Source organism: Chanodichthys erythropterus, chromosome 15 (assembly GCF_024489055.1).
Source record: "Chanodichthys erythropterus isolate Z2021 chromosome 15, ASM2448905v1, whole genome shotgun sequence".
Lineage (NCBI taxonomy): Eukaryota > Metazoa > Chordata > Actinopteri > Cypriniformes > Xenocyprididae > Chanodichthys > Chanodichthys erythropterus.
Window position 1 is genome coordinate 40987525 of NC_090235.1, and position 141138 is coordinate 41128662.

The 141138-nt window shown below is 37.7% G+C and overlaps 1 protein-coding gene and 1 long non-coding RNA gene across 5 annotated transcripts; one reads left to right on the plus strand and one right to left on the minus strand.

Annotated features, from left to right (window-relative positions):
• Positions 1 to 14479: 14479 nt before the first annotated feature.
• cenpa (histone H3-like centromeric protein A) lies at positions 14480 to 117828 on the plus strand. Of its 4 annotated transcripts, none has more exons than XM_067361499.1 (6): positions 14480 to 14625; positions 14912 to 15054; positions 17373 to 17488; positions 17631 to 17705; positions 115653 to 115706; positions 116077 to 116294. In XM_067361499.1, exons 2-6 carry the CDS (start codon positions 14940 to 14942, stop codon positions 116215 to 116217), a joined length of 501 nt encoding a protein of 166 aa, XP_067217600.1. In that variant the 5' UTR covers positions 14480 to 14625; positions 14912 to 14939; the 3' UTR covers positions 116218 to 116294. The 4 variants fall into 4 exon arrangements, with proteins under 4 accessions (XP_067217600.1, XP_067217601.1, XP_067217604.1 ...); XM_067361500.1 differs by having other exon boundaries at positions 17376 to 17488; XM_067361503.1 differs by lacking the exons at positions 115653 to 115706; positions 116077 to 116294 and adding an exon at positions 117316 to 117828 and having other exon boundaries at positions 17631 to 17709.
• Positions 117829 to 127424: 9596 nt separating this feature from the next.
• On the minus strand, positions 127425 to 128690 carry LOC137002124 (uncharacterized). The gene is made up of 4 exons (XR_010891779.1): positions 128630 to 128690; positions 128266 to 128372; positions 127674 to 127773; positions 127425 to 127556 (listed from the first exon to the last, which is right to left on the minus strand). It is a non-coding gene; the product is annotated as an uncharacterized lncRNA (long non-coding RNA).
• Between the last annotated feature and the right edge of the window lie 12448 nt (positions 128691 to 141138).

Sequence of the window (141138 nt, forward strand, 5' to 3'; positions counted from 1 at the left end):
CCTAATAATAATAATAATCCTTAGAAGAACAAGAGGGCCCTTCGCCATTTCATTGGCTTGGGCCCTAATAATAATCCTTAGAAGATCAAGAGGGCCCTTTGCCATTTCATTGGCTTGGGCCCTAATTAAAGCTGCAAGCATCGATGAAAGGTCCCTCGCACCCGGGCTCACCGCCACCCGTTGGCATCAAGAAAACAGTTAACAGTGGGTGACATGGATGTAAGCGAGTAAATACAGGAGAAATATAGCCAAGTCATTTCAAAGTGCCACACTTCCTGCTGCCAACAGGTGGCGCTTTGACCGTAACCGAATATTGCCATGTAGATGTCCTCAGGCAAGGACTATTATCAAACATATTAAGTTTGGAGCAGATCTGACATTGTATGCCTGAGTTACTAGAACTTCCTTTTTCTTGGCTTTAATTGTATACATTAGCACTTAGCCAAGTGTTTCATGATTTAACATATTTCTTTGGTACATCATGGCATATTAAAATGTTTTTCTGAGAGTGAACTAAAGTGTAAAGCATACCATTTCCTGTTGCCAGCAGGTGGCGCTATGACTAACTGAATATTGGCATATAGATGTCTTTAGGCCTGGGGCCCGTTCTTCGTACGTCGCTAACTCAGTTAGCTGGATTTGATTGTTGACGATTTGGCATGATCTTGGATCGTTTGGTTCTTCGAAGCTCATCCTAGACTTGCTGTCATAGCAACAGGTCCGTAAGCTCAAACCTGTTCGGGAGCAGGCTTATTTCATGTAAACAGGATTAGATTGCATCTTTTTAATCGGAGGTGATGTTTAAAGTCTGTCCCAGCCTCTGCTACTTTCTCACAAGAGTACCCTAATGTAAACCAGGGACAATAATATTGATTTAAAAATAAATTTGCAAATAACACTATAATGCCGTGTAGTGTCATAATATAGACACCGACAGTTTTACTCTGTGAGAGATTCATTCGTGAGGGAATAATTACGTAATATTTTTTATTGGAGTTTTACACACATGATGTACAGATGTCTATGCCATACATGCATTTGAACGATTTGAGTGGCTTGATGAAGCGCAGGACATGCAGATAACTTGATCTTGACCCTTAAGAAACTTAATTAATGCTGTCAAATATGCTTCAAAGGTAAATTCGTTGCTAATTACAACATTGAAATAAAAAATTGAATGTACAAATAATAGAAATTGTGAATATAGCCTAAATAATTGGGTAATCATGTAAAAAAAAAAAAAAAAAAATAGTGCACATTTCATTTATCTAACATTTATGTCGCTCTTCTGTCATTTATTCGCTTGGCTGTTTCCTTATAAATGTCTAAAAATTCGTCAGGTGTCTTTTCTCATTCTATGATGTCATTACGTTGCCGTCTTGACACCAGCCAATCGCTGCATTGCTGATCAATGTTTCTACTATTGTTACATATCCCCTTTTAAGCCAACACATGAACGCGCAATTATCTCAGATAACTCAATCCAGCGATACTAATCATACATAACAGGTGTGTTCGAAGAACCCAATTAGCCGGATCATGATTAGCACGATGATATCATCTTGGATGTGTCATTTGATCTCAGATGTAATAAGCAACGTACGAAGAACGGGCCCCAGGACTCTTATCACACATGTGAAGTTTGGAGCAGATCGGACATTGTATGCTTGAGTTACAACAGCTTCATCATTCATGGCGAAACATCAGAATTTGTCAGGCTGCCACGGACACGCCCTTCAACGAAAACTCAAGATCTTTGCAATTAAATGTCGCTAAGGCCTTAAGATTAGACTGACCATATATGATGTTGTTATTATTAAATGTCTTTGAGGAGTTAATCACAGTGTAAAACATGCCATTTCCTGTTGCTGGCAGGTGGCGCTATGACAGCAACTGAACATTGGCATATAGATATCTTCAGGTCAAGAAGTTTGATATCTTCAGAAGTTTGGGGCAGATCCAACAACGTATGCCTGAGTTACAACAACTTCCTGTTTCATGGCAAAACATTGAATTTTGGCAGGCTGCTACGGCCACACCTTTCAGTGAAAACTCTAGATCTTCACAATTTAACGTCATAAAGGCCTTTAGATTAAGACTGACCAAATATGATGTTGATCTGATTAAAGCTCTAGGAGGAGTTTGTTAAAGTACAACGTCTGGAAATGGCAAAAACTGCACAAATTTTGCAAAGAAAATTCAAAATATCTGATTTCCTTTTGGTTTTCAGATTTCACTCCAAGAGACTTTTTGTAGGTATTGGGCTGTTAGATGTGTGTAACAAATTTCATACCTGTACGTGAAACGTAGTGTCAGGGGCACTTTGTTGAATTTTTTTAGGTGGCGCTATCGAGCCATTTTGCCACACTTAATTCTGAAACCTATATCAGACGTAAATTTTCGCCACTTCTGACGCATCTGAAAAGTTTCATGAGTTTTTGAGTATGTTTCGGCCCTCAAAAAAGTGATTCAACTTACATGGCGAAACATCAGACTTTGACGGTCACCACGGACACGCCCTTCAACGAAAACTCAAGATCTTTACAATTTAACATCTCTAAAGATTAGACTGGCCATATATGATATATGCTTTTGGTTTAATCTCTATGAGGAGTTAATCACAGTGTAAAACATGTCATTTCCTATTGTCCCCAGGTGGCGCTATGACAGTAACTGAATATTGTTATGAAGATGTCTTCAGGTCAGGACTGATGCGTTGCCAAGGCGACTGTGTTTGCGATATCACGATTATTTTCAAAGCTCTACATTTGCAATGTTTTGACATTATTTAAATGAAGTTTGAAGCAAATAGGGTCCGGTGATCTCAAAGCATGCTGAAAGTAACACATTTCCTTCTGCCAGTTGGTGGCGCTAAAACTATGACTCACAATAGTCACATCTATGTGATCAGCCTTGTACAATGAACACACAGCCGAAGATTCATCAAAATCAATTAATGTATGCAGAAGTTATAACACTTGTTTCCCTTTTCTTGCCATAAATTTGTTGCCTCGCCATGGCCAAACCGTTTGAGATATCCAAAATCCGTTTGCAATTAAACAACTTCAATGTATTAGCACCAAGTTAAAAAAGTTTGGTGTAAATTGTATAAACACTGTTGGAGTAGTAGTATAAAATTCATAGCCTGTTTAAAAAAAAAAAAAAAAACATTCAAACCAAAATATCTGACTTCCTGTTGGTCGGAGCTAAGGAATGTAAATTAGAAAATTGTCCGGCTTGATGCGAACAATATGTGTACCGAGTTTGGTGACTGTAGGAAAAACTAACCCACAACTTTTGTCAAAAGGTGGCGCTACTGAGCCCCTCCACCACGCCCATTTCTATGGCTTTGTCCATGTCTACTGGTTGACAAGATTGATGTGTGTGTCGAGTTTCATGCCTGTAAAACTTGACGTTCATTCGCATCACATGATACACTCACTCACAGGACACTCCACTTATCGCAATCACAAAAGTTCATTATTTGCATGTGCTTTAATGCATTGGCGGTTAAACATTTCATTCGCGTGCTGTTCTTAACCAGAAGCATGTGTTGCACACACAGAAGAGGCGGGGACTTCTGGTGGCACATATATTGTTTATTTGCTTAACCACGCTGTAAACACACATAAACAGAGATAGAAATTAGTTATCTTCAATTGTGTATCAATGACTGCCAGAGTGGCTTCTTCATATATAAATGAAGCTTTCTCTCAATAAACACACTTTGCACAATCTTATGACAATACATCAAAAGAGAATGAGAATACATTGCTGTATACTGTCTGTAACACATTAACATTACATCAAACAGACAATACTCAACCATACACAAATGGTGTATAAGCACTTTTTCCTTTTTAGTAGACTATATTTCTCTCTATGTGCTCTGTTGTAAACGATCTCTATCAGCAATTTAGTTGTCCCTAACCAATGACAGATTTATAGAACACAAACATAACAATAAACAAATATCAACTCTTTTATAACAACGAGTTAGATTATATTGTCTAACGACATTAAGCACTAGTAATATTATGTCGTGATGTCTCGCGCGGCCTCCACCAGCGCAGCGGGGTCGGCCGCCTCCCAGCCGCGATTGCGCAATCCATCGCGCGGGCGCCGCCGGCCGCATATCAACCGCTAAATCTATCGCTTTAATATACAAATTCATCAAACTAACACATATAACTAACGTATAAACATTTTATGAACGCAAACTGTGATGCCACATCACTCATCTTACCTGTAAACACACATAAACAGAGATAGAAATTAGTTATCTTCAATTGTGTATCAATGACTGCCAGAGTGGCTTCTTCATATATAAATGAAGCTCTATATCCTGCGGCTCACGATCACCCTCTAGCGTCACCCGCCAGCGTTTACAGGTCTAAGTGATGTTCAAGTTGGCATCCTTGCACAGTACTACATACAAATATATTTTCATATACATTTAACGCAAGAACTATATTTAACAAATGATAACTAATAATATTAATGATAAACAATACATGACTACTTGAGTTTATATCACTACACCCTCCCCCACTTAAAAAAAAAAAAAACATTTTACCACAACTTTACAAGTTGTTTCCAGGCTGACCTGTTCAGTTTGTTTAAACTCTGTGCATGAAATCAGTTATTCCCTCCTTGCCATGGCTTATTTTCTAGAAAAGGGGGGTTCAGTCACTATTGTGCTACATTTACTAATTATTGCACTGTACAATTTATCTGACTATTCCTACCAGCAATGTTGGCATATATGTAAACAGTTACATCTTAATTAGATGAGTCTTACCATGTAGTCAGACTCCATAATATTCGGCCACTTATTCACTTAATCTTGTTACCTTTTTTTTCTGTTTACTTTACAGGTCACATGTCATGGGTCTCAAGTCACAGGTATGTATTCTTTCTATTTCCTCTTTCTATCCTTTTTTTTCTCTTCTATGATATTTGATTGTCTTTAGTTCATCATCCTGTTGTTTATTAAAGTCCACGGCCTCCACAGATTCTGACCACAGGCAGGCTGGAAGTTTATATCCTTTAGAACTACATTTCTCCGTACCACTGTCGGTTCTCCAAGTTCATTATAAGTCAACATATTTGGCTGATGTCTCTGTCTTTGTGGGTAAGTGCATGACTGTGGCACCTCCAGTTCACTCACAGAATCTTGATCCCCTTCTTCAGAATCGCTGTCCTCCTGTGGAACATTCTCCTCTTCCGTTCCTGTGACTGCTGAATTTTGTCCTTCTCCAGCATCAGGTTGGTATTCAGGTAAGTACTCATCCATCATAGCCGGTTCAAATGGTTCAGCTTCAGGATTCAGTGTGGTTAGCTTTGCACTGTGTTCAGAACGGGGTGGAAATTTACAGTATAGTTCATATCTTTCGTCATCATCACTGCCTGAGTCTAGGTCATGTTGTTGTTCTGGCACTTTCCTGCTCTTAACACTGTGCTTTCTTTTTTCCGTTTGGCTGTCTTTTGTGTCTGGCTTTTCTACAGGTAAACTGTCACAGGGCAATAGGAGGTTTCTGTGTACCACCCGACTCTGTCCTCCTTTCTCTGGTCTGATTTCGTACACTGGACCATCAGGGTTTTTCCGACTTATCACTGTATACACACAATCTTCCCAGTGTGAGCGCAGTTTACCTGGTCCTCCTCTTTCGCTTAGATTTCTGAGTAGGACTCTGTTGCCAGGCAAAAGCTCAATACCATGGATTTTCTTGTCATAATATTTCTTTCCTCTCAAGGCCTCTTTTCTTGCAGTCTCTGATGCGATATCAAAGGCTTCCTGTATCCGTGTTTGCCAGTTTGCAACATACTCTGCATAACTCTGCTGTTTCTCATTCGCCTGCAGGTTGAACATGAGATTGATGGGGAGTCGGGGTGAACGTCCGAATAGCAGTTAATATGGAGAGAAGCCAGTTGCTTCAAAGCGGGTGCAGTTGTATGCATGGACCACTTTGGACAGTGAGCTCTTCCAGTCAGCCTTCTTAATATCACTCAGTGTCCTGAGCATGGACAAGAGCGTCCTGTTGAACCTTTCAACTTGCCCGTTGCCCATTGGGTGATACGGGGTTGTGTGAGACACAACGCACACCGCAAACCTCTTGCAACTGATCCATCAGGTGATTCTCAAATTCTCTTCCCATATCGTGGTGGATTTTTTCAGGGAAACCAAACTTGAGGGCAAAATCACCAAAGATATGCTGTACCACAGTTTTTGCAGACTTATTTCTTGTGGCGTAAGCCTGTGCAAAACGTGTGAAATGGTCCATCACTAAGTATGTACTCATAACCATTTTTGCACTTCTCAAGGTGAAGAAAATCAATGGACACAATCTGGAAAGGGTAGGTGGTTTGAATTGTAACCAATGGGGCTTTCATAGTCTTATGAGGTTTTTTTCTTTTCAGGCACTCACATACACGTGTCACAAAGTGCTCTGTCTCTTTTTGCATATGGGGCCAATAGAATCTTTCACGAATTAGACTTAGAGTCCTCTCTGTTCCAAGATGCCCCATCTCCTGATGCAACTCTCTGTAAACTGTTTGATGATGTTCTTTCGGTAGAATCAGCTGGTTTCTCTTTCCTGCTTTTCTGTACAGGACTCCGTCATCGCTCAAGTGTAGTCGTGTCCACTGTTTCAAAAGGAATCTGGTCTCCTGAGATTCTTTTTTTAGAGTGCGGCCAAATGGATGACTGTTATTCTTTTTGTACTCCAGGACACGGCTGATAACTGGGTCTTTCTCTTGGGATTGTTTGATCTGATCCTGCGACAGACACAGATTAGTGGGCAGTGAGATGTTGTCTTCCACCAGATGTACAGCTTGTAAGTGAATTCCACTTGTCCACAGAGGAGCATCCTTGAAAGTTAAAACCACACCCTGCACTGCAGCACTTATCACATCTTGGTTTATCTCCTCTGTGCACAGTTTCATGTACTGGTCAATGCCCAGCGGCATCCTCAATAAGCCATCCGCATCTGCATTACATCTCCCTGGCCGGTATTTGATGGTGAAATTAAAATCGGCCAGCTCTGCGACCCAACGGTGCCCTGTTGCATTGAGTTTGGCTGTTGTCAAAATGTACGTTAAGGGATTATTGTCTGTGTACACTTCGAAATGGGGAGCATGGAACAAGTAATCCCTAAAGCGTTCACAAATGGCCCACTTAAGAGCGAGGAATTCTAGTTTTCCTGAATGCATGTGGTAGTTTTTCTCTGGTGGTGTGAGAGTCCTTGACCCATATGCAATCACTGACATCTTCCCATTTTGTTTTTGATACAGGACTGCCCCCAAACCATCCTGTGATGCATCACAATGAAGGACAAACGGTAGAGTCAGGTCAGGATAAGCAAGAATTGGTGGCTCTATTAAGTAGTCAATCAGTGTGTTCAACGCATCTTGATGAGTCTGTGTCCAAGTTATGGGTGTGTTGGGGGATGCCTGCCCTTTTGACTTAGTACTGACTTTAGTTCTTTTCTTTCCCTTTGGCTCAGCAGGTAATGTGCTTTGAGGTGGCGCCGCTATCAGCTGATAGAGAGGTCTTGCCAGGCGAGAGAAATTGGGTATGTAAGTTCTATAATAGAAGAGGAATCCCATCATTTTTCTCAGATCTCCCACTGTAGCTGGTTTTCGGGGCTTCAGGGCCTGTACCGGGGCTATTTCAGCTGGATCCATAGAATATCCATCCTCAGACACAATACGGCCCAAGAACCGCACTTTCCTTTGGAACAGTTCGCATTTGTGTGGGCTGAGTTTGACTCCATGTTTCTGGTATCTTTGGAGAACTGTGCGAACATGAGCAACATGATCATCGAAAGAGGTACTATGAACAAGGTTATCATCCAGGTAGGGCTGACAGATAACATCTCTCAGATCCTCTAGACAAGCTTCCATGTTTCTCTGGAACTCGGCTGGAGCTGAGCTAAGGCCAAATGGAATCCTGTTCCACTGAAATAATCCCCAGGGTGTTATAAAGGCTGTTAGGGGTCGGCTCTCTGCATCAAGGAATCCTTGGTGATAGGCCTTCCCTTGGTCCAAGACCGAAAACCAAGAACTGCCGCTCAGGGAGTCCAGCATATCCTGGATCCTGGGAATGGGGTGCCTGTCAGGTACAGACTTGCGATTTAATTCACGATAGTCGCAGCAAAGTCTCAGACTCCCGTCCTTTTTCCTCACACATACGATTGGCGAGGAGTTATGAGATCTTGATTTGCTTATCCACCCTCGGTTCAGCAGATCTTGAAGGTACTCCTTCACCTCCTGTAAAAGTGGCTTGGGCACAGAAATATAAGTCTTTTGCACAGGTGATTTGTCATGGAGTGTAATATGCATGTTGAGTGAGGGGATGCAGCCAACATCATTATCATCAAAAACAAATGCATTGCACTTTTCCTTTAACAGTTGTCGTACAATCTGTTGCTGTGACTCTGTTAAGTGTTCAAGTTTTATAGATGGATCCCACTGACTGGGTCTCTTTGTTTGATGTGGTGTAACACTCACCCCACATGTCTGCACCGTGGATGTTGGCTGTTCTATCACCTGCTCCATCTGAGTCTCATTTCTCTGGAAAGAATCTGTTGTGATTGGGTAAGTCATCTTTACCACTTCCAGGTGGCCAAGGATGATTCGTGGCGTAAGTATGACTGGGTGACTGGCTGTTTTAGCGATGGCAATTGGCACTGTCGCTGTCTTCCCATTACCAACTTTGACTACGCCTTCCTGCATTATTAAACCCTCTGGTAGTGGTGATGGTTCACTTGGAGTGAATAACAGGCTTTGTTCTTGAAATTGCCCCCCAATGTGTGCTTGTGCATAGACAGTGGTTATTTGCCCTGCATTGAGCTGGATCTTTTGTTTACCCACTCGCACCGTTCCAACTGTCACATTTGAATTTACAGTCTTCAACAGTCTAAGCATGGATCTTGCCTTATTTATTGAAATGGAGAAAGCTTTGCTTACCCTACAGACAGTACTGGACCGTGGTCTCTGTTTCTCCCACCTGGTAATTATCTCTTCAATGATATTGTAACCGATGATAGGGTTTTCAGCCACGCTAATATCACTTGCCACGAGCATGGGAACTTGCATGGTTGCTTCTATACCTGGTTCATCACTCAGACGAAAGCTCACTTCCACCCAGCCATCAAAGGGGATCTCTGTGTGATTGGCAGCCAATCCAGTCAGTGTTCCTGGCCCCAGGAGCTCCTCAATCGGTCTGACGATGGTATGTGGTAAGTGTCGTTCTCTCCAGTCTGCGTTGATAATACTGGCTTGGGCTCCTGTGTCCCATAAGGCTTCAACTGAAACATAATTGAGCTGGCAGTGGACCAAGCACCTTCTTCCAATGATGTTCAAAAGTCCAGGTGTGGCGAGGGACAGTGACTTATCAGCAGAAGTGGTCACATCTGAATGAGTAACAGGTTGAATATTATTTTCTTTACTATTTTGCTTGCTTTGTACAGGTCTGGATGTCTGTTGCATTTCCGGACTCGTCTGGGACCCGATGGCAGAATGGACTACTGGGGGGTCCAGTTCAGCAGTCCCCTCCCGTTTCCCGATGCGGGCCTCCGTTGTCGCCAGCCCTGTGACAGATGTCCTTCTTGTCCGCAGCAATAACAGTGCCTGCATTCTTCACCTCTTTGGGCCTCCTGGCATGAACGGCAGCCTTTGGGTCTCCTCTCAGTTCGGAGTGGAGTCATGGGTGGGTGAAACTGTGATCTGGTCGCTTCCATTGTCTCTCTGAACATTTTGGCCATTTCCATAACGTTTGTTCTGAGGTCTTCAATTGCTTTAGCAGTGTCATTGTCAGTCTCTTTGCTTTGTATCTGTTTCTTCTGGTCTTTGCCAGTGATAATGTCTTTCATTAATGTCTCTTTCCTCTGTCCTTGAGTATCCATCTCGCTGCTCGAATGTCGCTCAGTGTTGCAGACGCGTTCTACCGCTTGAACTTCACTTAATCTAAGAGGCTTTGGAGTCACTGCTTTCTTTAACTTTGTTTGTCTCTCCAATTCCAGATTAGCAGCTTCACCGATTTTCTCAATCAACACTTCATCTGTTACTTTAGGATCACTGAGGTATGGTTTGACTTGGAACTTAACTGCATCGTTTAGAAGGCCTGTCTCCACAGAGCGTAGAAACTTTCGTTGGATGAGCTCAGGGCTAAACTGTTCTCCATCCTGCTCATCTCCAGATGTCCACAGTAGTTTCTCCCTCAGTTCATTGGCTCGGAACAGAAAACTTTGAGCAGACTCCTTGGGTTCCTGAGAGATGTTCATGAGCCTGTGCAGTAGATCTGATGAAGAGTCTATTTTATAATGTCCTCTGAGGATGGTCTTTAATGTGGAAAGTGTGAGGTCTCGCTTGATTTCAAGGAGTTCTCTTAGGGGAAGTCCAGGACTCACTGCTCTGATAACCGCTTCAATGATTTACGCATCTGCGTACCCCTTTCTCACTCCTGATTCAATCTGGTTGTTGAGGCTAGTGTATGATAATTTTTCCTTTTGGCCAGCCTCTCCAATCTGTCCGAAGACTCGGAATTCCCTCCTCAGAGTAACTTCAGGAATCGTTCGTGTCTGGTGGCTTGCTCTTTCACACTAATTTTATCTTTTCCTCTCTGTTGTTTTTCCTCAAGTAGCCCGATCTGTTCCTCTAATGCATGACGAGCATTTGCATGGGTCTGCTGTAGTTCTGCATACTCTTTTCTTAGCTTCTCTATCTCAGACTGGGTTACTGGTGACACTTTGAGCTCGGCTGGTTTCTTAAGGGACTCGATGAAGCACAGAAGTTCATTAAGGCTCTCTGCATATTGTTCCTCTTCTAAACTTTCTTCAATTTCATCCAACGTTCCCTCTGCCAGCCTTATCAACGCTCGCCTCGATTGGCCTGAGAAACCTTCACCCGATGGCTCGCTGCACTTCAGATGGAGGCAGACTTTTATCAGATCATGCTTCTCTAGCATTAGAAACTTGGAACTAACGCAGTCTTGAAGTTGTTCCATTTTGTTTGTTTGTTTGTTTGAATAAAGTCTCTATAATGTACTTTATTTTCTATTGATGAATCTTCTGTTATTTCTAGGTTCGTCTCAGGGAGGAACTGTCTCTCTCACATCCAATCAGCAGTCCTCTCCTGGCTGGCTCGCCATGATGTTGCACACACAGAAGAGGCGGGGACTTCTGGTGGCACATATATTGTTTATTTGCTTAACCACGCTGTAAACACACATAAACAGAGATAGAAATTAGTTATCTTCAATTGTGTATCAATGACTGCCAGAGTGGCTTCTTCATATATAAATGAAGCTTTCTCTCAATAAACACACTTTGCACAATCTTATGACAATACATCAAAAGAGAATGAGAATACATTGCTGTATACTGTCTGTAACACATCAACATTACATCAAACAGACAATACTCAATAACCATACACAAATGGTGTATAAGCACTTTGTTTCCTTTTTAGTAGACTATATTTCTCTCTATGTGCTCTGTTGTAAACGATCTCTATCAGCAGTTTAGTTGTCCCTAACCAATGACAGATTTATAGAACACAAACATAACAATAAACAAATATCAACTCTTTTATAACAACGAGTTAGATTATATTGTCTAACGACATTAAGCACTAGTAATATTATGTCGTGATGTCTCGCGCGGCCTCCACCAGCGCAGCGGGGTCGGCCGCCTCCCAGCCGCGATTGCGCAATCCATCGCGCTGGTGCCGCCGGCCGCATATCAACCGCTAAATCTATCACTTTAATATACAAATTCATCAAACTAACACATATAACTAACGTATAAACATTTTATGAACACAAACTGTGATGCCACATCACTCATCTTACCTGTAAACACACATAAACAGAGATAGAAATTAGTTATCTTCAATTGTGTATCAATGACTGCCAGAGTGGCTTCTTCATATATAAATTAAGCTCTATATCCTGCGGCTCAGGATCACCCTCTAGCGTCACCCGCCAGCGTTTACAGGTCTAAGTGATGTTCAAGTTGGCATCCTTGCACAGTACTACATACAAATATATTTTCATATACATTTAACGCAAGAACTATATTTAACAAATGATAACTAATAATATTAATGATAAACAATATATACATGACTACTTGAGTTCATATCACTACACATGCATGCACACTAAAAGCCTGTCAAACAATCCGATTAGTGGACTTTATCTTTTGCATCTGCACTAATACTATCAAATACACACAAAGTTTAAATAAACAGCGTTGGTTATGTCTAAAGTGCAAGTAATCAGTCGGATGCGTGTCTGTATTTTAGATGCGTGCCGGTCTTAAAGAAACAGAAGCCTAAAGCCCCGGGTATACTTCTCTTTCCGCGCTCAGATGCGGAAATACCCACACTTGCGGTCTTGGTCACTTGAGAGCTCGCGCACATGACAGGTAGTAAGTGTGCAAGACTGTCCCATATCTTACGCCCTGTCCCAAATGGCACACTCCGGACTTGTGGACTTCCTCAGAGTCCACACTTTGGTGACGTCATGTAGTGCAGACATATAGGGCCCTTGGCGCGAGTCCACGAGGGCGCATTAAGAGGTATTTTTGGGACAGACTCGATCGACACGCCGGAAATAATGGTCTGGTTGTTTTTTGACAGGAGCTGCAGGTTCGGGGGTAATATTTAGCATCGAGAACAGGTTTCTTTTCTTTTGCAAAATATTATCTCCATGTCAACTACACAGCCTGCTTTTGCTTATGCTTATGCTTATGCCACCTGGGCATTAGACATGCTTATTTAAATAATTTATACAGTTGTAATAATACATAATGTTCCATTTGAACTAAGATTACAATTTTAACACATAATAAACATGTGCGTGAGATTCAGATGAATTTACAGGTTTAAATGTAAATACTAGGTTTACATATGACTCAGTAAAGCCCTGACATTCGGTTCTATTTATTTAATGAATCATAATGCGATCGTATTATTCAACACGCTATTATTATGTTTGAGATATCAACCACTTGTAGCGTCTGGACCAATCAGCCACACAATTATTCATTGTATTTGAATTACCCATAAACTCACTCTCACTATTAAAGTTCTCTGAACTCATCCCCCTAAAACTGCAACCAGCATCCCAAGTGTAGCTAGCACACAGGCCAACCTAGGTGTCCTGTTACAGTTATATGGTACTTTAATGATCCAGAAGAATGCTGTAGAGACTAGTGACTCATTCTTCCTGAGAAGGACAAATAAACTCTCTTAATCCTATGTATTCTCTATATAACCACTTAGGAAATGTATAAACATGTATCCATGCGAATCAAACATGTGTCCAACGTTACTGTAGTATGAAGCAGAGCAGGGCCGAGTGTTGTGGGAGCTGAATGAGGCCGCTGGAGCGATTTCACAACACACGCCTCACGAGCAGCGGAACTTTTATTATGCCACAGTTACCGGCGCCGCTTTTCCGGTCATGAGTATGATGTAACGCAACTATGTTTATCATATTAGATACATTTGACTGTGTCGAAAATTATGTTATAACGTTACTCTGTGTGTTCCCTCAGTGGCTGCTGTGAGACATTTGGCATGTTGTAAGTCCTCAAAATATATAACACTGCCCTAGTGGTTTTTTGATGTTTTACTGCAAAATTCTTACATATTACACCTTTAAATTATTATATATTACATATATTTCGGTAGTAAAATATAAAGTGTTGCACATTTTATTGATGCAAAGATTAGTAGGCTATGTGTATTTTGTGCATCATCTGAAACTGCTTTTTATCACTTAAATTTGAAATTTTCAAATTTGAGTGTTCGTTACATAACATTTTAGACATTTAGAAGAGTATTTTAAAATGCAAAGTAGTGAAAATAATAATTTAAAAAAAAGTTCTGTAAACGCTTGCATTTTTTGCAGGACTATTAAGTGTGTCCCATCGGGTAAACAAGTTCTACACACACACACACTTGAACACGTAGGCCAAATACAGGAAATACGCCACGTAGACAAGTGGTCAAGTGCAAAGTCCGCAAGTTTGGGTATTTGGACAGGGCATAAGTCCACAAGACCGAAAGTACATACAAGTGTGCTATTTGGGATTCAGCCATTGGTCCCTCTTGACCAGCGCTGAGAAAAGTAACAGGAACCACATCGCTAAGCTTCTTACGCTAATGTCCACTCATTTTTTCCCCGTCGCCCTTTGTTTAATGCTCCGCGATTCTAATGTAACTCTCATTATATTTTTTGGAAGGGAACAAACATATAAATTTTTAGCACTTTATTACTGGTACATGGCAGTACAAACCATAATAAAACTGCGTTTTTGTATACATCCCTAGAAAATACAGGAGTGGCCCAATAAAATGTCTTCTTATAACGTCACATGCGTATTACCTCCCTCATTGGTGTTAGGTAAAGGTCTTTGCGTTCTTGGTCCACACTCCTAACCAGCAGGTGGCGGTAATGCACCTTGAATTTGTTTGCCAACCGCCATAAAAATCAAGACGAAAAAGAAGAAGAAGAAGAACTCCCTCATTGGGTAGGGAAATACGTGGGCGGTGTAAAGCACTGTTTGAATTCGTGCAAGAAAGAAGACTTTCAAACTACAATATTAAATTCTGGTAAATAGTATGTTATTTTTATGTGTTTTGATTGCCTGAAATTCGACTTTGTTTAATTTTCCTGGATAGAGAGCAAGTATCTGACATCGCGCAATCGCTGTGCTTTTATTCATTTTAATAGTTTGTAATGTTGCATGTGAAGTAAAGAATACGTTTTCCGAAGATTAATGTGAGATTAGCACTTTAAATTTACGTATTGGTTATTTACGGATACGCACTAATCTAATAGAATAAATATTTTATGTGTGTTAAGAGAATACTGTGATTTGCATTTGATGTGTTGCAGTCTAGTGCTGTATACAATCTGATATTGTATGGTCATGCGGCACAATAAATCGGCACACAAGCGAAAGCCATCGACCCCCAGACGCAGATCTCCCCCTGCACCACCTTTAACAGCCAGAACCCGCCGGACCAGCGGACCCTCCGGTAAGCTCTCATATGGTTTCCCTCTCTTAGCAATGTGTGTAATGCAGTCTACGCACACTAAAATGTTTTCATGCAGTTTATGGGGCAGGTGGTTTAGCGCAGCAGCAAAATGCGACTCCCATCAAAGGGCTCTGATCAAGTTATTATTTATGTTTTACACCAGCCATGTAAAAATTCAAGAGAGTAGTAATTTTATAGTTAGCCTAAAATATAATTCTTATAAGATTGTTCAACCGCAAGCAAATATGGTCTCAAATGTTAACCTCAAATTTCTATTACCTATGGAGTTAGATTTGTGTTTTGTGCCAAATGTTTTAAATGTAACTTTTCAAGAAACTATTGGGAGTCGTATTTATTTATTAATTGTCTTTAATCTATTATATAACAAACATTTTTACTAATAATGACTAAATCAAGTCACAAACAATGGCTAATTTGACATAAGCAAGCATTCTTTTAGCAGTTAAGCTACGTTATCGATCAAATCTGTGTCAAATAGATCTGTAAATGATGATCCTCATTCAACTAAATACAAATTGCTACTCATCACAATAAGCATCTTCGGAACACAAATGAAGATCTGATGAAATCTGACAGCATTCTGTCTCTCAATAGACTGCCTTCACAACTAGAACTTTGGCTCTTAAAAAAATCACATTCATAAAGAGATCGTAAAACTAATCCATATGAATTGAGTGGTTTAGTCCAAATTTTCTGAAGAGATGGTTGGTTATGCGGCAAGTTTGAGCTTCCGGAAGAGGTTTGTTCTCATGCGTCATTCAGGTTCAGTTGAGATTTTATGTTCTCTGATCATCAAAAAGATCTTCATTGTGTTCCAAAGATGAACGTCTTACAGGGCTGCCAACTTTTGAGTTAAGCTTAGAGTGAGATTTTGGGTGTGGGGCTTACAGAGGGGCGTGGCTTGCTTTTGTACTGGTTTTTTTATGATAAAGTTATGTAAAATAACTGCTCAGTGCTGCAAAACAGACAACTCTGCTAATGCTAACTTAATTCTATATAAACTATTAGGGGTGTGACGAGACCGGTATCTCACGAGACTCGAGACAAGATGGCGAAATACAAGACTAGAAAAAATAGTCTGCAGGAGGTGTACTTGAAATGTTTTAACTAATCATCTTGTAATGAATGTCATTTCAGTTCTACTTTCTGAGTGTGAATTATCATATGCAGTAAAAGACAACAATACTCAAACCCTGTAAAAGGTTTTGCCACTAACTCAACTGACTGACTTCTCTTCTGTATGATTTCAGTCTCTTCAGACCTTACTGTACATGATTTATGAGCTTCTACAACTTTTGACCTCCTAACTGAACTCCTTTCAACAAACTGATCATAGAAATAAAAACAGTATGAATAAAAATGGTAACATTTTACAATAAGGTCTCATTTATTAACATTAATGTATTAACCAACATCAACCAACAATGAGCAATATCTTTGCTACAGTATTTATAAATCTTTGTTTCTGTTAGTTAATAAAAAAATAGTCATTCATTGATAGTTCATGATAGTCCACAGTGCATTAACTAATGTTAACAAATGAAACCTTATTGTTTGTGCTTAATAAGATTAAGAGAAAACTGTTATTCATTTTTATGGTAACACTTTAGTTTACAATAAATGCAACCATAATCGCACTCTCTCAATATTCAATAAATTCTTTCCTAATCATCCTTTTAACACTCTGTCATGGCAACATCACGAGACTACTTTTCGCCTCGACGAGAAATCTCGTCACAATTTAGTCCCGCTCGTCACACCGCTATAAACTATATAACAGCATAGGCCTATTAGTTACTAGCCTAAACTGGACGGAGTCACGGAGCCCCTGTAACTCACTGACCTGCCTGCGTTCACAATTCACACGGTGCAGATGGGAGGGAGAACGGGTGTCTACAACCGCAGTTTATGGGAATAAATTGTGTATTTCCCTCACAATTGTCACAAACTCACTAGTCTGTACACTGTCTGTCTGGTCTCTCTGCGCGTTGCTTTGCGAGATCATGCGGGAGATCCTTTTTTTTCTTTTTTTTCCTCACTGCTGCACGAGTCTGCTTGAGAATATGGGGGTGTGGCGTGAGAGCGTAAGAATTGGGTCAATTGCGTGAGTCTCACGCTGAATGCGTGAACGTTGGCAGCCTTGACGTCTTATGGGTTTGGAACGACATGAAGTTGAGTAATTAACCCTGGTTAACCCTGCTTGACCTGCTTACAGGTGAACTGAACCTGTGAAAAGTGAACTGTATGTCAAAGCATCAGCTAAATAACTTCCTTTTTGTTTTTGTTGTCTGTACTAGAAGCATCCCCACGGAAGAAACACAGGTTTCGCCCTGGCACACGCGCGCTCATGGAGATACGCAAATATCAGAAGTCTACTGATCTGTTGCTGCGAAAGGCCCCATTTTCGCGACTGGTACTACTGGTTCTCTGCATTATTCAACATTCACTTTAGACCCTATGATAAGCCTTTGACTAATTCTAATTCTAAACATGAACAATCTATTTTCATAGGTGTAACAGTGATGTAAAAGTTTTTTTTTTTTTTTTCCTGACAGGTGCGAGAAGTGTGTCAGACATTTAGTCGAGAGCACATGATGTGGCAAGGATATGCTCTAATGGCTTTACAGGAGGTAGGTGATGATTAAAAAGTATTTATTTTGCATTTACATTGTATTATATAATGTATTTTTTTTTTCACAATTTTATCACGATTTTTCATGTTGGTTTTACTATTTTTCAAGCAAACACAAGTACAACCAAACTAATTTCCCTATTTTAAAAATGTAGCCTAACAAGGTAACAAAATATAAAAGAAAAAAGAATGACAGACCATTTAGGACATGGTAGTAGGTGAGCAGAGATGCACATTACAAATACAATATAATATACAAATGTAAAACAGTGCTCTTTTTTTTTTCTTTAGTAGGTGTATTTAACAGTAGTATTCAAGTAAGAAATTTAATACACAAATGTAAAAATAAAATGCTACATAGACTTCACTGTAAAAAATTATGCATAATACTTATTCGTATTAAAGCTACTGAAGTTATTCAGTGAAGAGCAGTAAGTGATTTTCTCTTTGTCTTTTGTTGTTTGATTAACATTTATGACAAGCGGAAGCAGGTTTATTAGTCTGCTATCACTTTAAGTCCTCATGCATGGATCTAATATACAGACACGCATCCGGTTTTCTCTCAACTAGTTTACGTTCACTTAAGATGTAACCAATTGTGTTTATGTAAACCTTGTGTGTGTTTGACAGTTTAAGATAAGGCGCAATAAGACGCAAAAAAGATAACAAATTTATTGCTCAAGCACTGTTTGACAGGCTTTTAGTGTGCATGCACTTCGGGTGTACGCACACAGAAAAGCGCATGTCAGAACATAGGCATGTCATTCATGTTTAACCAGCAAGGCTTTAAAACACATGCAAATAATAAACTTTTATGATTGTGAATAACTGCACTGTCACGTGATCGTAACCCTACTTGTGCGTTAACGTGATGTGAATGTATGTCGCGTTGTACAGTATGTTGAGACGAAGGCGCCAGAACTGATAGAATGCACTGTAGAACGATACTAGGATATTTCTTCAAAAGCAGATTGTGGAGACATTTTAATTGTTCACGGTCAATGTGACAAGCAGGTGTGTTGAATGTTCGCAGGTTCCCGCATCCTCCTTCCCGGGTTTTGACACTAATGTAACGCAGTCCATATATAAGGAAGAAGGCGGCGGGAACTGTCGGACATTCAACACACTTGAATACAAAATAAACAAAAAATAAATGTCCCTCACTGACAACTGCCGCACACACAAACATAATAAAAACATAACACAAATCCAGGCCTGGTCCTCTCTCGTCCTTCACTTTCGTCGCTCCTCCTTTTATACTTCCGGAGCTCCTCTGTGAGAGATACAAGACCGGTGCAGTGCACAGCTGATGCTCCTTAGCAATCATGCCACCGGCCTTGCGCCGTTCTCTCACGTCTCTCGCCCTGCCCTGCTTGTCACGATCAAAAATCGTGATATCGCACACCCCTACTTCACAGTATCCATAAAGGCAAACTATTTAGTTTTGTTTTGAAGGAAAAAATGTCTATGTAGTGTGAATGTCAGTGAATATGCAGGTATATAATAACCCCAAATTAAAAAAAAAAAAGAAAGAAGAAAAAAAAATGAAACTGTTGTCCTTAAAGGGTTAGATCACCCAAAAATTGAAAATTATGTCATTTATTACTCACCCTCATGTTTTTCTACACCCGCAAGACCTTTGTTCATCCTCTGTTGCCAGCAAGATAATTAACACTTTCAGATGCCCAGAAAGCTACTAAAGACATATTATAATTTATTACTCACCCTCATGCCGTTCCACACCCGTGAGACCTTTGTTAATCTTCGGAACATAAATTAAGATATTTTTGTTGAAATCCGATGGCTCAGTGATGCCTGCATAGACACTTCCTCTCTCAAGATCCATTAATGTACTAAAAACATAATAAATCAGTTCATGTGAGTACAGTGGTTCAATATTAATATTATAAAGTGACGAGAATATTTTTGGTGTACCAAAAAAAAAAATCAAAATGACGACTTATATGATGGCCCATTTAAAAACACTGCTTCATTAAGCTTCGGAGCGTTATGAATCTTTTGTGTCGAATCATGATTCGGATGGTGTGTCAAACCGGCAAACTGCTGAAATCACTTTGGCGCTCCGAACCGCTGATTGGGTGAACTAACCCTTTAAAACAGTTCATGTGAGTACTCAATATTATAAAGTGACAAGAATACTTTTTTTTTTTTTTTTTTGTGCACAAAATGATGACTTTTCAACAATATCTAGTGATGGCCAATTACAAAACACTGCTTCGAAGCTTTACGAATCTTTTGTTTTGAATCAGTGGTTTGGAGCGCCAAAGTCACGTGATTTCAGTAAACAAGGCTTTATGTCATAAGTGTTTCGGAATTTCAATAGTTCATGTGACTTAAGTTTTTAGTTTAATACGTGATCTGAACTACTGATTCGAAACAAAAGTTTTATAAAGCTTCGAAGCAGTGTTTTGAAATCGGCCATCGCTAGATATTGTTAAAGTCAATATTTTGAATTTTGGCACACAAAAAGTATTCTTTATACCACTATACTTGCATGAACTGTTTTAAATATGTTTTTAATACCTTTCTGGGCATCTGAAAGTGTTAATTATCTTGCTGGCAATAGAGGCCTTACTGAGCCATCAGATTTTATCAAAAATATCTTAATTTGTGTTCTGAAGATGAACAAAGGTCTTACGGGTGTGGAACGACATGAGATCAGTACCTCACTCCTAAAAATAACTAACAATAATTTAATGATTTAAAGTAGCTTAAAAAGTGTTATGCAGTCATCACATTTCTATAGTTACAAGACACACAAGAAACACTTCTTCACCCGTGAAATTTAAATATTGTAGGAAATGAGCTCAAAGGGAAATATGAATTATAGGTCTATCACAGTGAAGGAATTTCCCTTGTTGATTTGAGTAGCTCGATATTTGATTTTTTTTTTTTTTTTACCCTTTTTTTAATTATTTAATTTTTGCTATGTAAATAAGTGTTACAATATGATCAACAGGCACAAAGACGAAGGAGATTCAAAAACAACAGGCTTTATTAATAATCTAAACACTCTCAATGAACATGCAGGAGAATACCACAAACCACAAGGGATTGAACAAGGGAAAGTAATCTAGACATTAGGGCAGTGGTCACCAACCTTTTTAAGCCCAAGATCCCTGACCTCGACCTTTATGAAAGACAAGATCTACTTGATAGAAAAAGACAGCCCAGATTGTATTTAGTATTTTTTTTTTTTTGTGGCCAATTTAGTTTCTGATTATTTATTTTTTACAAGCAAATTGGCCAATTCTGATACTGGTTGCAGATATTTATTATGTATCCCTCTTGTATCCGTTAGTTTTATTAGCCTGTAGTTTTATTAGCTGTAGCCCCTATTGTAATTGTTTTCTTATTATTATTAGGGGCCTTGCACCGAAGGTGCTATAGCCCCTATTGTATCCGTTAGTTTTATTAGGGGCCAAGCACCGAAGGTGCTTTAGCCCCTATTGCAGGGGTCATCAACTATATTTGTCCAAGGGCCAGAATTTTTCACTGCAGACACTGTAAGGGCCAGATACTCGTAATATAAATAAAATTCGAATTGTATCCTAATATGTTATTATTTGATATACTAATTCTAATTCCAAATTTGTTATTTTTTACATATTACCTGTACTGCAGCAAGCCACCAGGGGGCGATATCGATATTTTAGGCTTCATATTTGTGAGGCTGTCAAGCTGTCCATCAATGTCACACAATTGTGCGCAAATCCCAGGCAAGGAAAATTTTGACATTTGTGAAAAAATGACCATGTGAAACAATGAAAGATGCTCAATGAGAGAACGCGTTCATCGTCATTCTTGACTGAAGGCAGGCTATGGCACAATCTACTTTTCAGAAGGCTTTTGTTTCGTTAGATTTAAAAATAAAAAACGGTTCTCATTCCCCCTTGAATAAGGCCGGCGACACACTGGCTGCGTGAGCGTCTCAGCAGTTTATTAATTCTTAATGTGTCGCGTCTCGCGTGTCCATCTATATTGCACCAAATGCGACACTGCACTCCCTTGTGAAGTCGATTGGATGAACGGTTCTCGAAATAATAAAAATGCAAATGGACATACAGACACAGATTCCTGCCTTTTATTAGAGAGAAAAATATGTTCAGCCCCTCTCTCCGAAGCGTCGAATAGTCGATGTTCATCAAAAAATGGTATTCGGACCAGCCCTAAACTTTTTCCTCTTACAAGGCTATTCCTGAATTCAGTATTCTGGGGGCCGGATGGAAATCTCTGGCGGGCCGGATTTGGCCCGCGGGCCGCCAGGTGACGTTGCATGCCCTATTGTATCTGTTAGATTCATTATTATTCTTCTTCCCCAATGGGAGTCTATGGCAGCCCTATCAACGGAACATGAGAAAATGATGAAATTTGGCAGACTTGTAGAGATGCTCATGAAAAGTGATTGGACCAAATTTGGAGTATGTAGAACCAACTCTATAGCGGCACCACCAGTTCAAAAATTCACTATTCTAAAGGTTATAACATTTGAACCATTTGCTCTAGAAAAAAGTAATTCTGATTTGTCTCGTCATGCTGATGCTGTTCAACATTTTACATTACAGAAATATTTATTTTACAGAAATGACTGAACAGAATTTTTTGACTTACTGGTAAATAAAAAAGTTATGATGTCATGAAGTTAACGAGGTGGACCCGAAATTGCTATAGAGGCTGTATCTCGGCTAATCTTTGAGCAATCGAAACAAAAATTGGTACACTTGATCAAGACAATGATCTGAGGTTCCATGCCAAATTTGGGAACAGCGCCACCTACAGGTCATGAGATCTGGAAAATTGCTATATTGGCCAATAACTTTTGAACACTTTGTCAGAAAATCAAGATCTTAGTGTCTAGAGATGTTCCGATACCACAATTTTGGCTTCGGTACGATACCAGAATCTAATACCTCGGTATCGATACTAAATCGATACCATAGGTGACAAATAACCAGCCTCAAAAGAAAGTCAGAGTGAATTGAAACAATTTTATTAATAAACTGCTTAAAACTCTGCAGTAACAAATGTGTAAATAAAATGTAACAAAACCTACGTTCAGGGAATATAGTTTAAATTTTGATTTTGAAAAAAAAAAATCTCTCTCTTTTATCACATGGTGCAAACAAAATGTAAAAAAAAACAACAACAACAACAACAAAACCCTACAGGACACATAGGTTAAATTTTCATGTTAGGAAAAATAAAACTGAAGTTTTGAACCCCAGCGGGTAGGTTCATCATGAACCAGCTTGTGCTCTGGGATGTGAAGGAGCTGTTGCTTTTCTTTTAAAAGCCGTGTCATTTTGTTAGATCTAGAAAATGCACATATAGTCTTTCTAAGCATTGACAGACATGATGCCACACGGTCCAGGCTTGTAGCCTTGTTCACTGCCAGATGTAGGTTGTGGCCAAAGCAAGGAACCCAGTGGTAAGACTTCCCCTTAAATGCTTTGATGTTTGAGGATGCATTGTCAGTTGTGATTCCACTGCATTGCTGCACAAACAAGACACCAGGACTGCATTTCCCAAGTGTCACTAATAAACTGAATGGTCACAGCCATATATGAGTCTACTGTTCGACTTGTCCAAAGGTCAGTTGTACAAGCAAAGTAAGGCTGGTTGGACGGTCTGTGCTTGAATCACAACTTTGTTTCACTGAACAAAGTGGGAATCTCTTTCTCAGTAAAGTATTTTCTCCCTGGCATCTCATATCTTCTGTCAAGCTGTTTCACAAGGTTTCTGAACCCTTTTTTATCAACAACAGAAATAGGAATTTGGTCAATGCAAATGAACTCTGCAACAGCCCTGTTGAGACTTTTTGCTTGTTTGGAGTGGCTTTCATATTTACTTGTTTCCACTAGTACTTCTGAAATAGTAGGCTGGCTACCTGAAGCCAAAGGAGCTTTTTTTGTTCCTTTCTATGGGTGTCAAAAGGAGAAATACATAAATTATCTGTCATGCAACAACAACAGAGAACAATCAACATTTATAACATTTATTAATCTTGGTTATTGTAAGGTTTGTGTTTGGGTTCATATTAGTTTAATGCACAAAGTAATGTTAATATGCTAAACATGTATTAGTATATTTATAAATAATTAATGATTGACCTAGATTAATAAATGCTATAATACTGTTGGGTCAGGTTACCTCATGAGTTTTGACAAATGTAGCTTTATTGTAAAGTGTTCATATTAGTAATATTCATAGGCTATTACTATTTCTATTACTTTCTCGGCTGCTTCCTCTAGGAGTCGCCACAGCGGCAGTAATATGCCCTTGATATTACTATCACTAGGCCTAATACTAATATTAATATTAATAATCTCTTTATTCATTCAAATTTAATTAATATATGATTGTTTGCAACAATTAAATTAAATCAGTTGAATTATGGACTCACCTGTCGATCTCTGAACTCTTTGAACAAATCGGGATGAGCAAATGATAAGTGCTTTGCTAGATTTGATGTGTTGCCTCCCGTGGCAACACATGATTTAAAGCAGCGTTTGCAGATTGGTGCATTGAGGTCTGTTGCTTCACCTTTATCATCACTTTTGTAGGCAAAGTAATGCCATATTTCACTCCTACTGCTGTCTTTGTTGATTAGTTTTGGGCGTGTAGAATTAACTGTTTGATCCATCGTGTATTGCTGTCGCATTTGCCGCTTCGCGTCTGTTTGAGTAGCACACTGCCGCCTAGCGGTGAACTTCGAAACAGCAGCACATAAAATACCGAAATGAGCTAAATTATGATATTGAACCGTTTGAAATATAATAAATACCGGTATTTTTCCAGTACCGGTATACCGCACATCCCTATTAGTGTCTATGGATTCCTTGGGCCATGCCGAATCCTTGGATATTGAATGTGTCAACATCGGATGAACCATGTGTCCGCCATTTGGGATTTTGTCATAAATTGCAATATCTTTTAAATAATTTGACATATCTTCGCAAATATTGGTATGTATGACTATCAGAAGGTCCTGAAGGTACCTGAGAAGTTTCAATCTGTTCCACAGATATAATGTTTTTTGCAAAAACGCTTATAACTTTTGAAAATCCAATGATGTGTCATTTGTCATTTTCCTTAAATGTACCTGTCCGCCATATCAGCTCAGGTGATCTTTGGACCGAGCTGCACAGAAATGACCAAACGGATTTTTGATGTTCACTATCGTTCCTGAGATATTCCTCTCTGAATGTGTCTTTGCTTGTGTTTGTTGTCTTATGTTAATTAGCTTAGCATGCTAAATGGTTATTTTGTACAAATTGCTTCTGTTCCTGATATTTAATGTTTCTGTGAATGATCTAAACTAAAATTTATAATTATAACATATGGTGCATTTTTATAAAATTTATTGATTGTGAGTTCATTCTCATGAACTACTAAACTCCGACAGCATTGTGACACTGTCTGCCCAGTGGCGCACAGAGTTGAGTGACAGACACATGATCCAGAGACTGTGGGTTCGAGTCCCGTGTAGGTCAACTTTATAAAATTGTTTTTAATGTTGTCATTTCAATTCCTTTATTATCCCAATAAGTATTGTACTAGTCTTTCTTCTTCTAATTAGAAATAAATCTATTTTTGTTAATTCTGTTCATTTTCATCTCAGCTTCTGGTCATTTTGAGTTCACTCTTACCTCTACTTCTGAACCAGCTGTTTTTCATGTACATTCAATTTCTGCTCTTTTTGCTCTTCTTGCTCTGCATTGGACTACAACTCAGACATTTGAGTGCATGAAATGTATGCTGTGTTGCTCTTCATTGTGAGTTCATTCTCATGAACTACTGAACTCTGACAGCTGTGTGAGTTGAGTGACAGACACATGATACAAAGACTGTGGGTTCAAATCCCACTTGGGGCAACTTTTTAAAATTGTAATGTTGTCATTTCAATTCCTTTATCATCCCAAGAAGCTTCTGGTCATTTTTGAGTTCACTCTTACCTCTACTTCTGAACCAGCTGTTTTTCATGTACATTCAATTTCTGCTGTTTTTGCTCTTCTTGCTCCGCACTGCACTACAACTCCAACATTTGAGTGCTTGAAATTAGGGGTGTGACGAGACCGGTATCTCACGAGACGAGACAAGATTTTTACACAATATATTTAAGAAATCCTCAATGGCGAAATACATGACTAGAAAAAATATTCTGCAGGTGTATTTGAAATGTTTTAACTAATCATCTTGTAATGAATGTCATTTCAGTTCTATTTTCTGAGTATGAATTATATGTATGAGTATAATCATATGCAGCAAAAGAAAACAATACTCAAGTACTGTAAAAGGTTTTGCCACTAACTCAACTGACTGACTTCTCTTCTGTATGATTTCAGTCTCTTCAGACCTTACTGTTTATGATTTATGAGCTTCTACAACTTTTGACCTCCTAACTGAACTCCTTTCCACAAACTGATCATAGAAATTAAAACAGTATAAATAAAAATGTTAACATTTTACAATAAGGTCTCATTTATTAACATTAATGTATTAACCAACATCAACTAACAATGAGCAATATCTTTACTACAGTATTTATTAATCTTTATGTTAGTTAATAAGAATAGTCATTCATTGTTAGTTCATGATAGTTCACAGTGCATTAACTAATGTTAACAAATGAAACCTTACTGTTTGTGCTTAATAAGATTAAGAGAAAATTGTTAATCATTTTTATAGTAACACTTTACAATAAGTGCAACCAAAGTGCAAATAAGACCAAATTTTTCTTTGATACAGAGCTAAGAGATAGTTACAACTACGCTGCCCAGCCTAAAATAGCTTTCATAGTGAGAGATATTTGCATTCACAGTGTTTCCCACAGGATTTTGTGAGACTGTGGTGGGTGGACATCCGTTCCTCTAGGGGGGTCCGGGGGCATGCCCCCCCCCCGTAGGAAAAATTTTTACATTTTAAATTTAAATGGATAAATCTGGTGCATTCTGAGAGCAAAATTAAGTGACTAGATCAATGAAAAAAAAATTTCTGTTGTAAACAATTTTGTGCTCTAAAAGTAATTTATTTATTGGTGATGGTAGGGCACATTAGTCATGTACACAACATATAGTAGGCTAAATGATTGTTCACAAGTGGTCAAACATGTAGATTATACATTTAAACCATTAAAAATATGTAGCAAAAGAGGTTACTTTTGTTGAATTAAGTTATTAGTGGGAGCCTGTATCTATACATCTGTATTTGTGGAACTAATGGTCACTCTTTGATTTGTTAAACAATCCAGAATGCACTAAACACCACTTCATTATAGAGAAAAAATAACAATAGAAATATATAATCATAAGCTGACCAATAAATAAATAGTAAACTAGGTGAGTAGCCTATATAATTCCGCAGCAAAAAGTATGCTAGCCTAATTCTTAAAAAAAAAAAAAAAAACTTTGCTCAGTAATTTTATATATCCAAATGTTAATAAAAATTTTTAAATTACTATTTGTATTATGAAATGAAAAAAAAAAAAAGATTTATATTAGATTTATATGTAAAGAATTATATGTATTTATATTAATGTAAGATTAAAAGACGATATTTTAAATGTATTGTGCAGCTTTTTAATGGGGCAACAAGATATGATAGATACGAGAGAACAAAATAGGTTATTAATAATCTTTCAGTGTGCAAAACCATATGAAATGCTTCAAAATAGCAGCAAAAAACCGCTAATGCGCATCCCGGGTGCAGAATGATGTGCTTGAAGCAGTATGAAGTTACAACTCGCAGTTGTGCTGCGCATTGAAAAGTTCACGGCACAAAGAGAATTCCTGTGTATATTTGCATCTAACAGTTTATTAATCATTTGTTTCTTCTCACTTTTAAATTCCAGTTATTGTGTGTGTGACGCCAATTCATAGTCCTTGTGTTGTGCGATCTAACAGACATCCTGTAGCCAGTATAATAGCATGGTTCATAAACGGTAATAAACTCCTGCAAGATCATTTTATGCAAATCCACAGCCCTTTACCTACATAGCAAGTATTATAATGGGAATAACATCATATTGGAGAGTTTTACCGTGCTGATGACGCGCTCTTTGAGTGCTGATTGACAGCCGTAGGTAGCTGAGGGAAGACGAGTTTCTGACCATGAACTTAACGATGCATACTCCCTCACATGAAGCTATGGAATGGCTTCAGATAATTTTGAATATAGTGCACTGTAAAAAATTGACTGTAAAATTTACAGCAACTTACTGGCAACTTTGGTTGCCAGTAAGACTGTAAAATTTCCAAGAGTACTGTAAATCATTAACTACAATTGTACTGTAAAAAAAACACAGCACACTGTGTATATACGCTGTACATTTCTTACAGCTGTAACTAAAATTAAAGTTGAAATAATTATGAATGCAAGTGAAATTACAAGAGCAACAATGAACTTACATGTACTGCTATACATTTTACAGTAAATTAGAGCATTTGATGTGGAATTCAATTCACTATTTGTTTGCTGTAAGTTAAAGCATTTTTGTCAAATAAAACTCACAATAACAGGTTCAGTAACATAACAAATTTATTGTAATGGCTATTTAACACAACCAGATTCCAAAAAATGTATCTGGAGAAACAAAGGGAAAAAAAAAAAAAAAAAAAAAAAAAAAAAAGATTGCACATTACATGTAAGGCTTTAGCCTTGGAAAAAACCTCAGAGAACAGCAGCACTTAAAGGGATAGTTCACCCAAAAATGAAAATTTGATGTTTATCTGCTTACCCCCAGTGCATCCAAGATGTAGGTGACTTTGTTTCTTCAGTCGAACGCAAATTATGTTTTTTAAATGCAACCGCTGCCGTCTGTCAGTCAAATAATAGCAGTAGATGGGAACTTCCAACTATAACAGTAAATAAAACTTGCTTAGACAAATCCAAATTAAACCCTGCGGCTCGTGACGATACATTGATGTCCTAAGACACGAAGCGATCGGTTTGTGCGAGAAACCGAACATTATTTATATAATTTTTTACATCTAATACACCACTATGTCCAACTTCGTTCAGCTTCCTGTTAGTGAGGTCAAATAACGCGTTCTGATGACGGAAGTGATGTCTCGCCCATATACTTCAGTGAGCGCGAGACATCACTTCCGTTGTCAGAGTGCGATCAGACCTCAGTAACCGGAAGCTGAACGAAGTTGGAGATAGTGGTGTATTAGAGGTAAAAAATGATATAAATACTGTTCGGTTTCTCGCACAAACCGATCGTTTCGTATCTTAGGACATCAATGTGCCGTCACGAGCCACAATGTGCCGTCACAGACGGCAGCGGTTGCAGTTAAAAATCATAATTTGCGTTCAACTGAAGAAACAAAGTCACCTACATCTTGGATGCCCTGGGGGTCAGCAGATAAACATCAAATTTTCATTTTTGGGTGAACTATGCCTTTAAATATTAACTATGCAGTGCACACATTCCTAAAGTGTTCTAAAGTCATAAACTAAAGACATGGTCTGAATTGTGCCTACCTTAAAGACAAGAATATGAACTTGGAAATCGGGTCAGTCTCTGGTATCAATTCTGTTGGAATACTTTAAATGACAAGCCATTTAAAGTCCATTAGTAACAGTGTGCATACATGTGGGTTCATTCCATGCATTTTCTTGTCTCGCTTTCCAGCAGCAACTTTTGATCCAGTTTCCGGGTTGATGCCCACAAGTCCTCTGTGGAAAAAAAAAAAAAAAAACACACACACAATATAATTATCAAAAACATTATAGACTTAAAAATAAAATACAAAATTAATCAGACAATTCAAATTACATTTAATATCAATGAAGAGTTAGGGTCATATTTAATTTTATCAGAAATTAATGTAAAAATATTTAGCCTTCAATGTTTACAATAAATAAAATGTACAAATTATATTATTATACAGATTTAAAATCGCATTTCTAAAAATTTGGCTATAGAACATGTAAATCATTGCACACTGCAATCCACTGCATCTAGTGCATTGTCTACAGGAAGACTGCAGTGATTATACAGCTGTTAAATGATCTCCTTAAGAGATTTAAGATAAGGTAGTTGTACTGTATTGGAAGTGCAACCACTTTTTGTAAAATGCAATAAAATCAAGAATCTGTGATGTCAATACTCTTTCAACTTTAACTGGAAAGAAAAAAGTACAAAGAAAATATTTCCAAAATTTTCACTGACCAACTTGTTTGTATTTAATAAATAAACAAGTTTAGATATTGATGGCTGCAACACACTCTAAAAAAGTTGGGACAACATGGGAAATTATAGAATTGTTATTCTTTTTAATTATCTTTCATTGTTATTTTAGTCATAATAATTTATTTTATTTTTATATGGTTTTTGCTTTGTAGTATTTGAATTATTTGCATATTTATAATAGATTATTTGCTACAGTTGTGCTATACTTAACTACTATACTCTTGGCATTCTACTCTTGGCATTCTACTGCTTCAAAAACAACTTGAAGCATCTGCTTGTGCTCATCTAGTTTTTAATCCAGATGCACCTTGCAATTTTTAGTAACATGCAGTGAATAAAATAATTCTCTATTCAGTATGTGGTTAGCAATTTTTTGTTTCCTTTGAAAACTTTTCCATAAAATATCTAATTCTGATAAACTATCCTAAATTGAAAACGTAAAACAAAGTAAAAAAAAAAAAAAAAAAAAAAGTGAAAGTAACAATAAATATTGAGTAAGATTTTATGCTCTGAAATACCTCTGAATGAATTCCAGCGTGCATGCAGCATCATCCTGATAAGCAAGATTCAAGTTGTAATACTGTAGGTCACAAACAATGCTGCCAGACCCTCAACAAATGCCTCTGAAAATGGGCCCAGGACAACTTCCCTCTCGACGGACAACATCCACTTGCTTGGGGTCATGGATTCACCTATAAAAAAATAAAATAAGAATATGGCAGGGCATAGATTAATAATTGTTGTATAGCTCATGTTAAAGGGATAGTCTGAAAAGAATTAAATGAAGTGAAAATTACCATGATTACCATCACGCTATCCTAGGAGTAAATTACTTTCTTCTTTCAGACAAATACAATCAGAGTTACAAAAAAAATAAAAAATAAAATAAAATAAAAAGTCCTAGCTCTTCTCAGCTTTATTATGGTAATGAATGACAGGCAAGATTTTGAAGCCCAAAAAGTGAATCCATCGATCATAAAAGTACTCCACATTGCTCAGGCCTTCTGTAGTAAAGCGATGCATTTAAGAAAAATATCCATATTTAAAACCATATAAATTAAAATATCTACTTTTCAGCATATTTATGGTGCAAGAGTGAACTCCGACCTAATGTAACGAAGAACATGGAAGCGCAGAGGATAGAGCAAAAAATAACAAAAAAACTCAAACTAGAATTTTTAAAGACAAATTTCTGCGGATTTTGATATAAGGGAAGACCTTGAGTTTGTTACACAGCCCTATTTGTTACGAGAGGCATTAAAGCTTACACTACTCCTACGTCATACATCATGTAGGGAGTTACTTTCTTTTGGCTAAGTCAACTAGTTCAACAATGTATATTTTTCTTACAAACACATTGCTTCGCTTCAGAGGGTCTTTATTTACCCCCTGGAATTACTTTTTACTGGATTACTTTTATGATGGATGATGCACTTTTTTAGAGCTTTAAAATCTCATCATCCATTCACTGCCATTTTAAAACTTGGAAGAGCCAGGACATTCTTTAAAACAACTGATTGTATTTGTCTGAAAGAAAAAAGTCATATACACCTGGGATGGCTTGTGGGTGAGTAAATCATGATGTAATTTTTAATTTTTAGACACACTATACACTATGGGACTTATAATGAAGACTAATGTTACGAATAAGGATTTTTGTTAAAGGGATAGTTCACCCAAAAATGAAAATTTGATGTTTATCTGCTTACCGCCAGGGCATCCAAGATGTAGGTGACTTTGTTTCTTCAGTTGAACACGATGATTTTTAACTCCAACCGTTGCCATCTGTCAGTCAAATAATGGGAGTAAATGGTCACACAATTTAAAAGAGTCAATAAACACGCTCAGACAAATCCAAATTAAACCCTGCGGCTTGTGATGGCACATTAATGTCCCAAGACACAAAACGATCGGTTTGTGTGAGAAACCGAACAGTATTTATATCATTTTTTACCTCTAATACACCACTATGTCCAGCTGCATTCAGCAATCACTTAGTGAGGTCTGATCGCACTCTGACAATGGTAGTGATGTCTCACGCATATACTTCAATGAGAGCTAGACATCACTGCCATTTTTATGTGTCCGTGATACATGTGATGCAAATGTAGATCTCACCTTAAATGTCCTGTTGCAACCAAATGGGCACCGGATCTCCAGACCTGACTGAATATGGCTCTTTAAATGAGACAAAAGCTGTGTTAGGATCCCACATTGAACTTCACAAAAGTCTACATGGCATTTAAATGTTTTATCACACATCTGTGCCTGATGCTCTTTAGCAGCAGACTGGTGATGTTCCCTGTGATTTCTGTATATGTGGGACTTCAATGAAGAAAACTTTGGCACATTTCTATGCAATTTCTCATGCGGCACAAAACTCAGGATTGTACTGCTCTCATTATGACAAAAGTGACAGATAAACATTTTCAACTTTAAAAAAATATAGACTTCACAAGCTAATAAATGCACAGCAATAAAGCATGTGCACTGCAAACTAACGTTAGTCAAGTTAAACACTATTAACTGCATAAAACCTACACAATCAAGTTAAAAGCTTAAAACGTTTAAAAGCTTATATGTCTACTACCAACAACAATGTAAAAGATTTTATATACCGAGCAGTTATCAAAAATATTATAGTAAAATGACAGCAACACTTTAATGGTGAAGAAAATATAGACAGCTAATCGTTAATCTGTGATGACTCATCAAGCATCATACTCATCATAAAATTGGACAAATAATCTAGATTATACATTTTGCAACGTGGATGTAAAAGGATTCCATATTGTAGATGTAACACACCTGAACTCGCTCTCATTAGAGATCGTCCTCGTCCTCCTCCTCCTCCGGTAACCGTAGAGCACGAGGTGAGCGTGAAAATTGAGTGTGCTGGTGATGATGACGAAAGCGCGTGGAAAGTCCATAGCATAGGTCCATAGACAGTAAAAGAAAGTCCCAACTTCTTTTTTGGTGTTTATTGGCGGTTGGCAACCTAGCTTATTGGAGCATTATCGCCACCAACTGGAATGGAATATGGATCAAGTTGTTTGCTTTTATAATTTATATTTAGTTAAATTAAAGGTAGGCACAGTTAAATTACATTAATTTATACAAATATAAATAAATATAAAAACCAAGCAATGGAAAGTCCCAACTCCCAAGATGTCCACTGAAGATGACGAAAACTTTTGCAACTGTTTTTTTCTTCTTCTTAAAAAAGCATTACTGCAGAAGTCATAGGAACATTCAATAACAGTGATCTACCTTAAAAAAAAAAAAAAAAAAAAAACAGTATCTTATTGGACCTCTAAAATTCACATCAATTATGCATGCTCGCATGCTCCCACATGGCAAAAATACAGTTATGCTGTAAAATTAAAAAAACAGTCGTCTACTGTAAATATTTACTGTAAAATCTACAGCAATTTTTAACAGTGTGCACAAAAACTTAATTGGTGCTAGTTTTGGTGCGCGTACTTATTTTGCTCTATGACTCCCACTTTTGCTATAAAAGAGCGCAATAATCAGACGGTTATTTAAATATCGCGACAAGCCTAATTTCTGTTTCATTTTGAGACTGTGGCGGGACAAATTAGAATGTGGCGGGCCGCCACAGTCTAGTCAATGTATGGGAAACACTGATTCATCAGGGAGCCGCTTTCAAAATGCGGGGTATTTAAATCGCGTTTGAATCATAGGTTTGAATGCGCGCTTGCGTTTACTTTCACTTTTAGCGATCGCGCGTAACTCTGTAAATATGGAGCGGTGGTAACCGTTATCCAACTGAACTAAATATTTTTGATTTTAAATACAAAGCAAAACGACAGTGGAGGCGTAATGTAAATGTAGCGGTGGCATATTCTTTCCTAATCATCCTAACACTCTGTCATGGCAACAACATCACGAGACTACTTTTCGCCTCGACAAAAAATCTCGTCACATATTAGTCTCGCGAGATCTCGTACCACGAGATCTCGTCACACCCCTACTTGAAATGTTTGCTGTGTTGCTCTGCTTTAAAAGCTGCTCTTTTTGCTGTGATGTTCTGCCTGCAGTGTTGCTCAGCATGGTGTGCTGCTCTGTTTGCAGTGCTGCTCTGTTTGCTGTACTGTTCTGCTCACAGTGCTGCTCTGCTTGCTGTGCTGTTCTGTTTGCAGTGCTGCTCTGTTTGAGGCTCTGCTTGGTGTGCTGCTCTGTTTGATGCTCTGCTTGGTGTGCTGCTCTGTTTGCTGTTCTGTTCTGCTTACAGTGCTGCTCTGCTTGCAGTGTTCCTCTGCTTGAAATGCTGCTCTGCTTGCGGTGCCTTCGGTGCTTGGCCCCGCATTGCTGCTTGCAGCTATATTTATTATTCTTATTATAATACTAATATTATTATAAAACAAAAATACATAGCCCTTTCAAATTAGAGGGAACCACTGCTTTTTAATCACAATCCAAACAAAGATGCTACACATTGCATGAGCAGTTTTTTATTTTAATTGGATTTGATTTCAAGATTGAAAACAAAAACGGAACGGTTTGACTTTCTTTTTGAAATTATATGCTACACACACAAAAAAAGCATGAAACAAAAATGGCAGAGGCTGAATGAGATGAAAATTCACTCTGACAGCAGGTGGCACTATGGAGCAGCAGTGACAGTTTCCTTGGTTACCGCTGTAAACAAGGCTGAACTGCGCTAATAATTAGCTATTTATTCTGAGGTAAGAGAAAAATAAAATGCTATTGCCATTGAAATTTTTCTGAAGACAATTCCTTTCAGAGATGCAGTGAGCTGCTCTGTCTGCTACAGGCTTTTCTCCCCTTTTTGCGTCCGTCTTCAGCGTTTGATGTGGGCTATTCACCTTTATCACTGTCCCAGTCTGAGCTTTCATTCAAGTCCTTTTATTAACACTTTGGAAAAGTACAGCCTACCCTGGAGCTCATCAAACTTTTAATCACACATATTTTCCTGCCATTTCCGCCTAAGTCATCTTTTGTCTTTTAATCCTGTGGCATCAGGGAGCATCAGAGATACAAAATGTGAACACTGTAATACTGACATGACTCTAAGGATTCAGAAAATGTATAATTTCCTCATATTATCTCATTTTGATGGGGTGGTTTTCAGCCTTATATCAGACATGGCGTTTTTTTTTGTTTTTTTTTGAAAAAAGAAGTCAAAATAGTAAGCAGACCAAAGTCAGTGAGATTGATTCACACTCATTTTATATTTGTTGAAAGAATGGCAATAATTTCACAATCATTTTACAACTATGAACAACCAACAATAAAGTTTACATTTGTCAGGTATTGTGCAAACACCATTGTATGTACATTGGTAATAATACAAACACAATCTAAAACTTTATGATAATAATAATAACAATATCAACCTTCAGAACATCAGCAGGACTCTTCACTCAAACAGGTCATCACTTTCTTCATCTGATTCCCCAAGTTCAAATTTGGGCTGTGGATCATCAGCTTGTTTTTGATTGCTGCAGGTTTGCAATCTACACATATCTGTGCAGGACAGTCCATTTGACAGGCATGTGCAATCTGGAAGTTTACATGAACGCACACACTTGCAAGAAAGCAGCTCCAACACCATTTCTGGTGCAGGTGCAGAACGCATCCAATGAATGGCCAACTTGCCATCATTGATGGTCCAACCATGTAGAGTTGGGCTTGGCACCACAGGTGAAGTTTGTAAACAGCTCTTCCAGATTGCTGCTTGATAGTTTGACCGTTGAACATGCATGTAAAGACAGTCTCTACATGGTGGCAGCTGGCTAGACTCAATTGCTCCCCTTTTGGCACGGAACAGCTGGTGACGTAGTTCATTGACTTTACCTGTGCTCTTATTAGCGGTGTACATGCAACAGGTAAACTGTTCAATTTTCTGGAAAAGATCCTCTGTTACATTCCAAGACTTCCCCAGTTGACTGAAGGTGTCTTGGTATGAGGTGTCCTTTTTCAGCATCTTCAGGGCTTTCAACTTCCCTTGACCAGCAAATGCACTGACCGTATCACAGCCTGTGAATGCATGTAGACCAATTAGGCTATCACACATGCCATATCCAATTGAGCCTACCAGTTTAGTGATGTCAACAAAACGGGTACGATTCTGTGTTCCACATTTCTGATAAATAGGACAGGTGATATCTTTCTGGAATGCAAGACAAAGCACCATGACATCAGTGTCCTCAGCTGTGATGATTACGGACTTTGAGCCTGCATTAGATGCATGTAATGCATGCAGCAGCAAACGTGTGTCAGCTTGCTCGTGTGTCGAGTGCAACTCTGTTACTTCCTCATACTTCTCCTTTGTCAGCTTGTAAGAAGTTCCTTCACAGGTCATGTACAGAGTTTTGCCATGCAGCAATTGTCTGTATTGTGGATGCTTTCCATTCTGCCACTAGAAACTTGATTAGGCTGTTCTTGTTGGAGGAACTACAAAGGAATTTCCGCCACTGTCTCACATAGTGTCCACCTACAAGGTTCTTGTGCTGGAGAGCGGAGTCTGCACCCTGGTTTACTCGTTCAGCATCTTTGATGGAAGTTTGGTGATAGACATCAAAAAAAACATCTAGTCTCTCACTTTTCTCACCTTCTTGCAGGACCGACAGCAACGCTGACTTTGCCACCTGTGCAAAGGTTCTGTTGTCGCCATTCATTTTTTGGATAAGGCTCATCCCATCAATGATGCAAGCAGATGGTGTTGGGATGTGTTCTGCTGGAGAGACATTCTTTTCGAGTTCTCTAGCAAGTGGTGTAGTTGTTGGTTTTTCGTAAGGTGCCATCAGTGTTGATGACCGCGAGTGCCCATCGCAGCGGGCCAAGGGGTTGAGAGAGAACATATTTCATATTAACATTTCTGCTTTCAGCTACAAGGATCATGTGGCTAAACAGATTTCTATCGGCCTTGAGAACAACATCTTGTCCTTTCTTTCCATGAGATCTTTTTGTGTTGATGTTGGAGAATGTTTTGAGGCCTTGTTTGGTCATCTTGTCAAGGAATTTTAAAGATTTTGGGTCCTCTTCTAGTCTTGATTGTCTAAATATCTGGTAAGCCTCTTCCCCGATCTCAGAAGCTCTCAGGAGATCCCTGGTCACATCAGGAGGAGCAATGGAGCCAGTTGAGAGGCTAACCAAATCAATGCCATTGGGGGCCATAGGATTGAGCAAGTTATTTTCCATAAGGTCAACGAGAGACTTGACATCCTTCTCATCTCTGATCTGTGAAGCCTGTAGATCTTGATGGGACAGCTTGGAGCTGCCTTGACCTATCAGGTCTCTCAGCTGTCTGAGGAACAAAGATCTGTATTCAGCCATTAGGTAATATTTGGTCACAGCTCCTGGCTTCAAACTGAATCCTTTTGTACCTCCAGCTGTCTGGGTGTCTTTGTTTACAGTTTCCTCTATGGCTTGGTCAACAGGGATTCGACCAAAGGTATTGGTGGAGCCCATCTGTACAGAGAAACAACCTTCCATGAATTCTTTGAACAAATCTGGGTGTGTGGAGGGCAGTTGCAACATTTGAGCATAGTAGTAGGGAAGGTAGCGTGCATAATTTATTCTGTCATATGCGAAGCACCAAGGAATCATCGCTTGAATGCTCGCCAGGTGAAGAATCCAGTCTCCCTCTCTCGATGCCCTTATGAGCCCCAACAAGATTTCCACCATGTCCAAGTAAGACATCCAGAATGCAGAAAGACTGCCATTTCCATTTCTGAGAAACTCGCAATATACTTCGAAAAGCTCCATGATGCGTGTACAAGGGCTGCTCTCAAGGAACTCTTTCAAAGCATCCTCTGAAACCTCTTCCCTGAGGGTAAGAATTGACTTCTGTGTTTCCTCGAGGTAACCTCTGCTGGTTGGGTGGTTATCTTCCAACCAGGCCAGGAAACCATTCCATGCTAGCCGCATGAATGCCTCATACAGAAGCTTATGTAGTCGCACAGCCCTGTTGTACTTGCGACCATCCAATACACCAGCAACAGAACCTTCTGCTACAACACCAGATTCAATGCAGAGGTCTCGCAGTCCAGCGTCTTCAAAACGCTTCCCTAGTATTCCAAACATTGTGCAAATTGTGTGGAATACACCAAGTCTGGGAATGATGTTTTGGAACTTACTGTGTTTCCATCCAATCTCAACAGCCTTTGCATAAAGAGCTTGGTCGAAGACACAAACAATCTTTTTCAGGCCTAACTGTTGCATGATCTTTAATGTCTGGTTGAGCACCTCTTTGACTGTAGCCATTTGTGTTGCTGGAGCATTGATTGTGGGCAGGTAGCCTATATTGTTGGGGATGACCACCAATTTGTCTCGCGTTAGGATGTTGAAGCCTGTCCAGCTGCTGATTGGCTGTTCTTCTTGTTGTGGCAAGCGTGCAAGCACCCAAATAAGGTTCTTTTTTCGAGCAAGCTGAGTATTGGCTGCAGTATTGATGTCTGCACATTTGCTTTGTGGCGGACCCACTCGTTGTCCAGCATTGTAAGAAGGCAACATTGTTGCAGGTGCACTGATGCTCCGTTGCTTTGTTTTGGAAACAGCTGGCTTGGGTTGGACAGCATCTTGGTCAGATTTGACAGAAGAGTCAAGTTTTAAATAGGAAAAATATCAAAAATCTTTGGTCATTTTTAAGCGCGATGCTAACGGTCTAATCAGATTCAATGAACTATGCTAAGCTATGCTAAAAGTGGTACCGCCAGAACCGGAGATCGGCTGAATGGATTCGAAAACGGTAAAACTCAACTGTTTAACTTTAGGGGAGTTGGAAAATGAGCCTATTTCCCAAAAAAATTGGAGTGTTCCTTTAAAATCACCAACAACAAGGACTTTATCTGCAACTAGTACTAATTCTGATAGAAAATCGGCAATCTCTTTGATAAAGTCTGTATTGTGTCCTGGTGGCCTGTATACAGTAGCCAACACAAATGTCAACTTACATAATGTTACGTAAAGCACCATCACTTCGAAGGAATTATATTTGAAAGACTTCTGGCTGATACTGTAAATATTACTATAAATTACAGCAACACCTCCCCTCCCCCTTTTCCTTTCTGTAGAGACTCATTTAAAGTAATTTAATCGTCAAGTTTTAGCCAGGTTTCTGTCAAACACAGCACATCTAGATTATTGTCTGTGATAATAACATTTACAATAAGTGCTTTTGAAGAAAGTGATCTAATATTTAACAACCCAAGCTTTATCGTTTGTTTATCATTATTATCTCTATTTTTTATTTGTTGAACATCAATTTAATTTTTACCATTTAATGGGTTTGGAAGTTTTTTGTTTTTACTAATTCAGGGTACAGACACAGTCTCTATGTGATAATATCTAGGTGCAAGAGTTTCTATGTGTTGGGAATTATCTGACTTCTGTAACGTGAGGCAGCCAGCAGACGGTCGGTTTAGCCAGTCTGTCTGCTTCCTGTCCTGGGACCCAGTTTGTCATGTTTTAGTTCTGAGACTTTGCCATATTACTAGAGAGAAGAGCAGCACCATCCCAGGACGGATGAATACCATCTCTTTTCAACAGGTCAGGTCTGCCACAAAAACTTTTCCAATTGTCTATGAAACCTATATTATTCTGTATGTCATTGCTTACGTTGCATGAGTGCCCACTACTAGCAGAACCCAATGGGCTGAATTGGAACATCCTAAGCCCTTGATCACTTGGAATCCACAATAGAGCTGATTTATTATTTATTTTTCCCCTTATGAAATTAAGGCAGTATTCTATATGTATATATGTGTTTTTTTAAATATTTTAAAAAATGTATATATCATAGAGTTGTTTGTGGTGGGTAAATTTAAATTAAATGCAATATGTGGTGACGTCACAATCGTGTTGCATTGTGGGTTATGGAGCTGCAGGGGCGGCGCTAGGGGTGGGCTAAGGGGGCTGTAGCCCCGAATGTTTTCCCAAAAGCCCCGAATCTTTCAGGTTTGAGCTTTCTTAACAGTGCTCTCAAAATATAATTTTTCTAATTTTTCTCTATTAAAATATGTTAAACAGTTCAATATCGCTTTTCTACAGTATTCGTCATAGGTATTCATACACCGGCAGCGCTTTCTCTCCAACAGCGCGTTCAGGCACACCGCAGCTGAACACAGACGCGCCTCCTGTCACTCACTCAGAGCAGCGGCAGGCCTCGAGACCCTCGTTCGGTCCGGTTGGATAGGATATAACAGCTGATATTACAACTTTAGCACATTTGTCAGCTAAACATTCATTCAGTGTTTCCCAATGACCCTGTGCCGCCGCCACAGTTTCATCATAAACCGAAAATTTAAAACATACAACGCTTAAATGGTCTCTACGTTGTATTTTACCAACGTACTAAAATCGAAACCGTGATATGGCTTTGTGCCTTTATAAAACAGCAAAATTTGCACACACGATCAGCTTGTGATCAAAATAAAAGCTCAAGGATTTATCTTTTAAAAAGAAATTAGTACAAAAGTGTTGTAATTTCCCTATACTGTTGTGTAAAGTTAGTAACTAATCAAATTGTCATTTATTTTAGAGTGCATGTGTTACAATATATGGAAATTGCTGTCATGAATAATTATATAATATTAAAACATTATTATATTATTATTTTATTAATAATTATTTGGCATCCAAAAACAATGTAGACTGAGACTTTATATCACAACTATAAAGATGTTTGAGCCCTCTTTAATATCCAGGTACAAGTGTACAATGCTATTTCTTTGTTCAATGTGCACACTGTATGGGCTTAAGCTTTTAAGTTTTTGAGCTCTCAAAGTGCACCAGATTGATGCATTTAACCTTAAAATGTACAAAATTTTCTTACGGGGGGGCATGCCCCCGGACCCCCCTAGAGGAGGTATACCCAACAAACTTTTACAAATTACAGTGCCAAATAATGTATTTGTATTTGTATTTTTTATTGATTTATTTATATAGAACCAATTTAATACAACGTTAGTTTCCAAAGTGCTTCACAGTGCCAAGAAAGAACAAAAGTAGAAATATAAATAAATAAATAAAACAATACAAAGCACACACAAACACACATTAAACATCACTCTCAATCATTAGAACTTGCATTCAGAGTTAAGCAAATGTGATTTCAACATAGCTTTAAAAACAGGTAAAGATTTGATGGATCTAATCGCGACTGGGAGATCGTTCCACAATTTAGGACCGGCTCGAGAGAAGGCTCGATCACCTTTGTGTTTGTATTTTGTCTTAGTAACAGCAAGCAGATATTTGTTTTCGGATCTCAAGGATTTTGGAGGAGTATACACTGTCACCATCCTAGATAAGTAAGTAGGCGCTAAATTGTTAATGGCCTTAAAAACAAGTACAAGAATCTTAAAAACAATTCGATAACGTACTGGCAACCACTTCAGTGAAATTAAAAGCAGAGTCACAGAGTCATGTTTTTTTGCAGACTTGATCATTCTCGCTGCTGCGTTCTGAATATTCTGCAGACGCATTAGTGCTTTATCATCAACTCCAAAGTAAAGGGAGTTACAGTAATCCATTCGAGAAAAAAACATAGCTGAGATTGCCTTCTCAAAATCAGATGAAGATAGAAATGATTTAGTCTTTGCTAACAGAAGTAGATTAAAAAAACATGATCTGACAACTGACGTACATTTTCTGAACAACAATACTACAACAAAAGCTCCTTTCATGTCAGTAAAGCTGTTAACAGAAAATTAAAATGTCATTGGACAAATATTGATTTGGGCTAAGCCCCGGATGTTTACAATGTCTGGCTCCGCCCCTGTGGAGCTGCCTGAAGTGTACATATGAAGTAGACTCGCTCCCTCGGTCAAAATCGAGGGAGCGAGGGTCTGTCTATATAAACTTCCCTCGTCCACGAAGTTGAAACGCACTTCAAAATGGCGGCAGGGATTCCCCCGAGGGGAAGTGCTTAGGGAAGTTCGCGAGTACGTGTCTAAAACTGGAGTGAAATGCAGCCCAGGCCCATTGAACAACTGATCCTGGAACACCTATGTCATAATTGCAATGTTAGCCCCACCCACTGGCATGTTAGTGAGATGAGGAGAGCGATACAACAGGACATGAATAGCATTACCTTTCAAAAGATCCTTTTGCTAGGAATATGGTTATTTATTTTCAACAATGTGAATGTCACAGTTTCTATTTGGTATGTCACTGTGGATTCTTTGGTAAATCAATCGCATTTCGGCACAGGCTTTGCAAACAGACTTTTATGATATGGACTCAACAGTAATGCAGCAACATGTAAGTAACTGAGTTACTCCTACTGTTCTAATGCCTGATTTGATATGTAATATTTCATGTACAGTCAAATGTTCTTTGTCTGTCAGTAAATCAAACCAGTGACTAACGGTTAACTTCAGTTGTTTCTCTTAGTAGGATGGAAATAATTTATTTAAACAGTGATTTAAATTATATAAAGAAAGCGATCAAAAAAAGCTCCCTTTGCAATCGTTGGAGCTGTCAATCAAACTGCACAAGTTTATCAGTGACACAAGTTTAGAGTTCTGGACACTCGCCTCCCGTTTTATTCAATGAATCTTTTATTTATATCGCGTTTGCACTGTTAGTGACGATGAAAGCATTCGTTAGTGTACCAGAAATGGAGTAGTAATTATGAGATCACTGCTTTCATGCACTCAACATGTCTGTGATCGGCTACAATCTTCATCACTGCAACCTTTCATGCCACAATCTAAATATAATGCCATGGATCTAAATGTAATGCAGCACTTTTCACGATTAGTTAACCTTGGGAGCTGTAATAGTAAAAACACGCTAAAAGAGAGAGTAATACTTGGCTATTTCAAATGGAAAGATGTTAGCCAATCACAGAAGAGGGCGTTTACACTGAAGTCTCACAGCAGACACGCCCCTTAAAACAGAGCGTTCAAATCAGAGGGCTTTTAAAAAGCATACTAACATTATAAGTGCACCACAGGAAACACTACAAAACAATAAAACAATGCTGTTCATTACCCCTTAAATCAAATTTCATCCGGTTGTTTCACCATCCTTTTTTTTTTTTTTTGTTTTAATAGTAATAAAAATCATTTAGTTCAGTTAGAGAAGAGACTCTACAATTAAAAACTGACTGTTTCTGCTTAATGCAGCATTAGCCTAAAGAGAGTCGCAGCAGAGACCAGCAGCAGATTTAATTTATCATGAAAGTAAGGAGCTGATGGAAGAAGATTAGATTTCAAAGTATATAAGCGCCTATTTGGCAATATTTTGGATTTAAACTAGGGATGTCCAGATCCGATCATGTGATCGGAAATCGGGCCCGATCACGTAGTTTCAGACTCGATCGGAATCGGACGTTACCTCCCGATTAGGACTCGGATATATATGTATTAGGGGTGCAACGGTTCTCGGAAAAAAATCGAACCATACCGTATGGTTTGTTTAAAATAGCATCGTGGAAAACAGACAGAGTTCAAATAATGTATGTTTCAGTTGATGGATGCGCAAAACGTTACAACAACGATAATCAAAAAGTGTGGACAAAACAGTCACTCGTTGTAAACTGTTAACTGCGAGTGCAGTCTGCTGTAATATCCAGTCATTTACGCCGTCATCACCCGGGTGTTGATACAGGTAAGACCTGAACAGCACACGTTGCTATCTGTGTTTAAACTAACTCATTTAAGCCTTGCTGATTTAAACCTTCAAGAACAGGACGCGAAAGAACTCGCGCGCGCTGTGAGAAGATTTGTGTGCGCTCATCCAAAGCGCGCACACGCTTATTTCAGTCAGCGCGCAAATACTGAGTTCACTTTCAAGTCTTGCGCTTCAGCGGACAAATTCATCCAAAAATTATTTCAAAATGCCCGTCTTAGCGAGTATTCTAGCAAACATAGTCGGTTATGTCTTAAGTGAACGTATATTAGTCGAGAAAGACAGCGCATGTGTAACAGTATATGTACTGGATTGTGCATGTCTTAAAGGGAAAAAAACTATTCCTGCTGCCTGTTTCTAATGTTAAATCAAACAACAAATAACAAAGAAATCACTTACTGCTCTTGACTGAATAGTTTTTGTAACTTCAATAATGATTAATCTTTATTTATTTTATACAGTAAAGATAATATGCAGTGATATTTTGTATTTGATTACTTTATCCATTTTCTGTACGTGAAAACGACTGTTAGATACCTGAAAAACCTGAAAAGCACTGTTCCTGGATCTGTTTTTTCGCTGCTCTTTATTCTTTTTCATGTATTATAGAAGTATCGGATCGGGACTCTGTATCGGTAGATACTCAAAATCAAATGACTCGGACTCGAGAGCAAAAAAACGTGATCGGGACAGCCCTAATTTAAACCCAATGCTAATAAGTAACCTGCAACAGATTAGTTGTTTTTCTTGTTTTGTTTCTCATGAAGAATAATAATGAGCCCACCAGAAATTCAATAGTATTTAGAATAGAATGAGAATGAAAAAAAAAAAGAACATGTAGTCTACCTCTCCAATTCAGCACAAATCCAAATGTTACCATATTTGTGATATTTGAATGCTAAACTGTTATTTATAATGAAATGACAGGCTTTGTCATTTCATATACAGTACTGTATACTTCACTCCCATTCCAACCAGGCCCAGCTCCAGCCTTGAGATGTAGGGTGGGCCAAGTGAAATTCCTGGTGGGCCCAGAGATATAAGAGTTTTAACATTATTTTTTTCCTCATTACAAACCTTTATTTTATAACAAAAGAGGCAGGTCTTAAAAGGGACTCCCTACATTTACAGGGCTCAACACAAAAAAGTTTTTCTACATGTTCATTCTGGATTAGATTTTTACTTGCCTTGCAAACATTTTCACTGGCCCCATCACAAAAAATAAATATTTAAAAAAATATAAATACAAGTAAAGCATCAGTATTAGAATAAGAACAAATAAAAAAAATTACAAGCAAGCACAAATAGAATTAGGGCACGACTGGGGGGTCTTGCGTCCCTGGTCTTGAGTTTATGTTTGGGCCATACTTAAGCTACAAATGACCTCACATAGAACATCATTATAAAAATACACAAATTAAAATGTGCTTTGAGGTCCCTAGAACAATTAACTCCCTGAGGTCTGAAAACGCGCCGGCGCGTTATGCAATTTTTTTTTTCACATTGCAGCAAAACAGACTTAAAATACTCAGTCATGTTTTGTCATAGAGACATAAGTAATATATCAATTGAAACTATAGAATATCTTCTTTTATTTGTATACACTCAGAGTAAAAACAAAATGTTGTGCTTTTTGTAAAATGAAGAAAACTTAAATGATGCATGATCTGTCCTCTCCCTCTGAACAAAGTCTAATCTGATAGTTCTCAGAAAATAAACTATAACTTAGTGAATACTAATCACAAAAAAATTACTTATGTCTAAAGACACGTTGAAATGTCAGGTTTTAAATCGTGTAAGTCATATCGTAAACAAAAATTCTGTGTTTATGTAATCTGTATGAAAAAAGACACATGTCAGAAGTCTGTGATTCAGCTCATTATCTGCTAATGCGGCCACGCCCACAGAATGAGCGCTATTCAGAGGCAAATTATGAGTCAATACAGGCATTCATCGTCTCAATCGTGTATTTATTGTCTTGAAAAGTGTTTATCTGTATGTAAAAGCCATGGTTAACGACCTTTGGAAGACATGCCGTCAGTTCCTGATATGTCCTCTTCTTCTTTCGAATAATTTGTGGACTAAAGGTGTACAGAGCGCCCTCAGGCTGCAAGTATCACCTGAAAACACCAGCGCTCATTGTTATGACAATGAATATAGAATAAATATAACTCCTCTGTATAGAAAATTGACTTAAACATATGAGAATCCATCAATATTTCTCCAAATGTGCATGCTTTTAAGCTAAAAGCCTATATTTTGCATCACAGAAATACATTATATTTTAAAGAATATAATAGAATACCATTATTTTAAATTGAGCTGAGACATTATTACAGAGAGTTTTTGACAGAGAGTTAATATGTTTATGAACAACTGAAAAAAGCACAAATGTCAGGGCATGTCAACTTCTCCAGGCCCCAAATCAGCCTCAGACTCCAGAGGGTTAATATGCAACATTCCTAGCCTAGTCAAAGTTTAGAGGTAATATTAAATAAACATTATAATACAATAAAATACAGGATGTGCTCTCAGTTGAGAGAAGATCCCTAAAAAAACGTGAAATAACACTGAGCTATAAAGCCAGAGATGAACCTCTTATGATAGATTCTTACATTTAATCAATTAATTAAATCAGAATAAGAAGACACTGTATGGCTATTACCAATCAAATAAAATCAGTATCAACAAAATCCATCTTTTGAATTTACACATACTGTTTAATGCAGCTCAGATGTGTAATGCATTACTATTTACTGTAATTACTTTTCCTTCAAAAAGTAAGGGATTACGCTCAATTTATCTGTAATTTAATTACAGTTACTTCTGATGTGATTCCATTAAATGCTGTATACAACAATTCAATATAAAATAGTGGATTTAACATCAAAATTTTACAATGTAATGTAACTTTCTCCCTTTGGTCAGTTCAAGAATAATTGATGCAATTTTATATTCTTTAAAATAATTGAAAGAACAGTTTCATGTCTGGTCGGGGTTGATAAGGGATTTCGAAAGTTATTAATAAGTAATGGAATAGTTTTAGAAAGAGTAATTAGTTCAGTAATCTAATTACAATGTTGAAGATGTAATTAGTAGCTAGTAATTAATTATTAGAAAATTTTTTTAGAGTAACTTACCCAACACTGTACATAATGTTAGGGGATTAATGTTCTAAAAATAACAGCTTTAATGTAGAAATATTAATTGATTGAAAAAAAAAAAAAAAAATAGGCTACTCTAAATATGAAACTAAAACCACCAGTAGGTGGCAGCAAGTCACTGTCTTAATGAGTGAGTTGAATCCTTCATTCAACTGAGGCGTTCAAAGTGCTAATTTAACTAAAGCGACTGTGTTTTATTCCTCAAAGATCAGCATATTTTAACAAATCAGATGAGTAAGTGATTCAATTAGGCTATCCATTCATAAATACAGTGTTCCTCAGAGACACAGATGTTCTTCAGTTTGTTCTTTTCTTTGTTTGTAACTTGTTTATTGAATTGTTGTTTAAAATCTGTCACATTTGCGATCGTGCAAATGTTCGGAAAAGCGGCACTCTTGCTTGTGATAACTTTTATAGACTTATGTTATAAAAAAAAACAGGAACTCAGTAAATTGATTTTTTTAAATAATTTTGATGACATTGGCAGTGAGATGGGAGAGAGCGCTCAAAACTCTTCATATTGCATAAGTTAGTGGAAATCAGAAATGATCATTCTCTGTAAAAAAAAAAAAATGATGCGTCAAGTTCTCTTTTGCGTCTTTTCGCAAAATGGTTTAATCATTTGAATGCTTAAGGCAGGCATACACGGTGCAATTTTTGCTGTCGTACGAGCTTGCAAGCATTTTTTTTTCAATCGCGTGGAAATCATTGATGCTTGTATGGTTGCAGCTTGTATCGTGTGCAAGGAATTATGAGCCAAGCAGAGTACTTTAAGAGCATTTCCCGATCTCCCAATCATTTTTAAACTTGTTGAAAAGTTCGGGAGCTAACGGTTTGAATTCGTGATGTGTGCGGTTCAACAAGCCGATTTATTGATCTATCTGAAGTCGACCAATCACGAGCTAAGGAAAACCACAGAAGTAGGACGAAGATGACAGCGCCATGGTGAATTTGGACTATTGAAAAGAAGATAAACTCGCTGTACTCTGGCAGGAACAGCAAGAGCTGTATGATGTGTCAAGCAGTGTGTACCATGACAGGGTCATCCGAGATGATATTTTACAGCAGTTCGCCCAAGAGCTACATTTATCAGGTGAGATGTTACCTATTGTTAGCTACAGCTATGCTAGCTATAGTGTTTAATTCTCTCTCTCTCTCTCTCTCTGTCACTCTCTCACACTCTCTCACTCACACACACACACACACACACACACACACACACACACACACACACACACACACACACACACACACACACACACACACACACACACACACACACACACACACACACACACACACACACACACACACGTATATGTGGTTTACGGGGACTCTCCATAGACGTAACGTTTTTTATACTGTACGAAATGTATATTCTATCCTCCTACACTACCCCTACCCATCACAGAAAACTCTGTGTTTTAATTTCAATAAAACGTTTTTTTTTTTCTTTTTTTTAAGCCATTTGGTTTACGAGGGCACAGGAAGTGTCTTCATAAACCATGTTTACGTTGTAAGACCCATGTTATTATACACATTTGTGTCCTCATAAACCATGTAAACAACAACACACACACACACACACACTAGGGTGACCAGACTTCCCAGTTTCCTGTTGCTGAAAAAGAACCTCTATGTGTAGCAAACAGTCATGGCTCGTATCAATATTTTATATGCAGTTATGAGAGCGAGTGAGAGAGAGCAGTCATATTTAACTGTACTACATATACACGGTATATTATACACTGCCTTTCTTTCATATCTCAGTATAAGGGTAAAAAAATAATCTGGTCACCCTAAATACACAGAGACAGCATAGTTAGAATAATTTAACGTTGCTTTTTTTCTGGTTTTGTTTATACAGTACACAATGGCCATGCTCAGGACACAGTTTGGAAAATTAATCAAGGAAAAAGCAAGTGATTGTGGCTTTAAATAGCCAACAGCAAGGCAGAAGTGGATATTACAACACTTGCAGTTCCTGAAGCCCTTTGTTTTGCAAAGATCAAGTCAAAGTAGTCTGGAAATAAGTAGATTTACTAGGGAGAGAGAAAAAATGGGAGGGAAAAGAAATGGCAAGGGATAAAGAACTGTAGATGAGGGTAACAGGAGGACAGAGTAGGATAAATTAAGAAGATAGTGGGAACAGGGTAGGCAGTTGTCATTTTCCTGGTTTACATTTTAATTGTTGCATCTTTTATAGCTTGAAGACGACACTAGTGCTCGAGGAGCAGACAGTGATATGGAAAATGACACTGATCTGTCACCTAGTTTAGAGCAGAGTTCTTGTGACACACCTTGTGAAAAGGAACAACCTGCCTCTGGACCACCTGTCTTTGGGCCACCTGCCTTTGGAAATCCATCATGTCTTCCAAGCACAGGTTTCAGAAAAATGACAACATCGAGCAACAAAAAAATTGCAATACTCAATAAGGTTGCAGACCGAATTTCTAATAGAGAGGAAAAAGGGGAGTATTTCTTTGGGAAACAAGTTGGGGAGGAACTTCCCCATGTCTGGCAGTTACTATTCTTCCCATTCTACATACATTCCCAATCCACCATCTACAGCATTCGCACCACCCCCAACCCCATGCTCCTTAATATCCCAGCCAAATTACACATTAATGCATCAGCTTGATGATACAGGGTGCAATCATTTACAAGAGCTGTAATTTTATAATTTATTTTGCAATTATTTTGGCTAGAGTACTGTTCAAAAATGCTGTGAGCAACACAAAGAAACACAATGCTTAACTTTTGATGTAATTTTATATAATTTTATTTAGTTTTGTTTGGGATTTTTGTGTTTGAATTAATGCAGTTTGTGATCTTTCATATTGTTTCACTTGTTCGAAATGTTTGACCTGTTAATGTTTTGTAAAATGTTTAATGTTTTATAGAACATACTGCTAATAACAAAAAATAAAGAATAATAATACAGAAAACATACAGTGAAGTGTTTTTTTTTTTTTTTTTTTTTTTTTTTTCCATTAGACATGGTGATCCTGCCATGGTACACAGCCGGCTGGGGAGACAAAGTATTCTTTAAGATGGTCACGTTGCTCTTTGGCAGCTAACGTTGGGTTTTTCCCTCCTCCCATGTTCACTGACTGCATGGTTCTCTCTTGTCTCCATGCCACATCGTGAAGCTGATGGTTCTCATCCTTCCAGTCAGTGTAGCCAGGGGGAAGGTAGGCATTTGATGTAAGAAATTGTGCTTGTGACATTTTGTGAAGGCACAGTGCAGCCAAAGTGGCTGTAACTGCTTTGTCGGGATTAAGGCAGATGGTTGTGCGGAACACCCTGAGGCGGTTTGCTAGAATTTCAAAAGCATTTTCCACAACACGTCTTGCACAGGATAGTCTATGGTTGAAAATGCGTTGTTTAGGCTGTAGTCGTCTGTGAGGGTAAGGCTTCAGCAGGACATTTCTCAGCGTGTAAGCTTCATCTCCCACAAAACAATTTGGCATGATGATGGTAGAGCCTTTCTATTTTTACATTTATTTATGCATTTCTACATTTAATTATTTACCTTTGCATATAATTGATGCACAGCTCCTTTTGGAACACACCGCTGGAGATATAGCTAATTTATTTGGAGTGTGCGAGAGAACAATTAATCGGAGGATGGCACAGCATGGGGATAGGGTAATTTATAACATTCTGTCACCTGTACGTTTTGATGACCGGTTTGACACTTATGGGTTTAAGTTTACAACACAAACATATGTTGTGAACAAGCGGCAACCTCCCCCTTTCTCTCGTTAAGCCAATACGGAAGTAACTTAAACTGCGATTCATCGACTGGCCGCTAGGGACAGGCTCCAAAAGAGAGCAGAATCTCATAGAGTCCCATGTTAAATTGGCCAAGTTTATAGCAGAAAAAACATGTTTACAAGTTGGTTCAAATTGTGGGTTTTGGTCTATACTGCTATTTTTGCCCTTCATGACAACTCTGAGGGGGGTGAATTTTTTTATAACTTATCCGTTTAAATTATATTAAGCCTTAAAGTTCTGCATAATTAAGGGCGTGGTTACTTGAGTGACAAGTAGATTGCGCTGCTGTCTGTGAGCTGTCACTTTTCCTCAGCTGCCCCTGAATTTGGCATCTCAGCCGTTTTTTTTCTCGATTATTTTATACTGCATAATATTCGAGACTGATATGTGTCTGTGTAGATGTGCATGCATGTGGAAGAAACAGAACACACGTTGTTGGATCGTGGCATTGGCTGAAAGTTTTGGTTGTGAGATTTACTACAATAACAATGGCGGGAGGATATCAAAATCCGACAGCACTCCTTGGATATTATAACTAAAACTGCTGCACTATTTTGAAAAAAATATACTTTGGACACAGGCTCATTTTGTTTGTTAGATACGATCGTATACAGTTTTACAACATAAAGGCTGTTCAGATTGCATCCTTTCTTGAAGAACGATGACCGAGAGCAGATCATTCAGAAGAAATGTGACATGTTTTTTTGTTTTGCAATGGACACCATATTTTACCCAAGTGCCACAGATTGGTTTCATCTCGCGATCTCTATTTTATTATAAAGGTATGAAGTCCCATTTGATTTTCCATGTTGTTATTTGCACTAGATCCCGACCGATATGGATTTTTGGGGGCCGATGCCGATATTAACTCGAAAAGAGCCGATTTATAAGCCGATATTTTGATTTTGAAAATAAACTGGATATTAGACCCATTTCCTATAAACTACACTTACACAACATTCAATAGCAAAATATCTGCCTGTTCTATGTATGTGGGCTGTATAAACCATTTTCCAGAAGGGATTATGTTAAAAAAAGCCTTAGATTACAGTCTCAATGACTAAACAATTGCACATCAAAAGTATATATTTTTTAATGATCAAAAAACAGTCTGGTTTTAAACATTTAACAGTTTTACTTACTTCCAGTTGAAGCTGGTTTTAACAGTCTGTGTACAGAATATTTAGAAGTGATAATGATAGGACCGTTAGCTAGAACTACCAAACTGTAGATTTAGTTCATACACTGTATATAAAAACAATCATGGCGTACCGCAAGTCTGTGATTTAACAGTGAATCATGTGGTTAATTATCATTGCATTGATTCATTTGATGTTATTATCGAATAATATTATCCTAGCTATAGCCTATATGATAGGCCTATATAATGTTTAGTGATTTTGATATCGTAGACTAAAATACCAGCAGGATTAAATATTTAGGATAATTTATTCATTAAAACCAAAGGAGCGCCAAGAGAATGGATAACAGCCGCAACGAGCACTGGCCATGATTTCAGAAACAACACATTCCAGCGGATAGATCGCCTCTTATTTAACACAGACCTACACATTTATTATCAAATGGAGATGTTTCTTTCTATTAGGTACAGTTATTCGCCAAGTTTAAATTAATGTTTGAGACGTTTCAGAAAGATTCTCGCAGAGAGAAAAAAGTGTACAAAGTCTACAACCATTTGTAGTCTTGCACTAATCTGTAGGCTATCGCCAAAAATGACGGAAGACCTGTTTTAAGTTGTTTCAGCTGTCATGAGGAGAAAATCAGAACGCGCCGGCGCTTTCGTCGGCCAGAGGGATAAAAATGTAGCCAATTTAGTTTCATATATATTTAAATATTGGGCTATTGCCTAATATATTTTTTGTAAGATGTCACCAATGTTGATTATGAAAAGTGAATAGTCGGGAGACATATGCAGCGGGTTAGACATGTTTGACCACTTCATTAAGTTTTGTTTTATAGTAAGTCTTTCTTTAAAGTGAATTTCGTTTTGTAGAAATTGTATCTTAATTTCAATCAATGTTTCATCAACCAATTGCCTATATTTAATAAATAAGGATAAACCAAGAACGTCGGGTGTGGAATAGATTGTGTAACAAACGAACTCATGTTTCTGACGCAATAGAGGTCTTTCTGTTTTTATTAAATTTCTTTATTACTTTATTAGATGTCTTTATTACTTAATTAATTGATAAGATATTTTTGGTCTAACAATATATTTTAGCTGGTCTAAATTCTAAGTTAGACACAAATTTGCGTATAGGCGTGTATATAAGGTTCCCTTCTAGACAAGCGCATAAATTGCTGTTTCGGCCGCAAATTTTCAGTAATTTCGATCGGTGCATCAAATGATGTATAGGCCTAAACTAAATTCATGTAGTTACAGTAAAATAATAAAGAAATAACTAGACTTATTGGCTAGGCTACATTTGGAAAAGAACTTCAGGCATTCCGGTAGCTGACCATTATCAGAGCTGGCGATGGGGTAAATATAGTTTGGGCAATATATAATAATATAAATAACAATAATAATGTCTCAGCAATGACCGAACATATTTATTTGTCTCGGCACACATCCGCTAACAGTAACACAGTGCATCAAAGCTTGCTGTTGTCTTGGCTACCTTACAAACGGCGATGGAAACAACAGTGAATTTTCCCCCTTTTGTGGTCATTTAGCACTAGTTTCTATGATCTTCTGCTTGCATTTTTGGGCTTCAGTTGGATGCTTTATTTTTATCTTTAGTCAATTGAGTTCAGTTCTAAAAAAAAAAAAAAAGCAAAGGCTATAATAAATTAGTCTAGCCTAAATAGGTGAATCTGCGACGGGGCCCATCATAGGGTGGGAGCCCCCACGCACCGCGGGGGCTGCGGGGGTGTCCCGTACGCCACTGATTTCACATGACGAACGACAGACTCACCGTCAAAAGAGTACATCTCCGTGGCTCGGCTGATAGCTTTCTTCTGTAGTGGATTTCTGGCGCTGTTGTCAACTGGGGAGTTGCAGAGCTTCCTCTGGTGGGCAAACTATGCATCACTCATAACATGAGTGAAGCATGAGACTCTGTTTCTCATGTTTCATCGGCCGTTATAAACGCCGATGCAGATTTAAATGCAATTAGCTCATATCGGCCGGCCGATATATCGGTCGGGCTCTAATTTGCACACCCAACACTACGGGTGTTGGAGGATCTATATCTTAAAAAAACACTGTAGATTGACAGTAAACCTTTAGAACGTTCTGATAAAACTTATCTTCATTAATATTTTATCTAAGACAGTGCTTCCCAAACTGTGGGCCGTGGCCCCCCGGTGGGCCGTAGCGGTATTGCAGGGGGGCCGTGGATAGGCTAAATCAAGATATTAAAATAATAAAACAATTTAAAATATTCTAATTGTTCTGAAATGTGATTTCTTCCCTCCTTATTACACAAACATAAAACATATAAAAACATTATTTTTTCACATTATAGCGAGGTGAGATACATTACTTATTTTCAAACTGACGTCAGTTGCTTGGCAGGAATTCACAGTTGGTCACAATTAACCTCCAATTCAATAATGCCACGGTGGAGCAGAGGATGACAATAACCCAATAACAGACCTAACTGCACTTCAAGTAAATGTAAAACTAGTAAGTAGCTACAGCGAGGAGTATCCTGTATGAACCTGAAAAGTTCATTTGCAAAAACCGATAAACGCCATTTAAAAATAAATAAATAAATAACTTACTGCTGTGCGTGTGCATTATTCTCCACATAGACTATAGCACGTTCTGAACTCAAAATCCGTTTTGTCAAAAAGCCGGTATTGTAGTCAAAGCTGACTAAAAGTGATCGAGGATTTATAATTTCGACTCCTGCAAGTCCTTGTACACCTTACACGACTTTTACATGCTGAACCCTTGTTTGTCCTTTTGCGTCTGTGTATGTGTGCGCGCGCGTGTATGCAGAAGTGCGTGGATGCGTGTGTGTATGTGTGCCGATGTTAGCGTGTTTGTGTGCACGTGTGTTTGAGTGCGTTTTAAATTACTTGGTTTTGTTTAACTCTGAAACATGAAATGTGGAGTTGCTTTTGCCAAAAAACGACTGTTGGAGTTATCTGCTTTTGCTAAAACTTTTAATTTTTTTTTTTTTTTTTTTTTTACATACTTTTAATTTTGTAAGTTACTTGTATTTTTTGGAGTTATTACTTAATCAAAACAACCCAACTGCAGTTTGATTGATAAAAAACATGATTTGCGAGAATTCATAAAAACGGAGTTATCTGTTTTTGCAAATGAACTCTTCAAATATATTTGTAAAGAATGTTTACGTCATCTTTCACAGGAATATAAAAATATTACATTTTATGGTAGTTCTCATAATTCACAAGAAATTCTTACAAACTGGTTAATAAATGTTGATAATTTTGTGCAAAGAGACTTTATGAAATTATATATATATATATATTAGTGTTGGGGGGTCGTGGAGCCTTTGCTCTGGTTTTGGGGGGGCCTTACCACTCTGAAGTTTGGGAAGCTCTGATCTAAGATATCTATCTAAGATAGCTCCTTTGCCTGCTAACATGGTCACGTCAAGCTAGACGGGCGTGGTTTCAGCAACCAGTCATATCGGCTCAAACCACCTCCCCGCCTCTTGGCCGCGGCCTCATTTACGCGTCAAAACTGCTGTTCAGAACTCTATGGGTGACGTCACGGACGCTACGTCCATATTTTTTTTACAGTCTATGGTTGTGAATTGTAACTTTTCGAAACCTTCTCCATAGTTACCTATTCTTAGTCTATTCTAATCATAACATCAAATGCAAGTTTCACCCTGCATAAACCAAAGAATTACGCTTTTGTTGCTGTTTCTTAGTTAAAAATAGAGAAGAGGTATGGAGAAAGTTTCGAAAAGTTACAATCCTGTTTAACCAATCCTACATTGAGAGATGTTAGGACCGCCTACCTTATTAACATACGTACACAGAAATACAGAAATAAATAAATGAAGAGTTTGGTTCCAAAACGCGATAAACACCTTTTTTTTTCTGCCAAAATCAGTATTGTATCTGGTCGGTATTGAAAAGTCATTTATTAATTTTGCGCAAAATGCGATATCCGTCGTGTTATTCTGTCATGTTTTTTCCCTTTCTTTCCAAACGAGACAAACGCCAGTCTCCCTTCTCTGCAGAGCACGATATATCTGCTCAAGGAATCACAGCACACCATTCCATGCATTGTAAACCACAATGGTGGCGCTCTGAATACACCCGGCATCCTAGTTTTCCTTATCTGCTTTGTACTTTGTGAAAAACAAAAACAGAAAAATTAATAAATTTGACAGCATTGATGAACCTGTGGTGGTTTCTGCGGTGGGGATGAAACGTAAGTCATCGAAATGTAATAATTTACGTCAGGAGATTAAGAAGATGAGGCACTCGAGTCAGGAGGAGGAAAAATGCCGGCTGTTGCTTGTTCCACGACAGCATCAAACTTCTGTCACAGTCCCCAGAACTGAATCATGAACTGTTTTTAAAAGCCGTTTTAATACCAATGTCCTTGGCAAATGTTTATTTTAACCGTGCGGTGGCGCCAGATACTCTTTAATCAGTAATGACAAACAGAGACATAATTGATTTATAACGTTAACAAGATGACTCGTTGAATTTATTTTGGGAGCAACGACTGAATGTATTTTTAGTAAAATGCCTGTTAGTATTGGCAAAGTTCAGAGGCTGTCATATATGTGAATCAACTTACTTTGTGTATTTTCAATATAAAAAATAACTTTTTTATTATTGATGGATAAATTGCATTTTGAAATAAAAAAATGTATCATGGATTTTTAACATTTTGGGGATTTTTTTATAATAAACCTTTTAAATAAAGCTTTTAAAATCAGATTAGATATAAATTTTTAATGTTTTTATAACCAAAATATGCTTTGTGAAAGTTTGAAACAGAAAATAGTGGTTTTCATCTTGCCACTTTCTTAGTCAAGAATACACCTTTTTACTCAAATTAATCAAAATGGAGTTATAGATTTTTGGAACCAAACTCTTCAAATGTAGAAATGTAGAAATGCATAAATAAATGTAAAACTAAATAAATGTAGAAGTACTTAAATAAATGTAGAAAAAATTTAGTATAACACAAATGGTACAAAAATAGCACAATTAAAAATGACACTTGACAAAATTATTTATGTATTAATTCATTTATGCATATCTGCATTTATTTATTTCAGCATTTAATTATTTATTTATCCATTTATTTATTTATTTCTGCATTTAATTATTCATTCATTTATTTATTCATTTATTTACTTATGTATTTCTACATTTATTTTATTTATTCATTTGTTTGTTTTTCTATATTTATTTATTTATTCATTCATTTATTTATTTCTACATTTATTTATTTATGCATTTATTTATTTATACTTAAGTCATTTCCCACATTTGTATAGATAAATCTGTAATTGTCTTCCAGTACAGCCATCAACAGGATAGAAAACCTGGACTTGTAGTTGTAGAATGTGCTGCCTCTTTTGGCTGCTGGTTGAATGAAGATATGTTTTCCATCTATTGCACCAAGGCAATGAGGGAATTGCTACTTCATGCCAAATTGTTCAGCAATTTCCACTACTGTTCTTCAGAGGTTGGTCTCTGTAAACATGACAATATCACATTAACAATGCACAGCTCAAATGAGATGCTAGTTGAAAATGGCATAATCAGTATGATTCCCTAGAATCACATCCTGCAAAATGTAACATCATTGTAAATGACATTGCATAATATAATGTTTTGTTAACATTAGACAATGCATTGGCTAACATTTATTAGATTTTGCTATATTTGACTGAGCAGCCATTTGGGGTGGCTCGTTAATGTATTAGATTTCTCTAATACATAAAATATGTAAGCTTGACCAGAGTTCTTGAGGGGAGAAGAATTTATTGAAGGTAGTAGTGTAGCACAGTTCTTCAGCATCGATGTCAGCCTTTTGAATGCTTCAGGTCCTTTCTTATTTTGACATTGTGGTCTTGAGGAAGTGGTGGATAGTGTTGTTTTCTGTGGACGTTCAGGCATGTTCAACTAGGTGGCCAGTGCAGTGCGGTCTAGGCGTTGGATGTCTTTGGTCATCCTCTGGAGTGCTGGAACACCTGCAATCACACAAAAGAGAAAAGGGAAACGTATCTTGCCAAGAAAAATATTTTAATCAAATAACTCCTAACTGCTCCTAAAAATGTCCCTATTTAATATTGGCAGGACACTACTGTGTTTATCAGTGGCTGTATGTTTATGTCTTCGTCCTCAGGCGACAAGCTAGAGGACAAGCTACATCTTCCCTTCCAGCCTCAATGTTCGCTTGAGACTCACCAGTCCTTCTTTCAACACTTTGTTAATCTCTTTTGGTCATTGTCCCTTAAGTTCACATTAACAATCATCACTCAGACTAGTGGGTGTAAATTGTAGATTTTCTGCAAACGCTGAAGACATTGCCAAGCTTTCCATGGTTGTTTGTACACATCTGGCAAATCTTTTGACCATTTGTTAACTTGCTCTGGAGTAGCTGGCTGGTATGTTCTGTGTGGAACATATTTCTTTACCACTTTTGTGACAGTTTGAGTTCATCATTCACCATTTTCCTCATACTCCTCAATGTCAATTTCAACTTCAGTCCTTCTGTTTTTGACAATTACAGGAGCAAGCCTAACCTTCAAGTTGTCCTTTATGATAACATCATGTGTGTTTACATCGCTGTCAGTGTTCACTGTGGAACTGTCACTTTCTCCAAGCAGACAAAGGTCTTGTTGATCCTCATTCTTCTGGAGAACACTGATTGAATAGAGAAACTCTTGTTCTGCTTTGCTGCTAGATCTTATGGAATGACTCTTTTGTCCAGAACAGTCTTTGGATTCCAAAGACTGTTCCAGCAAATTTAACAACTTGGCCTTCTTATTTTTAAAGTTTGTCTTTCTTTGTCTGTCATATCATTCTTTTAATTTTCGCAGTCAAGAATTCACAATTCTTGCAGCAACATCAGTCCCAGGACATTCTATGGTTTCTGCAGTCTCTGGATGAATTGACAAACTTTTTTTTTTTTAACAATTTCTTCAGACATAAAGAGAAAGGACCAAGCCTCTGCTACTACAGTCTCTTAATGAATGGACCAAATTGTTTCTTAAACAATTCCTACAGACTCCAGAGAAAGGACCAAACCATGTACTATATATCTGTGACTCCTACAGTCTCATGAGAACGGACCAAACCTCTTCCTTAAATGATTCCTTCAGACTCGAGAACAGGGCCAAGCTATAAGCCTTATATCTATAGCTCCTACAGTATCAGGAGAATGGACTAAAATATTTAAAAGGTTCCTACAGACTCATGAGAAAGGCCCAAGCTGAAAATTCTCAACAGTACTATACTGTATGTGACTACACTACAATTTTTTTTTTTTTACTGGTCTACTTATTCATTTTGAAATTCTTTAAGAGAGCTGATAAGTGTCACTCACCAAATTAGGATCTTTGAGACAGGATCCAGACGATTCAAATAAATTGTATCCACGGACACAATCTGTTGATCTTCAACATAAACTGTAGAATCTCCAAGACTCTTCTGTTCACTTCTTGTTGCAGTTGGTGTGTTTTCTTCTTGCCAGTCTCTCCTGTCTGGCTCGCAAAATTTAGATTTGGCTATATTTGGCTGAGCAGTTGTTTGGGGTGGCTCACCAATGTATTCGATTTTTCTAATACATAAAATAAGTAAGCTTGACCAGAGTTCTTGTGGGGAGAAGAATTCATTGAAGGTAGTAGTGTAGCACAGTTCTTCAGCATCGATGTCAGCCTTCAAAAGATCTTAACCCAAAGTTCTGCCTGTGGGACTTCATTGAAGGTAGTAGTGTAGCACAGTTCTTCAGCATCGATGTCAGCCTTCAAAAGATCTTAACCCAAAGTTCTATCTGTGGGACAGAACTTTATACATGAAGACAAAAGGGCTACAAACAATAGAACACTGTTAGGACCTCCCACAGGAGATGATCTGCCCTGCAATCTACTCTGAGCAATGCTGTTTTTGTCATTCACACCCATCAGTTTCTGTTGGCCATTTGGTTCACACCTTTACAAACACAGAGTTGATTGCATCTGAGGCACAGTCACAATGTAAAATGCATCTAACGAAAGATAATGCAAATACATATAATCTTTCACTAACATGAACTAACAGTGAACCAAACATTTTTAAAGCGTTAATATTTGTTAACGTTACTAAATGAAATTATAATTGTTTTTTGTGTTAGATCATAGTGCATAAATGTTGACAAATACAAGTAAATGTTAAAACTAACATTAACAAAAATTAATATTATCTTATTATATTATGTTGAGTATTTTTCATTGTTAGTTCATGTTAACTAATATTGTTAATTACTCCCATGGACAGTATGGAACCTTAATGTAAAGTGTTACCCTTAAAGCAGGGGTGCCCACACTTTTTTTGCCTGATGATCTACTTTTAAAATGATCAACTAAATGAGATCTACCAACCAAAAAAAAAAAAAAAAAAAGCTTAATTTCAAATGCTTGTTGCTACTACTGCATGAATCTCTACATGGAATTCAGGACAATAAAAATAAATGTTCATTGTTGATATTCAATTTTAACAATTTTCAAGTTTAACAGTAAGCTCAAAATACTTACAGCACAACAGATTACATTAGCCAGGGCATTTACCTTATTCTGATGACTTGCACTGAATAGAATCAGACAGTTTTACATAATCTTTGTCGACATAACACACCGGCCAATGTCTAAACTGGTGTCAATCAACTGATGGAGCACAATAGCACATGCGATGGTCGGCCGTTAAAACGGATTCATAAGTAGCTACAAGGAGGAGGATGCTTTCCCCTGTATTATACACTAACAAGCTCTATGTGTGAAAATGCAGGACACGAAAGAGATCGTGGATGTGTTCATGAAAATAGTCTGCTCAATAGAGGGTATACATCAGGGATGGACAACTCCGGTCCTGGAGGGCCAGTGTCCTGCAGAGTTTATCTCCATCCCTGATTAAAAACTCACTTGCCTGTAACTTTTTACTAATCCTAAAGACCTTAATTAGCTGGTTTGATTAGGGTTGGAGCTAAACTCTGCTGGACACTGGCCCTCCAGGACCGGAGTTGTCCATCCCTGGTATACATCGTCACTTTCCTGCCGGAACGCGCTCCCTCAGCTGGACTGAGTGGCAAAAGAACCTGCTGCATGACTGGATTTAATAGGGGAAACTGCAAAAACGCGAGTAAAACAAACGATTACGCTAAAGGCTGGACTCGAAAGTGTTTCTTACAACTTGTCAAATAAACCTAATCCATGGATATTGACATGGAGTCGTGTTTCCTGACAATTATGTGCCTGATTTCAACGCCGGGGAAATACATAAAGCAAATCTGCCTGTGAATATTTTATAACTACAAATAGGTTTAAATCTGAGTAATCACTTATATCAATGTTATATATATCGTCATATTGTCCATCCCTTAAACTTGTATAGTTTTTGTTAGTGTTTATTTAAAAACACCCAATTATGCAGAATATAAAATGTAAATAAAAATATTTAATTGATGAGTTGTTAACACCAATATATAACAATACAATATATACGGTATGATTTTACTTAAAAATCCAACAATTTGACACAAAATGATAACTGCAAATGTTTCTTTGCCTGAAGTCCAGCTATTTCTGTGAATTGCAGAAATTTGCTTCTTTTTTCTGTAGCTTTCGGCAGTCTTTAAATATATACCTCAGATTTTGTCAAAGCTATTTGTACAGTCAATCACAAAGCTCTTTCCCGTTTTGGATGCTGCCGCTCAGTCTTTGTGCCAGTGTCCGTAACAGCAGTCATAACGGTCGGCGATGACGTCACGTGCATACCCTCTATAGACAAATCCGGTAAAACACTGAAATAAAGCAGCGCCGCCATTACTGCGTGCCTTGCTGCAAAGGAAGCAGCAGAAGTAGCGCGTGCTGGTCCCGTAGGCTGTAGCAGATGTTAGCTATATAGTTTTTTTTAGTACATATGCTGTCCAGTGATGCTGGGAAGAGTGTGTTGTGTGGTTGGTTGTTTTAACAGCACAAAACTACAGGCCTGGAATAAAACCATTTGTGTAATTCACGAACCTTTGGCCATACGGATTGCACACTGTAAAAAAATTCCTGTAGAATTTACAGTCACTTACTGGCAGCAGTTCGCCAGTAACTTACTGTAAATTAAATTACAGCAATAATACTGTATTCATATTTACAGTACCATTTAAATTGCTGTAAATGTATTTACAGTTTAGTATATTTTACTGTAAAATATACAGTAATTTTATTGTCTTTTCTACAGTAATATTTGTAAATGCAATTAAAAAAATATAAATTTTACACTACAAATTACTGTATTACAACAGGTCATAAAATAATTACAGTAAATAAAAAAAACAATGCTGTAGCTTTAACTTTTTTTTGTTAATTGTTCAATTGCACTAGAAACAACATTTTAATCTTGCAGATTGAATTTTCAATTTTCTCCAACCTGCAGTAACATTTATACATATGTTTCATATTATGGCACTTTAAATCAACTCATGAAGAAATTCATTCATAAGAACAATATTAACTTTACAAATTAAAAAAAAAAAAAAAAAACTCTTGAGTTGAATGTATTTGCTCTTAGCAGCAACTTTTTTTTTCAAACCTGCAGTAGCATTTATAGACCAGGGTTCTATATTATAGTATTTTAAAACAAATTCAGTCATCCGAACAATCTTAAATTCAAAAAAGTCTCCTGAGCAGAATGTATTTGCTCTTTGCAGCTTAATAGTTTTGCCAGCTGAAATCCAGAAAGTCCTTAATTAAGGAGGATACATGAGGGTTTAGGCCAGAGTTCTTCCTTTGCACCAACTTCCCACTTCTTTTGCTGACTTGAAACTTTGAGGAGCACCTGCTGTTGTCGGGGTTGATCCTCACAATGAACCTTTACACAAAAGAAATAATTAATTAGATCATTTGATGTGTAAAACGTTTTAAACATTAGTCGAGACAAAAATGATAATTTTGTCATCATTTACACGCCCTCAAGAGTGGTTCATTTTCAGAACACAAATTAATATTCTTTCTTAATTTTTATCCAGGCAACCTTTTAGAGGCAAGTCTTTTAGATAATTTTTTTTGCATAAAGACATTTTAAAACTTTGAATTCAAAAGGTTTAAGACACCTAATTGGTTTTCAAGCACATTGGAGATTCATGGTGAGTTGCAACATGCATTTGTGGGAATCGTTAATGCTTTTAATTCAATGAGAGCGAAATTAAACTGTCTGAATCTGAAGATGGTGTTGTGTTTGTCTGACTGTTCTCCACAGCTTACCTCACCCACATTTGTAGCATTTTTCAAAACTGTGGTTAGAACTAACCAGTGTGCTGAAACAGGGGGTTTCATGACACTTTAAAGATTTTTTTTTTTTTTTTTTTTTTTTTTTTCCCTTTTCATTTTCTATAAATACACTGCTCAAAAACTTAAGGGAAACCTTAACCATCACAGGGATAGTACACAAAAGGGATAGTGAACCCAAAAATGAAAATTCTGTCTTTTTATTCTCCCTTTATTCTTCCTCGAGTTGTTCCCAACCTGTACATTTTTTTTTGTTCTGCTAAACACCAAAGAAAGTATTTTAAAGAAAGTTTGTAACCAATCTGCTTTTGAGCACCATTAAAGTATTAATTGAATTGACAACAGAAACATGTTATTTACCCGGTAACTTTTTTTATGAATGGTGATGAGAATGTGAGACTCCATAGTACTATCATAAAAATCGCAACAGTTGTGATGTAGTTATATAAATATAGGCTATAGTGTGACGAGTTACATGTTTGATTCACATGTTCGATTCACTGTAAGTGGTCCGTGTAACGCTTCACAATTCAATTTTCAGACCATACAATGCAAATGCAAAAATTACTTTAATGTCTAAATTACTTTAAAATTACAAAAATGTACTTTTGCTAAATTATGACTTTAGAAACAATCATTTGAATAAATGAAATCTAACTGATTTTCTATTTTTCCATTTTTTTGTCTTGTAATATGCGCCGTGGGCTGTACCATTAGCATAGGGGTATAGCCGCGGACTACTATCATTTCACTGATGTAACTGCTTTATTTACACTGCATGCATGTTGAGGAGTAGTTTAAAAGAATGGAGGATGACCTTTTTCACCCAAAGTGCTATCATTTTTATTATTAATATAGTAACTGTACTAAATATAAGGCAGTCTCGGACTGGCCATCACGAGCAGCTAGGAAAAGTAAAATCCCGGTGGCTTGGCTGATTTTGCACATTGTCCAGCTTGTTTGGATTTACATACTTATTCGTTATTTATTTATTAATATACATTATACCCTTGGTCAGGGGGTGCATTTTACTTGGTAGGCTACAGTACAACCATGAGATCCCAGTTCATTTTCAGAGGGATAGGCAGCAGATGGAGAGCAGCTCGAGCAGCAGCGCGAGCCAAGATCCTTCACGACAATATGAAAGATAAAAATACTACCAAGCGAAAATATACAAAAAATTGAGCATAATTTGGTTAATTTTTTAATTTTGTTACGTTTTTAGTTCTTGTTTGTAATACAATATTTGTACAGTAAAAATGCAATGTTTTCTTTAGCGGGCATTGTTCGTTACCACAGCAACCGCTTGAGCTTCCACACTTCACACGCTTCTTGTTTGCTTAAAATGCCCTTAAATCGAGCAGTTATTAACTCTGTTCATTGCTGTAGAGGCGGTTCACCGAAGATGATATATCTATATGCCGCAAGTCTAGAGCATTATGATTTATTTATTTTCAATTATTAATTTCAATAAATAAATACAAATACTTTGATTTGGCACATTGCCCATCTTGTTTGTAGTTATTTACAAGACTGTGTTCAGTCTTTTAAACTATTCCTCAACATGCAGTGTAAATAAAACCGTTACATCAGATGATAGTAGTCCGCAGCCACACCCCCGTGCTAATGGTACAGCCCACGGCACAAATTACAAAAAAAAAAAGGAAAAAAAGAAAATCTGTTAGATTTCATTTATTCAAATGGTTGTTTCAAACTCATAATTTAGCAAAAGTATCTCTTAAAGAAGTACACAAAAAAAAAAAGAAAAATTAACACCTTTCAATTTTTCATCTTTTGCATTGCATGGTCTGAAAATTTAATTGTGAAGCGTTACATGGACCGTAAGTGATAGCTGCATTTGAGTTGCTTTAATATGCATTTGGGAACACAACATTCCCCATTAGAATTGTTTATTAATCTGTTTTTGTTAACAAATAGAAGTTTAATTAGGACCCGAAATAGATAAATATGAAGTCTGCTCTTTCAAACAAAGAAAAGGGGGATATTTAGTTTGCAACAACAGTGGGAGTTTGTGGAGTGTGCGCATGTCAAAAGATTAAATCTGACCAGAAGCCTGTGATGCATAAACGCGCACATCAACCCGATCACTTTATGCAGCGTACATGTAAACAATATGTTCGCATTCATCAATCGGAATGAATTAATGCAGATTGAAGGAAAAACTGTCCATGTAAATGTAGCTACATGGATTTTATTTTTCAGGATTCTTTGATAAATAGAAAGTTCAATAAACAGCATTTACTTGCATTGATCAAATATGCTTATTAAATTTTTTAAAGCATTTATTAAATAGAAATCTTTTGTAACATTTTAAATGTCTTTACTCTTGACTCACTTTTTACCACTTTAATGCATGATGAATAAAAAGTATTAATTTCTCTCTCTTTTCTTAAATCTTAAACTTTACCACAAATGTTTCCAAAAATGTTAAGCAGTAAAAACTATTAACATTGATAATAAATAATAAATGTTTCTTAAGCAGCAAATCAGCATATTATAATTTCTGAAGGATCATGTGACACTGAAACTTCTATTTGTTAACAGATTTATAAATTCTAATGAGGAATGTTGTTCCAAAATGCAAATTAAAGTGACTCAAATGCAGCTACTGAAAACGCACCGTTACAGCAAACATGCGTGTCAGACTATTACCTAAATTTATATATTTACATCACAACCACTGCGATGTTTTATGATAGTACTATGCAATCTACTAATCCCCCCACCCCCCCACCACGACTGAAAGATGTAGTTACCTCTGAATAAAGTCCAGAGTAGTGGCTGCTTCCACTTGGTACTCAATGTTAAGCACGTAATAGCAACCAAAGAGAACAGCAAATGCAGACGCCATATCTGGTAGGTCAATCTCAGGAAAGAGGACTTTGCCTTCAATTGTCAGCATCCATTTTTTACTCTGTGAACTGAATCCCCTAAAAAAAATAATAATAATAAAACAAATATATTATATATAACACATTAATTAATTTTAATTAAATGGTTAGTTCACCCAAAAATGAAAATTCTGTCATTAATTACTCACCCTCATGTCGTTCCACACCCGTAAGACACATTAATTTCAGTTAATCTTAGAGAGGCATATGACTTGTCCATAGACAGCAATATAATCAACGCCTTTAAGGTCCAGAAAGGTACGAAAGACATCGTTAAAACAGTCATGTGACTGCAGTGGTTCAACCTTAATGTTATGAAGAGACGAGAATACTTTTTGTGCACAAAAACAAAACAAAAATAATGACTTTATTCAACAATCTCTCTTCCCTGTCATTATCTTACACAGGTGACACAGTAACACAGTGAAGGCTTCCATGTTTACGTGTGAATGCCGGCTCAGTATTAGCCAAAGCTGATCATGTGATCAGCACGACATATGTGTGATGCTGACGCAGGAGTCGGCCAATAAGTCTTTTTTTTTACTCTCAGCGTGGTCATAAAATGGATCATTAATTACTCAAGTGTTACATAGTAACTACGCAGGAACTACTAGTGATCAGGACCATTATTTGAAAAACATCTTTTTCACTTTAAAATAATGGTCCAGATCGCTAGTAGTTCTTGAAGATTGTCCTTTTTTTACTCTCAACATGGTCATAAAATGCATCACTAATTAATCAAGTACCTAGTCATTCTTTAAGAACTGCTAGTGATCTGGACCATTATTTTAAAGTGAAAAAATATGTTTTTCACTTTAAAATAATGGTCCTGATCACTAGTAGTTCCTGCATAGTGACTATGGTAACACTTGAGTAATTAATGATGCATTTTATAACTATATTCAGAGTAAAAATTATGACTGATTACGTCTCAGACAAGATTGTTCTTTACAATTTAGCTAATAAGGAACTATCTTCTAAATTTGATATTACGTACTGATTAGTGAAGCTTGTTTCTATATTAGTTAAGAGTAGTAGCTGAAGTGTTAATGTAGTAATACTCATTAGTCCTGCATTACTTCCTGCATAGTTACTTATTAATGACGGACAATTATTCTAAAAGTGTTACCAATAAAGTCGTTATTTTTGTTTTGGTTTTGCGCACAAAAAGTATTCTCGTCTCTTCATCACATAAAGGTTGAACCACTGCAGTCACATGACTGTTTTAAAGGATTAGTCCACTTTTAGATAAACTTTTCCTGATAATTTACTCACCCCCATGTCATCCAAGATGTTCATGTTCTTCTTTCGTCAGTTGAAAAGAAATGAAGTTTTTTGATACAGGATTATTCTCCTTATAGTGGACTCCAAACGTTTGAAGGTCAAAATGTCAGTTTCAGTGCAGCTTCAAAGGACTTTAAACGATACCAGATGAGGAATAAGACTCATATAGCGAAACGATTGGTCATTTTCAAAAAAAAAAAAAAAGTAAGTGCCTCTGCCAAAACGCGTTTCCGTATTCTCCAAAAAGATTGTTGTATGTCCTATACCTTCCCTATTCTACTTGCGGAACGAACGCAGCACCAGTTACATTTTTTACGCAAGTAGAATAGGGAAGAGGTAGGACACACAGCGTAAGCTTTCTGGAGAATATGGAAACGCGTTTTGGCAGAAGCATAGAAGGCAATCATTTGTTTATATAAAGCATATGCATTTTTTTTTTTTTTTTTACGAAAATGACCGATCGTTTCGCTAGATAAGACTCTTATTCCTCGTCTGGTATCGTTTAAAGCCCTTTGAAGCTGCACTGAAACTGTAATTTTGACCTTCAACCGTCTGGAGGCAACTGAAGTCCACTATAAGGAGAATAATCCTGGAATGTTTTCACCAAAAACCTTAATTTCTTTTTGACTGAAGAAAGAAAGACATGAACATCTTGGATGACATGGGGGTGAGTAAATTATCAGGAAAAGTTTATTTGAAAGTGAACTAATCTTTTAACAATGTCTTTAGTACCTTTTGCTGTCTATGGACGAGTCATATACCTCTCGGATTTCATCAAAAATATCGTAATTTGTGTTCTGAAGATGAACGAAGGACTTACAGGTATGGAATGACATGAAGGTGAGTAATTAATGAAAGAATTTTCATTTTTGGGTGACTAACCCTTTATTTTAAGGGATAGTTTACCCAAAAATGATGATCATCATTTACTTACCCTTGTTATTCAAAACATATTTAAGGAGATGTTAAGCAGAATGTTAGACATGGAGAGCCATGAATAAAGTGATAAAATATTCATTTTTAAAAACCATCCCTTTAATGTTGCTAAATCATGTATTAAAGGACCTTACCAAGCATTATCAGCCGTGGAGTAGAAGGAAGTGAAAGCCAGGTCTCTGCATCTGCTAGAGTTGTTGTGACCTACACACACACACACACACACACACACACAAACACACACACACAAACATTTTTCTAACTGTCAGTTATATCATTTATCAATTATAAAAATGAAAGAAAGAAAAAAAATACATCAGCTAAAAGGAATAGTGATTCCTCCTTTTCTTTGAAGTGGGCCATCATCAACAGGACAGCTGCAAGGCTTGGGTCAACATCTCTGCCCTCTCTATCAATGTCTTTGAGTACTGTTCTAACTTCTTTTCCCCATCTGGAATTTAGATTTTTGAAGAAGCAGAGAATTCTTTCCCCTTTGGTATAAAGGGATTCCTTAAATCTGAGTTCGAGATCAACCCCAGTCAGTTCCTCAAAATGAGCGCATACAAATCTCTTCATGAAGAGAAAAGGCCACCTTGCCTGAAGAACTGAGACACTGGGTGGAGGGCTGGCATTAATGCTGTGGTGTTGTGCAATGAATGTTGTTTTCATTAATTCTTGGACTTTGCTGCGCTCAGCTGCACGAGGTCCTTCTAGGGAAAACAGACTAAGCATCTCCTTTCTCTTTATCTCTAAAGACTCAACAGTTTCTCCTTCAGGAAGTTCAGTAGGGTTCCAGTTCACACAACCATAGCTATCTAATTTAGCAGATTTAGATGTTGAGGGTTGGCTATTATCCACTTCATCTGTTCGTTTAGGTTTTCTAAGTCGAGCCATTGTATTGTTCCGGTTAAGATGTTCAACCCTTATCTTCAACTGACACAACAAAGAGTAGTAACCACAACCAATTAACTCTCTCTCTTCTGTTTTGTCACTAAAATTGTTTGGGTACTTCTGGATAATCGACTATGCAATTTCTTTTTTTTTTTAATAAGTATATTTATTAATTTTTAAATATTTCAAAACAAGATTTAAAATCGAACAAGAGGGGGAAAAAAGGGGGGGCTTACCACCTCATTAAATCAATTTAAGAAATAAATGAGATAGAGAATGACATCAACATACAAACAACATACCTTAGACATTTTTGCACCAATGTGCCGCACATATTTAAACCTCATTAAACAAACCCTCTAATAAGAATAGAGGATATATCTAAGCCCATATATACCAAAAATGGGTCCCACCTTCTATGAAAGAGGACATCTTTATTATAAGAAGCACAGGTTAAGTAGTCTAATGATACATATTCCAATGTAACCCTGTGCCATAGGGACCTAGAAGGGGCTTTATCGACTAACCAATTTAAAAGAATGCATTTTCTTGCACAGAATGTTAGGAATTTACAAAGTGCCTTTTTATGTTTGTCTACGATAATGTCATCGTATATTCCAAGCAACAAGTGTTTTGGACCGTAGCCAATATTAATAGATAAAATAGCATTAAGTTCTTGTTAAACCATAATCCAAAACTTCTGAATCTCCCTACAGAACCAGAGACAGTGAATAAGATCTCCTTCCTCGGTTTTACATTTTGGACACGTTGGCGAGCAGTCTTTAAACTTATGCCTCCGTGAAGGAGAAATGTGAGCTCGGTGCAAAATTTTCAACTGCATTGCTTTTACTCTGTTACATATGTTTAAGGTCCCAGCATTCTTCCATGCTTCCTCCCATTGATCGTCTGTGATTTGTATATCAAGTGTCCTTTCCCATGTCTCCTTCAAGGAATCCGTATTTGAGACACCACAGTCCTTGAGAACCTTGTAAAAAGAACCAGCAGAACTGTTCATTTGTGAAAAAAGATGTCTCTCCACGGCCGAAGTGTCCTGGTTTGTGAGCAAAGTAGTGTCCTTTTTCACAGTCGCTCAATTGTAAATAACGAAAAAAATCCTGACGTGGAATACTATGCTTAATGACTAATTGGTCAAATGACATTAAAGTGCCTCCCTCAAATAGATCACGTAAAGTGGCAAGACCTTTATGTGCCCAGGCTTGAAAATGTGGGTCTACAGTCCCTGGCAAGAAGTCATAGTTATCACCAATGGGAGTAAAAATTGAGGTGAGTTGGAGCCGGCCCTCCAAACGCCTAATAACTTGCCATGCCTTGATAGCACCAATTATGATGGGGTTACTACAAACGACTTTCAAGGATTTAAACTTTTTTTAAGAAAAAGCAAATTTACTAAGGGAAATTTACTAAGTGAACTTTCAATATCAAACCACACTGTTCTGGACCCTTTATGTACCCAGTCAGAAATGTAACGCAAATGAACACTTAACTGATATTTCCGAATATCTGGAAGGTCAAGACCTCCCACTGAAGATGAAAGCATTAAAGTTGAAATTTTTATACGTGCTCTTTTTTTGGCCCATATAAAGGAACTAAACCAGCCATTCAATTTCCTAATGGTTTTATGTGTAAAATTTATTGGAATCATTTGAATGGGGTAAAGTAATCTTGGAAGAATATTCATCTTCAGGAGGGAGATCCACCCCAACCAAGAAACAGGAAGGACATTCCACCTTTCTAAGTCCAACCGAATACATTCAAAAAGTGGAAGAAAGTTTGCTTTATACATCTGTTCAAAGGAGGGGGTAACATTAATGCCCAAATATATTAAACCCTCAGGGGCCCATCTAAATGGGAAGGATGGTAAACCTTGGGGTATTTGTTTCAAGCCACCTATAGGCATTGCCATTGACTTACAATAATTCTATATCCTGAAAATACCAAATTTGTCAATTGTGTCTAAGAGAGCTGGGATAGAGGTATCAGGATTCACCATGAATATCAAAATATCATCGGCATATAAGGCAATCTTATGTTGATTGTTTGCTATCGTTAACCCAGAAATTTCATTATTTGATCTTATAGCCTCTGCCAATGGCTCAATTATCAAGGCAAATAAAAGAGGTGAGAGAGGGCAGCCTTGTCTCATCCCTCTCCCAACTTTAAATTTAGAGGAGCGACAACCATTAGTGAGCACGGCACTAAGAGGTTCATTATACAATAACTTGACCCACTTAATAAAGTGCTCACCAAGACCAAATTTATATAACGTGTGAAATAAGTAGGGCCATTCGATGCGTTCGAATGCCTTCTCCGCATCTAAAGAAATCACAAGACCGTCTACTGACCGCTGTTTAGCAAACTGTATCACATTCAACATGCAACGCATGTTATTAACAGAGTTACGTCCTACAATAAAGCCTGTTTGGTCATCCTTTATAAGAGCAGGGAGAAGGCATTCTAATCGTATTGCTAATATTTTAGAAAGAATCTTCAGATCTACATTTAGCAGTTAAATAGGTCGATATGACGAACAGTCCTCCGCTTGCTTGCCTTTTTTCAAAATCAGGGATATATTTGCTTCTCTCAGGGACTGTGGCAAATTGCCTTTTACAAATGAGTCATTGAGCATATTTAGAAAGGGGTCAACTAATAAATCTCTAAATTCTTTGTAAAATTCACAACTTAGGCCATCTGGTCCAGGTGCTTTTCCAGATTGCAAAGTCTTTATGACTTCTAAAATTTCCTTTTTAGATATGGGAGCGTTAAGGGATGAGGTCTGATCCTCTGATAAAGTGGGTATGTTAAGGGTGGAAAAGAAGAGCTCTGTAGACTGTGTTGTATCCCCTTCTAATTCTGACTTATATAAATTTTCGAACCATTCTTTAAATTTATTATTAATAGATAAGCTGTCCAGGAAGCGTTTACCACTACCATCAACAATGGACAGGATAGACTGAGAGTCAGACTTTTTCTTCGTTAGATATGCCAAATATTTCCCCACTTTATCCCCATGTTCGAATATTTTCTGTTTAGCAAAACATAATTTAACTTCCGCTTGTTTTTTAGAAGAGAATCTAAAGCAGATCTAAGTGCAGAAATTTCCTTCATCTTACCAGGGGTTGGCTTTTTAATGTATAATCTCTCAGCATCCTTAAGCTTTGATTCTAAGATCTCTTTTTGTTTGGCTTGTCTGCGCCTTTTACTTAGTGTGTATGATATAATAAGGCCTCTAGAAAAAGCTTTGGCTGTTTCCCATAATAAAGATGAGTCTTCAGTTGAGGCAGAGTTAATACACATGAAAGAGTTAAACTCCTCTGTAAAATATGATATAAAATTATGATCAGCCAAAATGAATGGGTGAAATCTCCAGCTATTAGACTTAACATTCTGGTTCCCAAAAGAGTATTCGGCAAAAACTGCTGCATGGTCAGATATAGATATATTTCCTATATGACAAGACATTATATGCTGTAACATATTTTTTGGTGAAAAGAAATAATCTATCCTAGTATAAGAGCTGTGGACCTTAGAGAAAAAAAGTATACTCCTGATCTGCAGGATGGCAAGCCCTCCAAATGTCTACATAGTCAAAGTCTTCACAGAGAGCCTTAACAGTTTGAGCCTGAGTTGATGATAATGGTTCACCCATTGGGAATTTATAATGGAGCATAGATTACAGTTAAAGTCTCCCCCAATAAACAACGTCTTAACTCCCCACTCTGCTAATTTGGCAAATGCTGTAGTCAAAAAATCGCTCGTATGGCCAGGAGGCCAATAAATGTTCATGAAAGCAATTTCCTCCCCGTACAATAACCCCCTCACAATTAAATAGCGCCCTCTTGTGTCCTTGATAACTTCTACTAATTGGAATGGCATACCTCTCTTAATTAAAATAACTACGCCTCTGCTCCTGGAAGTGAAAGATGAAAAAAAGACCTGGCTAAACCCCCCCTGTGATAGGGTCTCTTGAAGCAAAGCAATATGTACCCCACCCTTTTTTAAATAAGTCAAAACTAGTGATACACCGAAATGAAAATTCTGGGCCGAAACCGAACCCGAAAATTTAGCATGCACTTGGCCGAAAACCGAAACTGAAGCCGAAAATGGCTTCTTTTAAAAACGTATTGCTTAATTTTTAATGGATCTGAAATGAAGAATCACAAACCAATAGAATAATCAAACTTTTATTAACACTTTTTGTTACATAACAAAACCTAAAATATTTTTAACAATAAATAAATAATATTATTCTTCAAGTTTTCTTCCATTGAATAAAATAGATTAACATTTGTGGGGGAAAAAACAATCCACAATTATCTGAATAACTGCACACAAAATCACAGAATGGCAGTGGCCCTCTATTCTGTTGCTGCATGTAAACAATTATTTACTTGCATTTTAAATTTCTGTGCAAAACAATGCAAAACAGTGCAAAAACAGCAATAGAACTTAATCCAAACTCAAATTGTAAATAACATTTAAGCCTATGTAGCCTTAGGAAACACCGTTGTGCAGTGCTACGCAAATTTTAATGTAACTATAAAAACAGAAAATTTGACTGCTGTTTATTTAAGGAAACGTTCTCTTTAAGAACAAAAGTTGCTCAGCTTTTTCACAAGAAAGACGGTTCCTCTTCTCATTAAGAACATGAGATGCACTGAATAGTCTCTCACTGTCTGTGCTGGTGCTTGGGGCAGATAAATACCTGCGTGCTATCTGTGCAAGCAATGGAAAGCGGTCTTTGTTTGCGCGCCAGTAGTCCAGAGGATTGTCGCTTCTGGCAATGGGTTGTTCAGCTAGATACATCTCTATTTGTTGTGCGGCTGCGCTTGTTTCAACACCGCTACGAATTGGAGTGCTTTCCTGTAAAATTTCGTCAAACATCTCAGAAAGTGAGGGAGTGTACGCCTCCTCACTTGTACGTGACCGTTTCTCGGGCACCGTTTGCGGTGCGCCCCCCGTCGAGTCTCTTCCTTCACCAGATGTTTCAAACTCCGTCAGCTCTTTTTGTGTCATTTCACTCACTCGCTGCTTTTTCTGTTCGTCGAAATAATGTTCTTTAAAGCGAGGTGACGAGTGATAACAGCTTGACCGTGAGTGAAACCCAAGCGCTAGCGCACAGATGGGAGGGGCGTGATTGACATTCATTTTCAGTTGACATTTTCGGCTGGATTTTTTATTTCGGCCCAAAACCGATAATGCCATTTTCGGCCGAAATTTTCGGCGACCGAAATTTCGGTGCACCCCTAGTCAAAACCTTTCTTCTTTTAATAGGCGTATGAATACCATTAACATTCCAAGTACAAATTTTAAGCTTTAACATGCTAAATATAAGTCAAACATAATGTAGTCCAAATGTACAATTTGAATGTTGTAGACGACAGGTGGTAAGCCAAAAAAATAAAATAAAATAAAAATAGAAAATAAATAAAAAGATAAGGGAAATAAAAGATACAAAGAACTTGAACAGGAATTGTTGAACACCAACGAATTTACACACTTTACCTCCCGTTGCATAACGAGAGCCCCAGTGAAAAGAGGTCCTCTAACGACAAAAGGAAACTAAGAAATAGCCAACCGTCAAGCGGCAGTGTAGCCATTAATAACCGCACAACTTAAAACAATACAGTAAACACAATAAGCACGTCTCAATGTCTCAATTAAATTTTGTGTAATTATCTGGAAAGCCTGTGGTGCATATTGGGCAATCAAATATTGCCAACGGGCTCCGCATCCAGCGAGTTTATGAACGACTCAACAGCAGCCGGCTCATGAAACACCTTCACCGAGCCACGGAAGTTTACCTTGAGGAGGGCAGGGTAGATTTGCCTGTATTCCGCGCCTATGGATTTTAGGCGTTTCTTAACTTCGTCGAACATCTTGCGCTTCCGAAGAACAGACGCAGAAAAGTCCTGAAAAAACATCACTGTGCTGTCTCCAAATTTCAAAGGGGAGCCATTGATCCCCAGCTCCCACACGGCATTCAACACTTGCTGCTTGTCTTGGAAGTTGTGAAACCTCACCAAGATGGGTCGCGGTCGCTGCGTAGGGGAAGGTTTGGGAGCGAGTGATCGGTGCGCTCTCTCTAGCTTTATACGACCAGCTTTCGAAGCAATGGAGAGAGCCTTGGGAAGCCATGATTCGAAAAAACGCGTCGGGTTGTCACCTTCCACGCCCTCAGGTAACCCAACGATGCGGATATTCTTACTCCTTCCTCTTTTTTCAAGGTCTTCAGCCCGTTCGCCCATGTCATGTACGAGTTTATCAAGGGATTGTAGCTTAGCCTCGATAGGGGTTACCACTTCTTCCAGAGTAGATATCCTTGTTTCCGCTTCAGTGATCTGCTTATTGTGCTCGTCTAGCTCAGAACGATGCAGCTGTAACAACTGCGATATCGGATCCATTTTTTCATCGATGATCTTAGAGATATTGGCCGTAATCTCAGCAACCGCATCAGATAACGGAGACGTACACGAGCTTGCGTTAGCGTTAGCAATGTCTGTTCGCTCATCGGCCTCGTCAGAGCTATTGGCAATAGGCGTTTTCTTACGTGGCATGCTTTCTGATTGCCTCAAAAAGTAGTTATTTATGCTCATAATGGCAAGCACAAGACATGAGCGTGCTAAAATTATAATATGCGGATTGTAGTATTAGAATCTCAGCAAAGAGACACTGCCGCTGAACTACACACAGCCTCCCTTCAAGCCGCATCTTGAAAAACCCCGACTGTGCAATTTCTGAACATTGCCGCTTGGTTGAATTAAAACACACCTCTCTGATGGAATCCACAATCATCCTAACCATGTGTCTCCTATCTGAGGCTTCAGGTCGCTTTCCTTGTGCAAGGCATGTTCTTAAATTTGGTGTCATCTTACCCCAGGGTATTTGAAAATCTGACACCCATGCTGCATTTTGAACTGGGACTGGAGTGGATGTAGGACTCTGATTTGTAACTACACTGGATCCATGACACTGCACAGCGAACGTTGAAGAGTTGGGACTGTTGCTTGGCTGAGTAGCTAGAACATTTTCATTACCTAAATGAAATATTGAACATAATAATCTTAACAGATGTACTGTAGAAACATGACAAAGTATTAAATAACAGTAAAACTGATAACAGAATAATAAATTTATAACAGAATAATTTCACAAATGTACATATTTCTACTTCATTGATCATGAATATTGTTTAAAACCCACATAAGATATTTTTTACTACTCTATATTACATATATTTACAAATGACTAACCTCTGCTTTTGAAGAAATGAATTAGTTTCCTGCAATCTATTGGCGAAAGGAAGTCTTTGAGGTCATCTGATGTTACATATTGGAGGTCGTCGTCGGTTTTCACACCAATTCTAGTCAATTCTGATATCAAGTTGTTCAGCTGATCATTATCCAGCATTGGGAGACCACTTCTAATCAAGTCAAGTCAAATTTATTTATATAGCGCTTTTACAATTGGTAATTGTTTCAAAGCAGCTTTACATATTAGAAGCACAGAAAAAAAGGGAAGTGGTTAAAACTGTACAAACAAGCGTGGTAATATGTAACATATACAAGATGGTGCTACATTAAGCCAATGTCGGCTGACTTCCAGGGGTGGAAAAAACCCCCTAGGAGAAAAACCCAGCGTGCTAGCACTGGGAAAAAAGTCCTAGGAGGGAAAAAACCCCTTGGAAGATATATATATGTAAATGTATATGGAGATCAAAATCTGAATTGTACATTTTTATTATAGAGATTAAAAATCGATTATATATAAATATATGTAAGCGGATACGGGGATCCTGGGCTACGTTGTAGTCAGGTCCAGACGCAGGTTCTCCATCTGACCTGGATACGGCCTGGATCCAGCACCCGGCAAACCTCAGGATAAGCAGAGAGACAGATATTAGCGTAGATGCCATTCTTGTTCTGATGTACAGGTATATCTAGTGTTATAGGAAATGTTCTCGGTTCCGGCCGACCTAATTATTGCAGCGTAACAATCCTTTAACGGATTTGAAAAATGTTAATGTATTGATAATGTGTTATGTGTATGCAAGAGCAAAGAGATGTGTTTTTAGTCTAGATTTAAACTGACAGAGTGTGTCTGCTTCCCGAACAATGCTAGGAAGATTGTTCCAGAGTTTAGGTGCTAAATAGGAAAATGATCTGCCGCCTTCAGTTGATTTTGATATTCTGGGTATTATCAACTGGCCTAAATTCTGAGATCGCAATAAACGTGAAGGACTATAATGCATTAAGAGCTCACTTAGGTACTGGGGAGCTAAACCATTTAGAGCTTTATAAGTAAGTAGCAAGATTTTAAAATCTATACGATGTTTAATAGGGAGCCAATGTAATGTTGACAGAACTGGGCTAATATGGTCATACTTTCTGGTTCTAGTAAGAACTCTAGCTGCCGCATTTTGAACCAACTGTAGTTTGTTTAAAAGCCGAGCAGAACAACCACCCAGTAGAGCGTTACAATAATCTAGTCTTGAGGTCATGAATGCATGAACCAACTGTTCCGCATTTGTCATTGAGAGCATATGTCGTAATTTAGATATATTTTTTAGATGGAAGAAGGCGGTTTTACAGATACTAGAAACATGACTTTCAAATGAAAGATTGGTATCAAAGAGCACACCCAGGTTCCTAACTGAGGACGAAGGTTTAATGGAGCACCCGTCAAGTGTTAGAGAGTATTCAAGGTTTTTTCGTGAGGAAGTTTTTGGTCCAAAGATTAGGAAATCAGTTTTTTCTGAATTTAATAATAAGAAATTTCTTGTCATCCAGTTTTTAATGTCAGCTATGCATTCTGTTAGTTTTGTGAATTTGTAGGTTTCGTCAGGGCGCGAGGAAATATAGAGCTGAGTATCGTCAGCGTAGCAGTGAAAACTAACACCATGCTTCCTAATTATCTCTCCTAAGGGCAGCATGTACAGAGTGAAAAGCAACGGTCCTAATACTGAGCCTTGTGGTACCCCATATTTAACCTGTGATCGATACGACATCTCTTCATTAACTACCACAGACTGATAACGGTCAGATAAGTATGATTTGAACCATGCCAAAGCAATTCCACTAATGCCAATATAGTTTTCAAGTCTTTTTAAAAGAATGTTATGATCGATAGTGTCAAAAGCAGCACTGAGATCTAATAACACTAATAGAGAAATACAGCCACGATCGGATGATAGGAGTAGATCGTTTGTAACTCTAATGATAGCAGTCTCAGTACTATGGTATGGTCTAAATCCTGACTGGAAATCCTCACAGATTCCATTTCTTTCTAAAAAGGAACACAGTTGTGTTGAAACTGCCTTTTCTAGTATCTTTGACAGAAAAGGTAGATTCGAGATTGGCCTGTAATTTACTAAATCTCTCGGATCTAGTTGAGGTTTTTTAATAAGAGGTTTGATAATAGCCTGCTTAAAGGTTTTTGGCACGTGTCCTAGTGTTAAAGATGAATTAATTATATCAAGAAGTGGACCTACGACCTCTGGAAGCATTTCTTTCAGTAGTTTAGTCGGCATTGGGTCTAACATACATGTCGTTGATTTTGATGATTTGATAAGTTTAGATAATTCTTCCTCTCCTATAGCGGCGAATGATTCTAGTTTTACCTCAGGGACACTACAGTGCACTGTCTGAAGAGAAACTGTAGACGGTTGCATGTTTATAATTTTCTCTCTAATATTATCAATCTTGCAAGTAAAGAAGTTCATAAAGTCATTACTGCTGTGCTCTATGGAAACGTCAGCAGTTGAATCTCTGTTTCTAGTTAATTTAGCCACTGTGTCAAATAAATACCTAGGATTATGTTTGTTTTCTATTAAGAGATTTGAAAAATAAGTAGATCTAGCATTTCTTATGGCTGTTCTGTACTCAATCATTTTTTCTTTCCACGAAAGGCGAAAAACTTCTAGTTTTGTTTTCTTCCAACTACGTTCAGCTTTTCTAACAGCTCGTTTTAGAGCCCGAGTGTGCTCATCATACCACGGCGTTGGATTAGTTTCCTTAATCTTCTTTAGACGTAAAGGAGCGACCGCATCTAATGTGCTGGAAAAGAGAGAGCCAATAGTTTCTGTTGCAGCATCGAGTTCTTCTAAGTTGTCAGGTATACTAAGGCGATGAAACTGCTCGGGGAGATTATTTATAAAGCAATCTTTAGTGGCAGACGTGATTGTTCTACAATATTTATGGCTGGGTGGTGGTTTTGTAGCCTTGGCTAATTGTATTATACACGAGACTAAATAATGATCTGATATATCATCGCTCTGCTGTAGAATTTCAACAGCATCAATATCTATTCCATGCGACAGTATTAGATCTAGGGTATGATTACGACAATGAGTGGGTCCTGACACGTGTTGTTTAACTCCAATAGAGTTTAAAATATCTGCAAATGCCAATCCAAATGCGTCTTTATTATTATCTACATGGATATTAAAATCACCAACAACAAGGACTTTATCCGCAGCCAGTACTAACTCTGATAGAAACTCAGCAAATTCTTTGATAAAGTCAGTATGGTGCCCTGGTGGCCTGTATACAGTAGCCAGCACAAATGTCAACTTACATAATGTTACATAAAGCACCATCACTTCAAAGGAATTATATTTGAAATTCTTTTGAATGATTCTGAATATATTACTATAAATTACAGCAACACCTCCCCCTTTGCCTTTCTGTCGAGGATTGTGTCGATAATCATAACCTTGAGGACTAGATTCATTTAAAGTAATGTAATCGTCTGGTTTTAGCCAGGTTTCTGTCAAACACAGCAAGTCTAGTTTATTGTCTGTGATAATTTCATTTACAATAAGTGCTTTTGAAGAAATAGATCTAATATTCAGTAACCCAAGCTTTATCATTTGTTTATCTGATTTATCTGTGATTTTCATTTTTTGAACATCAATTAAATTTTTACCCTTAAAAGGTTTTGGAAGTTTTTTGTATTTACTAGTTCGAGGTACAGACACAGTCTCTATGTGATAATATCTAGGTGAAAGTGTTTCTATGTGCTGTGAATTATCTGAGTTCTGTGACGTGAGGCGGCTAGCAGACGGTCGGTTTAGCCAGTTTGTCTGCGTCCTGATCTGGGCCCTGGTTTGTCATGTTTCAGCTCTAAGACTATTTGCCAAATTTCTAGAGAGAAGAGCAGCACCATCCCGGGAGGGATGAATACCATCTCTTTTCAACAGATCAGGTCTGCCCCAAAAGCTTTTCCAATTGTCTATGAAACCTATATTATTCTGCGCACACCACTTAGACAGCCAGCCACTGAGTGATGATAACCTGCTAACTATCTCATCACTCCGACGAACAGGAAGAGGGCCAGAACAAATTACTTTTGCTGACATTGAATTTGCGAGTTCACACACCTCTTTAATGTTAATTTTAGTGATCTCCGACTGGCGAAGTCGAACATCATTTGTGCCGACGTGGATAATGATTTTAGAATATTTACGTTTAGCATTAGCCAGCACTTTTAAATTTGCTTTGATGTCAGGTGCTCTGGCCCCCGGCAAACATGTGACTATGGTGGCTGGTGTCTCTATTTTCACGTTCCGTGTAATAGAATCGCCAATTACTAGGGCACTTTCAACAGGATTCTCAGTGGGTGCGTCACTAAGTGGGGAGAACCTGTTTGAGGTTCTAATCGGAACGGAAGAGTGGTGTTTGTTCTTGCCATTATGCCGCCTCACAGTCACCCAGTTAGCCTGCTGCGTGGCTTCTACAACCGGAACCGAATGTGTAGTGTTTACTAGGCTAGTCGCATCCAAAGCAGTATCTAAGGCCCTTTCATTCTCACTATCCTCAATTAAAGTTTGGATGCGTGTCTCTAATTCTGAGATTCTCTCTGTCAGCCTGACAATATCCCTGCATTTATCACATGTGTAAGTCTCACTGCTGACAGAAAGAGCTAAGCTGTACATGTTGCATTTACTACACATGATAATCGTCGGACATGACTGACCGTGTGTTTGATGAACGCCGTCCGAAAAACTGCAACGCACACGGGACTCGCTGGCTGGATGTCTCGGTCGCTTGCCGGTGCCTGGGGCGAGGGTGATGTGCGGGACGCTGTACCTCGCGGTGGATCGATGAATGCCGGGCAGCAACGTCTCCACAGCTTCCCGATCTGGCGAGGACAGATCAGAATAACATACATCGGATAAATCCGCCATTCAATCGACAAGGAAGGTTGGTTTAGAGGAAAAAAAGAAAGTAGACGGTAGCTAGCAGGCTATGGCTAACACTAGGTGATTACGCTGGTGGATTGCTAGTAATAAATCGTTCCGTTTAGTAATACTATGCAATAGGTTAAGTAATCTAGTGAAAAATAAGAAAGTTATATTATGCGAATAGGAATAAAGAGAAGGATTTAGGATAATCTCCACGAAGCTCCGAGCGTAGATCAGACAGCTGGCAGGCAGCAGCGTTGAGCAGCGTTGAACTAATGAGGGCTTCCATCTTCTATCTTCTTACCTAAGACAGAATGGTGAAGCGCAACAAAATTAGCATCAAATCGTTTGTACACTGGCAGAGGGTAATAGTCAGCTAGATTCTCTGCGTTTACGCATGAATAATCAGGATTTGACTCTTGTTGCAGACAGTGCAGACCCAGGTCAATAACTGGACAGATTTACACTTTTCAACAACAAAGAATAAGTTTGAGAAGTGTATCAGAATCATTTCAATTTTTCCGAATGTGTATACATAATCAGTGTAATCGACCACAACGACCATTGACGTCTTGTACCTGGTTCCTTTGTATGTAGCAGTTAATGTCACAAATGCAGAGTCATGAATGCATTGCATCCTTACAGCTTCTTGAATGCAGGTGTTGTATAAGTGACTGTGAAACTCATCTGCTTCACCTACTTGCACATCTGGAGGAAAGATGGAGCCAGCACTTAAATAGGCTTGCATTAGCTGATGTCTTTCAGCTAGTGTACTCCCTAGGTTTTTGAAATTTCTTAATTTTCTAGCACACTGTTTAAAATATGTGTGCTTGCTTTCAAATCGTTAACTCCATAGTCTAATCAGTGGTCCTAATTTTAGTGTGAGTTCAGAATAGTGAAGCAAATAATGATGCTTTGGTTTCAATGGTGCATCGGGAAACAAGGTAGCTCTTAAGTGGACATATTGTTCAACCAGACATTTCATGTAGGCTACTTGATCATGATTAATTTTCGGTGTACATATAATTTCAACAAGCTCCCTCAACTTCAAGCACAACTGCAAAATTTCATCATCAAGTGGATTTTTTATTCAATCCCCAATTAGTAATGGGAACAATCGAAGCAAACACCAGTTCTGAGCTGCATGTCCTGACAACTTTTCACTATCAGGTTTTACTTCACATGGCTTATTATTCAAGTCACTTCCACTGTATTTGAAGCTAGATATGTTTCTGTTCAGCTGAACATAGCTGAAGTGTTTCCCTACAGTGACAAGCCGTTTTATGAATAAAGCCAGATCAGCTGAAACAACTCCCTCAAAAAGATTGTGTGCCAAGCGTGGAGGAAGCCCAGGATCACACACATGAAAGTGTTTTAGGCAGTTGAACACAGTCAAATTTGACACCATCACAAATTTCTCGTCCTTCAGACATTGGCACACTGTTTTGGTAACTCTGTTTTGTTCTTGTTGGACCTAACTCTGTGCCTTTGCTTTCAAACATGGCTCTGTTTATAAGACAATAACGACAGAAATGTCTGCTCTTACGGAAATTCTCAGTAAACCCTCCGATGCAATGTGACCCCAAGTTATCTCCTGCGATGGCAATCACTGTACCCCTCACTGTCTCTCCATTCTCCAGTACAATCCCAAATTCCTCCATGTCCTTGAGGTCACTCAAAAGAGGTGTGAGAACTTGATGCTGCCCAAAAAACTTAATCCTCCTCTCTACAAAGCATGACCAACTGCATAGGATCAATAGACGATCTGTTATGAGGACAGATTTCAGAAAGTGTCATGTACACAGCAACTATTTTTTTTTTTTTTTTTTTTTCAGAGCCAAGGGGATTAACTACCTCGAATGCATCTTGATATAAAATCACAGACACAGCTGATGAAGACTCTTTAAAAAGAGTGTTTTCTTTAAAATTTCTCCCATCCCTTATATCCTGATGTTAATGGGGATTGTATGGTGTCTGACCCTTGGCCTTATCATACTGCTCTTTAACGGATTCATTGTTCAGAAATGCCTTCAGAGTTTCTTTCACTGGAATGTACTGAAAATAGCGCTCTTTCCCAGATGCATCACAACCTAGGTACACTTGTACAGGCTCCACATAATTGAAATGTTTTTTGAAAAAAGACTTCCGAGTCTGATCTGACTTAAAATATCCCTCATTATACTTTTTAAGTAAGTTTTCTTTAGATTACCCACTTATTTCATTTATTTGAGAGTCTGGAATTTTTAGCTTTGTCAATTCTTCACGAACTTTGGACAAGATGTGTGTCATGCTATTTGTATGCACCTCCATGAACTCATCAATTACAGTCTGAATTGTTGTAGCTGGCAGAATCATCTTTGATTGCATCCTTAAATAAAATAAAGCCAGATTTGTCAGAAATTTGTCTTTGTTAAGCTGGATGGCTGGACCATCTTGAAATTCCACATCATCAAAACCTTCAGTATTCTCATCTGGCACAGCAACAGAAATCTCAGTAATATCTGCACAGACTGATTTCTGAAAATCACATTTATGCTTTCTACTGAGGTGTGCTGAAAATGATGACTTGACTCTAAAATACTTTTTACAGCCAGTCATCGGACATTCGATTTTTTTTCCCGTCTCGAATGTGCCATTTTAGGTGTTCACAAAGGCTAGCGAATATAGTCGACACAAATGTACAGCCATCAACGCTGCAAATCAGATCATGTTGTTCAGATCTGTTCAATATTTTTGAGGACTTTGTGTTTGCGGTACCTGAGCGACTGAAGTGCTGAGACGCTTTGGAACGTGCATGGACATTCATGAACTGCACATGAAAACCTAAAGTTCGCCATGTTTTTGTGCCCTTTTGCATGATTAATAAAGGTGTATAATGTCTCCACAGAGACGCCACAGTGTTTGTACACGAACATTGCGGGATTTACGTCAATGATAAATGCATGCTGTACATTTATATGGGGTAATAAGGTAACTTAAAGTGATTACATAGAGATTAAAAGAACGAAACGACTGACTTCAAAGTTTAAACCCACAAAAGCGTGGTTTGTCGGCTAACAGTTCACATGAACACTCACCTGCTTCTAAACCTGGTCACCCCAAGACAGAGGCCCGTTTATGCTCACATTTCGATGGTCAAATGTTCTAAAAAAAAAAAAAAAAAGGAAAGAAAAGAAAGAAATATAATTTTTTCACAAAGTTGTGTTTCCGCCACAAATTTCTCTGGCTGAGCTCTAGTCTATACCGTAAAGTGTGAGGTAACTGTGCGTCGTTAAGTGACACCCTTTTTTAAAATAATAAATTAAACCAAAAATATCAAATACGTTAAGAAATCGGTATTAAACATAAATGTAAGGCAAAAATAATATCAGGTCAATTTTGTAATTACTGGACAAGGATTTCAAAATGTTTCATGCAGATATTTCACATGCAGGAATAAGTGCACACACCTTGCAGCTGCCAGGTCCTTGCATCTGTGTCTTGGTCTTCTTCTTTCTCCAAGCGGGAAATCAATACCTTTTCTGTGATTGGTCAGGTTTCGCGCTCATTTTTTTTTTTACTGTATTTCAATTTACAGTACATTAAAAATACTGTATTTTAATGGCGCCAAGAGGATATTTCCCACAATGCAACTCTAAAATACAGTAACATACTGTATAACTTTAATACAGTAACTTACTGTTTATATTACAGTAAAATACTGTGGTATTTACAGAAATCGCTAACAGTGCAGAGTTCCTGGTCGAGCGGAGGACCAAGATGTGCGTCAAAAGTGGATGAAACGCATAAACCGAGATGGCTCATCACATGCCAGATGATTAATAAAATAATCTTGAATACCTGTAAGAACATGTATTTTATTGCTACAACTGGTCGTGGCTAAGGCCATCCTTAAAAATATTTTGGTTTGCCGTAACAGCCTAAAAAATAAAAAATGGTCGGTAGGTCGTAAAAAATGTAAATATTTTTTTTTATTATTGCATCACAATAAGTGTATTGTGATTGTCAAAACATTTTAGTAACTAAGCTGAATTTTATTAGGTTTAGTGACATGTTACAATGTTTACATGCTAGGCTACAATTTCTGGTAAGCTACACTTTTTTTATTATTTTAATTCAATTATTATTATTTAATTATTATTGTGATTTGATTTAATATTGACTAATTTGGATAAATATTAGGTAGGCTACACAAGGTAGGCATTAATTTTTTTCAAGAAAAAAACAACTCACCTAACTTAGGACTCTCTGTATGTTTTACAGCATTATCAGCTGGCAGTATTATTTAAAAATAACAATTTAAATATAATGCATTTTTTATTATAACAACTTTATAAGTAAAAATATAATAAAGATGTAATACAGTACACAGATCAGCCAAAACAGGTTCTGTGTGAGGGGCTGCTAGCTGACAGCCTTCGGTCATTTCTGAGAGATTTACCTCAGACGAAGGTAAGTGTGAATACATAAATCCATTTTGAAAAACATGTTTACAAGAACATAACATTATACGTTGTTGTTTGTTGTAATATTTTTTAATCTGTATTTCTAGCATGTCACATTTACAGGCACCAAAACTGTATTTATTGTTTGAATTTCATAATAAAATTGACAGAATCTGAGAGCTGGGATTTTTTTTTCTATCATAAGTAACCTGCTCTGTCTGTCGGTCTCTCTGTCCTCTTTACTTCGCGATTTTTTTGTGCCTGAGAAAATGGATGTGTGGCGTGAGCGTGTGAAAAGCGTCAATTGCGTGTGTCACATTTTATTGCAATTGTATTAGCTGTTTGAAGAGTAAAAAAAAATCTGTGGGTCTTAACGCAATTACAATCGGCAAGTCGGTCGGACTAAAAGGGGAAAAAATTATTAAATGGGTCGGTCCTAAATTGACAGGGTCGGTCGGGTTATGGCAAACAAGAATATTTTTAAGGATGGCCTAATAATTATTTGAAACTTTTGAAGCTTGTGAACATATTAGCAACACAGCTAGTAATGACAGCGTTCGGTTTTATTGTTTTCATCAATTAATACACTTCTTAATTACATTACATTACATTTTTGCATCATTACATTATGTTGTCAATAAATTACCTTTATCTGTAAGTTTTGGCCACTGCCTGACATCATCTACCCACTGTTCCCTTTCACCAGACATTTTCTTTAATGAGCAGGATGCGCTTTCATTGAAATTTCATAAAAGGGCACCGGCAAGTGTCACGTCGTCACACTTCGCAGACACGCAGTAATGGCGGCAGGCAAGATGGCGGCGCCCATAGAGTTCGCGGCGGATTTGTGTATACGTGCACGCTCACTTCAGACGCTCACGGCTGTTTGTTTGTTACGTGCGTATTTGGAGAAAGCCGACTTCGTGCTCTGTTCTCCGGCTAACTGTGTGTTCACACCGCCGGCGGCGAGAGCGTCAAAGTGACAGGAAGTCATTCATTTTCAATGAGAGCCCGGCAGCGAGCTCCGGCGAGAGCGGCGAGGAGAGTTGAAACAAAAGCGGTGTCTGAAACCGCTCCCTATCCACTATATAGTCCACTATATCGGGTGTTGGCCATTTTGTAGTGGTGTCCGAATTCTGAGTGAACGACTTCATTCCCTACATTCGTTCAGTACTTTATACCCACAGTTCTCTCTGATTTCGCGTGTACATTCCATGTACACTTGCTGAAGCTCTATTTCCCATAATCCAATTTTTGTAACCTTTTTTTTTTTAATCACTACTTGAATAAAACCTACTAAAATGTAGGGGGACATTATTATATAGATGAATTAAAAAATGAAATGATATTAATAAAAATATTATTTTTATTATTAAAATATTATGTAGGCGTTAAATCAATTTAATGTTTTACTAACAGCAATGTGTTTTAATAATTTGTGGCACTGTTAACTCATTAAACTTTAAAAGATGATAATTTAGTGGATGATTTAAAAAAATGTGTTAATCATAGGTAGCGTATTCAAATCATAACGGTCGCCTGAGGGCGCTCAAAGACCACGTAATCTGTGAGCGTGTCTAACAACTTTATTAAAAAGGATAAATACATGAAATTTTGTACACTTGTTAATGTGTTTATTTTTTTTTTGCAGTATTTTATAGTATTAAATAATTATGAACACATTAAGCATGACAAAAATTATACAATCGGTTAAACTACAAAGTCATAAAGTCATTATGATTGTTATCGTTATTAACATTGTTTTATAATGTAAATGACACACGATAAAACTATTTTATCCTACATGTTGAGCCGTTTCTGAGATGGATATCTCCGACGCACAGTGTATACGTCAGCGTCCGAATTCACTTACTTCATTTCGTTCACTCCATACAGATATAGTGCACTCAAATGCCATACACTATATAGGGATTATTGAACGAGTGAGCGGTTTCGGACACAGCTAAAGACTATTGAATAGCACAAGACGTGTCACTTGTATTGTTTTGAATGGGAGAAAGTGAAACGTGCAATATGGCGGAATAAGTCCCACCTTCTAAATAAGAGAGCCGACTGGTAAAGTCATCGCGTTACTTCAGCGGCCGTTAGAATCATCGGTTTCTATAGAAACAGTCAGACGCGCGACTCCGAAGAGACGCGCATTTAGGTCTGCGCATGTGCATTAGCTTGATCCAGCCTGAAAAAATTGTGTTTTTTGTCATGATTCGAGCGTTTAGAAACTACATTTATGAGCCGGTTGTTGTTAGATTTCATTAGTGATTTCAAATATGAAATATAATCTTAAGGTTGGCGAACAGTTTTGGAGAATTTGATGTTTCCCCATTCAAAGAGATTGCATGATGCCCAGGATGCCCGAGAGGCGTTTCAAAGATGGCCGCCGAGTGAAATGACTTGTCTTAAAGGGACTTTGGTTGAAATCAGGTTAACTTTATGGTAATGAGCCATGACGCAGTTCAGCGGCAACCAATCGGAATGTAGATGTCCTCGCTTGAGAGGCTTCCGATAGGTTGACGCAACTTGTCATTTACTTTGACCCTCCCGCCGGCGGCGGTTTGAACGAACAGTACAGCGTTGTAGGCAGGGTGGCCAAGGCGACTGTTGACGCTCTCGCCAGCGGCGGTGTGAAGGCACATTGTCATTAAGGTGACCAGATTTCTGAAATGGAAACCGGGGACATTTCCTATGTGAGTGGTCAAAATGCCACCAAAATCTATTAATTAAAAAACGGGGACATAGGCCTACATTTTTTTTTTTTTTTTTTTTTTTTATTGTGGGTTTCACATTTTACATTAATAAATATTATGATTTAATTTTATTATTAGGCTTTTTGGTATGGATTTAATATAATTCACCAAAATAACAAAATATTATGATTTAATTTTATTATTAGGATTTTTGGTATGGTTTTAATACAATTCACGAAAATAACTAGCCTAAGTACAAAAAACTATTAAACTATTACACTATTTTGCATCATTTGCATATCAACATTTATTATTGAATTGAATATTTTAATTTCCACGAGCTGTTTATACTTTATGAAATTACAACTTTTGTCCAATGAAATTTTAATTTTCTGTTAACAGCTTTACTGACATAAAAGGAGCTTTGTTGTGGTCTTGAGTAAAGTTCATAAAATGTAGGCTACTATTTCCCACTGGAATTTGTAAAATGCTTTGTATACCTCCTCTAGGGGAGTCCGGGGGCATACCCCCCCATAAGAAAATTTTGTACATTTTAAGGTTAAATGCATCAATCTGGTGCATTTTGGAAGCTCAAAATTAAGAGCTTCAACCCATGTACAGTGTGCACATTGAACAAAGAAACAGCATTGACTTGTACCTGGACATTAAAGAGGGTTCAAACCTTTTTTTTTGGTTAGGCTAGTACTTTACACAACGTATTGGGAAATTAAAATACTAGTTTGTAGCCAATTTCTAAGATAAATCCTTGAGCTTTAATTTTGATCACCAAATCGCCAGCTGATCGCGTGAGCAAAGTGCGCACTTCTCTTTAAAACACGCAGCACATACTGTATATATAGCCTGCTTAATCACTGTATTTTGCTGTTTTATAAAGTCACAAAGCCATATCACGGTTTAGTTTGTTGGCAAAATACAACGTATAGAGACCATTTATGTTTTATATTTTCAGTTCATTATGAAATGATGGCAGCGCACAGGGTCATTAATGGGAAACACTGAATGAATGTTTAGCTGACACATGTGCTAAAGTTTTCATATCAGTTGTTATATCATAACAAAAACCCTTCAACCGGACCGAAAGAGTCTCGAGCTATGGTCTCGAGGCCTGCCGCTGCTCTGAGTGAGTGACAGGAGGCGTGTCTCTGTACAACTGCTGTGTGCGTGAACGCGCTGCCGGTGTATATGGATACTGTAGAAAAGCGGTATTGAACTGTTTAACATATTTTAAGAGAGATATGTTTAGAAAATATAAATATAATATATATATATATATATATATATATATATATATATATATATATATATATATATATATATATATATATATATATATATATATATATATATATATATATATATATATATATATTAACAGCACTATTAAGAAACCTCTATGCTGTATGCTGGCCAGAGTTTTTTGCAATGTATTTGCAGATTATTTTGAACGAGATATAAAACGGGGACATTTTCGGGGACGGATCACCAAAACCCGGGACTGTCCCCGGAAAACGGGGACGTCTGGTCAGCCTAATTGTCATGGCAACTGAATAAACAAAAATCTTGGTTGGTAAAAATGTATTAGTCAAATGCAAGTCAGACAGAAACTAAAAGGATAAGAAAGGGCATCGTTATATTTCTTTTTATTAAAATTTAACAAAAGCATTTATTATAATTGTGTGCGATCTACCAACATTGTCTTTGCGATCGACTGGTAGATCGTGATGACCTACTGGGCACCCCTGCCTTAAAGGAAGTGTAATAGGAAGTGTAATAGTGTTATTTCCTTCAAATAATCCTCCTTTGTAGTCTGGTGTAGAACTTCACGTTTCTTCCACAATTTTGCCAATGGTCGTACTTCCCATGCGAAACTGAAAGCTGAGTGACTTAAAGGATTCACCTACAATAAATAAACAGTAGTAAAGAACATTTATCTTTATATGGGCAAAGCAGTGCTAATTCATTTATACAGCACATTCCAAGAAAATAGTCAATTCTTATTATTATATATATAAATTACACACACAAATTACACACACAAAGGTAATGGCTTTCTCTCTCTCTCTCAATACTGTACAAAATTCAATGAGTTTCAATGAAGCGACTCAACGTTCCTTCGTTACTAGTTCTAAAGTGACGTTTTAGAATTACTAACGGAGGCTTGGTCCAACTGTCAACTTGAGATTTGATTGAATCCGTGGCGGAAGGAAGTAGTGCTGCACAAAAGAGGGTTTTAAAGACACTCTGTTGTTATTTCTTATTCATTTACACACTCGTGCCGTCGAACTGTTGTATGTGTATGTATGTATGTGTATGTGTGTATGTATGTGTATATATATATGTATGTATATATATGTATATATATATATATATATATATATATATATATATATATATATATATATATATATATATATATTAATTTAATTAATTAATTAATTAATTAATTAATTAATTAAATAAAATTTAATTAATTAATTATTTATTATTATTATTATTATACTAATCTAGATTAATCTCACTGTAATCTTACACTGTTAACGATTTTCTTGTATATTTACAGTACATTATTGGCAGCAGGGTTGCCAGCAAGTTACTGTATTTTGATTTACAGTAATTGTACTGTAATTCAATTTACAGTACACAAGAACAGTACTGTAATTCTACAAAACAATATTGTACTGTATTTTTACTGCATTTTCTACTTTTAGCTTGCTTCTGCTGTAATTAATACAGTATTGTACTGTAATATCAATATTGATTTATTACTGCTAAATATTACTGCAATTTTCAAAATAACTAATAATATTAATATTATAAATATATAATATGTAGTTATTATGGTATATAAACTTATAGGAAGTAATATTAATGATGACAGAATACCTGCAAATCAAAAGACAATCCAAACAATGTTCTTGTCAAAAATATGTTTTATTCAATCAAACTATTAAAACCATTTTATTTAAAACCATTGCACGTTCAGTGAATCAGCAATTTACAGGTACCTGTATTATCGGCTGTTAAAGGGACAGTTTACCCAAAAATACTCTCCTTCAAGTTGTTCCAAACCTATATGAATTTCTTCCTTCTGCCAAACACAAAAGAAGATATTTTAAAGAATGTTGGTAACCAGACAGTTGATGGAAACCACTGACTTCCATAGTGGGGGAAAAAAATACTATGGGAGTCAATGGGTGCCGTCAATTGTCTGGTTACCAAAATTCTTTAAAATATCTTCTTTTGTGTTCAGCAGAAGAAAGAAAATTATACAGATTTGGAATAACTTGAAGGGTGAGTAAATGATGACAGAATTTTCATTTTTGGGTAAACTGTCCCCTTAAAGGGTTAGTTCACCCAAAAATGAAAATTCTGTCATTTATTACTCACCCTCATGCTATTCCACACCTGTAAGACCTTCATTGATCTTCAGAACACAAATTAAGATATTTTAAGATATTTTTTTTTTCTTTTTTTTTGGCGCACCAAAAATATTCTCGTTGCTTCATAGTATTAAAATTGAGCCACTGTACTCACATGAACCGATTTAAATATGTTTTTAGTATCTTTATGGATCTTGAGAGAGGAAATGTCATTGCTGGCTATGCAGGCCTCACGGAGCCATCGGATTTCACCTAAAATATCTTAATTTGTGTTCCGAAGATGAACGAAGGTCTTACGGGTGTGGAACGACATAAGGGTTAGTAATAAATTACATTATTTTCATTTTTGGGTGAACTAACCAACAAGAAAATGAAACAAGAAAAGAGAACTTGAGGATTTGGTTGGGTAAAAGAATGACAAGTGAGCGACAAAAAACAAACAAACAAAAAGAAACAAGTGTGTGTGGGTGCAGGCATCATTTTGAAGTTTTGTGGGTTGATGGCCGTCACTTTCCTCTGCACCACCCTTTTGGTCCCCTTGCTGACTCCCTGTCTGGCACTTCATCTGTCTGGCATTTCCATCTTCAGGGTTGATTCTGACCAGGAACCTGTTAGCAATATCATACCAGTCAATAAATATGCTTTTCATTTTTGGGTGAACTAACCCTCTAAAACATTGTATTAAAATGGATAATACTTACAGAAAACTTATTCCCAGGCTGCAAAGACAACTGTCCCACACTGTAGAGCTGTAAGAAATCAAAATACATTTTATTCAGTTATGCGTTACTTGTTGAGGACGTATAAGCTAACACATCACAGTATTTCATACACTCCAACAACACATCTTTAGTAATAAAAAAAAGCTTCTGCTTCTAAAAATTCTAAGTTGCTTTTTTTGGCATACATGGCATGTTGACTAATATATCAACTCTGAGATTATAAATTTTTACTTTTATTCATAAATAATTAATCATTACTTGTCATTACAATCACAACGCTACAGAACTGAGTCTTCCGCCTAAATGAAATTAAGTAAAATGCTAAACAGGTACCAATAGTCAATCTCTCTAAGCCCAAATCACCTATTTACGTTGCAAAGGAAAGTTAAGTATTTTTAAGCCTTGTTTTCACGTCTTTTTCTGTCTAAACGACTTACTCAAATAGGTGTTGACCGCGACAGCTGCAGCCGTCATCCGGGAAACCGACTGCAAATCTTTTTAGCAGTTTAAGCACTGTCAATGTACGTCTATTACAATACTAAAAGTTCTTGCTGACAGGCTCAGATCGGACATTATAAAAAGGATCCCTACAGAGATAGACATTTTTATCATATGATCATAGACTCCATTAGCAAATGCAGTAATTTTACCTCGCAGATCATCTTGAAATCGTCTTTTCAGCGTTTCAACAATCACAAGGGCTGGTTTGGTCGAAATAAACCAGATGTAATTCAGAGTTAGAATTTATGTCGAGTCAAGCGGGAAACGGACACCTTAGTTAACTCTGTAACAGTGTTTTTGCAACGTTCGCTGGCTGAACTTCCACTGTCATTTCACAAGTTATGTATAGCGTAAAATCCTAAAACCTAATTATAAAATGTAAAATTAACTTACCAAACTTCCAGATATCGACCAAGTGAGACATCCAGATATCCGTGAGTGAGCTGCTGCAGTTGTGTTCTGACGTCAGTCAGGGGGCGCTGTTTACAGCAATCCTGTATTATTGCCTAGCATATTACAGCCAAGTTACAGCTAGGTTACAGCAACACTAAAATATACTGTAAAAATATACTGCTCTAACAAAATTACCCAGAATGCAATTTTGTCCGACAAAGCAGTCAGGAGTTAGAAGATTAATCTCGGTGGAGTTAAACTTGAAAAATTGTGTATATAGACATCTTTCCGCGTTTGAAACAACATTGATTCTCATGTTCATTGATGTTTATTTGATGCTATAAATGGACTCGTAGTAAGAGATTTTACGAATCGGTTTACGAGCCTGTTGAGCTGAGGCGCTACAGCAATCTGTCACGACCATGGTCACGACACATTAAAGAGCCACAAAACGTTTTTTATTGTTTGAATTTCTTAAAAAAACTACACAGTTTTAAAGCTGGGACTTTGTTTGTTTAATATCACAAGTAACCTGCTCTGTCTTGTCTGTCGACCTGTTGTCAGTGTCCTCCTTGCTCCATGATGCATTTATCACTGTAGCTGCGTTCCATTCGACAGGGTCCCTACGCAGTGTTCACTGCTCCCTACTCCCTGAGCATGGTATATCAGTTGAAGTGGACTTCGCTGACAATAATCGTTCATTTGGCAAACATCATCAAAGAAAGTCAACAACAGTGTCACAGAGATTCATGACATAAATAAATAAACAGATATTTTAATTTACTTTTGAATTTAAAATTGACTCTTAACAGATTTGAAGCTGTAACTGTCATGCCATATGAAAATAAATTCTCATTTGGTTAACTGTATAAATGTATTCTTAATCCATGGTCTCATGCGCTTTCTTTTCCACGTGCAGCCGCTTAAACACTCCTGAGGTAACGTTAAATAAAATAAAATAAAATTAAATAAATGATAGAGCCTTAGCTGCTTTTCAACACTTTTACTTCATGCCTATTCATACAATAAAATATACAAATGTAACCATTCATACTTTCGTTCGTATAAAATGTATGAATACTCAAAACCAGAGAGCTATTAAACTCTTTCAACGGCTCTGCTTCGTCGTAGTTCTGAACGATGACGTGGTGTGCAATGACAGTTGGGTAATTTTACCTCTCTACTTCCTGTGAAGTGATGTATCGATGATCCCTTATTCCCTATGCCGTTCGCAGTGCCCTTCGAACGGAACATGTTCGCTCCCTTCGGAATGGAATTTCACTTAAGATGGCGAAATACCCTGTGGAGTCCACTTCGCAGTCCACTTACGGTTGAATGTAACGCACATTGAGTGTGGCGTGAAAGTGCCACGGCTTGTCGGACAAAGCAATCGTAACTAGGGGGGGCGGGTCTTTGTGAAGGGTCAATTCGGTTAGGTGTACATCCACACTAAAATATCAAGGTGAAAGTCATCATAGCTTGCGTAGTATAGACCCAGCTCCAAACCCAACTTTGAGAATATATTAACGCCGATATTTTTTTTTATCGCCCGATAAGAGTCTCACGTTAACGCAGCACGTTAACGCCGATAAGAAATAACAACGGAGTGTCTTTAAAACCCTCTTTTGTGCAGCACTACTTCCTTCTGCCACGGATTCAAATCTCAAGTTGACAGTTGGACCAAGCCTCTGTTACTAATTCTAAAACGTCACTTCAGAACTAGTAACGAAGGAACATTTCAAATCTGAAGTTGACAGTTGGACCAAGTCTACATTACTAACTCTAAAACGTCTCTTTAAAACTAGTAACGAAGGAATGTTGAGTCGCTTCATTGAAACTCATTGAATTTTGTACAGTATTGAGAGAGATCACCTGAGTAGGCTATTACTTTTGTCTGATATATTGCATTACATTCATTCTTCAAGTCGATGTTCATAATATTATATCCATTATAAAAGTCCGTCTGAATGTCCGCTGAGGAAAGCAATCTTGTATTTGTCCTTTTTTACAGCTATGGGAATTTTCCATAACACAACAGCGCTAAAACAACTTCCTTTGCAGTTCCTTTAAATTTAAAAGTCTCTTGTGACTGACTGACTCATTCACCTGTAAAGTGTTGCCGCCATTTAATGGCGTATAAATGTAACTTTCACTCAATCCATATTACGCACTAATGGACATATTTATAAAAAAAAAAAAAAAAAATTGAACAACAAAAAACCCCCACAATTGCACAGTTCAGTCAAACATAAAGCACTAGTGTGCCCATGACGGTTGTCAAGTGTACCGTGGATAATTACCAAATGCCAAAAAAAAAAAAAAAAAAATTGCTACACCTCCTATCTCTATATTTCCTAATTTTTGTTTTCTTATTTAAAAAACAAAACAAAAAACAATGATATAGGTCACCCTTTACGCCTGTGGGTTTTAAAAACATTTAACGAAAGAAAAGGATTTTAAAGAGCTTGTGACAACCTCGTAACTCCATTGGATCATCAAACTGTCAGTCAAACCTCATAACTCCCCACCTCTATGAAGCGCCGCACGCAGTTTGGTCATCTAGTCAATGCAATACAAAGGTAAATAAAGATCCAATGTTTTAAAAAAAAAAAAAAAATTGTAAAGCATTTTCTTTACTCAAAAAACGCTATGTCTATAAAGTTTAATGTTTTATGTATTTGAAGAGCGGAGAAGATTCTTCATCTGATATGTCCCATCTAAGTCAGTTGTAGCCAGGGGCGCCTGCAGGATTTTATCTCAGGGTCACACAGAACTAAAAGACCCCCCCCTTTTTTTTTTTTTTTTTTTTTTTTTGCTGTCCATAAAAACCTGATTAAATCAATCTGAGTTGGTGGGAACGATCTAATGCTGTACAAATTAAGTGATTGTAACGATGTAGCGGTTATTAATCAATTTATGGGTGGAATATGAATAGGGTTATATGAATAAGGTTTTATGAATTATTATGCACATATTGACCCAAGGGGGAATTAAACATATATTGTGAATCAATTACAACGAATTATAATTAATTACATATATGATTAGTTGGTTCAATAATTATTTAGAGAAACTACCAGTTCGTCCAGCAAACCGTGGCTCCTCATAGAATATTATGAACGGCGTTATTCTCTGGCCATGAAAATAACTTGCTATTATAGCATCAAAGCATACAAAAAGATTGAAAAAACATTAAAGTGACTTGGTCTTCAGTTGAAAGAACAAACAGAAAAATCAAGTGTGAATAACGTTTTAATATATGCAAACTACGAATACAGAGGTTATAGGTCTAAATATATATACAAGAATATACACACCTATGTACAAGAGTGGAAGTAGAGAAGGAAAGAGAGAAGGCAAGTAACAAACTCACAAACAGTACTAAGCCAGCACGGAAATCAGTTTCATCATCTAAGATTGAGAAACGGCAGTATACTTGCATTGGTTGTGCGTGTCGAATTTTAGGTTAGCGCTGGTGCAGTTCGTTGGCTTCCTCCGTTCCGCGAGAAGGTTTGAACTGAGGACTTGAGAGTGGGTTTCGCTGGAAGATGGCGGTCCCGAAGCTGAGCGCGATGGCAGCGCGTGGTCACCGGAGATGTCCGGGAAAGACGTGCACGAGGTGCTCGGGAGACAAATTGGGAGAACACGCAGGAGAATCCTGGTGTTCCTTTTTATGACAGATAGGCCGACACACCTCCTTGAGGTGGAATGGCCAATGACATTGATGCAAAGTTGCTGGGCAAGCTCTTTCTTTGTTTGGTCTCCTAGATGAATTTGCATACTTAATGACTATCAGATCGGATTTCGAGATGGAGTCCATTCTTCACAGTATCATTAAACACAGAAAAATGCATCTGCCAGCTATGTGACGTCTCTCAGTGAATAGCTCAAGTCCGGAGCTTTACGAAGAGATCAAACTCGATACATCAGAAATGCATATAAAAGTTATGGTTTACAGACAAAAATTCCACAATTAAAATGCACACTAGCACAAATACACTCATTTAAACACTAGGAAACATGCATACGCTTCAAAATACAGGATGGGTATATGTTGGCATAATTGTATTTTACATATACAGTCAAAAATGTATGTTTGTGTGTATCTGTAAATGTATGTTTGTGTGTATCTTGAAGTCCCCAAAGTGAGGCAGTTGGATTTTTCTGTTTACCCTCGCAGGTCCACAAACCTGCCGAAAGTCACATTCGTCTGGAGCCGAGTTAGATTTATAAACAAAGTTCATCAGGTTAAAAGCGTTCTGAAAACTCCAAAGTTTATTGACTCTGAACGGATCCATCCAGACGTTACAGTCCCCCTTTTGGCCAACGAAGTTCCTGTGCAGACTTCGTTGGACGTTAACCAAGTTTGATGGCACATGGATCCGGATGGTCACGCAGCAGGTGGTTCCTATTGGTCCTTGAGATGGGGCAGATAGGCACTTGTCCGTTGAGTCTTGCATCCCTTTGGTCCCTTTGGATAGGATGAAGGCCAGGCCCAGGGCGAGTGCGTACTTGCATGGAGAGGCAACGGATTGTGTTGGCAGCAGTCCAAGCTTGGGCTTTAGGTGAGCTGGTCAGGACAGGCAGTCGTGAGAGTGCTTGGAGGCCTGCATCGATGGGAGTACTGTCACTTAGCTGGGACCCCCCTTTGTCAATCCTCAGTTCCAGTGCTGGATCTAAGGTGTGATTGTGATTCCTGGAGGAGGATGGGATTTCCAGTTCTGACTGGTCCTCTTTGCTTGAGAGACAGTGCACTGCCAGATGGCTGCGATGAAGGATGGAACCCAGGGGTACCTGGATCCACTTACTTGGATTGGGCAGGCTGACACGAGTGGCGGTGTTGTGCTGATTGTAGATTAGGATGGCAGCCTGAGTGGGGGTGTGGATGAGCAGTCGATCACCCACAATCTCAGCTGGTGTTCCGATGACTGGGGTGCGAGGCTTGGCCTCGGCAGGGTAGCATGTCTCGCTGGTCATGGGCTGCGGCCGGCCCATTCCTTCAGTGTGGCTTCTGAGGAAGTGCTGGTTTGGGCAGAAGTACTGAAAGTCTTTGGTGAAACTACACCTGCGAAAGTGGGGAGCCGGGCACATCCGTGGGTTGCTGTTGTGGTAGGCTACCGCAACTGAGGTGTGTTTCTTGGCATGGGTGTTACGTTGCCGCCACCTGACATTGACCATGTCTTTGGGTCTGCCAGTAGCAAAGTCCAGCACACTTTGTGTAAGATACGGAGGAATCCTATTCATAGCCACTCTCAGGGGCGGACTGGCCGTCGGGAGCACCGGGACATTTCCCGGTGGCCTGATGGTTATTCTGGCCTGCCGGCTGCCGCTGTGCTGTCGATCAGACTGACGTGTATGCAACTGCGAATTAATTGACGCACTTATGAATCTACGAATAAGGCGATCGCGGAGTGAAAATGACACCACATGACCCAACATCAGCGAAGCGCTGCATAATTGGCTATATACAGAGGCAGGCTTTATCTTGAAAAATAGTGCAAAAAAATAAAATAAAACCGTGGACAAACCATTCACTCTTGTTAAATACGAACACTGTATCAGTGCATTCTCTTAAAGTGACAGTCTTTATATTAATTGAACAGCAACAACGAAGAAATCACTCACTGCTCTTGATTAAAAAGCTTTTGTAACTTTAATAAAGAATAATCTTTAATGTATAGTCCAAAATGCAATGCTGTTTTACATTATTACTTTATTCAATAAGTCAGTTTATTTTATTTGTATCTTTAATCTATTATATTTAATTGTGCTGTTTTTTTGTAGTTAGAATATTCTAAATAATATGAGAAAATATATATATATATTTGAAAGTATAGTTTTTCCATAAATATAGCAACAACGGTACCGAAACCGTGACTCTAAAACTATGAAACAAACCGAACCGTTTGTTTTGTGTTTGTGTTGTTTTTGTTTGTGTTTCTGATACTTTTGATATACTTGAGTTGAGCATTGGAAATATATAAAATATAAATATTTTAACATGTGAATATGTATCTTTTATTATCCCTTCTTAAAATGTGTAAGCCAATTTTATATTTGTCTTTGGTGTGGTATAGAGGGTCTATTCCTAGTGAGTTTTTGAGGGTTTATTTATTTATCCATTCATATTATGAATGGTAGTCTACCTGTTACATCAACTAACAGGGTTACCCTATAAGTTTAGCAGGCTGGTGGACACATGAATTTGGTGGTGGTGACTGCAGCAGCAGAGGTGGCCTGGGGTGGAGTCAAATTCCCGGCCTGATTTACTGTCCCAGTCCGCCACTGGCCACTCTGTCCATAGAGTTCATATTTCTCGCAGCAGGTCTGTCAACAGAGCTATAACCAGCTGATTTTGGGCAAAATCATTCTGGAGGACTGTAAACAGTTGCTTCCTTGAGTTCGCTGTTTGGATCAGCAGGAAACTGTGAGTGCGGAGAACCACCGCAATACCTTTCCCGGTTTTGCAGATGGTTTGGCTCTGTGTTGCGAGTCGTTCTCTGTTGTAGGCGGAGCTTGTTGCGATGCTGATGAGTGGAGCAGGCTGTGATGAGACTCAAGTCTCCTGGTTGGTACAGGTGCAACGGCAGTGGCACCTGCCGTGCCATCAGTAGTTCTGTGGGGAACACCTGAGTTGACTCCTGTATGGTGTCTGTGATGGCCATGAGCATCAGAGTAGGTTTTACAGTCCAGTCTTCCTGGTCAACTGACCGTGGAAACGTGACTCCTCTGCGTTGCAGTGGAGCTCTGTGATTTGCGTTTGCAGTCTGGACTTGACAGCAAACTTGACATCCCCTGGCGTGCTCTGCCACATCTTGCTGCATGCCCCTTATTTCAAAGTCTCATAAATAGTTCTGGTGCCATGGTGTTTGGCACATGGTGTGTCGTGGGTGTATATCCGTTCACCCCCCTTTTGGCCCTGTGGCAGTACAAGCTTTGGCACTGTGAGGACATCAGGGACATACTTTAGAAAGTTTATTCCCACACGCAGCATGTGGTCAGTCTCATGCAGTCGTTTGCGGCTAGGGGCCGCCGTGGGACCAGATGCCGTGGACGGGAGGTTGGAGGGGTCTGAGTGGTGGTACAAAACATTTCGAATGGAAATGTTGGAAAGTTTGGTTGTCAGTGGCAGTGGCAATAAGGTGGGAAATGTTGCAGGAACAGTCCGCTGGCTGCGGGTTGTTGTTGCCACACTGAGGTTGGGTGAATGGGGTGGGTGTGACCATAGCTTGTTATGCAGTGTGCCAGTCTTGGCAAGGGCATTAGTTTGGTCGTCCACGCCTTTGTCACGCCCTGGTTGCTTTAAGCATCTTTTCACGTTTTCCCAGTAAACGATCATGTCGTGTGCTTGAGTGAGGTGATCACGTGTCTGGAACATGTGTTGATGTTTCACCGGCATGTTGTGTTCAGTTTTGAAACCAGTGTGTTTCCAGCTCGGAAGATGGCATGTGAAACCACGTCTGGCATGGTGTGAGTCTGTGCACATGAGTTCTCTGATGTTATGGGCTGAGGAGACGTGACTGGTTTTGAGGGTAGCTGCTGCTTCACCATACTGACATGACTGGGAACCCCACCTGCTGTTCTGTGGTTGGCAGTGTTGGTTGTTTAACCACCGTACCCCTGCACTTGCCTGTAGGATGCCCTCATGGATGTTGGAACGTCCATCGACGTAGGCCGTGGGCATTCCTTGGCACGCATTCTCTTTGATGTACCTGTGACAGGTTGGTTGCTGTTGTTGGGGCACCTTTATCTTAAGTGTCAATGCTGGTGTGCTGTTATAGCCATTTTGGCAGGCAGCTGAATCTCCGCTCCGTGCAGACTTGTGCTTTCTGGCACGTCGTGGCAGTGGCACTTGCTGGTTTGACTTCCTGAAGTCGATGGTGAGTTGCCACTTGCTGTCTGGTTTGACAACGGACCAGATGGAGACTGAATAGGTGCTGTTGCCTCTGCAGCTAACACCTTTTTCTTCCATGAAACGAATAGTTTCCTGCACTGGTTCATGGGAGGCAATAGGACCATTGTGCTGTTTGATGAAGGTGGGAGGAGCATTCGGGTGTGTTGCACTATGCACTGTGTGAAGTTTAGTGAGACCACAGCATAAAAGGTCTTTGTCAAATGTCACTTTGAATTTGTTCAAGATGTTTCTGAGTCTTTGACAGTCTGCATCATTCTTTAGGGCACTTGCATCTTTCTGGATCTGTTGGCCTTTAGGCTCAAACCTTGGGAATGGCTCCTCTGTTGTGGTGTTAGCTGTCAGGTTTGCTGTCAGCGCTTTCCTGAGTTTCACAGGCAGGCTGGTTAGCGACTGTGGGTACAACGAGGTGTCGGTAGCTCCGTTCTGCGCACCTGTTCTGTGGGTACCAGTTTGATGGGAGTGATGGAGATGCTCTTGAAGGATGCTGTGAAACTTGTGTTGCTTAAGCTTCCTTCTGGGACCATGGCAGCTGGTATTAAGTTAATGACTTATAACCTGAGTTTAAAGTCATAGGGGCCGTGGTCCACTATCCATTCTAGATGGTAGGCTTTGGGAATGCTGCTGTCTGTGACCATGCATTTGTTGAGCCAACTGTGAACTACATAGGGTGGCACTTAAGTTAGGGGTGTGGCTTTTAGAGTGAGTCCAAGTTCCACGCCTTCAGGTGAGAGTGTGAAGGAGCCCAGCGGATTAGGGTTTGAACACACTGTTTGTTGATCCAAACAGCACTCCCTTTGGTGTAAGGTGGTACTACAGGTTCCTGTATGTTGATCAGGATGCAGACCTGTTGGATGGTCTGACCTGACAGGAAGTTGGCAGTGTTGACAGGAACAACAGGAAGCTGTACAGTCATCGGGGCCCACAACAACTCATTTGCACTGTCCGTATGAGCATTAGTGCATCAGGAGGTCTGGAAGGACCAGGAAGTGATGGGTTAAATGCCGGTTGTTCCATTTGAAGTTCAAAACGCAGATGTCCTTGGCAGTCGTCGTGGCTGACAGGCGAAAGTCCAATGGGAAGCGTGTTTGCATGTTGACAGATGGGAGGTCCGGTGTTCCTTCAATGGGAGCACTTAACAGCGTGTGGCTTAAGGCTGAGTTGTCTGCCCACAGTGCGCGAATACTGTCTGTTGTAGTCACACAATTCAGCTGTGAGTCTGTCGTGACCTTGAAGCAGAGGGAGTTAGTCTATGGTCAGTTGAAGTGCGCCGGGTAGCGAACTTGAACTGTGCTCTGAGACAGGGTTCCCGTGGCTAGCTGTGAGGGTTCCCGCGACCTCTGTGACCTGACTGTCTGGTTCAGGTGGTCTGGGTGACTGGGAAGGCAGAAGTTCACACACTTGAGTCCAGATTTTCAGTGGTCTGGCATTCAATAAGGGCTCAAAACAGTCTAGCAGGTCTTTGTGGGTGAAACAGAGAAACGTGTGCATTTGCGCTACGCACACAGGAGGTACCAGGCTCACTTGACCAATGGTGTGGTGCGTGGGAGCTGTGTGTTCAAGGTGGACTTCATTTGGACTGTGCGACTGCACATTCAGCTCACATCTTTGTGACTTGAGAGTCTGATTTTGTCTTTCAGCTTCGTTTCTCAGTCTTTCAAAAAGGTAAGGACAGGTTTCTGGGCAGTGATCGGAGCCTGGATAACTGGTTGGATTTTCTACAGTCCTTTTAGACGCAGTTCTCTGCTTGAGCTTCGTTGACCAAGTCTCGCAGCTGCTGAATAGACATGCTGCGTGAGCAGGCCAAGGCTACCAGATGATCACTCACCGCAGGGTGCAGCTCTCGGAGAAGCAGAGTGTTGAAGATGAAATCTTCCTCCATTGCTGGCTGACCACGTGCTCAGCTGCTGGCAAACTTTCCTGGCCGTTGGATGTTTTGGGCAGTGGACTTTTAACCCCATTTGGAATTAGGGCTTCTTGACTGGTTAGGGGAAACTCGGTGATGTGCGTTTCCCCTCCCATGCCACTTTTCAGTACTCTGTAACCAGTGTCAAGTTCATTCACAAAGTCTCTTTGTTGTTTCGGAGCCATAACTCCTTTCTGGGCCTGTTTAAGATGATTTTCACAGGTCAGGGCTTTAGTGTGTCTGTCTTTCGGCTTAGTCTCTGCTTTGGCTAGGGGAGCTTCGCTGTGTTGGAGTTTTTCAGTTCTCTACGCTCCACCTCCAGGTGGAGCTCTGCAAGGGCATTTTGCAGTATTTGCAGCTCCTCCTGCAGCTCGGGTTTGGATTCATCCGCTGTCCAACGCTGGTCCTGGGTCTCGACGAGTCGCCGATCGTGGTGACAATGAATCTGGGCCTGATTCCGCCGGGCATCCTCCGCCTGGAGCTTGAGGTTGTGGGCGATGGCTCGGATGACTTTCGCCCATTCTTTGTAGCTCGGCGTCAGATCGTGGGCCATTAGTCGATTCAGGTTGTTGTCCAGCTGCTCGTTGCTTAGGTGCTGGGGATCCACAGCGTCGTTGGGCAGGATCGTGCTGGTCAGGGAGCCCAACCCGGTCTTGAGTCCGTCCCCATGGGTGCTGGGTAGTGATCGACCGATATTGATTTTTTATTACCGATACCAATTATTTGCATGTTTATGTATAACTGATAACCAATATGCAGAACTGATATTTATTTACTGTTATACTTCTGTTTTTGACAATTATTACAACACAAATGAGCTGAACAAACCATTTTATTTATAACAATCACTCCCTCCTTGCATACAAAAAAAAAGTAACAAACAAAACAGCATACATCATTGCATTTTCCAACTAGTGTTATTAATTATTATGTTTTGTCGGTCTAGATCATGAAATGCTTTCTGACAAAGTGCTGTAACTTATCTATGCATTTACACAAAACTATAAATTGGGCTACTCAACCGCGATCGCGTGTGGAGATACTAAATAATTTCCAGATAACCATTATTTAGTTAATACAAATCTAAATAAATGCAGCTATGTAGTAAATCAAATGATTATATAATCTAATAAAGTTAAACATCACTTGTCAGTTGGCATTTTATGATCTAAATTTAATCTAACGTTAAATCATGAAATGCCAACTGAAAAAGTGCTGTTTGACTATAACTTAATCAACCGCGATCGCGCATGGAGATAATAAATAATTAATTTCCACAAAGTGGTAGGCTATATTTATGTGTATTAGCGAAATAATAGTAAATGATAATATAATCTAGGGTGTTTAAACAAGATAATCTTGTCAAAAGTTTCATTCAGTGGCCGTGCTTAAGCCTCCTGATCATCCGTCAGTTGCTAAGAAATATGAACAAACTTTTTCTTCTAGACTAATGGTGAGCAAATACAACAGATAGGGAATTAAATTCAGCGCTTTTATTTTCAACATGCACTCATTCACGTCTGTTTTATTTAATTCATGTAAAGTTACGTCTTTATTGGGGCAGGACATGACGAATTACACTACGTGACTCAATGAGTTCGTCTCAATTGTTTAGAAACAAGCTGCATAAATTAACTATATCAGGAATTTATGTCTCAGATCTCATTTGTGCATGTCTGTTATGTTAAATAAAGTTGATTAATTAAAGCAAACCAAGTAGAACATATACTTTACCTGTGCACTGAGTTGTTGTTGACTGATCTCCTCAGAGGGAGGAAGTCTCAAAACGGCCACAAGATGGCGCCGTAAATCGGCGAATCCGATATTACAAAACCGATACCCGATTATGGAACAATGCTTAAATATCGGGAAAAATATCGGTAAAACGATACATCGGTCGATCACTAGTGCTGGGGCTGGCTGCTCTGAACACGTTAGCTTGCTGTTGGCGAGAGAAAGACAGCACAAACAGAACCAATGCAAGCACGCGCAGGACTAACGACTTATAATAATGCATGATTATATAATTCTTTGGTTTGGTTCCAGTTAACTGGTGCAGACAGTTAGTGGAATGTAGGCTAGACACTTAATTGTCGATAGCCAAAAGGACCACGCGGGTCAATTTGTGTGGGTGAGTGCCGGATTTGAATAAAGATTTCGACAGGCGGAAGCCCTAAGAGTCCTTTGATGACTCTCGCTGCTCGGTCGTCTATCTATTACTCAGTTTTCCGTGATGGCTCTCACAGGCTCTGCTTTTACATGAACTGAAAGAAACAAACACAGTAGAAAAGCAAAACAGAACAGGGTGGATGCAATTAAATGAGAAATAGAGCAGTAAACAAATAGAAAGGAAAAAAAATAGAATAGCAATAAACTAAAACAGAAGGGCTTGAGGGGAGAAGTGAAACTTAAACTTCCTATTCCAGCTGGGTTTATGACGGTGTCAGGCGAGTGCACTGTTGCGTGATAAAACCTAGAGGCATGGTATGGATCGAGAGCATAAGGGTTGGCCCGCACCTGAATAATCGAAGAATATGTAATATTCTGTGGCTTTTAATTAGGTGAAGTGACTGTATGTCACTAAGTTAGGCCTGTTAGGCCTTCTTGCTGGCTCTGCACCGCTATACCTTAACTCACTACTTCAGACTTGCGCGCCCTCCAGAAACCTGCGTTCTGCAAGTGAACGGCGCCTTGTGATGCCATCACATAGGGGCACAAAATCACTCTCACGGACCTTCTCCGGGACTGTTCCTGGCTGGTGGAATGACCTACCACGCTCTATCCGAGCAGCTGAGTCTCTAGCCATTTTCAAAAAAATGCTAAAGATGTATCTTTTTCGTCAGCACTTGACCCAGTAGTAGTAGCACTTACCTTGACTAATATTCTTCTCCTATCTGTGTATTTATTTAAAAAAAAAAAAAAAAAAAAAAAAAATTCGCTATGAGCACTTTACTGACATAACTGTGACTTCACTCAGCACTTACATACTGTTGTTACTGTAACTGACTTCACTCAGCACTTACATACTGTTGTTACTGCTGAATATTATGAACGGAGTTATTCTCTGGCCATGAAAATAACTTGCTATTATAGCATCAAAGCATAAAGCGATCTAAAAAAATGTTAAAGTGACTTGGTCTTCAGTTGAAAGAACAAACAGAACAATCGAGCGTGAATAACGTTCGAAACTACGAATACAGAGGTTATAGGTCTAAATATATATACAAGAATATACACACCTATGTACAAGAGTGGAAGTAGAGAAGGAAAGAGAGAAGGCAAGTAGCAAACTCACAAACAGTCCTAAGCCAGCACGGAAATCAGTTCCATCATCTAAGATTGAGAAACGGCAGTATACTTGCATTGGTTGTGCGTGTCGAATTTTAGGTTAGCGCTGGTGCAGTTCGTTGGCTTCCTCCGTTCCGCGGGAAGGTTTGAACTGAGGACTTGAGAGTGAGTTTCGCTGGAAGATGGCGGTCCCGAAGCTGAGCGCGATGGCAGCGCGTGGTCACCGGAGATGTCCGGGAAAGACGTGCACAAGGTGCTCGTGAGACAAAATCCAAGAAGACCCCTTCTTGCAATACAAAAGGCAGGGACCATTTCTTGGCTGCTTTCCAAGAAACAAACACACACATATACATTGTGTACATTAAAACCAGATGTGTGGTGAAACCATAACAACCAGTCTCCGTTCTACCCTTGCATCAATGAAGACCAGGTGAGAGAAAACAGGGATAAGAATATCTATCAGTTCCCCCATTTGATCATAAAATGATCACAATCGTAGCATGACTTTTCCTCACAACACTTAATCACTTTCCTTGATCTTCAATTAACCTTTTCCTATATTCTAAAACAGTGGGTAAAAATTCACTGTAGACAACTATTTTGTCATCTAAAGCTTAACTAGATGAAAGAAAATATTTTTTTAGATATTTTTTATTTCAGTTAACGATTATTTCAAGTAATGAAGATTTTTTTTTTTTTTCTGGATTTAGGTTTAGTTAACTATAATAACCCTTATACTTGTGAAAATATATTGAATAATGTGTAAAATAATGTTTTTAGTCTTTCCTTCCTATGACAGAAGATACAGTAGTTTATTATAAAATAAATTAAACTAAATGCAGTTTGTGTAAACAAAATAACAATAATGAACAGTAGGGCTGCACGATTAATCGTAATCGAATTGAAATCGCGATTTGGCTTTAGTGCGATTATGACAACGCAAAGGCTGTGATTTTTAATTATATAAATATGTACACAGCGTGTTGAAGAGCTGCTCTGTGATCAGTAGTAAATGACACTCCATCTGAGCACTGCATTAGAAAAAAAACACGTCAAATATACAAACTTTCCAAACATGAGAAGCCTTTATGAACTTCTTTTTTAATAAAAGACAACAATTAAAGTCCCTGTAAAGTCAATCCTGAGAATTCTTTCTAAACACTTTATAAATGTTACAAATGTATTGCTGAAACACATTACAAAGTCTGTGAACTGTGTAATGCTTAATTGTGAAGTTAGAGCGTTTCACCAAGTCTCTGCTCAGGATTTTTTGGGCAGAGCTAAAACGGGGGTCTAATGACGCACATCGTCCCCCGAGCATAGCCCCTCCCCTAACACTATATAACTGTCGATGACGCACCGAGCCTGGCACCGCCTCTAACTCTACAGCGGTTCACTCACCTGCTCAATCTCCAGTGTCATTACAGTTATAGCCCTTTGTACATTTAGCTAGTAATGCCTTCGTCACGCAAATGCATATTACATGGTTGTTAAAATATACAATATGCTCGGTCTCCTTATTTAAATTTCCTAAAACGATGATATTAAGGATTCTAAAGTGATCGTTCTACACCGGATAGTTTTACAAACTTTCATCAGACAGCTGGGATTCACAGATAATCCGCTGTTTTTGGTGAATGTGACTGAACAGACCTCGGCCTTCTTACCGTCCCGACGATAACTGATGATATATGGGGCCGGACAGAGTCTCTCCCGTCCCGGCCTTCATCCTCCCGTCTCGCGGCACCGTCATTTGTCGACTCGACAACAGTCCGACAGTACGTGCCCAATGAGTGTAAGTTGTCGTGTGTGCTTATGTTATAATAAGTAGGTAGTCCACAGTAACTCTACTAAAATGTGCAACCCTCTAACGTGATTCTTTTGTTTATATGCATCAGTATGTTTGACTCATTAGACAAGTAAGTTGAGACGGCAGCTCTGGCGAGTGGGTGTGGTTTCAGCGCCGACAGCGGATGAGAGCAGAGAGCGCTGCCTATTTTTTCGATATTTTGATAACTTATTTCATTTACTTGCAGATTTTTTTAATCATTCAAATTTGGCTGGGTGGTTAATAACACATTTTTCTGTGGTGTGACAAGCTCAAAACACATAGCCTACTTTAAAATGACTTTACAGGGACTTTAATGCGTTTTTACTCCAAACTCACTTCATAACGTCAGTTGAGTGTTTGAAATAGCATTTCGATTAGCATTGGATTATAAATATACATTATTATTATGGAAATACCCGAGAAGGCTTGAAGAAAACATATAAATCACGTATTGTTGTAGTTGTCTGTTTATTTTATTCATACCTGTTCATATTCTACCTTCTTTTGATTCAGTCACAGCAATATCATGATGCCCATTGGGGATTTCCTGGAACAGCGTTTGTTATATTGCGTATAGACAAATCCGGCGAAACACGGAAGTAAAGCAGCGCCGCCATTACTGCGTGCCTTGCTGCTATTAAGGAAGTAGCAGAAGTAACGTGCTGGTCCCGTAGGCTGTAGCAGATGTTAGCTATATAGTATTTTTAGTACGTATGCTGTCCAGTGATGCCGGGAAGAGCGTGTTGTGTGGTTGGTTGTTTTAACAACAGCACAAAACTACAGGCCCGGAATAAAACCGTTTGTGTAATCCACGAACCTTTGTTGCACATTGACTGTGCAATCCGTATGGCCGTAAACATGGGCAGAATTCCTGGTCGAGCGGAGGACCAAGATGTGCGTCAAAAGTGGATGAAACACATAAACCGAGATGGCTCATCGCATGCCAGATGATTAATAAAATAATCTTGATTACCTGAAAGAACATGTATTTTATTGCTACAACTGGTCGTGGCTATAAGGCCATCCTTAAAAATATTTTGGTTTGCCGTAACAGCCAAAAAAATAAAACATGGTCGGTAGGTCATAAAATGTGTATATATATATATATTATTTTTTTATTTATTTATTTATTTATTTATTTATTTTAATTTTTTTTTATTGCATCACAATAAGTGTATTGTGATTGTCAAAACATTTTAATAACTAAGCTGAATTTTATTAGGTTTAGTGACATGTTATAATGTTTACATGGTAGGCTACAATTTCTGGTAAGCTACACTTTTTTATAATTTTTATTCAATTATTATTATTTAATTATTATTGAATATGATTTGATTCAATATTGACTCATTTGGATAAATATTAGGTAGGCTACACAAGGTAGGCATTAATTTTTCTCAAGAAAAAAAACTAATGGATTATTTGGAGTATCTGCTCAAGGGCGCCCTCTGGCATCCAGTATGAAACAGACATGTTTAGTGCCGAGTATTTGAAGTAAAGCTCACTCAATCCTATTCAGGGTAAAAATAGGAAAAATAATTCCTCTCTCTAAAGAACTTTGAGGGGAACATATAAACAATGTTTTTCTTCAGCGTACAGAAGTGTACAGGGGTTTTTTCCCTTATGGTGGATGCGTAAGAGGCACGTAGTTCATATTAAATACATAGACTCCATTTTTAATTTTGCATACCTCCTGACAAAAATTAAATTGAGACAGATTTTTATCATATTATAATATTTGATTATAAATCCTTAGACTTTTCTAATGATTTATATACATACTGATTGCATGTTAACAGGTAACTCCACATTTTGTCATACAAGTTTTAATTTTATTTTCTAATTATTATAGTTATATTTATAATTAAATACTAATGCTAAATACTTTAATAATGAAAGTTATTACAACAGTAATATTTCTTATTTGGTTTAGAATTTTTATTTAGCAATAATGATATTAATAATAATACAAATAATTAATATATTAGCACAAAATTTTGGGCCAAATTGTGCAGCCCTACAAACAAGCAACACAATATATTTCATTTGTTTTATAAGATCACATTTTAACCAAAAAATCGCAATTAGATTTTTTTTCTCCAACTCGTGCAGCCCTAATGACCAGGGAAAAAAATAATAGTTATAAACATCCCAAAAATACACCGTGACTCAGTGTATTGTGAAATGTCTGCAGTCTGCACTGTAGCAGGCTGCTCATTTAAGTTCATATGCGGGAGATAAAATATGCATTAAAACCCGTCTAAAATATATTACCATATAAACATTGTGTAGTAAACATTGTCATAATTCATCAACATTAGCTTATAAGCAATCACTTGGCATAAATGTGCACTATTCATTAATTGCGAAGCAGTCTGAAATAGTGTTGCACGATATACCGGTACTAGAAAGGTATCGCGATACCCTGCTTTTAAAAACGGTCCGGTTCTTCATTTTATTAGTACGGGTACTTTGAGTGCCAGCTGTATTTCCTAATGTGTGACAGCATGGGGCAGTGTGCGTGCAGCGCGCTGCTTCTAAGGCAAATTGAGTGTGTGTTTATTCTTCTCAACTGCGCAATGGCTTTTATGGTGACGAAACGAGAGGTTGCAAATACAGGTGCTCTTGCAGACCGTCCACAAATTGTTGAGAAAGCCGATGCACGAAGCGAAATATGGCATTATTTAGCTTACATTGCCAACAGACAGGGCAAGCCCATGGACACCACAAAGCCCGTCTGCAAAAGATGTTACAAAAGACTCCCAAAAAGGGAGTCAAAAGCATCTTGCCGTCAATCATCCCGATTTGTACAAAGAATTTAAAGAGCGACAGGTTAGTGAATGTGATGCCAGCATTATGTTTATGCTCTCAAACATTAAACGACTGTTATTTATTTATTTTACTCGTGCAAGCAGAACTCCACAAAGAGGTGTATTATTGAGTCTGTTTAATAAGTGATATTTGGTTGCAAAAATAAAATTTAATTAAAAAAAAAAAAAGCATAACAGCAAATAATTTACAATTTTGAGCATGAAAATATAAATATAAAAATTATATTAAATCTAACTCTAACTTCATGGCAATGAAGCTCAAATACAGAATTATCAGCCTGCACACTGGTGAAGAAAGAAGTTCTGTCATATGTTATTTATTTACTTTTCCTGCTTGTTTTAGGTTTTTGCCATAGTATCGTTTAAGTATCGGTATCGTGATATTGAAGTTGGGTATTGTATCGAAGTCAAAATTTTGGTATCGTGACAACACTAGACTGAAATGCTTCCGCTCGAGCCTGTAGAGTGCAATAGCGCTGCATTCCCATGGTTAGATCAGCACGTTACACCTCAAATTTGCGCATCTTCCACACAGGACAGTAGTCCTGATTGGATATCTTCCCAAATCATCCCTCTATTTCATTTTCGTCTTTTTATTCGTTGACACAAATTTGAGTGGATTTTTATCATAGTTTTAGTCATTCAAAACGCATTTTTATTTAGTCTTCATCTTGTTTTCGTCAGTGAAAAAATGTTGATGACAAATTAATCGTCAACGAAATTAACACTGCCCTGTACGCGCAATAAACAATCTACAGCTGGTCCAAAATGCAGCAGCTAGAGTTCTTACTAGAACCATGAAGTATGACCATATTAGCCTGGTTCTGACAACACTGAATTGGCTCCCTATTAAACATTGTATAGATTTTAAAATCTTGCTAATTACTTACAAAGCACTAAATGGTTTAGCGCCCCAGTACCTGAGCGAGCTCTTAATGCATTATAGTCCTACACATTTATTGCAATCTCAAAATTTGGCTAGTTGATAATACATAGAATGTCAAAATCAACCGCAGGTGGTAGATCCTTTTCCAGTTTGGCACCTAAACTTTGGAACAACCTTCCTAGCATTGTTCGGGTAGCAGACACACTCTAAACACATTTACTAAACACTAGACTAAAAACACATCTCTTTTTATCCTGGCATACACATAACACATTATCAATTTATATTTTCACATCTGTTAAAGGATTGTTAGGCTACATAACTTAGGCCAGTCGGAACCGGGAACACTTCCTATAACACCCGATGTACCCGTTACATCTTAAGAAGAATGGCATCTACACTAATATTAGTCTCTGTTCATCCCGAGGTTTACCGTAGTCAGCCAGATCCTGGCCGTATTCACAAAACATTTTCTTACCACTAAGAGTTCTCCTAAATGGCAGTAAAAGTTCTTAGCTAAGAGTTTCCTCTTAACCTATTCACAAAGCTGCTGAGACCAGCTTTTACTAAGGAATAGAGAGGAGACTTAAGCTAAGAGTAAGGGCGGGTTTGACCTCGTTGCTATGGAGTATACACACAGTGATTGGTTCATGGGGGAGGAGTCAGCATTTTAATCATAGAAATATTGTAGAATGAGGTGTCATGTTACCATATTAAAAGAAAGGTTTTAAAAGACAAATGTTGCCATATTCAAATAAAGGTTTTAAAATGTAGGCTGAGTGTCACTAAATAAACTAGTATATACAGTTAATTGTCCGCCTCTTGGATGTCTGCATCTCAAGAGAATGCAAAATTCAAGCAACAAATTATGTTTTATAAACAAAGTTTGGGAGGAACACATTCAAACCGTCTTTTTAATCAGCATTAGAAGAGGAATAAATACACAGACGAGAGCCTATAGTTACTTCGACAGTTTTCTGCATCCCTCCGCCACCCCATCCCTCACTCTCGGCTGGGGATACAGGGAGAACTTTAGGTTTGGGCTAAATTCCAAGCACGGAGCCCTCTGTCCCCTTAGACAGTACACCAAATATGCTTATTATATATTTTATTACTCTATTCAATCAATTGTAAGTGTGAACTCATGAAAACCACTGCCACAGGTTTTGTCCATCGGACCACTGCCACAGGTATATTATCGGACAATATTACTTATTTGTTAGATTTATTTTTGGCACCTCATCGTAGATTCAAATCTATAAATCAAAATGTATTTCATTTATGAAGAAAAAGTTGAGCACCTAAGGCTCTATCGCTATTGCCTCCAATGGTGTACAGTGTCTTTGGGTGGATTAGGACTGTTTGTGATTTGGTCTTTGTGACTTAGGAGTCCTCTTGACTACTAACGTTTCACAGATTTAGGAGCTAGTTTTAGCGCTAAAATGCTTTGTGAAATACTCTGAGCAAAAATGTAGGACTCCTAAACTTAGTACTGACACGCCCATTATTTTTAAGAGTTTCTCCTAAATCTGAGCCTGGTTTCTCCTAAGGTTTTTTTTTTTTTTTTTTTTTTTTTCCCCCTCCATTTTTGTCGCCTAATGGAGTTAGGGTTCCTTGCCCCTGTCGCCTCTGGGTTGCTTAGTTGGGGACACTTGATATTCAACAATGTTTTTGCCTGCATTAACACCATTGTATGCAAACTGAACTGAGCTGGATGATGACATCACTGTTTTCTCCAGAGCTGCTGTATAGATAAATTAACTAAATTAATAACTAATGATTTTTACAATGGCATGAATCAATACTGAACTTACTTAAGCTGGACAATGACACCGTTTTCTTCTAGAGTTGATGTGCTGCCAAAATAATTTTCCTGTTATCACTGTAAAGCTGCTTTGACACAATCTGCATTGTAAAGGCCAATTCACACCGCCCCGAAGACTGCCAACAAACGCCAACAAACTCGTCTGTTGGAGTTTGTTGGTTTGGTGTGATACCCCTGTTGGCGTTTGTTGGCCGTTGTTGGCGTTGGTCGGAGTTGGTTTTCACCCGACTGAACATGTTTAATCGGCGTTTGTCGGGTCGTGGAATGTCTGCACAACAGTTTTCCAACAGACGGCAACCAACTCTGACGTAATCTGACCTGTTAACGAACCGTTGCCATGACGATGAGGGAAGTCCCCTGCAAAGACAGCTATTTGATCGCGCCCGCGCCTCACGCACACACAACAAAGCACGGGAAACGTGACATCGCAGCTTGTTCGTTATAAAAAATAAAATACAGTTTATATATATATATATATATATATATATATACAAAAGGTACAATAGTCTATAGTGCAATCCGTGCCATTCAGCAAGAGCAGCTGCTCCACTTCACCGAAAGAGAGAGGTAATGTTAAACCACCATGAGAGCAACGCAGGTTTACCTTCAGTTTCGTTTTTTAATAATTCGTTTTGACTTGTTTAGCTACATGGTTGTATATGCTTATGGGTCTCATTAATAAAAAGGGTCACGCTAAAAAAAAGTTTAAAAAAACGGTAACTTATACCAACCGCAGCGCAATCGGTTAAGATCAGATCGATGGCTACAGCGCTTCGGATTTCAGGTTAGTATTTTTGTTTTACCTCAATACTTTAATACAATGGAAATATATATGATACTACATTATTAATATAGTAAACTAACCTGACATATTGTTAACATGGTTACTTGTGTAGTTGTGGAATTTTCCCAGTCAGACGTCACTCGTTGGTCGGTGTTTGTTGGGGCGGTGTGAACATGACAGTTTTTTCTCATAGAATTCTAAATCCAACGGCCAACCTGTTCGTTGGCGTTTGTTGGTGTTTGTTGGCCGTCGTCGGGGCGGTGTGAATTGGCCTTAAAAAGCGCAATATAAATAAAGGTGACTTGAATTCTAGCTGCTGCATTTTGGACCATAAACGCATGAACTAACTTTTCTGTATTCCTCATTGAGAGCATATGTTGTACAGTGGTTCAACCGCAATGTTATGAAGCGATGAGAATACTTTTTGTGCGCGAAAACAATAACTTTATTCAACAATTTTTCCTCTTCCCTGTCAGTCTGTTACACAGTTGGCACAGTGAACGCAGTGCAGGCTTCCGTGTACTATGTCAGAACGCCGACTCTGTATTGGCAAGCTCTTACGTCAGCATCTCACGCATGTGTCGTGGTGCTTACATGAACATGTTGGCCAATACTGAGCCGGCGTTCGGACGTAAACTCAGAAGCCTGCACTGCACCAACTGTGTAGGAGACTGACAGGGAAGAGGAAAAATTGTAGCAATGCCATATAAGGGGTGATATTTATACTGTCTTTTGATTGACAGTCACGCATGGTTGATCATCTTTTTTTAATTTTCGCCCTGCTTTCTGTATTGTTGCCTCTGTGTGTGTGTCAGTTATCCCCGTATGAAGGAAGTCTCACGGGTTTCCGTAATTCACTGTGTGTTCTGGTTGTCACGTGACCATAACTCGGACATTTTTACTATATAGGTAGCAGGCTTACTTCTGCCTGGGTTACAGCGTATTTGTGGATTATTTACTGAATTGCTACTGGAATATACTGCTGCCTCACTCTTTGAGTTTTTCTGTTTTTTTGTTTTTGTTTTTTTTTTTTGGACTTTGGATTGCTCTACAGTTTCAGTTGCTGCATTGGATTTGCTCTCAGACTTTCATTCATGGACATTTCCTGGTGAGTCTGATTCAACGTTGTATATAGTTTATTTAGACTTGAGGAACTTTCACCCTCCCATACACTTGTTTTTCCATTTTTACTGGCTGTTTTGTGCTTAAAGATTTGTCTAATTGTGTAATACAATTTGAGTCAGTCTTTTTTTTTTTTTCTTTTTTTTCTGGTGTGGAATGAGCGTTATCCTCCAATTATAGGTGTAAATCAGGTGCACACTGTACGATTTTGGCCACAATTTGGTTGTGTGAGACCATAAACTATAAACAGGCCCTGATAATCATTATACATACATTAACATCTTGCTCCATTTCTGCAAATCCATTTTTGTGAATGAATGACTGTTTCTAACTGTTGCTTTTGTCTTCGGCAACAGCCGCTTGCACCACCTGCGGGTGAATCGACTAACAGCAGATGGAGATATGCATCGGCACTCTACTGCTTTTCCTGCAGTTCACGGTTTCCTGTGAAATTTGAACCACTGAATTTGTGGAAGCGAATTTGTAAAGCGAAATAAAATGGACCAAAAATTGCCTGTCAAATATTATTGGTTGTATTTTTAAACAGAATTAATATCCTGGAAATGAAATCTGAAAGGTGAATATAAATGATTGAATTTGTGTGTGAAATGTTTTAAATTGAAATATTCACAGCTTTAATATAAGACCATGTTGAATTTCAGCCCATAAAAATGCAAGCCCTAAAAATACAATGCATTAAAATGCAAGCACAGTTAATGCAATGCACATTGTTTTGAATTATTTAAGTTTGATTTTTTTTTTTTTTTTTTTTTTTTTTTTGGATACCTGGACTTTCACTTGTACTAATGTGCTACAGCTAATTTGTATATTTGTATTATTTTATTACTGTCAGTCTACTTGTGTTTAATAATGTTTGTATACCAAATTTATATTGGTCAAGTTAGTCTAGTTCTAGTGTTTTTTTTTTTTTGTTTTTGTTTTTTTTTTTGTTTTTTTGTTAAAACCATAGACAAGTTCCTCAGAAGTGTTCCTGTCTTTGTTCATGGTATTCAGCTGCAACAGAATGTTTTGCAAAAAGACCCTGGATAAATGTTTTATCTAAATGTTACTTTTTTCTTTTTTTTTCTTTTTTTTTTTTACCTTATTTGAATCAAAACTGGGAATCACTTTTGATAAGTAAATCACTGAATTGATAAGTGGAATCAGAATCGCTAAAGTTCTAATGATACCCAACACTAGCGACAACCCAGTATATATTTGAGTAATTTAATATCATAAATGTAATTAAACGTAATTATGGCGACTTGTCGATGAATGGCTAAAATGAACTAACTAGTTGACTGGAAAACTCTTTAGTCGGGGACAGCCGTAGAGATGAAATAAGAGCACATGTGGTCACAGAAGACACATTTGAAATGCATGTAAATACCAAGTGGAATTGTGATTAACTATCACAACTAATGTCACTCTGCATCACACATTTCTGTTCTGCAGTTTTTCATGGCAGTTGCTTTAGTCATTGCCTTTAGTGATTTTATCATTGCATTGGCTGCACATTGTTTTTTTTTTTTGTTTTTTTTTATTATAATTTACAGTATGTTATAGTTATTGAATTGTCTTCCATGTGCTTTCAGGCTGCAGAAGCATTCATGGTCCGTCTGTTCTCGGATGCAAACCTCTGTGCTATTCATGCCAAGAGGGTGACGTTGTTTCCACGTGACATACAGCTTGCCCGGAGAATCAGAGGTGTAGAACATATGTAAAGTCAAAAGTTTTTTTTGGATTTGATGAATTCCTTTTCAGACTTGGAAAAGTTAAGGACACTTTCTATATTTCCTGGCATGTAATCTTTTATTTCAGACCTCAGATCAGATGTTAAAACAGTTGCATATATGCAGCCAAAGAAACCTAATGTTTGCATCAACTGGAAGTTTATTGGTGACAAATGGACTAATTTTTAAACATTTTTTTAGAATTGTGATATAAACATTTTATTCTGTGTTGTAAAGTTACAAAGATTGCATTCTTTTTCTGAAGATGTTTATAGTTAATAAATAGATGTTTTATTGTATTGCTGATTATTCAAATATTTGGGGGTGGGGGTGGTGGCGGCCTTTTGAGAAGCTTTTTATTTTTACGTTTTTGAACATGGATTGCTAACTGCCTGCTAAATTGTTGCATAAATTTCACCATGGGTACATCCCAAAAAAGGAAGGCCATAGCAAAGGAAATAAATGTCTCCAACAACTTGGAATTGAGTCCTTCCTGCTTACCCAGCTTTAGTTAAAGTACCTATGGAATATTTTTTTTTCTTTCTTTTAGTATGAATATGTTAGCCTTCCTGTTATCTATTAGCTAGTGTGCTCCAAAACAATGACAAGTTTCATTTATAAGATATAAACATTCAAACCTTACTCTCACACTATAGATCAATGATTTTGATGACATTACTCTGCACTTCAGCTTCTCATCAGATTTTGTACAATCAAATGCTCTCTAGAATCTAGAGCATCCCGCCCGCTACATTATAAATAGACTTTGAAGCTGCGGCTAAAACGGTCACTTGTTCACACATTTACTATTTTCTACATGGTGAATGGCATATAGTGCACTATGTAGGGGATGCCAAGTGTGCACGCAGTCTGCTCCAGTATAGAGACATGAGTTATCACAATTCTGACTTTATAACTCGTAATTGCAAGTTTATATGATGCAATTCTGAGAAAAAAAGTCAGAATTGTAAGATAAAAAAGTTGCAATTACCTTTTTTATTTTGTATTCAGTGGCATAAACTATGAACTTAAACATAAACTTAAAGTTAACTATGGAAGCCCGTTTCTGCCACAGTTGAGTAAAAAATATTCCAGTTGAGTAAAAAATAAAAATTTTGTAAGTCATAATGAGAAAGTTTCTCATAATTATGACCTAGTATCATAATTGATACTAGGATTTCAAACAGAAATGGAATAAGACAGCACACCTGTATATCCAAGTCTGTTAAAGAACGCTTCTCCTGGAAAGCTGTGTATAAGCATCTGCTAAACATATTTTCAAGCAGTTTTGTATATAAGTCATAAAAATAAAAGATGTTGTCTGCATGTCTAGGCTAACCTCAAAAACCCTAGAAGCATACGTGAAGTACGTTTTAATATCAACACATAAACCCACACATTTTATGAAGATGTTACACTTAAAGTTAACGAATAAATGTCATATTCCTTTGTTAATCTGATCGCTTGTAGATTACTCTGACTTTTAACGAAAACAACTGTTTTGCAGAACGTGCCATGTTAGCAGTGTTCTCGCATTTACACGGCTTTGACCAGCGGATGACGCTAGCGTGCCACGCCCCTTCTGATCTGCTGCTTTGCATAAAAGTAATAACTACGAGGGGGGAAAAAAAAGTAACGATTGCATGTAAATAACAAATTTTTGAGTAAATCATTATTACAGGAAAATTACTCATTATTATGAGAAACTATAAATCATTATTATGAGAAAGTTTCTTGTTATTATGAGAAACTAAGGCAAAACTTTTCATTATGAGATACTCCGTGTTCAAACTATACCGTGGACTTTTAATTTTTTTTTTTTAATGGTGGGTGGGAGGGCCTCTTTGTTCGTCGTGAACACGGATTGACAACAGACCTGGAAGAGAAGACAATGCTGAATAAAGTTGAAGTTTTTGTTATTTTTGGACCAAAATGTATTTTCGATGCTTCAAATAATTCTAACTAACCCACTGATGTCACATGGACTACTTTGATGATGTTTTTATTACCTTTTTGGACATGGACTAAATCTAAAATATCTTAAACTGTGTTCCGAATATGAACGGAGGTCTTACGGGTTTGGAACGACATGAGGGTGAGTCATTAATGACATAATTTTCATTTTTGGGTGAACTAACCCTTTAAGTATTTGTGATTTATTTATTTTTATTTTTTTTATTTTTATTTTTTTTTTGTGAGGATTTATAGTTTATGGACTGTTTTGATTTCGATAATCACATCTAGCAATGGAAAAGCATCAATGGCATCGATAAAAGAGATCTGTGAAAGTGAAACTAAAGTAATTATTGCCTTGACCAGCGATGCAATGGGGAGGATGCACAAAAGAGGAGAGGACTCTGCGCTTGGTATGTATAAACTATATTACTGCATTTACACTGCTTAATGCTTATACTATTTTTTTTATTCAGTTATTATTATTTTAAAATGTGAAAGCACAGCAACCAATATGATAAACTATTATTTAACCAAAAAAAAAAAAAGTCAAAACTATACATTTGGGATATGGCAAGGCTACTTGCACACTACACAGCTGTCTGCAAGTATGCAAACTTGAATAGAATTGCCATTTCAGTAAATCTACATTTTGATATTGTGAAATGGGTATTATTACAGTGCAAAAACTGTTTAAACAGTAATTTCTTTGTGTCAGTTTTTGTTGAAGATTAGTGAGCAGGAGCCGGGTGATGCTTAGGTAATGCTCAACACGGGTGACAAAAAATGATGCACATATAAGGAAAATCTGGAGGGTGTTCTAGATGGTAACAGAGTCTTGTGTCTCCTAAAAGAATAAAAAAGCCTTTTTTGTTTGTTTATTATAGCACAGACAAAATAGTAATCGGCCCGAGCTCGGCTGCCCCGTGGCGCCTGTGGCTCAGAATCGGCATCAGCATGTGTTAACCGGGCCGATTGTGGCCCGCAGCTCACTCTGGCACGTGTATGTTTGTTACAGCTGTAAAGCACTGGGCCGATTCCTGTTCATTGTAATTTGCCCAACTCTGGCTATTACAGATCTGTGCCACTTCTGGCAATGACTCGGCTTATGTTCACTGTCATAAGCAATAATTAAAATTGTCTTAAAATTGACTTTGTTTCCTGGTAGTATCTGATATGAATTAACTAACGTTACATGTTTAATGTAGCAAATTTGTCAATAACAACATATCTGTGGTAAAACCTTATACAATAAAAGTGCCATGGTGACGACAAGGGAGATTCAGTTGAACAACAGTGAACGGCGGTCAGATGTTGTCAGGCTATGTCAGTAAAACTCAGAAAAATTAACATGACTGTCCAATCAGCCGTTATACTGTGCTCGTGGCGCGCACTCAAGAATTGCATGCACAAATACGCCGGCGCGCACTGCATAATTACTTTATTATTATAGCTTAAATAAAGCGCAAAAGAAACTACGAGCAATGACCGTCGTTATTCTGTTGTAAGTCATGATATTACCAAACATGCGATTAAAGCTGCCTCAAAACTGTGCATGCATATATTTTTTGACATGGTTTTAAAGTTATTGTTATCCAATTTGTTGACCTTAAAACGTCTTAAAAATGCACAAATGTACACCAAGGAAATCTAACTTTTCTCAGGGGAGCATGCCCCCATACCCCACTAGCAAACAACATTTTCTGACCTCGGTAATAATGAAACCCTGTGTACGGCCCAGCTTATTCTATACTGAAATCTGAGGTAAACGTGTATTTCTACAAATGTGCGCACTTTTGGACTTAAAAATGCACAAATGTACACCAAGGAAATCTAACTTTTCTCGGGGGAGCATGCGTTTTCGCATGCGTTTTTTCGTATTCGCAATCCTAAAAATTCGTCACACACAGAGACCTTGCACACTGAGTCCAATGCATATTAATGAATGCGTTGCGAAAAAATCGCAAAACAATATAAAATGAAGTCTTCAAGCAGCAGTGAGCACGATTAGTTGTCTCCTCTCTTCTTAAAAGAGAAAAAGAAAGAGGAAATATTGGGTCCATTCAATCCCGAGATTGCATAGAGAGAACAGAGAATTCACCTCATCAAGGAGCTGCGGGATTATCCAAGCGTTTCAAAGATTAGTTACTTCAGGATGTCAGTGGCTCTGTTTGATGCTTTACTACTGGCACAATATGTCTTTATATTCAGTCTCTTTGTATTCCTCACGTTGTTTGTCATTCAGTGCTTCTGATTTGTGCTGTAGACGACGTGGATCAACTTGTCAGATGGCATTCTGGATTTTTGCGTTTGCGTACGGTGACTCTGAATTGTCAGAACGTCTCTCAAAATGCGTGCCAAGGATGCAAAAAATGCAGAAAATCGAACCTGATCAGAATATTTTTTTGACGGACAAAAGTTTCAGAGGCAGTGTGCAAAACAAATCGCACCCTGCATGCAACTCATTTGGAGTGCAGATTGACGTTTTACTGTGGTATTTGTAGTTAAAACACAGTAACAACATTTACCATGCTTTTACCTTGTGGGTTGTGTTTGCTATTTGTAAAGCACAGTAAGACATTTACCGTGGTTTTACTACAGTAGCCGTTGTTTTACTGTGGTATTTGTAGTTAAAACACAGTAAACAACACTTACCATGGTTTTACCACAGTGTAGCGAATTAACTCAAAGGGGAAATATTATTCATAGCTCAATATGATTATTAATTATGATTAATTATGAATATGTAAATCTGTTAATCGGATTAACTGGATATAGCTGAGCTTAATATTACAATCAATTAACCTGTTGTCCAGTGAACATTCAGTGTTGATTGTTTATTAATTCTAAGAAATGTTCATTTCCAGGTTATGGAAACATAACATTCTTATTGTATCGTGCTACTTAGAGCATGTAGTCAGGATCTAAATCACTTAAGAGGCAATTTATTAGCAGACGGAGTCAGAACCAAACAGGTATTGTGCACAGTCTTTAGTTATTTGTTTGTGAGTTAGTTAATAAACTAACAAACACATAACATAACACACACAAAGGTCACACACATACGTAGGTCAGAATGAGTAATGATAGAGTTGAACCGGAAGAGGTACTGTTACTAGAGTGATAGGAAAAAGTCAAAGACAATCTGGAAAGGAATCATCAGTTTCCTCAGTAATAAAACACCTTTGCTGACAAGGTAAGTTTTACAAATCAATACTAAATCGCTGTTAAGTGTTCAAATGTACGATACTTGCAAGATGCCTTTAGGCTGAGGAGCATCAGATCTGCCATCTGAGGAGAGATCTTGAGGATTCAGTCCGAAGTTGTTGCCAGTATCTTCTGCGTTGGATGAAGTACTATGAAACAACTTATAGATGGTTGTAGGCCTTGGCCTGGAAAGGCCTGCAGCAATGAGGTCCATTCAGTCATCCAGAAGCAAGGAAAAGAGCGGGAGTGGCATTGTTCTCTAGCTTTTAACCTTTGGTCAAAGTCCAACATCTTAAAGTTGATGTAGCCAATGAAGGTGCTGTATTTCCGTGCGACAACACACCTCCTGTCAAGGGCTTTTACGACCAAGAAAGATTAACACGCTCAGTTTTGAATAAGAACTAATAAAGATTCTTGTAATACTGATGTGTTGCACAGGTATGGACATACCGCATACACAAGCATTTAAATCTTTCCGATACAAACCCATAGACACTAAACATGGCATGATTGAAGTTACCTTAAATATATCATAAAACATACACATACATAGGTGAATACAATAATTGTAATACAGCAATGGTAATAATGGTTACCATTTCCTAGGAATGTGCATGTTCATTTATAGAACAGTTTGTCTATACGTTAATGCAAGAGAGTCTGTGTTATGTGTGGATAATGCAGGAAAGATGCATGTTTTTGTGTGTCTCTTCTCTGCTCTCCATGCGGCAGCCACATTCTTTGGTGCCATAAAACTTGTAACTATGAACTGGAATGGAAGTCAGACCCCAGAGTGAGCTTAAAACTACTGGTTAACTAACAAATAATTGTGTCTGATTTGTCTCAGTCATTACAACAGTATGCAGTTTTTATGTGGTATTTGTAATTAAAACACAGTAACTGCAACACTTAGCATGGTTTTACCACAGTAACTGTAGTTTTAATGTGGTATTTGTAATTAAAACACAGTAACCGCAACACTTAGCATGGTTTTACCACAGTAACTGCAGTTTTAATGTGGTATTTGTAGTTAAAACACAGTAACCGCAACACTTACCATGGTTTTACCACAGTAACTGCAATTTTAATGTGGTATTTATAGGTAAAACACAGTAACCGCAACACCATGGTTTTACCACAGTAACTGCAATTTTAATGTGGTATTTGTAGTTAAAACACAGTAACCGCAACACTTACCATGGTTTTACCACAGTAACTGCAATTTTAATGTGGTATTTATAGGTAAAACACAGTAACTGCAACTCTTGCCATGGTTTTACCACAGTAACTGCAATTTTAATGTGGTATTTCTAGTTAACCGCAACACTTACCATGGTTTTACCACAGTAACTGCAATTTTAAAGTGGTATTTATAGGTAAAACACAGTAACCGCAACACTTACCATGGTTTTACCACAGTAACTGCAGTTTTAATGTGGTATTATAGTTAAACCCACATGGAAAAAACCTATATAAACATTTATGTTTCAATATAGGTTTTGCATATATGTGACATATATAAAATTGGCAGTTTTCCTATATTATAGGTACATATATGTACATATATGTACGCATATGTACACATATATACACATATATATGTGCATACATATACCTATATAGGTACATATATGCACTATATATATATATATATATATATATATATATTATATATATATATATATATATATATATATATAGATGCACCTATATGTTCACCTATAATAGTAAAATTAAAATCCATAGCTGCTAGGCAACATAAATAAAGTCCAAAATGTAGAAATGTACATATTTATTTACCCAAGATCAATCAAATAGTACAAAACAAAAAATATAGTACAAGAACAAAAATAAGACAAAAAACCTGCTAGGCAACATAAATAAAAGCCCAAAATATAGAAACTAACATTTTTGTAAGTCCTTCATGATTCCAAAAACAATATAGAAACTGGAACTAAAACCATAAGAAAGGGAGCAAGAGAGAATATTGACTCTGAAATTCTACTCACAGATTGAATTGTACACTCAATTTACAGTGACAGGAAGTCCGTCTGCATCCTTCAATTTCAAAACAACACACTTCAAAAAGGTCAGTGTCCTTTAGGATACTAGCCTGACGTGGTCATACTCAATTCTAGTCAGAATATGAGTCTGATACTGCTCCATTGGGCTTTGATTATAGGGGCGTATTTCAACCGATCCAGGAAAGACCTCAATTGGATAGACCTACAACCAATCAGAGCTACAGAGTAAGTGACGTATGTTGAGCGACGCATAGTTGTCAACAGAACTCTTCTTAGCGACCATCGGGGCCAGCTGATAAATCAAACTTTTGCCGAATCCCGTAGGAAGGACGGCAAAGACATCTTTCCCATCGACAAATGCCTTGATCGCGGTCCTCTGTTCCTCTTTTAAAATTAATGCGCTGTCGATATCTTCTATAACGGACGCGATGGCGGAATCTACACATCTCAGTTCTTCAACAGCCATCATTGTTGTAAACTAATTGACCTTTTGCAAAGACTCGTCCCCCTTAGTTACTGTTGCTTTGTCCGACAAGCCGTGGCGCTGTCACGCCACACAGAGTGGAAAATACATCGCGGAGCAAAGAAGAAACTGACAACACATTGACAGACGAGACAGAGCAGGTTACTTATGATATTAAACAAAGTCCCAGCTTTCAAACTGTAGTTATTAAAAAAATTCAAACAATAAAAACCGTTTTGTGGCTCTTTAATGTGTTGTGACCATGATCGTGACAGATTGCTGTAGCGCCTCAGCTCAAGAAGCTCGTGAACCGATCATCTCTTCCTACTAGTCCATTTATAGCATCAAATAAACATGAATGAACATGAGAATGAATGTTTCAAACGCGGAAAGACGTCAATATGCACAATTTTTCAAGTTTAACTCCACCGATGTTAATCTTCTAACTCCTGACTGCTTTGTTGGACAAAATGGCGGATGCGGGGTTCTGATTGGTTAGATCGCTTGTCAATCAAACTCCCCAAGCGCTCTTTGATGACGTGGGTGGTTACGTAACCGCAGATAGCCTGTCCATCATCGATTAAAGCCCGCCCTGGCAATTTGATTGGCTCGGCCTTCTGGGAGCCGAGCATAATTACTCCACAATGGATCGAGTCCAGACCGAACTTCCCGTCCAAAAAATGTTGTGGGCGGGGTTCGGGCTGGCACCCAGGCTATTAGGATACTGGATTGGATTGGATTCCAAATGCAAAATATACACATAGGAGGAGGTCCAGTGCCATCAAGATGTCCTCACTGGCCATCCAACGTGAACAAAATGTGGTCATACTGCATGAGATGATCCTCTCGCAGGCTTTAGGCACTATCTTAGGTGTTGGGATGACAGGAGGGTTGGTCTGAGCATGGCCCTGGAGAAGAGGGGATAATAGCATTAACCATCTTCACATATTTATTTGAAAGGCAAACCTTATAAGCTAAATTAATTTCAACTACTGTCATATACAACTGCTCAAATACTTTTGGCCATTAACTGAAAATGAATGTAATTTTCTCTTCACATTGAGAGAATAATTTGTGTATTATCATTTGTATAGCAAAATGTGCAATAAGTGTCGTGCTTTGATTAGATTGTGCTTCACACACTGTAGTCAACTGTTCATGGCTCACCTCAATGTCAAACAGCAACCCCAGGTCCACCTTGAACAGTGCAGGCAAGAGGAGAACAGCTGTCAACTGTAGGCCTTTAAACAAAATAACATCATTAGGTTAACATAACATGCGGGATGCTTTTACCCAATACTTTTTTGTTTGTTTTTTAAACATTCATTACTGTGTGTAAAGCCCAAAGTATACTTCATATTTCATGCATATGCTTTTTCTGAACTCAAAACAAATTAAGATCTTTTTGATGAAGTCTGAGAGGTTTCTCTCCCTCCAATGATGAGGGTGAGTAATTAATGACAGAATTTCCATTTTTGGGTAAACAAATACTTTAAAGGTGATTACCCTTGCACAAATCAAAGCAATTCTCAAACAACACAACTGGATATTCATACAACTTCACATTTGTACGAGACATACACCAGAGCTGCAGGATTCTGGATGAAATGAGAATCATGATTTTTTGGTTGCAAATAGAGATCGCAATTCTCCCACGATTCTAAATAGACAACTAAAAATAACATTTAATTTACTAGTTCTAGCAAAATATTAATTGCTGGAAAATGTTTAATTTGAATGAATTATTTAAAAAAAATGGTTTTGAATATATTAATAGCTCATTAATAAATACTTGTTTCACTACTGGATGAATCAGGGTTTAACCTTAACGAATCTATTGAATGAATGATTCAATGACAACGTCACTGGTTGCCACCTAGTGGCTTAACAAGGTAATTTATATACAACAGTTATTTGAAGCACCAAGTTAGTTTCGATTTGCTCTATTTTGATCGCTATCTAATGTCCAGTGATTATATCCTAACTGTAAACTTTTATCTTATTACTTCTGTGATAATTTTAATATTTGTAAAAGAAATCAAATAACCAAATCCTTGAATAACTACAGTGTGGTTCAAAACTGCTGTTTTTGGATCAGTGGCAGCATGAACACCGAATGTTCCGGTAGGATTTTTGTCAAAGGTTTAACAGACGCAGGCGAATCGTTGTCAATAATAAAGTAGGATCACGTGGGTGTTTGAATCGAGATTGCGATCTTTTTACGATAAATTGTGCAGCTCTAACATACACATACAAAGTAAATCAAAGGGGTTTCGGACAAGCCAGGTTGATGATATCATACCTAGAAGCAGGGCACAAGCTGATGTAACTGAAGTAAGTTGATTCAAAACTTTAACTCCCTCAATGTCAGCAGATGGTTCATGAATTTCTCCCCCTCCTTCCAAATAATGAACATCGCCATGGTGAGCTGCTCCTCAATCATCTGTCGGGTTATCCTAAAATAGTGAACATAAAAAAAAAAAAAAATTTGGTCACCTTTTGCTAGCATAACTACAAAATACACAAATTTAGACTTATTTTTCTGAAAATAAACCAAAATAGAATATTCTTACGTTCAACTCAGAAAGTACTCATTGATGAGGTCTTCAGGACTTTCTCTCAGGAAAAAGATAAGGGCCTTCAGGACACACTTCTCAGGTGAATGTTTTCAGCCTGTGATAAAGCAATTGTGATTATTTTTCTTATTTAAAAAAAAGCACAATAATCTGTAATAGGGAATCAATTTTTTGCAGATATGCAATAGAAAAGGACAAGAAAATATAAAAATAATTTGTATTAATGACTGGCCAAATTTGCAGTTAATATATTTATGGACAATACCAGCAACACTTGTGGCATTGAGGGATCCCAAAAATAAATAAATAAATAAAAAGGAGCTAAAAAAAATCCATTCTTTATTTTTCCAATGCGTTTCAGCACACAGGCCTTCGTCAGTGCTAAAATATTACAGATTTGCAATTAAGAAATGCATCTGAATCAGTCATTGGTTTCATTTAAAATTATGAATTTATAATACATAATTATAAGTCTGAAAATAAAACATGCATCAATTAATAAATTAGCTTTATACCCCAATATATTTAATCATTCTTGATTATAGGGATATTTCACCGAAAAATGAAAGCTAGCTGTTAATTTACTTACCATCAGGCCATCCAAGTTGACTTTTTTATTTCTTCAGTAGAACAGTAAATATTTTTAGCTGGAACTGTTATCTTCTGTGATTAATGTAATGTCAATGGTTACTGTCACTGTGAGAATAAAAAAATAAATAAATACAAAATTAATACAAAACAACAAGAAAAAAAAAAAGTCACATGCATTTGAGATGGCATAAGAGGGAGTTGATTAATGTTTTGGAATGGATAATTCTTAGTCTAAAGTTTGTTAATGAGGATAACATTCAAGTCAATAGACAGCATTAGATGGATTTTATTCAAACATGTCCAACATTGGTAATTCATATTATCTATTAACAATTATAGCCGTTTTTATAGAAATTACTTACCATGTAAAGTTATTGCAAAGTGTCCTTAGTCGTCAAACATTGAAGAGTTTTAGATCCTAAAAGGGGGAGGGGAATCAGTGTTTATAAATGAAAAAAACTTGTTTGCTGCATTAATTAGTTGTGTAAATATGCAACCATTTCATTCTACTAAAAAAACAGGATAAAAAAAAAAACACCTCGCGCTAGTCAAATGAAATAAGCCTTAACTATGTCTTTACTCACAGACTCTCTTCGTCATTTTGGTCGAACAAATAGATCAATAAATCAGAGCTAACGTGAAAAAGACAAATAAAAGAACTGACAAACATTAATTTAAAAACCTAAACTCAATAATTGTAATGCGAGGATCCCCTCAGCCTCGACTCAAGCATCTCTCCCGCTCCCCACGCACTTCCTGCCCGCAGCATTTCAAATAGTACATGCTACATACACGGTAGAGACGTTTCTTTTAAAAATTATTTAGAGACATACTTACATGGTCCAAACTGAATACATTTCTTTATAATAAAACGAGTAAATCCAACATCTTGTATAGAATAGAAAAGTTGAAATCGTAACTAACCGAATTTTTGAATTTGCGTGGCCTGCAGTAACGTTATACTGCAGGCCGCGCAAATTCAAAAATTCGGTTAGATACGATTTCGTTAGTATTTATGTTCACAAACAACGTTAATTAACTCATAAACAGCTAAAACACATGTTCAACCTTTGCATTATCGAGTATATTAATTAAAACATTTCCAACCTACCTTAATTCATCCGAGTCCAGGGGAAATTAATGGCGGCCGAGCAGAAAACTCGAGAAAGGCTCGTGAGTCATGACGTCAGAAAAAAAAACGTCTGTCACGGGGTCCTTAAAGAGAAATTATCCTTTGGCTGAAAGTGAAGTATTTGAGTAACTTAGTTGAGTGTACAATATTGAGAGCAATTCGCAGAAAGAAGTAATTAGACTCAAATAGTTATAGCAATCCAACTTACAACCATATTCACTTTTACAGAGGGATTGGGGACAAAAAGGTTGAGAACCAGGTTATGTTTAGAAAATACACTGTAATTTAATGTTGTTTTTAATCCTTTCCCCACCTAAACTAAGAGAATAGAGTTAGAGAACCTTTAAAGAACTATACAGAGGCTTAACGGGTTCTTTTTATGGCAGTGGTGCTATATAGCACCTTAACCACAGCAAGGAACTGCTGAAGAACCATACAGGGGCTTTACAGATTCTTTATGAGGTAGTGGTGCTATATAGCACCTTAACCACCCCAAAGAACCGCTGAAGAACCATTTTTTTTAGAGTGTAGTTAAATTCCATAACATGCCAATTACATGTGATACCAATTTCACATGTTTGCACATACATAAGTTCTTGCATTTTTTTTCATTAATTCTTAGTTTTTGCCTTGATAATAGAAAATATGAGCTAGGCATCATGTATGACAGTCAAAAATGAGATATGAGCAACAAAATGACCAGATCCTGCCATTAGCTAGATATGTGGAATTGTGGATATGAAGAAGCAATACAGGAGACCTATATTTCCTGTATATGCACATATATGCACCTCAATTTTGCCTATATGTGTCATACGCATATATGCAGCATATATACGCATATATGCAGCATATATATTATCATATATGTGCATATATGCAGCATATATGTGCATATATACTGCATATAGGTTTCATATATGCGCAGGCTTGACATTAACACCCGCCAACCCGCCAAATGCGGGTAGATTTCAGCTGTGGCGGGTAAGACAGCCACTCCGACTAGCCACTTTGGCGGGTTGAATGTAATTTCATCCTACAGCCAAATGAAAAATAGCCAAGCTCATCGTATCACAAAATTACAATTCAGTCACAATTCTTTATCGATTAACTTGCAGTTAGTGAAGGCGGGATAGGCGGAATCGCGCTGAATGACACAACAGAAGCGCTCGCGTGCGCTCTCTCTCTGTCGCGCGCGATCAGTTCTCCTCGCGCCTGAATACACGCACACACAGATGTCAAAATGCATCTTGTGGAGTATCATGCGGGAATACAGTCGGCTAGGGCTTACAGCTAAGTGGGTAAAAAATGGATGTGTCTGAATGCATTCAGCAGCCCCCAAATAAATACCTGTCTGTCATTAATGTTAATCAAACATCAAAAAATGTTAAATAAATGTATACATGTATGCTAAATAAAGATATGTATCTGATATATATTATATATATATATATATATATATATATATATATATATATATATATATATATATATATATATATTTTAAATTACTATTTGAAAATTCTTTGTTCTTTTTATATAGCCTAACAAAAATAACTATACATACCTGATATATGCAATGTATAGTCTTGATTTGGGTGGTCAATCTGCATTTGTAAGTTTGAAAGGGTTTTAAATCTTGTAAATCAAGTAAAATGACTCAAAATCAAGTAATTTAAGCATGCCAGAGTCAACTTTAATCATATAAAATGTAATTTCCCCACAGCAAAATTGTGGCCAGTGAAAATGCTGAGTGGCTAGTAACTTTGGAAAACCACTAGCCACATTGGCTGGTAAGCAAAAAAGTTAATGTCAAGCCCTGTGCGCATCTATCCACATATAGGTTCTTTCCATGTGGGAAACACCGTAACTACAACACTTATCATGGTTTTACCACAGTAACTGCAGTTACATAGCACACAGTTATTTAATGTGTTGCTAACTAATTTCCTTAACGTCCTTCCTCTCGGATATTTCGGTCACAGATCATTTTTAACACACTGTCTCAAAATGTATATATTTCTCTTTGTTTCAGCTAAAAATGAAGACCAAAGGAAGGAGAGGGATTAATTTGGCCATCTTGTGCGTTTACGGAGAAGACAAAAAGCTGCAAAGGCAAACATTTCCAATGGTATGTCCGTGTTGGTCTTAACCCTTGTTTGAACATTTCTGCAGTTATATTTTGCACAGCATTTGATGTTTCTTAAACTTTGTTTTACATACCACAAGGCCCTATCAGCTAGAAGTAGTAATAATTCTTACAATTTACCAAGTCGGCAAATTCATATGATATTTTACAAGCATACTTGTACTTGTAAGTCTATTGTATTCTTTATTAACCTTTACAAATTGGTGCTGTCTCTCCTCATTCAAACAGTATAATAATAGTTACTTCCTCAATACCTATAATGATAACTATTTTAGCTTACACACCAACAGATGAAAAAGTTTATTATTATATTATTATAGTTTATTATGTTTATTAATATATACGCTGTAGTTATGTTGTCTCACTTTGAATGCTCAAGCTCCTTAAAGTCTTGTAAATTCTGATTGGCTGTCAATGTTTTTTTTTGTTCAACTTGTAATTTAATTAAATTCTCTTTCTTCCTGTCTTGCAGGATTTCTCACAGATTACTTCTCCATCAGCTTGTGAATGAAGAGCCAACCCTTCCAAAATCTCTCTCCCTCTCATGTGGCACATCTGCTCTCAGCCCTACAGTTCTCTACTGTGCACTCCTGTCACTGCCACCATCCCTCCCACTGTATTCTACATGCCAACACAGAGGAAGAACGGTAAATAATAAAAATGGTAATGTAAAAACAATCACATTTTTATTTATTTTTTAAAATATTATTTCCTTTATTATGTCAACTTAATGTTATTGAATTGCATATTATGTGTGTGTGTGTGTGTCTGTGTGTGTATATATATATACATATATATATATATATATATATATAAAAAAAGAGACCCCCGAACACTGATATTATATATATATATATATATATATATATATATATATATATTAGTGTATTGTTCAGGTTTTACTATTCATGCCAATCAATCAAAATTGTATATCGCATTCATAAATACCACAAAATGCTTAATAAAATGCTTAAGCCACTTAATTGTATTGCAGTTTGGAACCTTTGAAACCTTCAAGGTAATTAGAATGTTAAAAATGCATTTTCTTGCTGAAAAAAGTTGACTTTATAATTATTGTTATTAAAACCATTCTAATTTGCATTGCATTTAGACGCAATACAAGTGATTTACAGGAGATATAGTTTTGAATTAATAATGTAAAATATTGTTCTTAATAATTTTTTGCCTGTTTGTTTTTTAAAGGGAAGAAAAGAATATGTTTCCGATGGGAGCCTTGCAACTTCTGGTTTATAAAAATATTATTTGCAGTCTTATAACGTTTTCCATAAAAAAATTCTCTTTTTTATTTTTTTAATATTAGCCAGTGTTTTAAAGGGGGTTCGGTTGCATATTTCTGAGTAGCATAATACTTAATCGATCAGTCTTTTTATTTTAAGTTCACTATAATTGATAACCTCTATGCAGATGCATTTTTATAATGTGGTGTTGTTTTCTTTTCTTCATAGTGGCACAGACTGGAGAAGTTCCTGGGTGACAGAGGATGCTGTTCTGGGCACTTGTTGTCTATAAACAGTTTTGACACATCAATAAAATTGGGAAATTACTACAAAATGTGTGCATTCATTTTGCCTTTTGGTAAAGCTAAGAATATCAAGGTGGTAGGGAAAACAGTTCTGTTTCCTGGAAACAGAAATGATTAAATGTATAGTATGTCTTTAATACTCTATAAATACACTGTAAATGTTACAGAAGCACATCATTTCAATAGTAGCTGCACTTATCTTTTGTCAAGAAATACTGCAATGCTTGAATAATTACCAGAGTAGTATTTTTAAAACATTTTGAATCATTTTAATATTTCTGTCATACAGTATACAACTGCAATATTGTTTTTTTTTTTTAATAATAATACTTTTTTTAGCTTAAATGTTGTGCATTAACTGATACTAGTGTACACAATGCATAAAATGGAAACCATTAGGCCCTTGCTTGGGGAAAAAACATTTCACTGTAATCAACACATCTATTGCTGCATCAGGTTAACCCCACAATGTAATCTGTCATTTTAGTTTTATATTTAATGGGGGCAAATAAATATGTAACTGTTGAACCTGGAAGATTCTGTCAGGAATGACCATATATGGACAAGTAAGTGTGACGCTTCTATTCAAATGGGTTGTCATAGGCTCTGACCTTCAGGATTCGTTGTGGTTGGACAATCTTTTAACCCAAAAACGTTTAATGTTGCAAAATTCTTTTTGCTGTTATTATTACGTCAGTAATACATTCAGTTAACAAAGCGGTGTTGCTGTGTTGTGAGAAATGACCTCTTTACCGATATCCTAACCCTAACCCTAGCATCTTCACTGAACTACAAATAACAGCACCATGTTTTTGGCGTTCCATAGATAGAATGACAGAGGCTTAAGGTTAATGTAGTTTAAAATGTTTAATAATGAAATGGAAAAAAATACTATCTTTAACAAAGGGATATCTACTCATGTTCATTGTTCAAACCTCTATGACATATTTGAAAGGCAGACTGAAATATGGTATTTTATAATGAGCACTTTTGCGCCTTTATACCTCCTTATCGTATATATTTGAAAGTTGTGTCCAACATTATTTAGTAAACATAGCACATGGAGTTGTCATACCAATTTTCTCTGTGATACTATAATCAGACTTTGATTTACAGCCATCTGAAATGTGCATTTTCTTGCTCTTCCAAGGGACTCTACTGGGCCCCTGAGGGTGGAAGGGCAATAAAACATACACAGGTGTATTTTGTTTCATGGACAACAAAGTGTGTTGAGTCACATTATACATTATATTGTCTTTTCAACAATTTGCCATTATGAAGGTTGTTGCAAGTTCAACCATTCATAGTTAACAGAACAAGAATAGACCCCCAAAATCAACATAAATGCCCATTTGGAATGGGCTTCTCCATTTTTTTAATTAGATCAAGAACAAGAATACAGTGTTGACAGTAAAGAAAGACAACAATGCATATTGTGACACTACATTACACAAGGCCATGTGCCATTCAGTAAGACGAGGTATGTGTAAAACGTTCATGCATGTATGTAGGTCAAATTCATGTGTGCAAATCAGAACTGTGCGTGCTCATCTTGCTTAAAGTACATGATCCATGTTTCACTTTCTCTGGTACATCGCCCGAAGTGCCTGAAGCAATATAGTCCATGCATTCTCTTGTAATACACCTTTCAGCCTTGCCTTCATGTATCTGAAATGTAACATATTTACTGTATTTGACACAGCATCTATGCCACTAAGCATATGCAATGGTAACATTCTAGCAAACTGTTGTCCCATATGTCATTATGACTAAATGTTCATGTCTCAATTAAAATAATTATGGTAATTATGTATTTTTTACTAAATCAAACCAAACACCATCCTTAACACAGAATATTTACCATACTTTTTAAGTAAAACCATGTACAACACTTTACTGGCAAATACAGCATAAATACAGCTAAAGTAGCATATAAAGACAAATTGAAGAGAAATAAAAATGGGTTATGTTAAGACCTTAATTATATTAATCAGTTCACAACATCGATGAAGCCACACAAATGCATGCATGGTGAAATGTCTTGAGCGCCACAGAATCATATCCAGTTTCCTTATCAGATCTCTCCTGGTTTTCTTCCTTTTGCTTGCTTATCCATGTCCCTACCATAATCATCTTCTTCCATGTCCCTAGCAATTTACAAATTGTTATCCAGCACTGTGCAGTACAAATGAACAAAAGATGTTACCAATTCAAATCACTTTGTCAACATGACATGAAAGCAATTGCGCAGGTAATGAAATTCTTTAGAGCAAACTCTGCAGCATGACAGTATGGATGACAAGTATAGAATATATACACAACACAAAGTATTAACAATATACACATACATAAGAGACTCGATACAGGTAGAAAACAGTACATGGTACAATATTACACTATACACAGAGTACGGAATGAAAACAATAAGCAAAATAATCACATTATACATTTACCTTTCCAGTGCAGTGCAGTATTAATTAGTTATGAATTAATGTTCTGTGCAGGTCGTAATGCTCTCTGCAGAGCTTTGCAGTTGAGGACGGTGATGTTCCTATACCAGGCAGGGATGCAGCCAGTCAGGTTGTTCTCCACAGTGCATGTGTAAAATGATTTGAGGGTTTTGGGGCTCACACTGGACTTCCTCATCTGTCTGAGGAAGAAAAGACACTGATGAGCCTTCTTCAGCACTGCATCAGTGTGGATTGGCCATGTGTGGTCCCTGGTGATGTGAATTTGAAGCAGCTCAAATAGTTCATCAGCACCACTGATGCGGTGTAGCTTTTTCTCAACCAGGAGATGAAGTCCTAGCACAAGAAAACATGTATTTAGGAGGTGGTAAATCAATAAACAATATATAATATTACTCATAATTGTTGCCATGTACCATTGTACCATTTAGTTGTACCATTGGTTATCTCTCAGTTCTCACAGTTGTGATGTTTACTTTTATGGGCCATAGCATCTGAGTTGTCACAGCAGAGCTGTTTGGAAAAAGAAGTCTTCATAGCAGATAACTGATGGTTTCAGGCTACAGTGCTGCACTTGGTGGCCACAGAATACTCCCGTCAACAAAGACTCCATCATCTCTGGATTCAAACCCGCTTCTCTGACCACTTCTGTGAGGTCTGACCTCAGCATTGAGTGTTTTCAGTGCCAGCTGCCAGCTCCTCTACCTCTTGATGTCTTTCTGTACAAGTAGAAAATGAAAACATAATACAAGCAGTCAAAACAAATCAGTAATGTGTTGAAACCTCTTTAGTTCAAATAAAACATGCCAATTTCTTAATCAACTGACTTCATCCTCCTTTAAACAATCCGACAAAACAATAAGTCAATAATAACTCCAGAAAAATAGTTTTGGTGAAAACAGGTGTCAGAACTCACCATATTCTGTAATTTCCTGCCCAAATTCCAAAGATGATCGCACATCTGATTTGCTTATTCTAGGAGCAATAAAAAGATGTGAAACTGCATTGCTTGAATACAGACATACCAATGGAAATGTGCACCTTTTTTTTTTTTTTTTTTTTTTTTTTTTTCCTCTGTTCAGGCACAAGATGGCTATGTTCATTCCTCATCCCCAACAGGACTGGTATGCCTGACTTGCTGTGACTGAATTTCTTTGCATTTTTAGTCTTCCATTTCACCTGTAAAACAAGAAAAGGTCTATTGACCCCACATTTAATTACTATTGTTGTTATACATTAAGACAAGTTATAATTAAGTTAATTCACTAAAAGATTCAGGTCAGAGGATTTGATGAATAAATATTGATTACAATTTTCTACAAATCTTACCTGAGGAGGGCTGATCATGGCAAGAACTTGCTTAGCCTCACTAGCAGCCATTTCAGTTTCAGCAGCTTCGAGTTCACTAGGAAATCTAGCAGTCTCCTGAGTTCATCTGTTTACATCAGATTGAGTCTGACAAAGAAATCATGCAAACTCTTTCTACCTTAAAACAGAGAGAAAAAAAAAGAATGTGTAAGTGAGTGAGGGAATAAAGGACTAAGGTGAAGAGAAATAGGCAGAGAAAGCAAGTATTTTGTGTGTAAGATTAACAGAATGAGAGGAAGGCGTTTCTGTGTACAAGTTTTGTACAAGTATGTTTGTATCATATGAATTTGCCGACTTGGTAAATTGTAAAAATTATTACTACTTCTAGCTGATAGGGCCTTGTGGTATGTAAAACAAAGTTTAAGAAACATCAAATTCTGTGCAAAATATAACTGCAGAAATGTTCAAACAAGGGTTAAGACCAACACGGACATACCATTGGAAATGTTTGCCTTTGCAGCTTTTTGTCTTCTCCGTAAATGCACAAGATGGCCAAATTCATCCCTCTCCTTCCTTTGGTCTTCATTTTCAGCTGAAACAAAGAAAAATACAGGTGCTGGTCATATAATTAGAATATCATCAAAAAGTTGATTTATTTCACTTATTCCATTCAAAAAGTGAAACTTGTATATTATATTCATTCATTACACACAGACTGATATATTTAAAATGTTTATTTCCTTTAATTTTGATGATTATAACTGACAACTAAGGAAAATACCAAGTTCAGTATCTCAGAAAATTAGAATATCGTGAAAAGGTTCAATATTGAAAACACCTGGTGCCACACTCTAATCAGCTAATTAACTCAAAAGACCTGCAAAGTCCTTTAAATGGTCTCTCAGTCTAGTTCTGTAGGCTACACAATCATGGGGAGGATTGCTGACTTGACAGTTGTCCAAAAGACAACCATTGACACCTTGCACAAGGAGGGCAAGACACAAAAGGTCATTGCAAAAGAGGCTGGCTGTTCACAGAGCTCTGCGTCCAAGCACATTAATAGAGAGGCGAAGGGAAGGAAAAGATGTGGTAGAAAAAAGTGTACAAGCAATAGGGATAACCGCACCCTGGAGAGGATTGTGAAACAAAACCCATTCAAAAATGTGGGGGAGAATCACAAAGAGTGGACTGAAGTCAGTGCTTCAAGAACCACTACGCACAGACATATGCAAGACATGGGTTTCAGCTGTCACATTCCTTGTGTCAAGCAACTCTTGAACAACAGACAGCATCAGAAGTGTCTCGACTGGGCTAAAGACAAAAAGACTGGACTGCTGCTGAGTGGTCCAAAGTTATGTTCTCTGATGAAAGTAAATTTTGCATTGCCTTTTGAAATCAAGGTCCCAGAGTCTGACGGAAGAGAGGAGAGGCACACAATTCACGTTGCTTGAGGTCCAGTGTAAAGTTTCCACAGTCAGTGATGGTTTGGTGTGCCATGTCATCTGCTGGTGTTGGTCCACTGTTTTCTGAGGTCCAAGGTCAACGCAGCCGTATACCAGGAAGTTTTAGAGCACTTCATGCTTCCTGCTGCTGACCAACTTTATGGAGATACAGATTTCATTTTCCAACAGGACTTGGCACCTGCACACAGTGCCAAAGCTACCAGTACCTGGTTTAAGGACCATGGTATCCCTGTTCTTGGCCAGCAAACTCGCCTGACCTTAACCCCATAGAAAATCTATTTGGTATTGTGAAGAGGAAGATGTGATATGCCAGACCCAACAATGCAGAAGAGCTGAAGGCCACTATCAGAGCAACCTGGGCTCTCATAACACCTGAGCAGTGCCACGGACTGATCGACTCCATGCCATGCCGCATTGCTGCAGTAATTCAGGCAGAAGGAGCCCCAACTAAGTATTAAGTGCTGTACATGCTCATACTTTTCATGTTCATACTTTTCAGTTGGTCAAGATTTCTAAAAATCCTTTCTTTGTATTGGTCTTAAAGGGTTAGTTCACCCAGAAATGAAAATTCTGTCATTTATTACTTACCTTCATGCCCTTCCACATCCACAAGACCTTCGTTAATCTTCAGAACACAAATTAAGATATTTTAGTTGAAATCTGATAGCTCCGTGAGGCCTCCATAGGGAGCAATGTTTACTTCCTCTCTCAAGATCCATAAAGGTACTAAAAACATATTTAAATTGGTTCATGTGAGACAGTGGTTCAATATTAATATTATAAAGCGACGAGAATATTTTTGGTGCGCCAAAAAAAACAAAATAATGACTTATTTAGTGATGGCCGATTTCAAAACAATGCTTCAGGAAGCATCGGAGCACAGATGAATCAGTGTGTCGAATCTGCTGTTCGGAGCGCCAAAGTCGACAGCCGTTGGCAGTTTGACACGCGATCTGAATCATGATTCGATAAGCTGATTCATTATGCTCTGATGCTTCATGAAGCAGTGTTTTGAAATCGGCCATCACTAAATAAGTCGTTATTTTGTTTTGTTTTTTGGTAATAAATGACAGAAAGTAATAAATGACAGAATTTTCATTTTTGGGTGAACTAACCCTTTAAGTAATATTCTAATTTTCTGAGATAATGAATTTGGGATTTTCATTAGTTGTCAGTTATAATCATAAAAATTAAAAGAAATAAACATTTGAAATATATCAGTCTGTGTGTAATGAATGAATATAATATACAAGTTTCACTTTTTGAATGGAATAAGTGAAATAAATCAACTTTTTGATGATATTCTAATTATATGACCAGCACATGTATGTACATGTTGAGACAGTGTGTTAAAAATGATCGGTAACACTTTATTTTAAGGTGACATTAATACAGAGTAATTACCTCATTAAGTACTTAGTAGTAGACGGTGTAATAACATGCAATAAAATGTACTTAATATGTAACTAAGTTATGGAACAGAATGTACTTACAGATTGTAATTATGCACATGTAATAGGCAGGAACTGTTACACTTATGTAACAGGGCGAGTCCGTTACCCAGCTACCTACTGATCTTGTTACATATGTGTTACAATGTAATTATATAAAAAGTACTTAGTACTACACAATGTAACAACAAGTACCTACATATGTTACTAAGGTGTGGAAAAGCCTGTGGTTACATAGGGTAATTTTGTATGTTCTGTAGGCTGCTACACGTATGAAAGGGTAAAGTTGATTACATAGCTGTTGGTGTAACAGGGTGATCCAGATCTTTTTAATTATTTATTCTCACAAAACACTGCTACATCAGAAGAGCATAATTCTTGCCACTAATCATTGCTGCTCACATAGGATCTGCATGAACACAGACCATCCCAACAGAAGGTAAAATGGTAAAACAATAGCTTCTCTTCCTCTTCTTTCCATATGAATTGCTATGAGCTGCATAGATGGGCGTAAGTCAGATGTGAATGAATCAATGGCTTACAACCTATCAAGTTCTGTAGTAGGCCTATGTGTTGTACTTTAGTTTGTACCTTGCCATCTTAGTTTGAATTAATTCGTCACAGCTTAAATAAAGGCGCTAGCTTCATAATAACAATTAAATTACAGAATATTACATGGGATAAGCTACGTAAAATAAAGTGTATCAAGAGTGTACTTAAGTGTGCTTCATGTGTATCTATACCTTATCCATCTGTAACGTAGTTTGAATTAACTCACTACTGTAGTTCACAGTTTAAATACATGGACTAGCTTCCTAATTACATTTAAATGACAGAATATTACACTGGGATTAGCTACGTAAAATAAAGTGTATCAATAATGTACTTTAGTATACTTCATGTGTATCTATACCTTATCCATCTGTAACATAGTTTGAATTGACTCACTAATAACACGAGTGAAAACAAGACTTCGCGGTGAGGTGGTGTGAGTGAAAGTCCTTTATAGTCCTGTTAACAAGCTGCAGCTGGGTGTGGTGATTAGTGAGGAGTGTGTGCATGGCTGTATGTGGCGACAGGTGATTGGAGTGGAGTGAACATGTGACTGACAGAGAGAATTGTGGGAAGCGTAGTCCGGGGAGTGACAGGAACAGACGGTGATCGTTACAAGTATATTATACTCTCTAAAGTGTATTCTTGAAAGTCCACTGAGGTCACAGTCCATTCACACTCTGAACTTTTGACTTATGTCCTGAATTAGCCTTCCAAAGATGCCTTTCTTGTTTTTCTTTCCTAGCCAATATGTCCATTCAATAAACTTTAAGTGACTCTTCAGCATTTTCTCAGTACGGTTCCC

What these genes read in the sequence shown, in the direction of transcription:
- cenpa (XM_067361499.1), top strand. Translation starts at nt 14,940, where the DNA reads ATGGTCATGCGGCACAATAAATCGGCACACAAGCGAAAGCCATCGACC. An exon ending in CTCTAATGGCTTTACAGGAG is followed by an intron (nt 17,706 to 115,652) that starts GTAGGTGATGAT and finishes ATTGCTCTACAG; the next exon opens with TTTCAGTTGCTGCATTGGAT. An exon ending in TCATTCATGGACATTTCCTG is followed by an intron (nt 115,707 to 116,076) that starts GTGAGTCTGATT and finishes CTTCGGCAACAG; the next exon opens with CCGCTTGCACCACCTGCGGG.